Source organism: Vulpes lagopus, chromosome 7, assembly GCF_018345385.1.
Source record: "Vulpes lagopus strain Blue_001 chromosome 7, ASM1834538v1, whole genome shotgun sequence".
Lineage (NCBI taxonomy): Eukaryota > Metazoa > Chordata > Mammalia > Carnivora > Canidae > Vulpes > Vulpes lagopus.
The window spans coordinates 78,973,959-79,115,833 of NC_054830.1; the positions used below are offsets into that span (position 1 = coordinate 78,973,959).

General features: G+C 46.5%; 4 protein-coding genes across 16 annotated transcripts; 2 read left to right on the forward strand and 2 right to left on the reverse strand.

Annotated features, from left to right (window-relative positions):
- Positions 1-212: 212 nt before the first annotated feature.
- FBXO10 (F-box protein 10) lies at positions 213-52,066 on the forward strand. Of its 5 annotated transcripts, none has more exons than XM_041763435.1 (12): positions 339-425; positions 3,151-3,269; positions 26,390-26,980; positions 30,292-31,125; positions 34,174-34,323; positions 36,835-36,971; positions 41,509-41,579; positions 43,299-43,451; positions 44,622-44,891; positions 46,444-46,757; positions 47,816-47,997; positions 50,241-52,066. In XM_041763435.1, the coding sequence occupies exons 2-12, from the start codon at positions 3,195-3,197 to the stop codon at positions 50,413-50,415; spliced, it is 2,952 nt and encodes a 983-aa protein (XP_041619369.1). In that variant the 5' UTR covers positions 339-425; positions 3,151-3,194; the 3' UTR covers positions 50,416-52,066. The 5 variants fall into 5 exon arrangements, with proteins under 5 accessions (XP_041619373.1, XP_041619369.1, XP_041619370.1 ...); XM_041763436.1 differs by lacking the exon at positions 339-425 and adding an exon at positions 8,512-8,678 and having other exon boundaries at positions 3,157-3,269; XM_041763437.1 differs by lacking the exon at positions 339-425 and adding an exon at positions 25,046-25,172 and having other exon boundaries at positions 3,252-3,269.
- Positions 52,067-65,062: 12,996 nt separating this feature from the next.
- POLR1E (RNA polymerase I subunit E) lies at positions 65,063-91,060 on the reverse strand. 2 transcript variants are annotated; one of them, XM_041763946.1, is made up of 13 exons: positions 90,869-91,060; positions 90,249-90,352; positions 88,918-88,994; positions 87,997-88,082; positions 86,687-86,745; positions 85,757-85,901; positions 83,089-83,196; positions 82,418-82,514; positions 80,358-80,491; positions 79,359-79,440; positions 78,466-78,597; positions 76,926-77,087; positions 65,063-66,587 (listed from the first exon to the last, which is right to left on the reverse strand). In XM_041763946.1, exons 1-12 carry the CDS (start codon positions 90,942-90,944, stop codon positions 76,928-76,930), a joined length of 1,260 nt encoding a protein of 419 aa, XP_041619880.1. In that variant the 5' UTR covers positions 90,945-91,060; the 3' UTR covers positions 65,063-66,587; positions 76,926-76,927. The 2 variants fall into 2 exon arrangements, with proteins under 2 accessions (XP_041619880.1, XP_041619879.1); XM_041763945.1 differs by lacking the exon at positions 65,063-66,587 and having other exon boundaries at positions 76,590-77,087.
- A 17,125-nt stretch (positions 91,061-108,185) lies between these two features.
- Positions 108,186-120,680, forward strand: ZBTB5 (zinc finger and BTB domain containing 5). Of its 8 annotated transcripts, none has more exons than XM_041762689.1 (5): positions 108,186-108,709; positions 109,306-109,425; positions 109,984-110,261; positions 117,616-117,671; positions 118,319-120,680. In XM_041762689.1, exon 5 carries the CDS (start codon positions 118,323-118,325, stop codon positions 120,354-120,356), a length of 2,034 nt encoding a protein of 677 aa, XP_041618623.1. In that variant the 5' UTR covers positions 108,186-108,709; positions 109,306-109,425; positions 109,984-110,261; positions 117,616-117,671; positions 118,319-118,322; the 3' UTR covers positions 120,357-120,680. The 8 variants fall into 8 exon arrangements, with proteins under 8 accessions (XP_041618623.1, XP_041618626.1, XP_041618625.1 ...); XM_041762692.1 differs by having other exon boundaries at positions 110,080-110,261; XM_041762694.1 differs by lacking the exon at positions 108,186-108,709 and adding an exon at positions 108,740-108,885.
- Positions 120,681-123,629: 2,949 nt separating this feature from the next.
- GRHPR (glyoxylate and hydroxypyruvate reductase) lies at positions 123,630-135,001 on the reverse strand. The gene is made up of 9 exons (XM_041762695.1): positions 134,844-135,001; positions 133,127-133,257; positions 132,123-132,195; positions 131,252-131,368; positions 129,519-129,607; positions 128,084-128,188; positions 127,212-127,347; positions 125,796-125,926; positions 123,630-123,970 (listed from the first exon to the last, which is right to left on the reverse strand). Exons 1-9 carry the CDS (start codon positions 134,924-134,926, stop codon positions 123,849-123,851), a joined length of 987 nt encoding a protein of 328 aa, XP_041618629.1. The 5' UTR covers positions 134,927-135,001; the 3' UTR covers positions 123,630-123,848.
- Between the last annotated feature and the right edge of the window lie 6,874 nt (positions 135,002-141,875).

Sequence of the window (141,875 nt, forward strand, 5' to 3'; positions counted from 1 at the left end):
CACACCTCCCTGCAATTTCCGCCCACTGATTCTATTTCTGCCCTTCTGGGGCCATGCAGCAGGAGCCGTAATCGTCCTTCCACAAGCTCCACTTGGCAGCATCCGAAGCGTCTCCCTGGCGTCTCCCTCTGGCTCCCCTCCCCGACCCCTCCCTGCTCCTCGGCGGGGGTCTGGGAGCGTGACCCCCGCCGCCCGCCCGCCGGGCTCCCGGCATCCCCCGCCCCGCGCGTCACGTGACGGCGCCCGCCCGCAGGAGCCCCGCAGGTGTCCGCCCCCGGGCGGGGCTCGCGGCGCGTCCTCCCGCCCCTGGCCGCGCGCCGCAGTCCTCGTGGCTCGGCTGCGGCGCGGCTCCGGCTCCGGCTCCGGCTCCCGCTCCCTCGGCCCGGACTGCTGCGGGCGAGCGCCCCCGGAGAGCCCCCGGAGAGGTAAGAGGCGGCCGGCTCGCAGAGGCCGAGGGCGAAGTTGTGCCGCTCGCGTCCCCGGGATGCCCGGGGCCCCGAGCAGGGGGCGGCCTCCCGGGGACCTGAGGCGCTTGCCGCCGAGGCGCCGCGGCCCTGGCGGAGGCTGAACACCTGGCCCCGGCGGGACCGGGAGGGGGTGCCCTCGGCCGCCCGCGGGCGGCGCTCCCGCTCTCCGCCGGCACCTGGAGGCTGTGCCTCGTTTTCCCAGCCTGTAACACGGCCCGGCGGAGAAAGTGGACCTCCGCGGTTGCCTTCAGCCTTGAGGTTTTGCGGGTGTGTGAGTGAAGCCGAAGAGGAAGAAGCAGGTTCCTGGGATGGGGAGAGCCCTCCCCAGGATGGCAGGGGCGCCTGGGGCCGGGCACCTACTGAGTGTCCTCTGTATTCTGTGCAAGCCCCAAGTCTCTCGGAGAGTCTGTGTTTCCATCTTTTAAAGTAGAAGTGGTAACCCCAGCCCTGCCTCCGTCTTAGGACTGCAGTGGAGAACAGGTGGGACAGCCGTTTGAAGAACCGAACTCTGGAGTCAGGTTGACCTGGGTTCAAATCCTAGTTCGGCCACCTACCAGCTGTGTGACCTTGAGCCAGACAAAACCCTCATCAGTTAAAAGTAGATAATGATAGTACTTCGCTTGTGAAGTTGCCGCGAGGTTCTGTGTAAAGGGCTTAGCACAGTGTCCGGCGCAGAAGTGTTCAATTTTTCCACGTAAATACTGTTGAGTTAATTTAGTAAGCTAGAGAGTGCTTCACATGAGGGGTATTTAGAGTAATCACACTTCAGGTTGTATATATTTAGTCCTGAAAAGAGTACTGTTAGGATGTCCTAAGAGGCCAAGTGAGATCCTTTCCCCCTTTCTCTTCCTGGGCCCCCTTTGACTTCTCATTTACAATTGGCATGTGAACCTGTTGTTCCTACCAAATGAGTCAGGCAGGATGGGAACATTAATGTGCCGGAGCAGATGGGTATCAGATTCCTTCTGAGGGGGAAAGAAAAGTGCCAGGCATGTGCTGCCACCAAAAAAAGAACAGTACAGTGACTGATGGAGTAGGAAGATGCCTGGGAAACTCTGATCCAGCTGTCTCCCTTCTCACATGAAGAAACTGGACCCAGAATGAGGACAGGACTTTAATTCCTGGTCCCCAACAGCATGTTGGCACTGGGTGGTAGAAAGAACACATACTGTTAACCAGACGCTGTGCTTTCCCTGACTTCTAAGATAATTCATGTACTCAGCATGTATTAGTGGAGACCTACTATGTGCTTGTACACCTACTAGGAGCTAGGGGAGAAGTTATTTCTCTCCCTCTGCTGGTTCTCAGTACATTTTATAATAACAGTAAGTTCTGTCTCCCAGCGAGCTTTCCTCCTAGCAGCTGGCCCCAAGGGACAGAAGCACACAGAGAGGTCTGAATTATTTCATGATCTGTCACTGCAGGTCCCTTAGCTCTCGTTGAAGCCTCTAGAAGCTGAAGAAAATGCTGCTTTGTCAGGGCTTTTAGGAAAGGATTTCCTTCTGGCCTGAAGCACTTGGATTTCTTTGTCTTTCTGGTTTCAGGCCTCTTATTGTTTTTAGATTTCTGAAAAGAGCCACCCTCGCCACAGTGCCTTCATTTTGGTTTCCATGGTTATCAGATGAATTGTTTTTATGATAGCACAAGTAGCTGTTAAGTAATACATGGTCAAGCAGTCCTCAGCTCACTGTGGGTTTCTGCTTTCTAGTGGTGGTCCTCTGTTTGGTTTTTTTTTTTTTCCAGTGCAGTGCATTCATACTATTCCATCCTCCTTTCCTCCATTCTTTCCTTTAAGAAACATGTATTGGTGCCAGGGCCAAGAGGAGTGGGAATAAGTAGAAATAGAGGTAAAAACAAAGATAGACCCTGGTTTAGGGAACTCGTAATCTTTGGGGGGATAGTCTGAGGGCATTACCATGTGCAAGGACAGATCTGTGGGGCACTGATAAAGGTGTAGATTAGGAGCCAGGGAGAGCTCTGAGAGGTGGGAGTGTCCTGGACAACCAAGAAGACATCACATAGTAGGGGCACCTGAATGGCTCAGTCAGTTAAGTGTCTGACTCTTGAACTCAGGGTTGTGAATTCAAGCCCTGCATTGGGCTCCATACTAGGCATGGAGCCTACTTTACAAAGAGAGGAGATATCACATATTAAGATGCTCTACAAGGAAGACGTAAAAGAAACGAATTCCTTTTACGTGTCTCAGTCAGAGTAGTAATAGATGGTACAAGAAGCATTTATTCTTTCAGTTTGTCTTAATGAACCTTCTCTTAAGTCACCTATCATGGACTTTGTTTGAAATGCCTGCTCATTTCTCTCATTACCCTCCTTCTGTTAGTGATATATTACTTTCCTGCTCATACACGTGGTATTGTGTGTCTAAAGGTAGATAATAGAGACACTTGGTTAAGATTTTGCCTGTTTCAGATATTTAACCTGTGTTAAACCAGGTTTAACCTGGTCTCATTTCACCAGTTGGGTTCAAATACAGTCAAAAATTTCTTTACTTTTCAAGTAATCTCCCAAGTCCTCTAATGCCCTTTAGTGAGAATTTTGAAGTCTCCCACTTCCAAGCGCCCTGGGGGCTTAAACAATCCAAAGAAGTCCCTCTGACTTCCACTCTCCAGAGGAGAGAGAACTCCAGAGTCTAAGCCGTCCACCCACATTGTTATTTCTGACACAGCTATATGGTATCACTATTGAAGAGCTGTCCTGCATACTCCAAGGATGTGTGGTCACTGCTGCTCAGCGCCCTTATTGGACCAGGTTCCTGTCAGCTTGATCCCATGCCTGGATTCCAAGGTTAGAGCTTTTCTAGTTTGTGCTCACATGCTTAGCCTTTCTCTTTTGAAGCACCTCACTCTGGGCAGTGTGTTGAGCATGTCACCAAGCTGCTTTCCCCCAGTCCTCTAGTGAGTTCTCTTTGAGGGAGGGGTGGCGGCTTTTGTGCTAGCAGCCTTGGTCAGGGCCACCCCAGACCACTCAGGAGATTACCCTATTTTCAAACCTTTTGTCAGGGTTCGGCGGCTCAGTCCCTTCCTAACCCTAACCCAAGGTGTTTTGGCGAATTGGTTCTATCTCCTCTTCAGGATTGTGCTTACTAAGAATTCTCAAATGGCAGGTAGCTATCCTAGGACATTGGGTGCCTATTTAACTTTTTATATATAAGGGGAGTCTGGAAGACTCTTGGCAAACCATATTGCTGTTCCTAGGAAACTGTTTCTCCACCTGTAATCCCAAGAAAAGTAGGCATTATTGTAAATTTAAATGGCATGTATTCTGTTAGGAATTGGGAGCAAGGTTTTAATTTAAAAATGAAGTTACTCTCAAAAAAAAAAAAAATGAAGTTACCTCAACTTTTCTAAGAATCAAACAATAATCAGTATGTTCGTTTCATTGTCTTTATTTTTTTATGATTTTATTTATTTGAGAGAGAGCACATGCCCACAAGTGGAGGGAGGGGAAGAGGGAGAATCAGACTCCCTGATGAGCAGGGAGCCCAACGCAGGGCTCGATCCCAGGACCCTGGGATTATGATGTGAACCAAAGGCAGCTACCCAACCAACTGAGGCACCCAGGCGCCCCTCATTTTCTTTATTTTAAACTTTAAAAATATGAGATATAACAATGCATGCAAGGAAACCCTACAAATGTATACATAGGGCAGCCCCAGTGGCCCAGTGGTTTGGCGCTGCCTTCGGCCCAGGGTGTGATCCTGGAGACCCAGGATCGAGTCCCACGTCAGGCTCCCTGCATGGGAGCATGGGGCCTGCTTCTCTCCCTCCCCCTCTGCCTGTGTCTCTGCCTCTCTGTCTCTTTCTGTCATGAATAAATAAATCTTAAAAATGTATACATAGTTTAACAATTCTAAGAGACATATAGGTGGAACCACCATCCATGTCAACAAGTGGAACATTGCCAGTACTCAGTAGCACCCCTTCTAAATCAACCTCCTTCCCAGAGAAGCCACTACTTTGACTTACGTGATAATCATGTTTCTCTGTAGTTTTGTCACCTATATTGGCACTCCTAAACAGTATAGTTTAATTTTACTAGTTTTGTAATTTCATACATAGAATTAATACTGTGTGTGTTTTGTGTTTGCTTTTGCTTTGTGTGTTGCATCCATGAGATTACCACACTCATTTTCACTGGTACAGTGTTTCATGATATATGTCATAATCCACTCTATAGTTTACAGATATTTGTGTTGCTTATAGCTTCTATCAAGAACAGTGCAGCTGAGAACATCCTTAGACATTTTCTGTTGTATTTGTGAAGCTTCTTTAGATAATCTGTCAGAGTAGAATTGTTTTGCTAGATAATGCCAGTTTTCTAAGAGATTGTACCAGTTTTCTTTCCTGCCAGCAGTATGTCAAGAGTTCCAGTTGCTTTTACATTCTTATAAATAGTATCATCCGTTTAAAATTTTTTAACTATTCTCGTGGGTCTATAATATCTTTTGTGGTTTTAATTTTCTTTTCCTTGCTTGCTACTAATGTCGAGTGCTTTTTTATTAATTGAATATCCCCTTTTGTGTACTGCCTATTCAAGTCTTTTGCCTGTTTTTCAGTTTTTCTTACTGATTTGTTGGAGTTCTTTATATACTTTGGTCCCTTGTCAGTTACATGTTTTAAGGGTATCTCCTACTCTGTGAGTCTCTTTTCACCCTCCTAAATAGTGATATCTTAGATCCTATTCTGTAGAGGCAGGGCCTAGAATGATGGGAATTCCTGTTCAAGTGGTATACTGGCAAACCTGCTCAGGAAAAGGAGAATGAGAGAAGCAGGATGGAGGGAGGAGGGGAACTGTATAACCAGGTGAGGTGGCAGTTTTCCAGAGAAGGGACATTAGTACATTGTAATCAGCTGACACTCCTATCTGGAGGATGGGTATGCTGGCTAGTAGAGACTCTGGTTAGGTTACTAATAGTATTCTCTACATTCTTTTCTTTTGTTAAATTCACTCCACCCAGATACAGCTGTAGGATTCTGGTTGGTCATAATTTCTGTGAAAATTTACAGGAGGAAGGTTAGTGGGACAAAGTATAATCCCTACTGCCACAGCTAGTGCAAAAATGTAACTAAAGCCTGTTACCTTCTTCACCTACCATCCATTCTAGTTTCCTTTCATTTGTGCCTTGAATGTTTGGAGAATTCAGTGACGAAGACATCTGGTTCTGGAAATTTTATTTTGTATTATTTTTGACCATAGATTCAATGTTTTTAATGGTTATAAAACAATTTAAAATTTTTCTTCTTTAGTTTTACTAAGTGATATTTTTCCAGGAATTGGTCCCTTTATTTATTTATTTTTTTGAATTGGTCCCTTTAAAGGTTTCAAATTTATTTATATAAAATTGTTTATAATATTGTTATATTAATGTCTGCAGCATCTGTAGAGATGTGCCCCTTTTTGTTCCAGTTTCATTTTTAAATTTTCTCCCATTTACTCTTCCTTAGTTTTCAGTAATTTCCTTGCAAAGAACCAGCTTTTATGTTCATGGGTATTCTCCATAGTAAGTTGGTTTTCTATTTCATTAAGTGCTGCTCTTTTATTTTTTCATTCTACTTTCCTTGGAAATAACTTGGATTTTTTTTCCCCTCCAATTTCTTGAGATTGATGCTTAGTTCATTCATTCATATCCCTTTTTTTTTTTTTTTTTTTAAGATATTTATTTGAGAGAGTGAGCAAGGGAGAGTGGCAGAGAGAAGCAGACTCCCTGCTGAGCAGGGAGCCCAAACTCAGGACTTGATCCCAGGACACTGGGATCATGACCTGAGCTGAAGGCAGACCCTTAACTAACTGAGCCACCCAGGCGCCCCTCATTTGTATTCTTTCGATTTTTCCATTTAAGGCTACATATTTTCCTCTAAATACTGCTTAGGAAGTGCTCACAAGTTTTGATATGTGGTATTTTAGCCATTTATTTCTAAATATTTTATAATTTCCATTGTGATTGCCCCTTTGACTCATAGGTATCTTAGAATTGTGCTTAATTTTCAAACATGAGTATTTTCTAGTTATCTTTTAATTGATGATGGTCCGTGATCTTGTTCTGAATAATTTTAATCCTTTGAAATTTGTTGAAATTTTTGTTAGGTCTCTGTTTATGGTCCGTTTAAATGTTACATGTGTGCTTGAAAGTAATGTGACTTCTGTAGTTACTGGATTCAGTGTTCTGTATTCCAGTGGGTCAAACTTATTAATTCAGATCTTCTGATTTATTTTTGCCTATTTTAGCTATTAAAGAGAGAAATGTGTTAAAATATCCAACTATGATTATGAATTTGCCTGTACTTTTAATTTTTTTCTATCTTTGAGCCATATTATCAAATGTATGTAAATAAAAAGTTATTATATCTTCCTGGTAAATTAACCTTTTTATCATTATAAGGTTGCCCTTTTTATCTCTATTTAAAGAATGGTGGGGTTTTTTGTTTGGTTAGTTTGGGGGTGGGAAGAGGCCTTGAACTCTATCTGATACCAGTGTAGCTACAGCATCTGTTTTTGATTATGCAAGGTATATCTTCTCCCGTCGTTTTAGTTTCATTCTTTCTGTGCTGTGTGTTTTAGATAGGTCTTTTTTTTTTTTTAATAATTTTTATTTATTTTTTCATGAGAGATACAGAGAAGGAGAGAGAGGCAGAGACACAGGTAGAGGGAGAAGCAGGCTCCATGCAGGGAGCCTGACATAGGGGACTCGATCCCAGGTCTCCAGGATGAGGCCCTGGGCTGAAGGCAGCGCTAAACCACTGAGACACCAGGCTGCCCTAGATTTGTCTTTTATAAATCGCATGTGGGTTCTGTTTTTTCATCACCTGTTTTTGTCTCTTAATTGGAAAATTTAGTCCATATTTATTTAATATAACTACTGATGTACTTAGGGTTAAGTCGGTCTTTGTATTTATGCTTTTAATGTATTTGTCCTGCCAGCACTCCATTTTATTTTAGCTCTTCCCTCCTTTTGGGATGTTTTTAGTCATTTTCTCTCTTTCCTTCTAGTTTGGACATTATATACTTACTCTCCTTTAATGTTTGCCCTTGAAATTTTAATTTAACGAAAGTTGATAAATTATAGAGGTGGTAAATATCCCTGTCTTGTTTTGGACAGTATGAGGACCTTAGACCACTCGATCTCTTATTTATCTCATCCCACTTAGTGGTAGACTAATCATAACACACGTCAGCTTTGATTAGTCATTTAAGGACCCACAAAACAAATGTGATGAGGGAGGAAAAAGGAAAGAGAGCAAAGAATTTACTTGAGAAAATGATACTGTTTTGTCAGAACTCTTGGTTGCAAGTGATTAACTTACTAGATAGACTCTCTGAACTTTAAAAAGAAAATGTTTGCTTATAAAACTGCATAGCTGGATCCAGGGGTTCAAAAAATCTTTTTAGATTTGAAATCTTGCATGTCTTAATTCAGCTTCATTCCTCAAACTCTCCTGAGTGGTCCCCATCCTTGGCAGGAGTGATGGAATCTTCTGATTCTACTTTGGGCCAAGTATGAGATGGAGGGCTGAGGCACTATGAATGATAGCCCCACCCCTAAATGGACTAAATGGAGTGGGAGCAGAATTCCTCTGAGCAACCAGAAGAGGGAAGGTTTGCTGGGCAGACAAAGACAAGTCATGGCTACCACAGTCCACCTTGCCAAGTAGTGGCTTGGAAGAGTAACACAGAAAGAAGAGGATATGATTGGAATTAACTCAGTTAATCTGTACAAGTAAAAGGGGGAAGACATCACCTCTTCATGAGCCCATTGACGGGGAAGGAGGAGTCGGGTCAGGCAGTCCCTTCACCCACCAACTAATGCCAGTGGCGGTGCTTTGGCATTGCTGGTGATCCACAGCAGCAGAGATGAGGGAGAGCTAGTGTGGGACTCTCTAATATGTGGAGATGTATTCCACATGTCAGCTGTGCTGCTTGTTATTCCCATGGACCTAAGAGAAAGTTCTACCTCCACAGCTCTCAGTCATGTCAGCCCCACATAACCATGTTTTCTATAATAAAATCTTGCTCTGTTCCTCCTCCTTAGTCAGAACTGCCTGGGCCAGAGCTGAATGTCAGACCCAAGAACGGCCAATTCATAGGTTCACCAAGGACCTGTAATATGATCTACTGGAAAACAAGATGCATGTTCCTAGAAATGTGAACTGGGAATTATGGAACAGCACTTAAGCCACAGAAACTGAAGCTGAAATGGTATGTAGAGAGAAGCCATGAGGTAGAGTGAGGCCTTTAGTAATACTGGCTAGCTGGTATTACAGGGAAGCAGAAGCACTGAGACAGAAAAGGGTGGATAGACTCCAGGTAAAAGGAGATTGGAGCTGACCCATGGGTAGTGGCTGAGACATGAGAGGGCTAGCCGCTGAGGGCCTTGGGGCTGCTGTGGATCCAGACCTTTCATTCTAGACTCTGGGAGACTCAACCCTACATGGTCCTAGTCTATAAAATCCCATATCCTTAATAGCTCACATAAGTTTTTAAGATAAGCCCTCCCTTGTTTGCACTTGCTGCAATCAGAATACTCACTAGAACAGATACTTGGAACTTGCGGGCAACGCCCACGGGGGTGAATTTCTGTTACTGCCAATGACTGCTCTGGAAAGAAGTCTCACTCTCTTTTGTAATTGGATGGTGAGCAGCTACAAAACATGTTGGCTTGGTGACAATAAAGAATACACCCACTGCTTGGCCTGGTGTCAATGTCTGTATTGTTGGCCACGGAGTGGGGCAGTGGGCTCAGCAGTGAGCTCCACTCCCTCTGTGGTCTCCTTGTTCCCTGCCTCACACAGAAAACCCTAAATTATTGCCCATCAATTAATTTTTTTTCTAAGATGTTGGAGGATTGGTCCAAATGCATTACAATGAAAGAAATTAGGGAAAGGAAAGGGTCTTAGGAGAAAAGGAATTCATCACCATTTATTGTGTGTTTACTATGCGTCAGACACAATGTTAAAGGGATTTCCATCCATTCTCTCATTTCATCCTCACAACAACTCCCTAAGGTATTATCCCCACTTTCATAGATAAGCTGAGACACATGATGGTCTGACTCCATTGAATGTGTAATTTCGAGTATAAAGTAACAATCACTTGGTGTGGAACTGCCTCAAGCTGAGAGCGATTAAGGAGAAATGTTGGAGGAGTGTGTGGTCGTGTGGGAGGCAGGAGGTAGTGAGAAGGGCTCTGATCAGGTGTTCCCTCCACAGACCATGCCTGGGAGGAGGCCCAGAACTAATGCGTAATAATTGCAGGATTATAGTCATCCTTATTTCATGATCTGGGAGCTTATGTGTCTGTATGGTGAGGTTAGAAGGTCCTCCACCATCATTTCACAAATTAGGAACCCCAGAAGCTCAGGAAGGGAACTAGGGGGCAGGCTGTTGTAGTGGAAAGAGCAGAGGTTCTGGACTCAGTCCAGGTGTAGGAACTAAAGCTGTCCCACTTACTAACTAAATAAAAAGCACAGTAACTATTCCTGGAATTGGGGCTAAGACCACTACCTCTGATGTTGTAATTGCTCACTTAGATGACATATAAAAGGCACCTGGTTTAGTAAGTGCTCAGTACACTGCTCCCTGCCCCCTCAAGGTCACCCAGTTGATCAGAATCAGGACTGAAACCCAGGTTTTAGGATTTCTCAAGCCCAGTGCCCTCTAAGTGAACTGCTGTGAAAGGGCTGCACATTGGAGGGAGAGAGGGCCCTTACCAACCACACTCAGCACCAAACGTGCATCAGAACACAGCGTTCTGGTCTATGCCATCAAATTTCAAAGCTAAAATAAGAAACAGCTGGTTATTTTTCAGGCTGAGGAGAGCTGAGGTTTGAAGAAATGATGAAAAGCCCAGCTGCGATTTTTGTCATCTTCAAAGCCTTAAGTTTTGTCTCATTTCCAGTAGTATGTGTGTAGGTATGTATACAGGGTTCTTTCTTGGTTTACAGTATTTTACTCTATTTTCAAACTAAAACCCACAAAACTCCAGAGAAATTTACTTTGATTTGAAGAAAGATCTAAACCTATTACAGTTGCTCCCTTAGTTCAGTTTGTGGTGGTTTTCACTGGTTTCAGTATGCTTCATAACCGGGAGGATATATGTTTTTCCCCTTCGTTGATACTAGATAGAGTTCTGAGCTGTTCTAGAATCTCCCCCACCCCTTTCATTTATTAAAAGCAGAATTCCTGCCACTTTGATACTGATCTGGCCTCCCCTAGGTAGGAAGTAAGTGCATTTTCTTCAGTAAACAATGAAGAACATGGGAGCTGATTGTATAATATACACAGCAGAGTTGTGAAGTCCCCTTTCTCAAATGAAAAGCGTGTTGGGTCCCTTTTATCGGAGTCATCTCATTATGGGGGTAGGACCTTTTGTGCTGGGACTCAAGGCAGTTCCCCACTGCCCGCAAAATTAATGAAAGCTCTGTGAACCGATTCCGCCAGCCTTTTTTCCTGACCCTTTCAGACTCCTGGAGCTGCTGCCAGACTGAGCTTCATACTGTGTCCTCAGCCTGCTTAGAGGTTCCATACCCTGCAGCTTTGCTGACATGCTTTCCTCTGCCTGCAGTCCCCTTTCCTGGATTCCCTGGATGCCCCAGCCCTGCCCATATCTCAGAGTGCAGCTCAGAGGCCAGCTCTTCCCTGAAGCTTGGCTTATTAATGGTTGAAAACCTAGTCTTTGGGGGTCAAACCTGGTTCACAAGGGGATTCTGCGGCTCTCCAGCACAGTGATTTGGGATAAGTCATTTGTCACGTTAGTTTCTCCCAGACTTAGTTTCTTCACTTGTAAAGTGATACTTTAGATCAGGGCTTCTCAAACATAGGTGCACCAGGAGTTCCCTGGTGATCTTGTTAAAATGCTAGTTCTGATCCAGTAGGTATGAGATAGTGCCCAAGAGTTGGCATTTCTAACCAGCTCCTGGGTCCTAGGAACAGCATTCGGAGTTGCAAAGCTTTGGAGGGATATTGGGAGAATAGAATGAAATAATGCATGAAAAGTGCTTAATATGGTGTCTTTCAAATATTCATGCTGAGTAAGTGGTTGTTGCTGCTGTTATGGTTGCCTTCTATTACTGGTTGATTTGTCTACCTGGAAGTCACATTTATATTCTTTAAACAAAGGCTTTTTCCCCTCTTATGGCACTGAGCACCTCTTCACTCATACTGGTTTTATGGGAGTAGAGATAGCTTTGTCTCCTACCAAAGTTGAGGATAGGGTCTTTATCTTGTTTCTGATTCCCTCACGGTGCTTCACCACACAATCTTCTATATAGTAAGAATGGACTACATACTCAGGCTTCATTTACTTCTTTTTTTATTCGATAGGGATCTATGTCACGGTAGGAATTCAGTGGCTAATGGTTTAAATAGTCTCAGCTATTCTAATACACCAGATGATGATAGTGATTATTCATTTAGTAAATGTTTATTGAGTACCTATCACAGACAAGGCAGAGATCTAGGCAAAGTTCCTATGCCTTTCTGTCCTTATGGGACTTGCTCAGGGGAGCCAGACAATAAATAAAGAAAAGCATATTTTTATAAAAAGATAAGCTCCTTGAGCACAGAGAAGGTATCTAATTCATCATGGTGAATTTCCTCATAGTAGGTGTTCAGACACTGTATCACCTGGGCACTCTACATCTGCAAACACTGTCTCACTTTCACATGGTAGTCCTTGTGGTATAACTCGGCACTCCCTTGTGTCCCTCCCACCTGCCCCACAAATCCACTCACACAAGCCTAAATGAACTATATAGACGTCACTAGAGGTTTTACTCCTAAGCCCACCCTGCCTGCCCATCATGATGCTCAGCAAACTAATAGGCCAATAGACCCATTCTCTCAAAAGCAGTGGGAGTCTAGACAGCAAAGCAAAGCTTCACTTTCAGTGCCTCACATTGATCAGAGCCCTGTACAGTCCTCTAAGTATTCAGTCCCAATTTCTCCTTTGCTGGGTCTTTTTCCATTTCATGCCCTTTATATTTCACCTGGCAAGGACTTGGTCATCAGACTTTTTTTCTCTAGTGATCTCATCCCATCCCATGACTTTAAATGTCATTTGGATCTCTATTCAAATGTCACTTCCTCAGAGACCTTCCTTGATGACCCTATCTAAGTGGCACACATGTTCATGCTCAGGTACATGTGCACACCCCTTAGCCTGCTTTATTTTCTCCTTGCAGCATCTGTTATTTTTTAAATTTATTGTCTCTAAAGGTAGGGACTTTGTCTTGTTCACTGCTTGTCAGTCCTTAGAACAATGCCTAGTGTGATAGTAAACAATGTATTCAGATTTGTTGAATAAATGATTATTTTTCCTTGGAAATTCTTGAAATGCTCATGAAATGTAGCAGGACAGCCATCATGAACGTGTTTACATATGAGGAAATGAGTTCAGAGGGGTTAAAGGATTTGCCTCAAGTCACAAGGCTGGGAAGCAGTAGAGCTTGCTTGTTGAGACTCAGGTCTTATGGGACTCATGTCCCAAGAGGGTAGCCTCTGCCCCTCCCACTAAGGCTGGGGACACCCTGTGGCTCAGAGGGTTAAGAGTGCCATACAGAAGCTCTGAGTTCTCACACTCTTGGGAACACACAAAGGGAACAGCTTGAGGCCTACCTCAGGCCCTGGTCCCTCATCCCAGACAAGTTCCCACTTTGTTTCTCCAGCTCTTTACAGGCTCACACTCCAGGTGCGCCAGCCCTAGGGGACATTCGTTACTTTTATTTCCATAGTTCAGAGGCCTCAATGGGAAAAAGGAAGGGCAAAACTTGAATACATTTTTTTTTTTTAAGTGTTACCTGGTTATAGAAATCCCTGTTGCTGCATAGATCCCCATGGATTAGTGTAAAGATATAGTAAATAAAGCCAAATGGAACAACAGGGAGTGTGACCGTTGAATAAAAGGAAATCCTCTTTGAGTTCGGAGGGTCCTATGTGTAGAATTGTCAGCCTCATTCTAGATTCAGCCCATGGGGTGTTGCCAGATTTGGGGACATGTCCAAGTTTGGAGGAAAGAAAGCTCTGAAATGTGGAAAATCCCCTGCTGCTGTATCTTCCTTCCCTTGACAGGCCTGCCACAAGACCCTTAGCTTTCCAGGCACCTTTGCCCCAAATCCTCGGGAGACCCTCACATCATCCTGAGGGAAAGAAACTGTCATTTAATATTTGCTGAGTTGTAAGTTTCTGCTCACTGTTCTACCTGTTGTGGATGGATCTTGAAATAGAGCTCTGATCAGGCCATTTCCCTCCTGAGGAATCTGCAATAGAATACAAGCTTCCATTGTTCACATCCAAGGCCCATACCAACATGCAACATCTGTAAGAGAGCAGAACTCTAGGGACTCCAAGGGAGCAGAACTGAAACCAACTGAAGAAGGAGCTAAGAGCTGGATTTTGGCTCAGTTTTAGGAAATATACCAAAGTTGGCTGCAGACAAACCATGGAATGGGCCATCTCAGGGTGTCCAGGAGCTTCCTGCTAGTGGCCTTTACAGTTTCACATGCTCTATAAGTCAGGAAGGGACAGGTTATACTGTAGCAACAGTCCTCAAATTCTTTTTTTTTTTTTTTTTAAGATTTTATTTATTTATTCATGACAGAGAGGCAGAGGGAGAAGCAGGCCCCATGCAAGGAGCCTGATGTGAGACTCAATCCTGGGCCTCCAGGGTCACACCCCAGACCGAAGGCGGCGCTAAACCACTGAGCCACCGGGGCTGCCCAGTCCTCAAATTCTTAATGCCTTAACCTGAAACAAAGGATTATGTTTTATGTATGATGTGTGTCTATTTTGGGTTAGCATGGGGACTCTACAAGAGTAGCTGTTGTCTCAAATGTTGCCAGTTGCTATGCCAGAGAAAAACAGAGCTCTGGTTGGTCTTGCATAGGCAGTTAAATCTTTAGTCAAGAGATAGCACACACCTCTTCTCAAAACTCACTGATTAGGGATCCCTGGGTGGCTCAGCGGTTTGGCACCTGCCTTCAGCCAGGTATGATCCTAGAGTTCCAGGATCAAGTCCCACGTTGGGCTCCCTGCATGGAGCCTGCTTCTCCCTCTGCCTGTGTCTCTGCCTCTCTCTCTGTATCTCTCTCTCTCTCTCTCTCTCTGTGTGTGCGTGTCTCATGGATAAATAAATCTTAAAAAAAAAAAAAAAACTCACTGATTAATACTAGCCATGTGTCCCACCCAACCACTGGAAGGGCCAGTACAATCCTATCAGGTATGCAGGAGGGGAAACTGGGACTAGTTGCTGAAAAGCACTAATTCCCAGCACAGTGTACATTGGATCTCTTCTTGGTTGCAAAAATCTTCTGGGGTAGTATCAGGGTCTCTAGTTTATATATGAGGAAACCAAAGGCCAGGGCTTAATTAAGTGACTTCCTCAAGGTCTCATACAGCATGGTCCAAGTCTTCTGACTTTGAGATAATACAGGGAGGTCCATATCACCAAGAAGGTTGAAAACTGAAGAGAGTCATTCATTGAGGATGCTACATCAAAGTGTGGAAGGGAGACCCTTTTCATGCAGTCACCAGGGAGCTTGATAAGCATGCCGATAATTAATTCCACTCCAGAGAGTCTCATTTCTGGAGATCTAAAGTGGGAGTAGGAGCAAGCCCTGGGTAATTCTGAAGTAGATGGCCAAGAGCCATGTTTTAAGAACCACTGTTACAGAAATCTCACATGCCTGGTTTAAAAATAGCCTGAGCTCTGTAAGCTGCAATAGTGCTCAATTCTTGCTATCCCAGGCTGTCCATTTCCTATCAATTGTTTTCTCATCCCAGTATCCCCCACACTCCATAAGGGCTATATTTGCAAAACAAATGAACTAAGGAATAAAAGGATTTTTTATTCTTTAAATTTTTTATTCCCAGTTGAATTTTAAGAATTTCTACATGGGAATTTTTATATGGATGCAGGAAACTTGAGTGGAGAGTGAAGGTCCTTGAAACTGGATTTCTATAGTAAATTTACATAAGTTTGCAAAAATGAGATAAAAATTGGGGTGGTGCCATGATGGAAATTCACCTCTACCTATTCATTTACTTAAAAACACTATTAAGCATGTACTTGGTGCAGGTATTAAATGGTGTGTTTGGTTCTTGCCATACTCTATACTTCAGTTGTAGTGGCCCAGAGTATTCCTTATTGATGGACTGCTAGAGTAACTGGGAAACTCATCTGGGACAGAGATTGGCAGTGGTAGGTGCTGTGCAATGTCACATGGGGCATACAGTAGGTTGGCTGGGTCAAACACATAGTGAACAAGGTTCCAGTCAGCAGTGAAGCAAGATGCATTGGTGGTTGTAATTTGGGTAGTTGTGATTTGGGTCTCTTATATCCTCTGGAGAATTAGAATAGTGACCATTAACAATAGGTCCCAGAGAAGGCCCTATTGGGCAGACCTACCAAAGGCCATATGGAAGTCACTCACCTGAAAAGCTATGTGGGTTAGGTCCCCTTAAGGTTAGTGGATTCACTCACATACAGCTATCAGAGTTGTCTCCTGTAGAAAGAACATCCTGGTTAAGGCATGTCGGAAAGTATACAATTTATGATGCTCTCAGGAAGAACAGCAGAGTCAGAGAAGCTAATAAATTGGAAAGTAAGAGATAGAAACAAAGAGAACAAGGAGCCTAAGAAGTCAAAGCTCTTAAAAAAAAAAAAAAAAAAACTTTCAGATGGCAGCAGTTGACCCTTGTTAAGAGGTTACCCTTTGGTGGGACGCCTGGGTGGCACAGTGGGCTAAGCATCTGCCTTCAGCTCAGGTCATGATCCCAGGGTCCTAGGATCTAGCCCAGAGTCTGGCTGCCTGCTCAGTGGTAAGTCTGCTGTTACCTCTGCCCACCACCCTCCCCAACCCCACACATGGACTCTCATGTGCCCGCACACTGTCTCTCTTAGGTAAGTAAGTTCTTTAAAAAAAAAAAAAAAAAAAAAAGATTACCCTTTGGGAAGAAATGCTTGAGTGGTTGATAATTTGTCTACTTTCATATAGGAACTAGTTTTGTTTTTGTTTTTTTACAGAGGAGGGAGGGGCAGAGGAAGAGAGAGAGAATCTTAAGCAGGCTCCACACCCAGTGAAGAACCCATTATAGAGCTCAACCTCATAACCCTGAGATCATGACCTGTGTGGAAATCAAGAGTCAGATGCTTAACCAGCTGAGCCACTCAGACGCGCCTCATATAGGAACTTGTTAAAATTAGGATAATAGTGTTCTTCTGGTGTTTTTAAATTGAAATGCAAAACAATAAGGAAAAAAAGAAGTGAAGCAAAGATAACTAGGAACGTATTATAAATGAGCTCCTTTTAATAGGGAGATGAAAAATTTAGAAAGGTAAATGTAAACTGTATGGGACATATGATGGTCTTTATGTGGGAGAAGGAGGTTGAATCTGAGCTAGTCAGAAGAAAGGAACCTTGTGAAGGGTTGGGACTAGCTAGAAGAAATGTGATATATGAAGTCACTAAATTCAGAGAACCTTGTACAGGTCACCAAGACCTTATGGAGAAACAGCAAAGTAACATTTTAATATTATTATTATCATTATTATCTTTTAAGTGAGGTGAGCCAAAAACAGAGTTGAGGAAAGGTTCTAATTAAGACTGAATTACATCTAACCCCCTCAGAGTAGCCCTGGCATCAGAACTCCTTTCTTATGCAAATGATATCCTAATAAGAGCAATAGTCAAATTAGGAAAAGAATAATTAGAGGCAGAGCCACAAAAGATCTGGGAAGAAAGTTGAGAAGGATTTGGAGTACAGGATAGGAAGCTATGAGAGAAAGGAGTTATGTGAGAGTTAAATATAGAAGAGTTTGTCTTACCAGAAGTACTGCCGACCTGTTTCTTTTCCAGTGATTCTGGTCAAGTCAGTTGTGGGTAATACTAAATCATGTAGTTATTTCCTCTGGTTTACTTATTGGCATCATTTCCGGCAAGAACCTGGAGCGTAGGAAAAACCAGAGTCACACTCATTGTATCTGCGAAGAGTGGACCTGGTATTAGAGTAACCTAGGGTGTATCCTCTCACTTTTCTGTTGCTCTGACTAGTTGGAGTAGAGAAGGGGATCAGCACCAGCACCAAGTATGATCTCTCATACTTCTGAGATCAAAGTATCCAGTCCCTATCTCCAAAGAACCCCACAATCTGATAGAGGAGCCAGGAATCCATTGAAAAGCCTTAGAAACAATGACCAAACCTAGTAGAAATAAACATCTCTAATACACTGGTTGTGGTATTGAAATATGACTTCCAATTAAAGCAACCAGGACAAAAATAAGCTCAACTGATTTTTGACAAAAGTACAAAAGCAATTCAATGGAGAAATGCTAGCATTTTCTACAAATGGTGCTGGGACAAACAATCATAGGGCAAACAAAAACAAAAAAACTTCAAATTAAGCCTTACATCTTAATCAAAAATTAACTCAAAATGGATCACTAATTTGCATGTAAAAGGTAAAATTATAAAACTTTAAGAAAAAGCAAAATCTTCAGGATCCAGAGCTAGGTAAAGAGTTCTTAGACTTGACACCAGAAGCATAATTCATAAAAGGGTAAATGTCAGAAATGTGCTAGAGTGGTGCTAGCATGAGGATTAACAAATAGATCCATGGATAAATCACCCAGAAATAGACCCACGCTACTGTTATTTGATTTTTGACAAAGGTACCAAAACAACCCAACTGGGGATAGTAGATTGTTTTCAACAACTGGTGCTGGAATAACTGAATTCTCACATAAAAAAATTTAATTTCAACCACTGCATCATACCATAACAAAAATTAATTCATGATGGGTCGTAGATCAAAATGTTAAAATCACAACACTTTTAGAAGAAAATACAGAGAAGAATGTCAGGCATCTGGGTGGCTCAATTGGTTAGGTTTCTGCCTTCAGCTCAGGTCATGATCTCAGGCTCCTGGGATTGAGCCCCCACATCCCACTCCCAGCTCAGCAGGAAGTCTGCTTTTCCCTCTCCCTCTGCTGCTCACCCTACTTGTGCTCTCTGGTTCTATCGCTCTGCCAAAGAAAGAAAGAAGGAAGGAAGAGAGAGAGAGAGAGAGAGAGAAAAATATATATATATAAAGAAAATGTCTTTCTGACACGGGAATTAGCAAAGCCTTCTCAGAAAGGATCAGTCATTTGGAAAAGGTGAGTTAGACTTCATCAAAATGTAAAACTTCTCATCAAAAGACACCATCAAGAAAAGGAAAAGATAAGCTATATACAGGGAGAAAGTATTCCCAGATCATATATCTAGTAAAGGATATATTAGAAAGTCCTACAATTGAATATTAAAAAGACAACCCAATTAAAAAAAAAAAATAGAAGATGTGAACACACTCCTGAAAGGAGATACATGAATGGCAGTAAGCACATGAAAAAGTGCTCAACATCATTAGTCACAAGGGAAGTGAAAATTAAAACCAAAATGAGATGCCATTGCTTACCCACCAGAATGATAGAATTAGACCAACAACAATAAATGGTAGTGAAATTGTAGAGCAGTATTTCTTATACATTCGTGGTGAGAGTGTAAAATGGTATAATTTGATTTTTTTTTTTTTTTAATTTATGATAGTCACAGAGAGAGAGAGAGAGAGAGAGAGAGAGAGGCAGAGACACAGGCGGAGGGAGAAGCAGGCTCCATGCACCGGGAGCCTGATGTGGGATTCGATCCCGGGTCTCCAGGATCGCGCCCTGGGCCAAAGGCAGGCGCCAAACCGCTGCGCCACCCAGGGATCCCCTATAATTTGTTTGGAGAAAAGACCCAGCAGTTCCACTTTTGTAAGTATTTACTCAAGAGAAATTAAAACATATGCCCACAAAGCATTTGTATAAGAATATTCACAGCAGCATTATTCATAATAGCTTCAAATTGGAAACAGTTCAGTCTTTCCTCCATAGTAGAATCGATTTTTAAAAACTGATATATCAATATATTATACAGTGAAATAACTACTCAGCAATAAAAAGGGATGAATTACTGATACAACATAATGGATGAATCTCAAAAAAATGTTATACTAAGTGAAAGAGCCTTAACACAAAAACATACATACTACGTATTTCCATTTATATGAAATTCTAGAACAGACAAAACTAGTCTATGGTGGAAAAGTCACGACAGCAGTTGCTGCTTGGGGTTTGGGGTGGGAATTGACAGAAAAGTCATGAGGGAATATTTTGGGGGTGATAGTAATACTCTATTTTTGATACGGGTTGGAATTACATGCGTGAATGCATTTGACAAGATTATCTGGTTGCATCTGTGGCACATCCATACCATGGGATGCTCCTTAGCATTTTAAAGGAACAAACTAGTGATGCACACAACTTGAATCTCTAAGGAATTATGCTGATCGGGGAGGAAAAAAAAAGCCAGTCTCAAGAGATTATGTACTGTATGATTCCATTTATATGACATCTTTGAAGTGACACAGTTTTAGAAATGGAAGACAGATTAATGGTTGTCAGGGATTAAGAACAGGGAAGAGGAGTCAGGATGGGATCTTGTGGTATCAGAACTTTTTGGTATTTTGATTGTGCTAGTGGATACCCAAACCTACACAGGTGATAAAAGGTAATGGTTAGAACATAATACAAACACACAACAATGAATGAGTCCAGGTGAAACTGAGGAACTCTAAAGAAGGTGATAGATTATATCAATGTCATTATGCTGGTTGTGATTATAGTGTTGCAAAATGTTACCAGTGGGAGAAACTGAGAAAGTATACAAGAGGTTTCTCTGTATTATTTCTTACAACTACCTATGAGCCTACAATTATATTAATAAAAACTTCAATTAAAAAATATCTTAGGGGCATCTGGGTGGCTCAGTTAAGTGTCTGCCTATGGCTCAGGTCATGATCTCAGGGTCCTGGGATCAAGCCCTGTATCAGACTGCTCAGCAGGGTGTCTGCTTCTTCCTCTCTATCCTTGTTCTCCCTCCTGTCTCTCTCTCAAGTAAATAAAATCTTAAAAAAAAAACTAAAATAAAATAAATAATTTTTTTTTTTTAATTTCTTACATGTCTGATACCATGTCTGGGCAGGAAATGTAAAAACTGAGCCAGGAACATCTTGACATACCACATGGCAAGGACGCTATCAAAAATTACTGAGGTTGTGTCAAAATGACTGAGGAACCAAATTGAGGTTCAATTTGAGCTTCAATAAGAATAGCAATTTCAAAGACTTGAAACCTGTAAAATATATTTAAATACATAGATTCTCATAATACACACACACAAATTGCTTACCTTCAAAGAATCACAAAGACAATTCATTGTCTTGAGACTTGGGAAATGAAGACCTTTCCTAAATATATGGTACAACTGGGTAACTTTAAAGAATAGATGAAGAGGAGCATTTCCCAATATAATTACTTCATCAAAAGAATCCACCAAATGATACAGTTAGAGTTAGTACCATTTTTTTACCTCCAGGTGAATTAATGGATCCAGGCAATGAGTATCAGTGGACACTAACATCAGAAAAGAGACGGCCGGACTTGTGGACGTTTTCTGATAAAAACATGCAGTACCACTTGTAGCCTTGCTAAAGGGATCAAGGCCTGAGTCTCATCAGGCCTCTGGATCCAGCTGCCAATGTGCAGAAGAGACAAAAGGGCAACAAGGTGAACTCTCCGATGAGAAAGCATGCAGTCAGCAAAATTAAGACAGAAACTGGTCAGATTATTGAGGTTCTTCAACAGACAGCTTGTAAAGAAAGGAAAGGGATGAAATGGAACCCTGTGGATGGAATGAGAATCGAACACATACCAAGCTAAAAACCTGAGGACAAAACTAAATCTCTAGAACCTCAGGTTGCATACTTAGGTGATAAAACCACAAAGACCCAAGGAAGTGATTACTACAGAAACAGGAATATGTTTTACCTTTGCGGGGAGGATTAGAGTGGGGCACATGGGGAGGCTTCTGGAGTAGCTGGCAAAATTCTGTTTTCTGATCTCAGTAGTTGTTAGTAGGATGTTTGCCTTATAAAATAATTCACTAAACTATACATTTGCTCTGTGTACTCCATTTTCATTTACACTGTAAGAAGGCTATGATAGAACTAAAGTAGTTGTGGGAGGCCGGAAGAGGCACTTGACGTCTGAGGAGAGAGGATGAAGAAAGATCCTTTGAGCAAGGTGCTATTGGGAGCATAAGGGTAGGTGGGGTGGATGTCAGTGATGAGGCTAGAGAAATAGACCAGCACATGACCTGTCATCTGTACTAGGTTTTCTTTTGGAAGGCATGGGAACCATTGAGGAATTCCTAGCTGATATATGGCATGCCCACATTTATACTTTAGAAAGCTTCCCTTGGTGGCTGTGTGTGAAGTGGATTGGATGGAGGAGGCGGGACTGGTTCCAGGGAGACCAGTTGAGAATCTACTGTGGTAATCCAGACTAAAGACAGTGAGGCCAGGAACAACTTGGTGACAGAGAGGGGAGAGAGGAAAGGATTAATTTGAGAGTGCTTAAGGAGGCAGAAACAGGACGTGAGAGACTATCTGAGAGAGAAGAGAGAAAAGAAATCAGGAAGGTTTCCCTGGTTACTGACTAGGGTGGCAAAGTGGAAGATGATGGTACCATTAACTGGGACATGGAGTATAGGTGGTAGAGCAGGCCTGGAGATGATAATCTATACGATTTTTTTAAATTGAGATAAAGTTTACATACAATAAAATGCACGGAACAGAAGCACGCAGTCCAGTGAGTTTTTTTCAGATGTGTGTACCCATGTGACTAACACAGCAGTGAAGATGTAAACATTTCCTTCACTCCTGAAGTTTCCATGGGACCCCTTCAAGTGCTATTCTGATTTTTATCACCGTAGATTAGTCTGTTTTTAAACTTCACCCATACGGAATCATACAATATGTTGTCTTTTGTGGCTGGTTTCTTTTCCTTAACATATCTTTGTGGCTCACCTGTCTATTGTATATATATCAGCAATTCATTCCCCTTTACTGCCGAATAGTATTGCATTACATAAATATACCACAATTTGTTTATCTTCTCTTCTGGTGATGGACATTTGGATTGTTTTCAGTTTTTTGTTTGTTCTGCTATTATGAATAAAACCTCTGTAAACATTCTCATAAAAATGTTTGTGTAAATACACATTTTCATTTATCTTGGGTAAATGTCTAGGAGTGGAATTCCTGGGTCATAGCATAGGTGTGTATTTAATTGCAGAAGAAACTAACAAATAGTTTTCTAAAGTGATTGTACTATTTTATACTCCTACCAGCAATGTATGAGGGTCTGGTTGCTTCACATCTCAGTGCTTTGATGCTTTTAGTGTTTTTCTTTTTTGTGTTGTTTTTTTTTGTTTAACCATTGTAGCAAGTGTCTCATACACACACATCTATCTCACTATGGTTTTAATACAAATCAAGCAATGAATAATAATGATATTGAGCATCTCTTCTTCTTGTCTGTTTTTCTTTTGTGAAGTTTCTTTTCAAATCTTTGCCTGTTCTTTATTGTATTTTTTTTTGATTATTGAGCTATAGGATTCTTGATATAGTCTCTCCTATATGTACATTGCAAATATTTTCTCCCATTCTTTCACTTGTCATTTTCTTAATGATGCCTTTTGATGAGCAGAAAATTCTAAGAGACCAATTTATTTATTTTTTTGTCTTTTAGGATTAGTGCCTTTTGTGTTCTCAGAAATCTTTGCCTATCCTGAGGTTGCATATTTTCTTAGGTTTTTTTTTAAGATGTATTTATTAATTATAGAGACTGGTGTGTGTGTGAGAGAGAAGGAGCCTGGGGAGGGGAGAGACAATCTCAAACAATCTCCCTGCTGAGCATGAAGCCTGACACAGGGCTCAGTCCCACAACCCCAAGATCATGACCCAAGCTGAAATCAAGAGCTGGATGCTTAGCCAACTGAGCCATCCAAGCATCCCTTATGTTTTCTTCTAGAAGCTTTATAGATTTTGTTTTTGTATCGAGGTCTAAAATCAATCTTAAATTTTTGTATATGTTTTATATCAGAAGTTCATTTTTTTCATATGGGTCTCAAGTTTTTCCAGCACCATTTGGTGAAAAGGCTTTTGTTTATCCATGGAATTGCATTGATATTTTGTCAAAAGTCAAGTGCCCAATATACATATTAGTCTGTTTCTGGACTCTCTTGTAGCTGGCGTGTTGAGGGAGCCTAGATATTGGTGGGGCTTGTTTTTTGTTTTGTTTTGTTTTGTTTTTTTGAGTGGTAAATAGTATTCTAACAGGCAGTTACGTTATTGCCAGAACCCTTTGATCCTATCAAGCTTGCCTTTTTTCTTCTAATTTGAATATGTTCCCATGACCTATCCTTTTTGAGTCTCAGTGTGAACATTCCATATTCTGGGCTGGACTTCCATTATCTCCCAGGTCTACATGATCTTTACTATCACCTTTTACCCCGTAACAGGCGATCTCCACTAAGTCTGATGAAGGCATGCCCTGTGCATGGGCAGTCCAGGTCTGAGCCAAGAAACGGGCCACCCACCCCACCCTGCCTCACAGATTCCAGCCACTTGAGCATCACAGAACTCCTATCTGCCTGCTCCGTGAGACTGCCACTCTACTTGGGTGCCATCTCCCTACCCCACAATGAGAAGGTGCCCCCGAATGAAAGCTAGAGAAGTTACATGCTCCCCTGTTGTATTTCCCTTCTCTCAAAGATTACGGTCCTGTGCAGTTTACTCTTTGGTGCCTGAAAGCATATATTCGGTCCAACTGTATGGTTTTCATGACAGGAGGGAGAATCTAGTTCCAGTTATTTTGTAATGCCCTAACATGAAAATTGAGGTTCAGTTTTGAATATAATGCTGAGTTTTTAGTATCTGTGGAACATCCCAGGATAAATGCTCAATAGGCATTGGTTACCTGTATGTAGAAGGCCTGAGAGAGTATATTGGGCCTGGAGATCTGGATTTTATAGTTGAAGCCAAGGGAATGGATGTGATCACCTAGCTATATTTACCTTCTTAGGATAGAGAAGGAAGAAAAGAACCATTTTCTCTTGAAAAGCCTGAAAACGTATAGCTAAAGGAGGAGGTGAGGAACAGGAGACATGGCTATCACGGAGACCACTGTAAATAAAGCAGTGTTCGTTTGGGGGAGTCACAGCTACCAGGAGCTCAGCCTTTGCTTTGTAATGCTTACCAGTCCAGAGCCTAGCTTTTCTTCAGTGCTGTCAAGGACTTAGTAAAGTCATACTAGGTGATCATTACAGAAAAACCTATGTAACATGGCCCTAATACTAATCTGTGGAGTTAAAACCAGACCTGTCATGATGAAGTCTAGAATTCTTGTAGACATAAATCACACATTTGTGCTTCTGGCCTTCCTGGACCTAGATAGCTGACAGGTATGATCATGATGTTCATTAAATGGAGAGGAAAACCAAGACCTTGAAGAGGTTAACAACTTGATTACAGTCTGTTGTGAAGTCTGCCCTATTTCCAATTTTAGTTTCTAGTTGTCTAGAGACTTTATAAGGTTTCAGACTTGGAAGTTGCTCTAGGTCATCTAACACAGTCCCCTTGTGTATTAGGTGGGGAAACAGACACTCATAAATGAGAGGTATAAATAACAGAAATTCAATGAAGCCAACTTGAGCAAAAAGAATTTATCACAAGAGTACAGAGCTAGCTGATGGAATTCAAAAGGCAAAGATAAAGGTGAGTTTTGAGCATGGGCTGGAGCTGTGACCTGGAGTGCTATAGAGAAATTGGGATGGTTTCTGCCCTTCTCTGCTTGTTTCTGTGTCTCTGACTCATTCTTCTCTCAATGTAGACTAGCTGCTTCTGCCCCACCCCACCCTTACCCCCGTGCAAAGAAAATGGGCGCTGGCAACTTTTCCTGAGTTTTATAGCTTTAGGAAAGAAGCCATTCATTATCTTCCATTCAGCAAAGAAGTCAACCTTATTCTAGAATTGCAACTCCTATTCCCCTGGAGAGATCAGTGGCCCAGTTGGAGCCATCCAGAGTCCAACTGTTTGCTGCAATGGTCTGGGGTAGTATTGTCCTCTGACATGGCTACCAGGGGACCCTGCATCTCTAAAAATGTAGATTGTTGGTGTGGGGCAAAAAGCAAGGGGACAGATGGCTGGGCAGCCAGTGGGGTAGGTGTTTAAGACAGTAGAGTTGCATCAGTAGCAGAGCCAGGACCAAAACCCACAGCCTCTGATCCCACAGCAGTCTTTCCTGAAGTTTCCTTACATGAGAAAGCAATGGTAATTATTTGATCTGGCAATGAGGAGAGACTGACAGATGGACACTCACTGTCTCAGTTCATTTTCCTCTTGGTACGAAGAAATAGAGTTCCCTTCCTTGGGAGTCTAGGGAATCCAGAGCTCTAGGACTGTAACAGCTAAAGGTGGGCTCCCTCTGTATTAGTTCAAAATCTTAGTTACAAGTCATAGAAACTCAAATAAAAACAGCTTAAGCAAAAAAGGTCATTGAGGTACCCTGTAGAATTGAAGAAAGAACCGAAGATTCCAGGGCAGCTTCAGGAATCTGGAATCAGTACCACCAGGACATATACATGTGTGATCACTTACTTTTTCTCTTTTTCATTTTTCATCTTTCACCTCCTCACTTCTGCTTGGCTCTGGTATCGCAAGGTTTTCTCCACAAGTGGGAAGCATGGCTGATAGCAGTTCAGAGGTCATATCCTTATATAATGTCTGATCAAGAGAAAAGAGAGTCTTCCCTGCTGACTCCAGGTAGAAAAGTCCCAGAAGAGGATTCTAGTTGAGGGGATAGAGTCCTATGATTGGCGGTGCCTTGTCTGCTTGCACACTCTTGGGGTCAGGAGAAGGCAGGGAATATTTCAAGAAGGGGAGCTATAAGCAAGGTCAGCAAAAACCTCTCTGGTTTTATGTCTATCTCTCAGGTGACCATGGAGGCTGGCGGCCTCCCCCTGGAGCTGTGGCGCATGATCTTAGCCTACCTGCACCTGCCCGACCTGGGCCGCTGCAGCCTGGTTTGCAGAGCCTGGTATGAATTGATCCTCAGTCTCGACAGCACTCGCTGGCGGCAGCTGTGTCTGGAATGCACCGAATGCCGCCACCCCAACTGGCCCAACCAGCCTGATGTGGAGCCTGAGTCTTGGAGGGAGGCCTTCAAGCAGCATTACCTGGCCTCCAAGACATGGACCAAGAACGCCCTGGACTTGGAGTCCTCCGTCTGCTTTTCTTTATTTCGTCGGAGGCGGGAACGCCGTACCCTGAGCGTTGGGCCGGGCCACGAGTTTGACAGCCTGGGCAGTGCGTTGGCCATGGCCAGCCTGTATGACAGAATTGAGCTGTTTCCAGGTGTGTACGAAGAGCAAGGTGAAATCATCCTGAAGGTGCCCGTGGAGATCGTAGGGCACGGGAAGTTGGGTGAGGTGGCCCTGCTTGCCAGCATCGATCAGCACTGCTCCACCACACGCCTGTGCAACCTTGTCTTCATGCCCGCCTGGTTCTCACCCTTCATGTTCAAGGTGGGTGTCCACATCCAGATGGGTGGCCTCTTCAGTCCTGACTTGGGCCTCTTCTCAGTGGGTTCGTAACCCCTTTGTTGTTGAAATTGGGAGTTTTTCGTTACTCCTAAAACACACTCCTCTGACCTCTGCACCAGTTGAAAAACGGGTAAGGGATCAGTAACGATCAACATTCTGCTTTATTCCTGGAAAGCTATATTAAAAAATAAGTCGAGGACTCAAGACCCAAACTGCTTTGTACTTCTTCCCTTCCACACTGAACGAACTGGAACCCCAGGTGAAGTAATTAGGTGGAAAAGCCAGGTCCTGGAGTATGCCACATGGTGACAGGAAACAGAACACCTCTTGCCCAGAGTTAGCCAAAGCCAGGAGAGGCTATGCAGAACCAATGACCTTTAGCACGTTAGCCCCACCTTGTGGAGGAGGGTCAGAGAAGGTCAGGCTTTTACCAAGGGTGACTGAGGAGAGGGTTAGGAAATACCAGCCCAAATTAGAGAAGGTGACAAAACATGAGAGACACCTAACTCGGGGAAACAAACAAGGGGTAGAGGAAGGAGAGGCGGGCACTGAGGGGGGCACTTGACGGGATGAGCACTGGGTGTTATACTGTATGTTGGCAAATCGAACTTCAAAAGAAAAAAAAAAAAGGAAATACCAGCCCAACACTTACCTTCTAGGAACACAGAATGCAAGCTGTATTCAAACCAAAGGATGTATTGACATGTTGATAACTCCTGACAGCAGAGTTTGCAGTTTTACATTGCCTGGAAACATTTTACATTGCCTAGAAACTAGGTTTATTCCTGCTTTATTCCTGGAAAGCTATATTAAAAAATAAGTCGAGGACTCAAACCTAGTCAGTAATAATTGTATCACCACTGTTACTACCAAGTAACAACAAATTGTCTCTGAGATTTGTAATGATCATCATACTACAGTCATTTACGTTGCACTTACTGGGTCCCTGGTATAGCTTTATAGCCATTCGTAAGATGGGTAGTGCCATCTGGTTTTATAGATGAACATAATGGGACTCACCAAGATTAAGTGACATGCCCAGGTCTCAGACTTAGTAAGGGACAGAGCTAAGATCTAAAGCCTGTATTCATAGGTGACTATCCATCTCTGACTTCATTTGATCCCCACAATAAACATTTGTGGGAGACAGTAGATGTGGAATCCCCATTTTTAGGTGGGGGTACTAAAGCCTCAGAGATGCTAAGTAACTTTCTCAAGTGGATAATTAATGAGGTTAGAACTCAAATTCTAGACACCTGGGTGGCTCAGCGGTTGAGCGTCTGCCTTTGGCTCCGGGCTTGATCCTGGAGTCCTAGGATCGAGTCCCACAAGGGGCTCCCAGCGTGGAGCCTGCTTCTCTCTCTGCCTGTGTCTCTGCCTTTCTCTCTGTATCTCTCATGAATAAATAAATAAAATCTTAAAAAAAAAAAAATCTCAAATTCTAAGTACTTTTGAAATTACCTTGTGCTGGATTTCTTGGAAACTTAAAAGCCTGCTTTTTAGGCCCAGAATGTTTCAGAAGGACTAGTGAACAACTCCTATGCTGATCTGCAGACCCAGAAGAAGAGTTTGATTCGAGACCCTTCACGTTTCATACGACATTTATTCTTAGAGTAATATGTTCGAGTCAGCCTTTCCTCCTTTAGAAGGGCAGCCACAGATCCTCATGGGGTGGGGCCTGGCATATATTAGCACCCCTTGAAAACAGGACAAGGGGCTAGGATGACCTTACCTGTAAAATGCAAAGGCCAGGGTGATTCCACAGTGGTTTTCAGTGACTTCTGAGGACAACCCCAGCAATGGTTCTGCACCTCCAGAGAACTGGTGTTCCATCTACAGAGGGGACCAAGTAAGGGAAAATAGATTTAAACTGCAGCAAGGAAAAAAAATAAAATAAAATAAAAAATAAACTGCAGCAAGGAAAAAGCCATAAGGAAGAGCTTATAGAGGTTAAGGCGAGTGAGTAAGCTCTGGGCCAAGCTCTCCGGGGTGCTCACTGCCAGAGAATGTAAAAACTGTTCAGGGGTGGATGTGTCTGGATTACTCAGTGGAATCATGAAACACTCCGTCATTTTATGGTTCAAATCCATCTGATGGAATTTAGCGTGAAATCCGGAAACAGTTCTTTTTCAGGAATATAGAGTGGCTGGGCTTCTCAGCCATGCCTGGGAGCTAAGGGGCTCAGGTGAGTGGTGCTGTGGGATTCAGCTCTTCCCCACCCCAGAGGAGTCTCTGCTCTTTGTGTCCCTGACCCCAGGTAATGGTAGCTAATTTTTAGTGAGTGCCAACTCTGTACCTGGCTCCCTACCTTGTTCTTTGTTAGCTGGCAAGCCCTCTAGTGCAGACAAAGAGTCTCAGAGAGATGAAGTCTAGCCCAAAGTAACACACTTGAGAGAGGCAGAGCTGAGGGGTACCCCATGCAGTCAGACCCCAGAGCCCATCTTAACTACCGCTCAGCACTGCCCGGCTGTGGCAGGATACCTTGTCCCCCTCTTTAGGAACAGAGCCTGCTATCCTTTGATGTGCCACCCCCCACCCCCCATACCAGTTGCTACACAGGCTGGACTCTTTCCCAGAACCTGTGGCTGGGCCTCCCCTGCTGCCTGCCCCCGCCCGGGCAGGGCTCAGCCCCTCCTGGCCTCTCTTATATCAGCCCTCAGGCTTCTGCCTGGCTCTGTCCTGAGTTCAGATGCCAAGCTGGTGCTATGTGGGGTGCTGCAGGGCTGAGAAGATGGTGAAGGTGCCCTGAAGGAGTGAGACCTAGCAAGTCACCTCACAATCTCACACTTCCTTCGTGTAACCGAGACACCAAGCTGGGACTCCCTCATCCTTCAGGGGGCACAGTAAAATTGTGCTCAAATCCCAGCCTATTCTTGTGTTTGTAAAAGTCCAAAGCTCTCCTTGTCATTCCTGATCATCCCTAGAGCAACATTCACTCTCCTGGCTCACCTCTTGTGTTACCATGTTGACTTATCTCACCTAGCGTCCCTCTGAGCATTCAACTTCCTCCCTCTCTCTTCTCCATCTTCACCCCTCAAAGTTTATATTCTCACTAAATTTGGATTGGAAGGAGGGAAAGTCAGGCAACTCCAAATTATCCTCCCTCTGATGCAGAGCAGCTTCCTATCCCTGTGCCCCTGTGTGGGGGCTGACACATGCCCTTGGTGGGACAGAGAACAGGATCAGCAGGACAGATGGCCTCTCCAGCTCCACCCTCCTTAAAGAGCAGTTAGAGTACTGACTAGCAAAACAATTATCCCTGTTTTATCTATTTTCTCTTTTTTATTCCTCAGACAACATCAGGTCACATCCAGTTTGACAACTGCAACTTTGAAAATGGGCACATCCAGGTCCATGGCCCAGGGACCTGCCAAGTGAAGTTCTGCACCTTCAAAAACACCCATGTTTTTCTGCACAATGTGCCCCTGTGTGTCCTGGAAAACTGTGAATTTGTGGGCAGTGAAAACAACTCCGTGACTGTTGAGGGCCACCCATCAGCAGACAAGAACTGGGCCTACAAGTATCTCCTAGGGCTTATCAAGTCCTCACCCAGCATGCTTCCCACAGAGGACTCTGACTCTCTGATGTCCCTGGACCTGGAGAGCAGGGACCAGGCTTGGAGCCCAAGGACCTGTGACATTGTCATTGAAGGCAGCCAAAGCCCTACCAGCCCAGCCGCTACCTCCCCAAAGCCAGGCTCCAAGGCTGGCTCACAGGAGGCAGAGGTGGGCAGTGATGGGGAAAGGGTGGCCCAGACCCCAGACAGCAGCGATGGAGGCCTGAGTCCTAGTGGCGAGGATGAGGACGAGGACCAGCTCACATACAGACTGTCCTACCAAGTACAGGGCCCACGCCCTGTCCTGGGGGGCTCCTTTCTAGGCCCACCACTTCCAGGAGCATCCATTCAGCTGCCTAGTTGCCTAGTGCTCAACTCCCTGCAGCAGGAGCTACAGAAGGACAAGGAGGCCATGGGCCTGGCCAGCTCTGTGCAGGGCTGCCTCATCCGCAAGTGCCTCTTCCGGGACGGGAAGGGAGGCGTCTTCGTTTGCTCCTATGGCCGAGCCAAGATGGAAGGAAACATCTTCCGGAACCTGACTTATGCAGTGCGGTGTATACATAATAGCAAGGTGCTGTCATGAGGCTCACTCTGCAGACACGTGAGGCATTACTGGATCACTAGGAACATTTTGATTAATGAGAGGGCTCCTGTGGCTATACACAGGAAGGCTTTGGTGGTGTTATTTTGCTTTCTTCTTTTAATCCTCTTTTCAGCTTATAACATACCCTTGCCTTATGTCTGTCATCTGATTTGGACAGAGCAGAAATTATTCTTCCCATTTTACAGAAGAGGACACAGGCCCAGAGGGGAAATGTGACTTACCCTGGTTCGCACAGCAAGTTAGTGGCAGAACTGGGACTAGAACCCAGGTCTTCCACCTCCTTTCACTATGTCATGCTGCTTCTCAAACATGTCCCCAAGTCCTAGGAGAAGGGACAAGTTTAGCTTGGATGAGAGAAAATTGAGGGACGCGTGATCACTGGCTTTGATCCAAACTGGAAAAGGCTTCCCAGAAGAGGTGTCTAAGCTGTGAAGGCTGAGTTGAAGACAGCCGAGGAATGGAATGGAGGGGAGGAACAAGGTTGGAGGCAAGATCAGTGAGGGGCAGTGGATAATTGTGGTCCAGAGGTGGAAAGGAGGGGACAAGGCAGCCTGGAAGGGTAGAAAGGAAGGCTTTAGGAAAGAGTGGTCAAAGGTGTGAGGCCTAGGTTTCCAACCTGAGTGGCTCAGGCAACAGCAGGAACATGGGAGGTAGAGACGAGGGTGCTAGGTTTGTGGCATTTCTGACATCCAGCAGAGATGCCATCTAGTTACCTGGATCTGGAGCTTTGGGGAGAGATGTCCCCTGCCAGACAGACTTGGGAGCAGGTTGTAGTTGATAGTCATTGAAAAGAAATGACATTACACGGCCTTACTTATAGCCCTTTTACACTATTGCCTCTGGGGGCTTTTGGCAGGAATTAGGCAGCCTATGAATTCCAAGTGAGTCTCTAGCAAGGAACCTGAGAAACTAATATTCAGGATTTTTGAGTGAAAAAAAAGAAAAGCCCCCATGGTATCTCATGCAAACCCAGCATCAGGTACAATTATATGCTAAGTGACATGCAGACAAACAGGGAGGTGTGGGCGGGGAGAACCAGGCCTGCTGAGCTGGTCCCATGCCCAGGAGCAAAGCCTTGATCCAGTGGCCTGAGGGCAGCCACCCGTCTCTGCCCTTTCCCAGGAGAGTAAGGATGGCAGAACTCAATTGCTTCAGATTTCACACAGAAAACCGTTTTTCTTGGTGTTTTGTGTATCTTGTCATTTTTAGTTGGAAGTTGAGTCTTTAGAGACTGAGGTCAGTCACATTCATGTGTGGAGATGGGCATACCTCTTTTACCAGGGCTTTAAAGGACCAAGTTTTGGGTCAGTACGGGGAGGATTGAGCTGGTTTGGATTTTGTTACGATTATCCTTCTCATACCATAGGCTTCATGCTCTTTACCTTCTGCTTTGCCAGTAGGTTTGCCAGTAGGCGTTACTCTGCCTCTCAGAGAGGGGCTGTCTCCGTGGCCTTGCCCCTCCCAGCAGTAGACTGCTTTCATTTGTGCCTCTGCGCTGGTGGTAGGCTTTCCCTCATGGACCTGTCTGTCCTTAGTCTTAGGTCATTGCGGTCTGTGGGTCTTGGAAGTAGGCCCTTTCCAGTGGCTCTGCCTCACCCTCAGCATTAGAGGGAGCTCTAACGATATGGGCCAGAGATGGGGTTTTTTCCTTTCCCTTGAGAGTGACAGGGTTTGCTACCCTTCCCCCAGTTGTTTCAGGCTCGTTCTGCAGGAGAGCTGGAGAGAAAACTCCAAGAGGGCCTTAGTGTGGCTGCCCTAGTTTTTCCCGTGCTTCCGCCATGAGGGAGGCAGTCTCCAGTCTCCTGTCTTGTCCCCAGTATTTCCCTACAAGTACCTAGTGAGGTCCATGGAGAAGTGAACAGACACACCTACTCCCAGAGTTTCTGCACTGACACTGCTTCACACTTGGCCTTTAACAACTGGCCAAAACTCATAGCTGGATGCTTAGGGGTTCATGTGGCGCTTGCATCTGTGCAGGCAAGCATGTGCTCACATCTCATCTCTTGGGAGGTACCTGTTTTCCTTAGATTTCAGGCTTGGGTGTCCTGCACCTCAGTTCTCTCATAGGTTCAAGAAAGGCTCTGTTTTGTATATGATTCTGTTCTTGTTGTAAGTGTGGGAACAGTGAATGCTCTCATCAGCTTTCTCCATCATAAATGGAAGGCTCCTCCTTGAAACTGTACTTCTGTTCTACTTTACCTCTCCCAGACTTTTATTTCAATGCAATATAATGTTTATTAGTGGCACACAGTTTATCGTAAGTAATATATTTTTATTAATACACAATTGTTTAAAATAATACAAATATATTCTGAATTTTTAATATACATATTAAATATGAAAAGAAAATGTAAGAGGTGATACATTCCCTTAAATAAGCTGTGCGCTGGGATGTGGTACCTTATTTAAAGGAGGCTTCCTGATACCAATACTTCTAATTGTCCCATAGTTTGGAGTACCAGTGGTTTTTGCACCTCCGGATACTACACCCAAGAAAGATTCAGAATGGACAAGAATAGGACTTTGTCTTACAAAGTGAAAGAGAAGGTGGGAGGTTATTCTCGGGTACATTCTCAGGTAGGTGAATTTTAGCAAAGGCACATGGGAACTTGATTCCATTCATTGTAGCTGTGCCCTTGGAACCTGGGGAGATCTTCATGTAACTCCAGTTCACATACAGTGTGAAGACCACCAAATCCCTTCTTCTCTGAAGATCCTTTCTGTCCCATCATCCAGTTATTCTGCTCACAAGTTATGAATACAGGACACGGGGCCAAGCTTCGGTCCAGGTTTTATTTAAAAAACCACTGTGATTAGTAAGGAGCCTGCAGGGCAAAGCCAAGCAGGGCACAGAGCTCACTTCCACCAGGTAGGAAGAGGTGGTCCTTGCCTGTGATGGAATAGCATGAAAGGAGCAGATGGTAAGAAAAGGATTGAGGTATTCCCCAAGCAGTTTTTAAAAAAAAAAAAAAAACCTGTGACAAGAAAACAAATGGCTTTCTCTTTTCTGCCTAGATTGTTATGCTCAGGAATGACATTCACCGCTGCAGAGCGTCAGGCATCTTTCTTCGCTTGGAGGGCGGAGGCTTGATCGCTGGCAACAACATTTACCACAATGCGGAGGCAGGCATAGACATCCGGAAAAAGTCCAACCCACTCATACTGGTACTTCTCTCTGTCTTCATACTCTTTTCAGAGTGGCTCTTGGTTCTTAAACCTCTTCTGAGATAATCTAAGTAAATGTTGCCATCTTGAATTTATATTGCTTCCTGTTTGCAAGTGGTTCCTGCCCTTTTCTGTGTGTCCTTATGACTCTGTCTCCTTTCTTCATGTTCTAGTGACATTGAATAATTCACCTCCCTGACAAGTCTCTTTGAAAAAAGAAAGAGGACTGGATAGCCAGGGACATTTCTAAGAGCACTTCCTCCGCCCTGATAGGCTCTGGTTGGCTCTGAGTTTGATAAGAATAAAGATCTAAGGGATCCCTGGGTGGCTCAGCAGTTTGGCGCCTGCCTTCAGCCCAGGGCGTGATCCTGGAGACCCGGGATCAAGTCCCATGTCAGGCTCCCTGCATGGAGCCTGCTTCTCCCTCTGCTTGTGTCTCTGCCTCTCTCTCTCTCTCTCTCTCTCTCTCTCTCTCTCTCTCTCTTTGTCTCTCATGAATAAATAAATAAAATCTTTAAAAAAAAAAAAAAAAAGAATAAAGATCAATCTGCCCTTTGAGACACCTGGATTAAAAAAATAAAACACCAAGTTAGATCATTCTTCACTATAAATAGATATTTAGGATACTTAGTTCTGAACATTATTTGTTTCATGGATATTCTGAGGCCATGTGAGTTTGATTTTACACCAATGTGAAAACCCTTTAAGATGATAGGATACAGGACAGTGACATGAGAGAACAGCCCTTTTTTCCACTCTTGCCTTCCCTGAAAGAAACATTTCCTAGAACTGGGAAATGTGTTGGACTCCTTATGGGCTTGAAAAGATAATATCCCCCCTTATGCATTGTGCTTATTGTATGCCGGATATTGTTCTAAGCACTTTGTATGTATTTACTTATTTTTGGTTTAATCTTTAAACAACCCTGGGTGGTGGTAGAATTACTATCCCCATTTTATAGATGAAGACACTGAGGCACAAAGAGACTAAGGATCTTGCCCCAAATCCCACAGCTAGGGACGGAGCTAGGATTTAAATCCAGGCAGTTTGACTCAGGGCTGATGTTCTTGACCCATTATATTAGACTGCCCTTGCAAATGCAGATGAAGGAAAGTTGCTAACTATATTTGAAAAGACATGCCTAGCCAGCAGTGTCCTCTTTCAACCTCTTCCTCTCGCTGCGTTTCTGCCATGCAGCTGGCATCCGATGCACAGCCTTGACTGAGGAAATTATCACCACTGCTGCCAGAGAGATGAGAGGAGGCTGCCTTCCCAGGGATGGAGGGGACAGGCCAGTTTAGCAGGTGGAGGGGGAAGGGGGCGTTACGGTTCCGTCCTGGCTTCGTGAAAGGGTGTGGGGGATGGAAATGCCACTGCTTACGCTTCTCTCTCCAAGCTTTTCAGCCCTGTGAGGGACTTCTGTTAGGCCGTGGTTACCCAAGTGAGTGTGCCAAATCCTTCAGGAGAAAATCTGGAAAGTGAATAAGAATAGAAGAGCTTACAGTGTGGAACATTTTCAAGCAGGCAAGAACTTTGTTTTTGTGAAATCCTTTTGGAAGAGAAACTGCTAACTTCCTGGTTTAAGTAGGGAATCTATTTAGGCTGTAAATTAACAGAGTGAAACAATTTTATTATTTATTATTTAAAAATTTTGTCATAAAAAAAAAAATTTTTGTCACTGTGCAAAAGCAGCTAACTGGGAAATGGGAAAACTAAGTTTCAGGTCTGGCTCTGCCTCATACTATATGACCCTGGGCCTGCTTCCCCATTTGTACAAAGAGATATTCAAAATAAATCTAAGGGTCTTTATAATGCATAAGCTGCCTTCTTTAAAAAAAAAAAAAAAACTTATTCATTAGAGAGAGAGAAGCAGAGACACAGGCAGAGGGAGAAGTAGGCTCCAAGCAGGGAGCCTGACGTGGGACTCGATCCTGGGTCTCCAGGATCAGGCCCTGGGCTGAAGGTGGCGCTAAACCGCTGAGCCACCTGGACTGCCTGCACACAAGCCTTCTGTGATCTTATGGCCCATGGAACAATCAGGCTCCCAGAGCTACACCTTTCCATGGGCCCTCCCTGGATGGGAAGTGAGGAATAGGAGTCAGAGAGCTCTCACCCCTCCTTGAAGGTGACCAGCATTGTCATGTAGTGGGGTGCTGCCCTTCCCTGAGACGTAAGCGCCCAGGCCTCCAGGTGGTGGGGCCTGGCCAGATGATTGTGTCAGTGTAGCAGGGATTAGGGGTTAGGGGGTGGACTCTGGGGGCTCAGCAGCTTTCAGTGGCATGCCTTGCAGGCGAAGACTCCTCTCTCTCGATTCTCCCTTAGAGCTGTGCATGTGTGCAGTGGGACAGCAGCGTGGTCCATTCACTTGGTCGTATGCTAGCTAGGGGTCTTCAGTGGCCTTGTTTTCTCCACTGTGTTCACCTTGGCCCTGCTGGGGGGCAGCATTTGAGCACTCTGCTTCTTGCTGGCAGGTCTGATCTGTCTTCTGTGCTGTCTCACATTCCCTTGCAGTGTAACCAGATCCACCATGGCCTTCGTTCCGGCATTGTCGTCCTTGGCAATGGGAAAGGCATCATCCGGAACAATCAAATCTTTTCAAATAAGGAGGCTGGCATTTATATCCTGTACCACGGGAACCCAGTTGTGAGGTATGTATGCTGTACCCAGGCCATCCTCACCCATGGTCCCTTCTTCCCTCGCTGATCTCTCTCTTTCCTAATCCTTGGGTTTACTCCATTCAAAAACGTTTTTGTTTACTGAAACAACTGTAGAGCCAAACAAGCAAAGACAAGACTCCACGCTGATCCCACCATAGTAACACAAGCGCTTTTGTTTGCATTCCCTTCCAGTTCACTGTGTAGCCATTCTATTCAGCAGTCATCGCTGAGCCCATCTAATAATGATCACAAAGGTTAACAGGGGCACTCTGCTCCCCTGGAGCTTACTCTAGCATGGAGGACATGCATGACCAGAAGTAACTCTAGATAGAGACGGCATAAAGATTTCAACTCACCTGAAGTGTGTTCAGTTGAAAGTGGCCACCTAGGAAGCTGTGTTAAAATCCAGAGGCTAGGGGATCCCTGGGTGGCGCAGCGGTTTGGCGCCTGCCTTTGGCCCAGGGCGCGATCCTGGAGACCCGGGACCGAATCCGACATCGGGCTCCCGGTGCATGGAGCCTGCTTCTCCTTCTGCCTGTGTCTCTGCCTCTCTCTCTCTCTCTGTGACTATCATAAGTAAATTAAAAAAAAAAATTAAAAAAAAAAGATTAAAAAAATCCAGAGGCTACATCTGGCCTTAACACAAAGGCATGCCATGATGGATCAGCGGTGTGAGCTGCCGTCCCAGTTCTCATATGGGGCAGACTGTGATGAGTGCTACTGAAGTGCTACCAAGGGAGGAAATCATTCTACTCGAGACATGGGAAGGCCTCATTTACAAGGGGGCATGAGAGATAGAATTTGCAATATGTGTAGAACGTGTACTGTCATGGAGGTGGGGAGTGGACATTCCTACCAGAGGAAACAACGTGAGCAAAGGCAGCAGAGCACGGCAGCCTCAGGACTTACCTAATGGTACGCTGTGGCCCGAGAACAGGTGTGACACGAGTGGTTCGATCTTGCTTTAGGAAAATAACTGTCAGGCAGCCCCGGTGGCGCAGCGGTTTAACGCCGCCTGCAGCCCGGGGTGTGATCCTGGAGATCCAGAATCGGGTCCTGCATCGGGCTTCCTGCAGGGAGCCTGCTTCTCCCTCTGCCTGTGTCTCTGCCTCTCTCTTCGCTCTCTCTGAATGAATAAATAAATAAATCTTTAAAAAAAAAAAAAAGAAAAGAACTGTCACAGATGTGCAGCAAATATATTCTGAAGTAGTTTTTTCCCCCATGATTGTTTCATTTGTACTCTTCCATGTTGTTGCATGGCCTTGATCAGTTTTGGAAGGTTTCAGAACATTCCGTCATTTTGATAGTCCATTATTTTTTGAACCATTCCTACTGTTAAGCATCTGTTTTTCACTAGTACAGGTTATTGAAAACAGTGGTCATAGAGCTCTTTTTCCATCTTTTGCATTATTGCCTTAAGAGACTGTGTTTGTATGTATGTGTGTTATCCATTTAACACACATTTAAGTGTTTGCTCTCTGTGTAAGGGGACAGTGATATAGAAAGTGTGTAAGAACAGTCTCTGCCCCATAGAATTTAGTCTCATGCTGGAGACAGACACACAAATAACCATGGGGGAAGACACCAAGACGAGTGCTTCAGTAGGCCGTCGTGTAAGTGCCTAAGGAGCCAGCCACGATACCAGTTGAGCAAGTCAGGGAAGGGCATGAGGGGAGCTGATATTGAGTTGTGCTGAAAGGGTAAGTAGGATTTTGTGGTCAGAGGGATGGTATTCTGGGCCCAGGGGCAGTGAAATTCAGAGTATGTCCTGGTAATAAATGTGTGTCTGCCACGAGATGCCCAGGAGGTTGAGTAGAAGATCAGCCTACAAAGGCAGGTTAATGCTGGGACACAGACCTTGAGATATCGAATATGATATGCAGAGTAATGGCTCTCTTGCTACATCCATTTCCTAATCCTTGGAATCCATGAACGTGTTATCTTACATGGTTAAAGTGATGTTCCAGATGTGTTCATCAGGAACCTTAAAATGGGGAGATTATCATGGCTTATCCAGATGTAATCATAAGGATCCTTAGGGAAGCAGGAGAATGAGCTAGGAGGAGGAAATGTAACAACAGAAACAGCTCAGAGTGATGAGGCCATAGGCCAAGAAATCTGGGCAGCCTCTAGAAGCTGAAAAACAAGAAATGGATTCCCTTTAGACTTCCCAAAGGAACACACGTCTGCTACACCTTGATTTAACCCTGTAGGATCCATTTCCGACTTCTGACTTCCTAAATAAGAAGGTAATAAATTTGTGTTGTTTTAAGGCACTACATTTGTGGTAATTTGTTAGAGTAGCCATACACCAGTCTGGGAAGTTTGGACTTTACCTTGTGGGTCCTGGGAAACTGCTGAAGAGTTTCGAACAAGGACTATTACAGTCAGATTGGTGTCTTGGTTTTTAAAATAGAATCTCTTTGAGGGGCGCTTGGCTGGCTCAGTTGGTGGAGTGTGTGACTTTTGATCTTAGGATTGTGAGGTAGGTAGGTTGGTTGATTGGTTTTAAAGATTTTATGTATTTATTCATGAGAGACACAGAGAGAGGAGCAGAAACCTAGGGAGAGGGAGAAGCAGAAGCAGGCTCCCTTCAGTGAGCCTGATGTGAGGACTCAATCCCAGGACCCCGGGATCACGACCTGAACCAAAGGCAGACGCTCAACCACTGAGCCACCCAGGCGTCCCAGGATTGTGAGTTTTCCAGCCCATGCTGGGTGTAGAGATTACTTTAAAATCTTTAAAAAACAATGACAGAATCTCTTTGAGAGTATAGGTTGTGATGTTTATGTTTCTTTGTGATGGAAGGTAGGGACCTGGGGGAGGGTTTTGAGATCCCTGAAGTGGATCTCAGGATAAGGCAAACCACAGCAGGGTTTTTTGGTTTTGTGTTTTGGGTTTTTTTTTTCTTTTTTTTGCCAGTGAAAGTTTTATAATGTTTTGTGTTTCTTTTTTTGCCTTGGCTGTAAGGAAGCACAGGGCTCAGTTGGGCACATCTGCAATAAATGTCCCACCCTTGGTTTTTGGAACAGTGATCTCTCCCCTTTTCCTAAATGTTTTCTGATAGCTCTTCATCTTTATTTTGCCCTCCCTGTGTACACACACATACTTGTTTCTCCAAGTGGCCATGGGTTCTTTCTGGAAGTGAGATTTATATTGGAAACACACCAGCCGTGCATTTGCTGCTCTGGCACAGGTCTCAGAAATATGGATGAAGTGTGCCCTAGCCCAAGGACTGTCTGTGACCATGAACTCTAAAAATCCACAGTGACCATCTGCTGATTGAATTGTAATCAGATCAAAGCAGAGCCCTCAGACCTAAGAGCAAAAATAGGGATGTTTTTAGCAAATGATTTCACTTGTTCAACTCAAAAGCATGGTGTAGGTGCAGTTGACATGTGGCTTCCCTAGTATCCACACACGCAATTTGCTGGGGTTTTTTTCCCCAAAGATGTAAACTATTTGGACCCTGCCCTAAGAGATGGGAAAACTTAGCCAACTCCTACTCAGTGAAATTCTGTGAGGTGCCAGGCCCTGTGTTAGGCTCTAAAGAGCCAGATGAATAGTTGGACCTAAATACCTCAGCCACATGATGGGAATTAGGAGGGTTGCCTCCTAAGACAAGAGGTGGGTACCCTTCCAGGAAGAAAGGAGGTCACAGCATTCCTGTTAGTAAAAATAACAAATAGCAAATGTCTGTCCTCCAGGGATAACCCGATTGTGCTAAGTCCAGGTGTGACTGGCCTTGTTTTAACAGGCAGGAAACCAAGTTGCAGAGACTAACACAAACAATGCATGCCCTTAAACATGCTCAGGTGTCTGGTTTTTCATTCATAAGGCCTTTCCATGGCAGTGAGGGCTGTGTGTGTTTCTCTGAGCAGGAACGTGTTTTCCTGTATTTTCCGTATGTGGCTAACCCAGCCCGTTAGGTTTCACATGCACATTGTCTGATAATCTTTTTTCTTTTTTTTCCCCACATTGATATTCTTAAAACCCCCCTTTTAAGAATCTGCTTTTCTTCTTTTAAGGCATGTCATTATGTTGTCATTCAGTGGATGGGCGATTAACAGAAAAGGTAAAGAACAGCTGTTGGATACAAATAGAAGATTGTAGGCTCATTATAGGCAGAGAATGATTCAGGCTTTGGACACAAATCATGCCCAAATAAGCTTAACACAGTCTCCTAGGAATTCTTGACACTACCAAGACTTGACTTGTCACCTGGGTACCACGATGACATGCATTTCAAACTGTGTATGTGAGCAACAGTCAAGAGAGGTCACAGAAATGTGAATATTGTTGTACTTGTATGCCATAGTTGCAGGTTTATTAGTTTTGGATCAGTTTGTCTCCAGGATAACAGATGATTTTTAAATGCCTAGCTTGTAGGACTTCAGAAAATGCTTTATGCCCCTGTGGACTTGAGTCATCTGGGGAAGGGCACAAGAGAAGGTAGTCACCTTGGGCAGCCATTGACTTTGACACATGACATTGGTCAGGTCTTAACTCTCTTCTTCTTCCATTTTAGCGGGAACCACATTTTCAAGGGCCGTGCAGCTGGCATAGCAGTGAATGAGAATGGCAAAGGCCTCATCACAGGTAGGAGTGGGAACCTCCTAGAGCCGTGGCCAGCCAAGCAATCAGCAGCCAAGCCAACGTCCCTGGCCTTGCCCCCAGCCAGTCCTTCACCCTGACTACTGGCTTTTTCCTTTGAAAAGACGGCTAGCCCCTTAGTACGCCGGTTCCATGCACCGGCCATGCTTGTCACAAGGAGGGCCTAACAGGGAGAGAGTGTCTGCTGTCTGCCGGCCCTCTGCTCAGAGGAGCTCACTGTATGGCTCACATAACCCTGTCAGGAAGATTTATGGCACACAAACTGAATCCCTCCTCTTGGCGTTTGTATAGGCTTGTGCCTGCTCTGGAAATCCATCCCCATTTCCCCCCTGCCTGACCAACTCCTGCTCATCCTTCAGGTCTCAGCCTGAATGTCTTCCTCAGGGAAGCCTGCCCTGACCTCCCATTGTACACGCAGACACTCAGGGGACCCAGCAGGCATGCTCTGTAGGACATCTTACTTAATTTCTTAGTGATCTGTGTGTCAGTCTCCTTCACTATAAGGCAGTAAATTCTCTAAGATCAGGATCAAGTCTACGTGGTACCTCAGTGTAGCCTCAGCACAGAGAATAGCCTTACCCAGGACATAAAAGATTGGCCTGGTGAATTCCTCTGACTGAATCCAGACTTCCTTCATTCGTCAGACATTTATTGAGCACACACTCTATGCAGGAGGGGGGACACAGTCGTGAACAAAACAGATCTGTGAAACGGGCTCCCTTAGGTTCCTGCTGTTGGGCACTGACATTTTAGGAGGGGAAAACAAAAGCATGCACACACACACATATACACAAAAGAAACGTATCTGGGTGATATGTGCTCTAGAGATTAAGTAATAATTATACATTAATTTTATTTATATTTACATAAATATATATTTAAATTTTATTATATATAAGTATATAGTATATCAAATATATAATTTATTGAAATTAAAAAAAATAATTTATTGAAATTAATTAAAATAAGGTAATAGAGGAACTATGTGGGTATATTTAAGATTGTGTGGTCAGGGCAGGCCTTTCCGAGAAGGGGACATGCAAGCCAGACCTGAGTGACGGGACAAAGCCTGGGCAGAGAACCGGAATTCTGTGCGGAGCTGCCTGTGGAACGCAGCTGGCATGCCTGAGAGCAGGGACGGCACTCCTGTGACTGGGTGTGGTGAAGGGGGGCAAGGGGTGAGATGGGGTCAAAAAGGCAGGAAGGAACCGGGCACACGGGGTCTCTCGGGCCATTGAGGTCTGTCCAGCCATAGCGCTGGGCTCACCTTGGGCCTCTTCAGCCCACTCCCGCAGAGGTGGTGGATGAGGAGAGGGGAGCAAGGCTGCAGTCAGTCCTCTCCTGACCAGAGGGAAGTGGCTGGATTCTGCCCCCGCCCTCCAGGAACAGCCGCCACGACAGGCGGCCCTACCTGGCCTTGGGCCCGGAACTTCAAGGCCAGTCTATTCTTAGTTGGTCCCGAAGGCCACTGGATAGAGTGGGTCCTAGAGACACGAGAGCACAGGGTGCATACAGACCTTGCCCTGGAGGAAAGCCGACAGCACTCCAGTCCCTGCAAAGTCAAGCACCAGGCAAGATTCAGGGTGCTGTTGACAGGGTGCAGCCTGGGTGTCCTGGTCCAGAAGGTCCTTTCCAAGCTGTCCAATCCTCATGGCCACTATGGGTGGCCCTTGGGTCTTGATCCTCTCCTTTGCCTTTCCATAGAAAATGTCATCCGTGAGAACCAATGGGGAGGTGTAGACATCCGCCGTGGAGGAGTCCCAGTCCTCAGGAGCAACCTCATCTGTTTTGGCTACTCCGATGGCGTGGTTGTGGGGGATGAAGGCAAAGGGCTAATAGAAGGAAACACCATCTATGGTGAGGCGCCCATTCCTGGGGGAAGGGGTCTGGGGTCCAGCCCAGCCAGGGAGGCAGGGAGCCCAGGTTCCATCTCTAGCTGGTGAGTGCAGAGAAAGTCACTGCCTGTCCCTGGGCCGCAAATACGCCCTGAAGGACAGTGTCAGTCTCAGGCCACAGCCACACAGCCCCTCTCCGAATACAAAAGCCACTACTAAATCCCCTTGTAACCCAAGGGGTCAGCAAAGCAGAGAGCTTCATCCCCATTTAAAATAGCAGAAGGTGGGAGTTGTGTGAGGACAGGGCCATTGAGGCTCTGACGCATGGGCATCTAACTCTTACCTTTCTTCTGATCCAAAGAACTAGAAATCTAATAGAAGGGATCCCTGGGTGGCAAAGGTTTAGTGTCTGCCTTTGGCCCAGGGCGCGATCCTGGAGACCCTGGATCGAATCCCACGTCGGGCTCCCGGTGCATGGAGCCTGCTTCTCCCTCTGCCTGTGTCTCTGCCTCTCCCTCTCTCTGTGTGACTATAATAAATAAATAAAAAATAATTAAAAAAAAAAAAGAAATCTAATAGAAGAAGAACTAGGATAGCCCTAGAAAGGAGACTGTTCTCACTCATGTGTGACTTCGAGCAAAGCCTTACCCTCTGGACTGCAGCTCTAATAATAATAGCTGACATGTGTCCTTTGCTAGGTGCTTTATATGCACTATCATATTCAAACCTCCTGACTGCCTTCTGAGGTAGATACGGTCATTGTGCAGATGAGAAAACTGAGACACGGAGAGTCAATAATCTGCTCAAGGTCACGTAGCTAGGAAGTGGTAGGGCTAGGACTCAGAGGCCACCTCCATCTCTCTGCAGGATGGGGTTGCGCTGGATGAACTCTGAGGTCCCTTTGGCACTGTCCCTCTGGGCTTGTGTGCTTCTCACCTGGAAGTGTGGCCTTCACTGTTCCCAGAGCACTTTTACACCCTATGGGATGATTCTGGTTGTGAGACTGACCTGATTGTTACCCTCTTATATGAAGGAGAAGCCTCCAGTCATAGAGTGACTTACCCAAGGCCATTAGCTTACCAGGGCCTCCGTCTCCGAGGCCGGTGCCATCTTTGCTTCCCCTCTTGGGGAGGCACTGGGGCTGCCTCCCCCACTGCTCAGGGCCTGTGACCAGCTCCTTTTCCTGTCCCAGCTAATAAGGGCTGTGGTGTGTGGATGATGTCGTCCAGCCTGCCCCACGTCACCAGTAACCACGTCAGCTACAATGGCCTGTATGGAGTGGCAGTGTTTAGCCAAAAAGATGGTTCTGGCGAGTTCCCTGGAGGTCATGGAGCCCAGGAGAACTTCAGCGAGGACGGAGATGCCATCCTTTGGGAGCCGGAGCTGGAGAAAGATGACGACCCGCTGCGCCGGCCTGTCACCATAGCTCTCGTTGAGTCTAACAGTATTAACCACAATGGAGGTGAGTGTGTCCCTGCTCCAGAGCCTTCTGTGCTCACACTGCCGTAGGTACCCTTCTCGCTTTGTTGGTCATTCACCTGATACCCCAGACCTCTGGATTTACATTCTTCCCTGAATGTAAATCCATTCTTTCCTGACCTCCAGTCCTGCCTAGCTCTTGCTATTTCTGTTGCCTGAAATTCCCTTTCCCCCATCCACACAGCCCAAACAACTTGAAGTTCAAAGCCCACTGTGAATGTGCCCTCCATCCTTACCCTCTCACTTACTGGGGGCCCTGGGACGGGAGCTGTTTTCTGTGGCTGTTTCGTCAGCTCTGATAGGCTCTGAACATGAGGCAAGGAGCTGAACCTCACCGCTGTCGCTGTCAGTGCCCCACCAAGTCCCACACCCCACATACATGTTTCTAACTCATTCTAAGACACTTTGTCCACATTTTAACATCTAAGGACATGCATTTGCAATTGATGGCATATCATGGTTTTTTCTTTGTTATACAGAGAATAAGGGTTATCCAGTTATCTTAAACTGGATAAAAACTAACATTCATTCATTGTTTATTGAATTGAGGTGAGGGGGAGTGGTGGGAATGTACAGAGTTGATCCAAGGCCAGGGCTCCCGACGGAGGCTCCTGCCCTGGGAACAGCAGAGGGCAGGGAGAGTGGGAGCCAGCAGAAAACGAGTTCTGTCCCCTCCCAGCTCAGGGTTTTCCCCATATGGCCCTGTCTGAGGGACAGGCAAAGTCACATAAATTCACAGAGACTTGATTTATATTTGCTCTTCTCCATCAGGACAGGAGAAGTGGCAGGCAGGTGGCTAGAACTTGCAGACTCCTGGCTCCCCTAGGACCGCTGTTGGCCTCTGCACACCCCCTCCACCCCAGCACTGCCAGTGCCTCTTGCTCTCATGCTGGGTGCATGTCACCACTGGGGAGTTATTGTCCTCTTCACCCCCGGGTCCCCCTGCCACACTGTCTCTTCCTGACCAAGTCATGTGGCTCTAAGCCTGCTGATTTTTATGCTGCTTTTCTAAAAGCATTGTAGTGTCTCTAAGCATATACAATTCCAGATACCATTTTCTTTTCAAAATTCTAATATATTTTAGATATTTAGCTTATAAATTTTTGTATTCAAAAATTACAGAATTTCCCTTGTGAAGAGTATGTCCCAAAACAATCAGGAGGCAGATTCCAACTCTGTGGAGGTGGAATGGGCAGCTTTAACAGGTAATGAGCACCCCGTTGCAGGAGGTGCAAATAGCAGGAGGATGGTGACCTGGGAGGCGCGCGAGCACAGGAGGAGAGCCTGGGTGGCACGAGCAGCTGAGCCCAAGGAGTCTGGCATCACTTTTCTGTTTCCTGAGCACTTGTTCAGAAGGAACAGCACTTCCTTGTTCCTGGCTTTCCTCCTGCTCAGTTTGTCATCCGTCTTAAAAGACGTGTAACTCCTAGGGGCTGGTTCTAAGTGTCGCTGCCTCTTCTTCCCCACTTCTCTCCTGGGGTGCACAGTTCCGCGAAAGTTTTTCTTGACTACTACCCAACCCTTCCCCCCCATAGCCTCAGGCCTCTACGTCCAGAGCAGTGAGGCACTGCACGTCGTCACCAATGTGATCCATGCTAACGGGGACAGAGGTATCACCGTGGCCCAGAGCGGCCAGCTCACCCGCGTGACCAACAACAGCATCTCCTGCAACCGCCAGAGTGGGGTCAAGGTCGAGGCCCAGTGCAAGGTGGAGCTCCGGGGCAACGGTATCTATGACAACAGAGGTCACGGCATCATCACCAAGGGTGACAGCACCGTGGTCATTGAAAATGACATCATTGGCAACCGGGGCAGCGGGCTGCAGCTCTTGCCCAGGTCCGACACAAAGGTGTGTGTGTATGTGTGCATGTGTGTGTGTGTACACTGCGTGGTGCCAGCACAGGGCTCAGCCCTAGGACAGCCCTCATACTCTAGCTCCTGAGAAGCCCGAAGCACTCAGCACCACAGGGACGACATTCCTCCTGCCCACACCCAGCCTGGGAGACGCAGCGGGGCTTCACATGGGAGGAGCACATGCACTGAGTCCTGAAGGACAGACAGGAGTCCCCAGCAGGGAACCAGGGTGCGGGTGCTCCTGGGGGCATCTCTGTGGTCTCCAGGTCAAGCTCAGGGCTCTTTCAGCCCTCCCCTAACAGAACAGTCTCCCACAGGACCTAGTATGCAGTAGGTGGTTAATGAAGAGGTCCTGTGTGCACACTGCTCCCTATATACCCGGCATCGCCTTTTCCCCTTTCTCTACCTCAGTCCTATAGCTGGGCCGTCACTTTTTTCAAGAGGCTGAGGTACCCCTTTTCTGGACATCAGGGGTGCTCATGCCCACCCCCACTTCAAAGAGCACTTCCCACAGTATGTTTTGCATCTGCTCCCCAGAGGTGAGCTCTGAGCTCCCTTTTTTGGAAAGCACTGTACTACTGGGTGCTAGGGTTTTTTGTTGAGCCCGACGCACCCCGTCCCTGTACTTGGGAAATTACCATCCCAAAGCCTCTCTTTGGCTCTGCAGCTTCATGAGTAGTGACTTAGGCGAGGAGTAAAGAATTCATTGGCTCGACCTGTGAATACTGAGGAAGGGATGGGGGACACGCTGTTGCCTCGGTCAGGGTGCCAGGGTCCTTGCCTCTGGTACAACCTCCCCTCCCTGCCAGGCCTCTGCATGTTGCTCCTTCACCCTAGAGCAGCTGTCCTCTGCGCTGCACCTGGTAAGCTCCTGCAGCTTACCTGCCATCCCCTTCAGGAAGCCTGCCCTGATCTCCACCGCCCTTCCCTGAGCTCCCAGGGCTCAGTGCTGCCCTACCTAGTGTGCTCTCACCCCTCAGTTTTATAACTGATGTTTGCCTTATCTGGCTCCCCACAGTCCCTGAGGTATGACAGACTGACTGTCTCTCCCAGGTGATAAAGAACCGAATCCATTCATTCCGGGCCTATGGCATTGCAGTGCGGGGCCGTGCCAAGGCCCTGGTGCAGGAGAACATCATCTTCCAGGGCAAGACTAGCAAGACCATCTTTCAGCAGATCTCAAACAACCGAGAATGTATCCTGCAGAACAACAAGTTCTTGGTCTTCAAAAAAAAGTAAGTGTCTGGGGTCTGTCTGCCTGTGGTCTTCCAGAACCACAGTGAGGTCACTAAAGAAGCCAGGCCCAGCGACCGTGGCTCCCTTTGCTCCCTGTGGTCCTGCCAGCTTTCAGCCCTGATCAGGTCATGCCAGTTGGTGCTGAGGCCCTGCGCCCGCCTCCCTGGGAGGAAACGGGCTTTAAGAGTCCGCTGTGTGTGGCTGCAGACCTCAGCTCTGCCAGCCACTGGCTGTGGAACCTCGGGCAAGCTACTCACCAGCTGGAGCCTCAATGAAGTTCACTTACTAATGTCCGCATTGTGGCACCGATTTACAATAAAATCAGGTCCCATGACCTAGCAGACAGTCTGGGGTATTCCAAAAATGTTAACTACCTGGTGCTGCTGCTCTCACTTGGTTTTACTGCCTCTGCCTCTGTGTGGCACCATGGCTTCACACTCCTCTGCCCCGAACCCCTCACCATCCTTCCCTGTACCCCCTTTCAGTGATATCCCCATCTCTCCCCACTCTGTTCTGGCAGCAAGACCTCTGCGACCAACTTCTCCCAACATCAGAGTTCAGTCACACAGTTACTAGGGCCTCTCAATTCTGACACCTCCTCTTCCCAATGGCCATCACCCCTGTTCGTGTCTCAGCACCCCTCACCCTGAACTGTGGCCCGTTGCCAGGATGCTGTTGCACTTGTGTATGGATGGACTCGGTTCTGCTTGCGTGGTGCTCTGCTAGCCTGGTTACGAAGGTAACGATCGTTATCCCGGTGCTGGCGGTGTTACTCCTCCACCGTGAATAGCTGTCCTGCGGCGCCAGCCTCCTGCCTGGTCGCCCCGCCCCGCCCCACCCCTGCAGGCTGTCCTGTGCATCCTGCCAGATTAATCTGTCTAAATCAGCTCTGGTCATGTCACATCCATGGTCAAAAACCTCTGAGGGATCCCCCTGTTCTACAGTAGTGATCGCTATTCCTTTTTAAATTATATACAGTTTCAGTAAAAACAGTTTTGAGGAAACCTCACATAGTATACTTATAAAGTATTTTTAAAAAAATAGAAATTCTAATCTTTTCTGCCCACATCCCAGCAGATCATATCACGGACTCCCAGGAGTCTGCTTCCTCCTGCCTCTGTGGAGACCCCAGGATACAGACAGCGCAGACCTGTCAGCCTGGCATTATCCACTGTGCACCGTTGAGTCCTAATTTTCCTTTCCAGGCTCACTTTCTGCTTCCAAACTCGAATGCTGGCAATTCTTTGAACATACCTCCAGGCTCCTCACTTAGCCTACATAGCCAGCTTCTAACTATCCACACCTTTACAGTCCTTCTCATTGTAACATAATCATCATAAGAATGTGCAGAAGAGGGACACCCGGGTGGCTCAGCAGTTTAGTGCCTGCCTCAGCCCAGGATGTGATCCTGGAGTCCTGGGATCGAGTCCCACATCGGGCTCCCTGCAGGGAGCTTCTCCCTCTGCCTATGTCTCTCCCTCTCTCTCTGTGTGTCTCATTAATAAATAAATAAAATCTTTAAAAAAAAATGCAGAAGACACTGTCAGTGGCTTAAAGAATTTAGGATTTGGTATAAGAAGTGGTTCCTTATAACTCAAATGACAGAAAGCCCTGACCAGAGCTTTCCCTGACCCTTCATAATCTCCATAAGAACTCAACAACTTCTGTTCCCTATAGATTTATGGTTTCTAGAATGTCATATAAAAACGGAAATCATACAGTATGTAGTCTTTCAAGTCTGGCTTCTCTCACTTAGCCTGATGCACCTGAGATTTGCCCGTGGTGTCACGGTTCATTCACTCTTTTTGTTGCTGAGTGGCATTCCATCATATGGATGCACCAGTTTGTCCAACCATGAGCTGAAGGGTACGTACGTAGTCTCCAGTTTCAGGTGACTATGAATAAAGCTGCCATCCTCATGTGTGTCATACACCGGGATAGGGGAGGAATGGAAGAGGAGAAAGTCCCTGATGTTCTCCAGGTCCTTATAGAGACAGGGAGATTGAAGCTTATAGAGGGAACTGGTCCAAGGTTACGTGCAGAGTTGAAAGCACAGCTGGAGCCAGAATGCAGGACTTTTGCCTCAGCTCCACACGTGCCCACCTCCTTAAGCTGTATCACTAACTTGGAGGCAGGACCTACACCTGGACCCGGTGAGCTCGAGCCAAAGGTGAGATTGTCAGGGCATTCAGCAAATGCTCCAGACTCTCAGAGTTCATGGACTGGCATTTTGCACCTCCAGGTCTGACACATGGCGCCTGGTGAACCCACCAGCCCGGCCTCACCTGGAAAGCTCTATCCGAGGGCCCTCTGCAGCCCACAGTGGGCAGAAGGTGACAGCCATGGCGACTAGGATCACAGCCCGTGTGGAAGGTGGTTACCACAGCAACCGCAGCGTCTTTTGCACCATTCTGTAAGGATGGGAGCCGTGGAGTGGGGCGACTGGAGGGCTGTCCAGACTCCGGGAGCAGCAGCCCCACACCCCGCACTAGGCTCTGATGGGTGTTCAGCTGAGCCAGGAGGTAAAGGCAGCGTCAGGATGGAAGAAGCAGTATCTGAGGGACTTTGGGCCCCTCTTGGTCCTCTGCCTCCCTGAACCCCAGAGAAAACTGGCTTCCTGGGGATGAAGAGAGAGATGGGTGGGTTTCCTGTCACTGAAGTTCTTATAGAGGTTATGAAGAGTTGGGGAAAATTGATACTAAAGCTTTAGTTGAGTCTTTAAATGACAAGGAAGTTTTATTTTACACACACCAAACCTGGACTCTTGTCAGGAAGGAGCAGATGGACTCCTGAGGGAGGAGGTGATTCTGGTGGGGTGGAGAGAGCCCCAGAGGCTTCCCCTTTCCTGGACCCATCTTGATGCCTGCAAGGACACGGCCACCCCCTCCCGGCGGTCTGCAGAGGCTAGAGGAGTTGAAACTTGAACATGGACCATGAGGGGGACTGGGAGCCCTTCTGGAATGGCTGCCCCCGGGATGACCAGGGACATGCTGAAACAGAAGGGCAGTGTGGAGAAGGCCTCCTTTGGGCAGCCCAGGTGCCAGGCTGGGAAGGGCAGGGATGCACAAGACTCCACTCTGCCCTCAGGGAGCTCCCGAACTCGGGGCCTGCAGCGTGGGGGTTCAGAGTCTGCGCATGCCCCTACTAGCTGCCCCTCCTGGCACCAGACTTCTGGAGATGGAGGCGCCCAGGACCCCTTGTCTGTATCCGTGCTCTCATGGATAACTGCCTGCGTCACTGACCTACCACGGTTCCCCACTCTGTGCCTTGGCCCGTGCTCTGTCCCCTTCTTGGCATGCCCTTGCCATCTGCACCTGTCCATGTCCCGCCTAGTCTGTGAGGTTTAGCTGAGACACTGCCTTCTCCAGAGCTCCCCTCCCTACAGTGACAATGCTCTTCCTCCTCTGAGGCTCTGCTGCCCTTTCTCTGCTCCCTCTCAGGTACTGAGCACTTTCTGCCTTGCTTTGAAGTTTTCTGGGTCCATCCCTGTCCCACTCACCTGCCTGTGAGCTCCTGGAGAGCAGGACCAGGTCTCACGGTCTGTCCCCAGTTCCCAGCCCAGGGGTGGGGTAGGGTTAGTAGCCTGAGTGAGGGGAGGAAGGGCCTCCCAAAGGGCTTTACGGAACCGTACTGTGAATGTGTCAGGGTTCCAGCGCCAGGTGGGCTCAGATCTCACCCGCTTGAGGATGGGGGGCTGAATGCAGGACTGGCTCAGCCGGAGCAACCCCCCTACCACTCAGCCTTTCATGCAGGGCCTTCGCCAGCCTGTCGGGGTGGCTGTTGTGCACCTTGCCAGTGGCTTCCCAGGCTGGTTGTGCCAGGCCCTCGGTGCTGCTCTCCTGGGCAGGGTGGAAGGGGGTAGCTAGAGGGAGCCAGGAGCACTGGCTTCTCTCTGGGGACTTTGGGCACAAGAGCGCCGGCCCCTCCCATCCCCAGCACTGTCCTTTGCACTTCTCTGGTGGCCCCAATGTGAGTCGCTGTACAAAATGCTGCCTTTGTTATTTTGTAATGACTTTTCTGTGAACCGAATGCTTACGAAAATCTCTGCAACCAAAATAAAGTTATATATTTTAAAAGAAACCCTCTCGGGAGACTTTTCTTGGCCTGCGTACATGCTAGAATTCCCAGGTGGCTGGATGGAGGCACCCACTCAGCCTTCCCGAGGCACTGCTCCTTCAGCTGAAGGGGACCGATGCCCCCACGGCCTCGTCTGTTCAGCATATTCCCACAATTCTGGGTCCCAGGGTCTGGGTGGCCAAGTCAGGGAGTGGATTGCAGCCCCCCACCCCCTGGGCTATGTGGGGAGGAGCAGTAATGGTACCTGGAGTAGAGGACAAGGTTTTGAGATCATGAACTTGTTTTTCCCGGCTTCACTCAGCACCTTAGTTTTTGTCGTATCTGCATGCCAGCTGAGGAGAAAGTTAGTACTTAATATTTTTCTTCAAATTCTCTTTTTAAATTATTTTTCAGAAGAGTTTTATATTTATAGAACAAATGAGCAGACAGGTAGCACAGAGTTCCTGTATTACCCTCCCTGCCCCTGTGGTACCACACAAAGACTGTAAGATGGTCTGTCCATCAAAACCAACCAGTATGGGCTCATTGTTATTACCTAACATTAAAGTGCTACTAATGTAGTCGTTCTCCAATGTCCTTTTCCCATCTCAGGATCCTATCTTGGGGGATGCCTGGGTGGCTCAGCGGTTGAGCACCTGCCTTTGGCTTCAGGAATGATCCTGAAGTCCCAGGATCGAGTCCCACAACGGGCTCCCAGTGTGGAGCCTGCTTCTCCCTCTGCCTCTCTCTGTCTCTCTCTGTGTCTCTCATGGATAAATAAAAGTATTAAAAAAAGGGAGGGGGCGGGCAGCCCTGGTGGCTCAGTGGTTTGGCACTGCCTCGAGCCCAGGGCCTGATCCTGGAGCTCCAGGATCAAGTCCCACGTCGGGCTCCCTGCATGGACCTGCTTCTCCCTCTGCCTGTATCCGCCCCCCTCCATATGAATAAATAAATAAAATCTTTTTTTAAAATAAAATCTTAAAAGATAAAAATAAAAAAATAAAAAGGATCCTATCCTAGACATTTAACGTTGCAGAACTAAAATGTTTACATCACTATTTTTTTAAATAAATTTATTTTTTATTGGTGTTCAATTTACCAACATACAGAATAACACCCAGTGCTCATCCTGTCAAGTGCCCCCCCCCAGTGCCCGTCACCCATTCACCCCCACCCCCGCCCACCTCCCCTTCCACCACCCCTAGTTCATTTCCCAGAGTTAGGAGTCTTTATGTTCTGTCTCCCTTTCTGATATTTCCCACACATTTCTTCTCCCTTCCCTTATATTCCCTATCACTATTATTTATATTCCCCAAATGAATGAGAACATGTAATGTTTGTCCTTCTCCGATTGACTTATTTCACTCAGCATAATACCCTCCAGTTCCATCCACATCAAAGCAAATGGTGGGTATTTGTCGTTTCTAATGGCTGAGGAATATTCCATTGTATACATAGACCACATCTTCTTTATCCATTCATCTTTCGACGGACAGCGAGGCTCCTTCCACAGTTTGGCTATTGTGGACATTGCTGCTATTAATATCGGGGTGCAGGTGTCCCAGCGTTTCATTGCATCTATATCTTTGGGGGTAAATCCCCAGCAGTACAATTGCTGGGTTGTAGGGTAGTTATATTTTTAATTCTTTGAGGAACCTCCACACAGTTTTCCAGAGTGGCTGCACCAGTTCACGTTCCCACCAACAGTGCAGGAGGGTTCCCCTTTCTCCACATCCTCTCCAACATTTGTGGTTTCCTGCCTTGTTAATTTTCCCCATTCTCACTGGTGTAAGGTGGTATCTCATTGTGGCTTTGATTTGTATTTCCCTGATGGCAAGTGATGTAGAGCATTTTCTCATGTGCTTGTTGGCCATGTGTATGTCTACCTCTGTGAGATTTCTGTTCATGTCTTTTGCCCATTTCATGATTGGATTGTTTGCTTCTTTGCTGTTGAGTTTAATGAGTTCTTTATAGATTTTGGAAACTAGCCCTTTATCTGATACGTCATTTGCAAATCTCTTCTCCCATTCTGTAGGTTGTCTTTTAGTTTTGTTGACGGTATCCTTTGCTGTGCAAAAGCTTCTTATCTTGATGAAATCCCAATAGTTCATTTTTGCTTTTGTTTCTTTTGCCTTCGTGGATGTATCTTGCAAGAAGTTACTGTGGCCAAGTTCAAAAAGGGTGTTGCCTGTGTTCTCCTCTAGGATTTTGATGGATTCTTGTCTCACATTTAGATCTTTCATCCATTTTGAGTTTATCTTTGTGTATGATGCAAGAGAGTGGTCTAGTTTCATTCTTCTGCATGTGGATGTCCAATTTTCCCAGCACCATTTATTGAAGAGACTGTCTTTCTTCCAATGGATAGTCTTTCCTCCTTTATTGAATATTAGTTGACCATAAAGTTGAGGGTCCACTCCTGGGTTCTCTATTCTGTTCCATTGATCTATGTGTCTGTTTTTGTGCCAGTACCACACTGTCTTGATGACCACAGCTTTGTAGTACAACCTGAAATCTGGCATTGTGATGCCCCCAGAAAAGGTTTTCTTTTTTAAAATTCCCCTGGCTATTCGGGGTCTTTTCTGATTCCACACAAATCTTAAAATAATTTGTTCTAACTCTCTGAAGAAAGTCCATGGTATTTTGATGGGGATTGCATTAAACGTGTAAATTGCCCTGGGTAACATTGACATTTTCACAATATTAATTCTGCCAATCTATGAGCATGGAATATTTGTCCATCTCTTTGTGTCTTCCTCAATTTCTTTCAGAAGTGTTCTATAGTTTTTAGGGTATAGATCTTTTACCTCTTTGGTTAGGTTTATTCCTAGGTATCTTATGCTTTTGGGTGCAATTGTAAATGGGATTGACTCCTTAATTTCTCTTTCTTCAGTCTCATTGTTAGTGTATAGAAATGCCACTGATTTCTGGGCATTGATTTTGTATCCTGCCACGCTACCAAATTGCTGTATAAGTTCTAGCAGTCTTGGGGTGGAGGCTTCTGGGTTTTCTATGTAGAGTATCATGTCATCGGGGAAGAAGGAGAGTTTGACTTCCTCTTTGCCAATTTGAATGCCTTTAATGTCTTTTTGTTGTCTGATTGCTGAGGCGAGGACTTCCAGAACTATGTTGAATAGCAGTGGTGAGAGTGGACATCCCTGTCTTGTTCCTGATCTTAGGGGAAAGCTCCCAGTGCTTCCCCATTGAGAATGATATTTGCTGTGGGCTTTTCGTAGATGGCTTTTAAGATGTTGAGGAAAGTTCCCTCTATCCCTACACTCTGAAGAGTTTTGATCAGGAATGGATGCTGTATTTTGTCAAATGCTTTCTCTGCATCTAATGAGAGGATCATATGGTTCTTGGTTTTTCTCTTGCTGATACAATGAATCACATTGATTGTTTTATGAGTGTTGAACCAGCCTTGTGTCCCGGGGATAAATCCTACTTGGTCATGGTGAATAATTTTCTTAATGTGCTGTTGGATCCTATTGGCTAGTATCTTGTTGAGAATTTTTGCATCCATGTTCATCAGGGATATTGGTCTGTAATTCTCCTTTTTGGGGGGTCTTTGTCTGGTTTTGGAATTAAGGTGATGCTGGCCTCATAGAACAAATTTGGAAGTACTCCATCTCTTTCTGTCTTTCCAAACAGCTTTAGTAGAATAGGTATGATTTCTTCTTTAAACGTTTGATAGAATTCCCCTGGGAAGCCATCTGGCCCTGGACTCTTGTGTCTTGGTAGGTTTTTGATGACTGCTTCAATTTCCTCCCTGGTTATTGGCCTGTTCAGGTTTTCTATTTCTTCCTGTTCCAGTTTTGGTAGTTTGTGGCTTTCCAGGAATGCGTCCATTTCTTCTAGATTGCCTAATTTATTGGTGTATAGCTATTCATAATATGTTTTTAAAATCGTTTGTATTTCCTTGGTATTGGTAGTGATCTCTCCTTTTTCATTCATGCTTTTATTAATTTGAGTCTTCTCTCTCTTCATTTTAATAAGGTTGGCTAATGGTTTATCTATCTTATTAATTCTTTCAAAGAACCAACTCCTGGTTCTGTTGATCTGTTCCACAGTTCTTCTGGTCTCGATTTCGTTGAGTTCTGCTCGAATTTTAATTAACTCTCTTCTTCTGCTGGGCGTAGGGTCCATCTGCTGTTTTTTCTCTAGCTCCTTTATGTGTAAGGTTAGCTTTTGAGTTCTTTCCAGTTTTTGAATGGATGCTTGTATTGCGATGTATTTTCCCCTCAGGACTGCTTTTGCTGCATCCCAAAGATTTTGAACGGTTGTATCTTCATTCTCATTAGTTTCCATGAATCTTTTTAAGTCTTCCTTAATTTCCTGGTTGACCTTTTCATCTTTTAGCAGGATGGTCCTTAACCTCCACGTGTTTGAGGTCCTTCCAAACTTCTTGTTGTGATTTAGTTCTAATTTCAAGGCATTATGGTCTGAAAATATGCAGGGGACCATCCCAATCTTTTGGTATCGGTTCAGACCCAATTTGTGACCCAGTATGTGGTCTATTCTGGAGAAAGTTCCATGTGCACTTGAGAAGAATGTGTATTCAGTTGAGTTTGGATGTAAAGTTCTGTAGATATCTGTGAAATCCATCTGGTCCAGTGTATCATTTAAAGCTCTCATTTCTTTTTTTTTTTTTAAAGCTCTCATTTCTTTGGAGATGTTGTGCTTAGAAGTCCTATCGAGGGTAAAAAGAGCTAGATTGAAGTCACCAAGTATAAGTGTATTATTATCTAAGTATTTCTTCACTTTGGTTATTGATTTAAATATTTGGCAGCTCCCACATTCGGGGCATATATATTGAGGATTGTTAAGTCCTCTTGTTGGATAGATCCTTTAAGTATGATATAGTGTCCCTCTTCATCTCTCACTACAGTCTTTGGGGTAAATTTTAGTTTATCTGATATAAGGATGGCTACCCCTGCTTTCTTTTGAGGACCATTTGAATGGTAAATGGTTCTCCAACCTTTTATTTTCAGGCTGTAGGTGTCCTTCTGTCTAAAATGAGTCTCTTGTAGACAGCAAATAGATGGGTCCTGCTTTTTTATCCAATCTGAAACCCTGCGCTTTTTGATGGGGTCATTAAGCCCGTTCACGGTCAGAGTTACTATTGAGAGATATGAGTTTAGTGTCACCATATCTATTCTGTCCTTGTTTTGTGGATTGTTCCACTGAACTTCTTCTTAAAGGGGAATTTTTAGAGTCCCCCTTAAAATTTCTTGCAGAGCTGGTTTGGAGGTCACATATTCTTTCAGTTCCTGCCTGTCTTGGAAGCTCTTTATCTCTCCTTCCATTTTGAATGAGAGCCTTGCTAAATAAAGTATTCTTGGTTGCATGTTCTTCTTATTTAGGACCCTGAATATATCCTGCCAGCCCTTTCTGGCCTGCCAGGTCTCTGTGGAGAGGTCTGCTGTTACCCTAATACTCCTCCCCATAAAAGTCAGGGATTTCTTGTCTCTTGCTGCTTTAATGATCTTCTCTTTATCTTTGGAATTTGCAAGCTTCACTATTAAATGTTGAGGTGTTGAATGGTTTTTATTGATTTTAGGGGGGGATCTCTCTATTTCCTGGATCTGAATGCCTGTTTCCCTTCCCAGATTAGGAAAGTTTTCAGCTAGGATTTGTTCAAATACATATTTTGGCCCTCTGTCCCTTTCGACGCCCTCGGGAACCCCTATTAAACATAGGTTTTTCTTCCTCAGGCTGTCGTTATTTCCCTTAATCTATCCTCATGGTCTTTTAATTGTTTGTCTCTTTTTTCCTCAGTTTCCCTCTTTGCCATCAACTTGTCTTCTATGTCACTCACTCGTTCTTCCACCTCGTTAACCCTCGTTGTTAGGACTTCTAGTTTGGATTGCATCTCATTCAATTGGTTTTTAATTTCTGCCTGATTAGCTCTAAATTTTGCAGTCATGAAGTCTCTTGAGTCCTTTATGGTTTTTTCTAGAGCCACCAGTAGCTGTATAATAGTGCTTCTGAATTGGCTTTCTGACATTGAATTGTAATCCAGATTTTGTAACTCTGTGGGAGAGAGGACTGTTTCTGATTCTTTCTTTTGAGGTGAGGTTTTCCTTCTAGTCATTTTGCTCAGTGCAGAGTGGCCAAAAACAAGTTGTATTGGGAAAAGGAGAAAAAGAGAAAGAAGGAAAGAAAAGAGAAAAAGAAAAAAGGAGGAAAAAAAAAAGAAAAAGAAAGAAAGGAAAAAAAGGGTGGGGGAAGGAAACAAATCAAAAAAGCAAAAAAAAAAAAAAAAAAAAAAAAAACCACGGGGGAGTATCTTCCGATTCTGTATACTTTAAGTCCCTTGACTTCCCCTGGAACTTGTCCGTCTCGCTGGTCTTCTGTGGGAGGGGCCTGCTGTGCTGATTTTCAGGTGTTAGCACTTGGGGGAGCTGCTCTGCCCCCTACCTGGCGCAGGGTTCAGTGGGGGGTGTTTACCCCGTGAGGCCCCGGGAGGAACAACCCCAGTGGCGGGGCCAGCTCTGGGACCCTGGAGTCAGCCCCCGCAGTAACTCCGGGGCTCTCCGTCTGCAGGGCCTGGAGGCTCCGGGGCGGGGCCGCTGATCTGCTCAGCTCGGGGCAGGAGCGTCCTCGCTGCCCTGGGCCCTCCCGGCCTCTGCCTGTCCAGGGGGGAGGCCGGATCCTGGGCTGTGTCCCGGCGCCCTGTGCTCCGGGGCCTGCGCTGTTGGATTCCCGCTCCCGGCGGTGCAGCCCCCTCCATGGAGCCGCCGACCGAGCCCCTCCGAGCTGCTCCGGGTCCCACCGTGGGCACTGCAGCCCTTAGGGAGCTGGGCGCACTCTCCCGGGGCGCAGGTGCCTGTTAGTGTCCCAGGGAGCCCGAGGGCATCCCCGCCCTCCTGGGTCCTGCTCTAACTCCCTGCGGGCCCCTTTCCGCGGGGAAGGTCAGTGCAGCTCCTGCTCCTCCGGGACGGGGCTCTCCTGTCCTGGGGACACTCGCCCCGGCCTCAGCCCGGCTCCTCGCGGGGCCCCTCCCCCTTGGAGGCCTTTTGTTTCTTTATTTCTTTTTCCCCGTCTTCCTACCTGGATAGAAGTGCGAACTCTTCTCACCGTAGCACTCCGGCTGTTCTCTCTTTATTTTTTTTTTTAATTTTTGTTTATTTATGATAGTCAGAGAGAGAGAGAGGCAGAGACACAGGCAGAGGGAGAAGCAGGCTCCATGCACCGGGAGCCTGACGTGGGATTCGATCCTGGGTCTCCAGGATCGCGCCCTGGGCCAAAGGCAGGCGCCAAACCGCTGCGCCACCCAGGGATCCCTGTTCTCTCTTTAAATCTCAGGCCGAATTCATAGATTTTCAGGATAATCTGAAGGTTATCTAGGTAATTTGGTGGGGACAGGTGACTCGCGGACCCTACTCTTCCGCCATCTTGCCCCTCCTCTCTCTACATCACTATTAAATGCAAAGGTAGTGTTTCCTAATACCCATCTAAAAGAAACTTAAAATATTCATAATACCACAAGCAAATAAACCTTTGTTGGAACCAGATATATTACTGGTTACTGCGGTTTATCTTGACTGGCAAAACCTCATGTACTTCGATATACTAAAACTGTCTTCTGTTCCATCAACAGTATGCCAAATACTGACTTGGTGAGGTCACTGCCCTATTTTTTAAAAAGGAATTGAGGCTCTGAATGGTGATGCTTGTTAAGGCCCAGCAGGTGAAAGTCCACTGTCAGATGTTCAGAGCTTGTAGGCAGGAGAAGGCTGTTACCTAAAGCTTTGGCAGAAAAAGGAACCGTGGAGACCCACACAGTGCCCACATTCTGCTCAATCACTTGGAGGTGGGCTACCCATCCTTGCTCTCCTGTGGGTAGGGGCAGGTAGGAAGTGAGCAGCCTGCTCCGTCCGGTCGAGTGCGCAGGGCCTGTCCAAGAGAACCTGTTCTGTCTTCCCCTCAGGTGAGCCAAAATCTCTCTCTCTCCCTGGCTAACTCCTACCCATACTTCAGGATCTTACTTCATTATCACTTCAAAGACCATCTTTCCTGATCCCTTCAAATCTCAGTAGTCCCCTTCCTCCCATGTTACCCCATGATGGCACTGAACCCTCCATATTGCAAAAATCTGTTGATTTCTCTGATCCCTTACCCCATGCCCTGTGAAAGCAGTCCTATTGATCCTCTATGCCCGGCACAGACTAAGACTCACTAAGTTGGATGCATAGGTAGATGGATGGATGAATGGAGGGATGGGTGAGGAAATAAACCCAACCCCACCCCTAGCATCTCTCTACCTTCTGGAGCCCCCAAAGGACATCTCTTCCCTGTGTGACAACTCTCCAGAAATTTGCAGACAGCAGCCTTATGCTCCTTGGTCCACCCGGCTCCTAGCCTTCTTTCATATATGCCACATTGTAGACTGTCTCACCATATCCTGGTCATTTCTCCAGACCCACTCCAGTGGTCTGGGTGTGTCAGAGAGAGCCCAAAGGCAGAGTGGAGGCATCCTGTCCTGCATCTCAGGAAGGATCTCCCAGCTCTCCGAGTGGCAATTACAGGTCTGAAGATAGGATTCTCAAAGAATACTGTTTCCTTGGGTCACTTGCTTTTGGACTTCAGTAGCTAAGGGTTTCGCCTCCAGTGGGTTGTCACAGGTGAAGGCCTAACCCTGGTACAGAGTGCAACAGGTCTCAGCTGCCCCCTCAGCCTACCCAAATATCTTGATCTGTGGCTTCCCTGACCTTTCCTGCTGGCCAGTCAGGCCCACACATTGGTGCCTATTGATGGGAGTGTACAAGCACAACAAAAACCAACACAGCTTCATCCAGGTCTCCCTATCCTGTTGAGGCCACTACCCTGAGGTGGTCTCTGCAACTACACACTTGGCACACTCATGAGGCCGGCCCTGACTGTATGCTTGGGATTCCCAAACCATTCATAGCCTTCACCTTGTTTGTTCCTCTGTCGATGGCACTGACATTTTTAAAACTGCTTTTCAAGCCCAAGAAAAGCCCTGCTTTTTCAAGGAGGCCCTGAGTACAGAGAATGGTGGACAGTGTGGCCAGACCAGAAACAAGCTAGTATTGTGTCTTAGAACAGTGCTTGATCCTCCATAGTCTTTAGCAGCCCTTGGCCCACTTTCCTCCTCCTTCCTTCCAACAACACAAAAGAAATGCTGCTCTCTTTCTCCATGAGGAAATGGTTCTTCATGGTGGGTTCCTCTTCATGGTGGATTCCCACAGGACCTGATGGACTTGTTTCAAGTGTAAGCAGTTTCTCTCAATTTGAACATGCTCATCCTATTAGATCTTTCTCCCTTGCCCAGAATTTTGCATGGTGCACTTATGGCCCTGGGGCTCCAGAACCCATCCACCATAATTAGCATCCTTTTTAAATGAAGTCCGGCCTAGCATGGCCCTCCTGGTGCATTCTGAGCAACTCACAACACAGCTGTCAACGTCTGCTTGGAACACTGTTCTTGCCTGAGCACAGCTGAAGAGCCTGATTGTCAGAATGATATTTCACATCTTGGTTTTGGCCCATTATTCATGTCATCTATTTGGGCTCCTTGGATAAAAGGCTGATTTCAGGGCTAGAGCAGGGAAAGTACAAGATGGCTGGAATATTTTGGGCCAGAAAGTAAGGAAGCACCCTTGAAATGATGGGGATACAGGAGCTGGTTTGAAGAAACTCAGATTGGCCAGATGTGGTACAATCTGAACATAAAAATGTAATAGTAATAATGTTCACAAAATAAAGTAAGAATCTACAGGTCCATCCTGATAACTAAATGAAAAACATTTTAACAGGAGAGAGAAGAGGGCTTTCTCTGTGTAAGAAATGATAGGGTTAGGGGATCCCTGGGTGGCGCAGCGGTTTGGCGCCTGCCTTTGGCCCAGGGCGCGATCCTGGAGACCCGGGATCGAATCCCACGTCGGGCTCCCGGTGCATGGAGCCTGCTTCTCCCTCTGTCTATGTCTCTGCCACTCTCTCTCTCTCTCTGTGTGTGACTATCATAAATAAATAAAATTAAAAAAAAAAAAAAAAGAAATGATAGGGTTAGAAAATCATTTTGCAACCATATTGGTAACTGATTCAACAAGAATCTTCAACTGAAGCTAAAACTCATGGTGACTTTTTTTTTTTTTTAATTTTTTATTTATTTATGATAGTCACAGAGAGAGAGAGAGAGGCAGAGACACAGGCGGAGGGAGAAGCAGGCTCCATGCACCGGGAGCCCGATGTGGGATTCGATCCCGGGTCTCCAGGATCGCGCCCTGGGCCAAAGGCAGGCGCCAAACCGCTGCGCCACCCAGGGATCCCTCATGGTGACTTCATGATGGAGAACACAACCTAACCAAGTAATAAGAGCGTCACAAAAAAAAATAAAAATTAAAATTAAAAAAAGAGCGTCACAAGTATAGAACAAACATCACGTGACTCTGCCGTGATACACTTGGAACATAGCATCATGTCTGATTTTCCCGCCAAAAATGTATATCCTGGATCTAAACACAAGGAAACACCTGACAAACCCAACTTGAGGGACATCCCACACAGTACCTGACTCTTAAAAACATCAAGGTCAAGAAAGCAAAGGCCAAGAAAGCCAAGAAACTGTTTCAGATAGGTTAAACAAGACCAAAGGAGTGTGATCGGCAAAATTTGAAGATGAACTGAGGGCTAGATATTAGAATGGTATGTCACTGTTCTGTTTCCCGCTATTGATGAATGTGCCGTGGCTGTGGAAGAGAAAGTCCTTGTCCTTAGGAAACACGCTACGGTCCTGATAGGTAAAAGGGTAGGATGCTAGGGCAGCCCGGGTGGCTTAGCGGTTTAGCGCTGCCTTCGGCCCAGGGCCTGATCCTGGAGACCCGGGATCGGGTCCCACATCGGGGTCCCTGCATGGAGCCTGCTTCTCCCTCTGCCTGTGTCTCTGCCTCGCTCTCTCTGTCTCATGAATAAATAATAAAATCTTTAAAAAAAAAAAAAAAAGGGTAGGATGCTATTCTCAAATTTTCCCAAATGGCTCAAGAAGAAATCTATAAATGCATAAAGCAAATTAAGTGGGACAACATATCAATGACGGGAGAATCGGGGTAAAGGATATACAGTTCTACCTTTCTTTCAACGGTTTTCTAATCAGGACACTATGTAAAAGTTTCTAAAGGGAGACACTTTAAAGAATTTTATCTAGCTATTTCCAGGTTGAGAACTCCTGTAAGTGTTGTTAAATATAATTTCTTTTACCTCATCACTGTTAACAGTGTCCAGTGGGTCAGGGCCACAGGCAGAGACTTCCCTCCAGGGGACAGACTTCATTTTGCTAACCAATGCTCAACAGTTGAGATTATTCTACAAACTCCAAATCTTACTAAAAGTGCAAGCATCTAGCCCACAGTCTCCCTTTCTTCCAAAAAGACACCGGGTGGGGGGGGGGGGGGCGGGGCGGGGAGGACGTCAGGAGACATTATGGCAAAAAACTTTGTGGGATCAAGGTGAATGTGTTAGTAAATAAATGTTTTTGTAGAGCTAGGGAAAAAACCTACTATGATTCCATTATCCTACAGGTGTTGACTGCCTAACATCTCAGCCATGGAAAGAAGGTGCAGTTCATGTACTGTGGTCATTTAGCAGACACTGCTTATATGGCACATACTAGGCTAGGTTCCCTCTCACAAGCCTTCTCAAGTAGATCCTTAAACCCCTGGATGCACAGAAATGTGTTTTTCAGTCAACCCCTGAGAACATATCCCCTACATTTTAGCAGGTACACTGTGGGCAGCCAACACAAGTATTTATTTGCCTAAGTTCTAGAGTTTTGCCCATTGGCACCACACCTCTGTGTGAGTGAAGACAGGCTGCTTCCCCACCAGCACAGAGGTTGTTCAGAGTCCTGCTCACATGCTGTGATCCGATCATTCCTGGAAATGAAGTCTCACCGTGTCAAACCCATCAGAATCTAAAAGTATTCATGGAAACACATTCTACCCTATGAGCCCACCAGGAGTTCTCTTCGCCTAGACAGATCAGGATATTCTTTTTTCTGATGCAGAGTCACATACTTGATTTTCACAGCAGCTTAAAGACAAACAGGGTATTTAGATTTCCTGCTCACACCTCTGTTGGAGGGAAACAAAGGATGTACTTATGCCACTACCCGGGATCAGACACAAATGAGACAAACCAGCACAGAGCCTGGGAAACATGCACTCTAGGCATGACCTCAGCTCAGAAGCAGCTTGAGAACTGCATCCAGGGCTCAAAGAAACACAAGGACGATACGTCCTGAATGAGTCATCCCAAGACTCATTTCCATGTTTTCCTTCAGGGTTGGCCCCACTGCTGTGTGAACTTCCCACCCGTCGCATTTTCAGAGAGAACTGATTTATCTTCCCTCCTTCACTGGTCCTGGCTCCCCAGTGCTGAGAACCACAGACCTTGGCCACTCCCACTGCCTCAAAAGCCCTGTGAAGATTTAACTTTGAGCATTAGCCACATACCCGTCTAGGTCTCATTCCTGCGCCTCACAACGCCCTGCCAGACACTGACTTCTCCATCACCCCGTTGGCAGGTAAGGTCAAATGATGGTCAGCATCCATTCCCATCTCCCGGGGTGCCTTCCTGTAACCAGACACTGGAGAGATGACACTGATTTCCAGATTCCCTTGCTGCTAGGATTCTACGTGCAAATTAGGTTCCTACATAGGTACAGTTGAGCCTTGCACAACACAGGGTTGAGCTACACGGATCTGTTCATATGTGTTTTTTCATATATATTTTAAGGATTTTATTTATTTGACAGAAAGCACACATGAGCAGGGAGAGGGGCAGGAGAGGGAGAAGCAGGCTCCCCGATGAGCAGGGAGCCCAGTGTGGGGCTTGATCCTGGGACCCTGAGATCATGACCTGAACCGCTTAACTAACTGAGCCTCCTGGGCAACCCCATAAATGTACTTTAATATGTTTTTTTTTTTAAGATTTTATTTATTCATAGAGATGCAGAGAGAGAGACAGAGAGGCAGAGACACAGGCAGAGGGAGAAGCAGGCTCCATGCAGAGAGCTCGACGCAGGACTTGATCCCGGGACTCCAGGATCATGCCCTGGGCTGCAGGCGGCGCTAAACCACTGTGCCACAGGGGCTGCCCTCTAGCTTACTTTGAATAAACTCTACAATTCATATGACATACAAAATATGTGATAATCAACTATTTACAGTCAAGAGTAGGCTATGAGAAGTTTTGGACGTATCAAAAGTTATACGTAGATTTTTGACGGCACAAGGAGTTGGCATCCTTACTTCCACAATGTTCAAGGGTTAGGTGTACTGTCATATGCATGGGTGAGCCTCAAACACTTATGCTAAGTGAAAGAAATCAGACACAGAGGACAACATGGTGTGTGATTCCATTTACATGAAATATCTAAGTAAGTCCATAGAGACAGAAAACAGATTATTCCTTACCAGGGACTCAGGGAAGGACAAAATAGGGTGTTTCTGTTTAATGGGTACAGGGTTTCTTTTTGGGGAGATGAAAAAATTCAGGAACCAGATAGTGGTAATGGTGGCACAGCACTGTTAATGTACTTAATGCCATTGAATTGTACATTTTTAAATGGTCCTTTAAAGGTAATGTATATATATTTTACCAAAAGAGTATGTGACCAACCCATGTCACACAGCAAAGACAACCAAAAGACCCACCCTGAAAGGAGCCACAGACTTGGCGATTGGACTCTGGTGATAACAGACCCCTGCTGCCACCTGTTGCTACACAGCCACAGAGGATCTCAGGCTGACCCTGAAGCCAGGGAAGGCCTCTCCAGCCAGACACCACCAGATCCCACAGTATCTAGTGTGTCCTTGGCGTTCAGTGTAAAATTCTTTCCCTCCCCATAGACTTGTGGGTTTTTGCAAATGCCCTCATCTGCTTAAGAAAAATTCTCTTGACAACCACCTGGACATAATTCACAAAATAGTGGAACATTAACTCAGCCCTCAGACTTGTTTTTTACTACCAACTGAGTCACCAACTGTCATGCAAGACAACTACTTTGCAGTTGCTTCTGGACACGTTTGATACCAGAGGCACCAAAAATGAAACCCACATCAAGTGCAGTGTTGGGAAAATGCAGACCGACAACTCCTACAGGGGTCCAAAAGAGGCAGCTGGATTTGACGGCCTGTGTCTTCATCCACAGAAGGAAGGCGGGATCCCCAAATCCATCAGTGGACGCATAGTAACCACCACAGGTACAGCCCAGAACCAGACTGGCATCTGGAGCTGGGCCCCACACGCTTGCCAGAGCCCCAGCCTCCGGGACCTGGGACATAGGCTCTGTCCTGGCAGAGAGGTCTTGGATCTTCTCTCAAGGTCCTCATCCTCCCATAGAGTTGTCAGTGGCCAGAGACAGGGGGCTCTGCTCTGCAGAGTTCAAGTCTAGTCCCTGGGTCTTCCGAGCTGAAAGGTCTCCATCATCTTTAGTCAAGGAACTTGGTCCCAAATCAATGCCTTCCGTTCAACTCATCAAGCACCTCTTGAGACTGGGCCTGGTGATGGCCTTGGTAGAGGAGACAGGGTCATTAGCTAGTCCCCGCCCTTGGACAGTTCACAGTGTGACAGAGCCTATAAGACACCTAGACAAATAACTCCTGGCAGGGTGTGGGGCCCATGAGACAGGGACATCTACAATGCTCCAGAGACCGACGAAACGGCTCCTGCCAGCCACTGGCACAGCATGGGTCCTGCATCGCTGCATGGGGCTCGGGAACAGCTGATAGCTGTCAGGGAGCCAAGAGTGCCAGGTGCCGCCTGCCAATCGGGCCCCTGTGCAAGGGTTCAAACCAGCAGGCCACTCTGGCTGGCTTCATTAAGCCCTCATTAAGCATTCTGCCCAGAAACCTCTTTTTGCTCCTGTACGATTGCCCCCTTTAGAGCAAACCATGCAGGGAATCGGATCAGCTGTTGGGGGATGGCAGCTATTGGTGGCAGTGCTGACAATGGTCAGTGAATGCCACCTTGGGGCCAACAGGGTGGTTCGGTAGGTTAAGAGTCTGCCTTTGGATCAGGTCATGATCACAGAGTCCTAGGATTGAGCCCCACATCGGGCTCTCTGCTGAGCAAGTAACCTGCTTCTCCCTCTCCCTCTGCCTGCTGTTTCTCCTCCTTGTGTTCATTCTCTCTGCCAAAACATAAATCTTAAAAAAATTAAAATAAAAAAAAAGAATACAACCTAGACTCAGAGGTAAGTCACTGAAACCATAGGGCCCCACAACCAGATTCAGCCCTAAGGAAGCATTCTGGTTTCTGTCCCCTGAACTCACAGAGAAGTGCCCACAGGGCTCACCCCTCTCTGAAAGGACACAGAAGTTGCCATGGCTGGGCTTTTGCCTAAGGAAAGGAGGAATAGCCTAGGCCACAGAAGCTCGGTGAATCACCATCTGGAAGGACAAGAAATTAATCAACTGACATAGACAATGGGTAAGTTACAGCTCATCCTCTGTGGGGAATCCTCAAGGAAAAGCCAAGAAACTGTACAACATTCCAGGAACAGCAGTTGATTTAATATAAGGTGTAAAAATATAGGTGGTAAAGCAGTATCTACATTTGACAGTGCTCTGGGCAAAACTGTAAAGTGATGCTGGGCAGAGACAGGCAGAGATGCAAAAGCAACAAGTCTGACCTGCTGGATGCTGGATATAAGCAGAAAACTTTTTTTTTTTTTTTTAAGATTTTACTTATTTATTCATGAGAGAATAGGCAGAGGGAGAAGCAGGCTCCATGTTGGGGGGCTCAATGCCGGACTTGATCCCAGAACCACGCCCTGAGCTGAAGGCAAATGTTCAACCACTGAGCAACCCAGGTGCCCCTCATTTCTTATTAAAACCCCATTATTACTGATTGTGCACAACGACACCTAAAAATCAGAGAGATCGTCTCAGAGAGATTGAATCTAAGCTCCAAGGACACAGGTTCCCAGGGGAATGGCACCAGGGCCTGTGCCCACCAGCAGCCCTGCCCCTTCTCCCCTGGCCTCCTTAACTCCTGCCTGCAGACCTGGAAGGGTTCGAAGGTCTGCACCTCAGATTCCATGCTCTGGCTGGCAGAGAGCTCAGCTGTCTGGTCGGCTCCCCTGTGACACACACAAACCAGCCCACCTTGGGGCCATCGGGAACACCATGAACACCCCACTCCCCAGCCTAGAACCCAGGGTTGGTCTCAGAGCCTTGGTATCCTCCCTGCCAACCCCACCACTCTCCAGCCCCTGCTGCTATGACCCTCAAACATCTCCCACTTCTTTTACCTCTGCTGCCATCACACACCTTGAGGCTCTTACAAGGTCTCTTACCTGGGTCACATGGCACCTGCTCTCCCTGCTCCAGTCTTGCTCTCCTGCCAAGCCATTTCCACAGCACACTGCCATCTTTTTCTTTTTTTAAGATTTGAGAAAGAGAGAGAGCTTTCACAACCGAATGGGGGGAGGGGGGGAGGGCGGGAGGGAGAGAGAATCCTCAGGCAGGCTCCCCACTAAGTGAGGAGGCTGTAGTGGGGCTTAATCCCAGGACCCTGGCTGGGATCATGACCTGAGCCAAAACTAAGAGCCAACTGCTTAACCAACTGAGCCACCCAGGTGCCCCATGGCAACTTTTCTAAGATACAAATCAGACCCTGCATCAAACCCTATGAATCACCCCATCACTTTAAGGATAATTGATTAGGGTCTGCAGCGCAAGCTCTGTAGCCAGGCTCATATCGCTGCTCTATCACTTACTAGATCTGTGACTATCAGATTCCTTAAGCCCTTGGTCCCTCAGTTTCCCCACCAGTAAAATGTGGACAAGAACAGTACCAGCCTTACCAGCTCTTTATGAGGACTAAGTAAATGCATGGAAACTGCTTAACAGCGCCTGGTGAGAAGCATTCTGCAAATGGTAGCTACTATTTTCAGATTTGTGCTTTCTATAGACCTTCAAGGCCCTGTCTGCTCAGGCCCCACTCAGCTCTCCAGGCTCTTTACTCTCCTGCATCCCCTGTATTCCCCTCCCAGGGTTGTCCAGCCCTGCTCACCCTCTTCCCTTCTGCTCTGGCCACTGAGCCTTTGCTCAGGACACTATGATTGCTGGCTGTGCTCTTCCCTCTGTGGCTTGTTTCCCTCTCTCACAACTCTATTTGACTATTTACAATATCCCCTGCTGGAATAGAAGATCCTTGCGAGCAGGGCCTTGGGCGTCTGAGTCACCATGAGTCTTCAGTGCTTAACAGACGCTCAGGAAATATTAGCTCAAGAACTGAAACCAATGGTGCGAACCAGACAAGCCCAGGCCCCAGAAATGCTGCCCTACTGAAAATAATCAACAGGAACACAGTCTTCCCTAGAGGCAAATCCTAGAAGTCACGGCACATCTAGAGAACTTCATGGCATCCCAGTTTGTTACAACTCTTCCCACTGGAACAGCTGGAAGGAGGCAGATCCTTGTGAAATGAGCAAAATTCAGGTGCTTTAACAAAGCAAATCCCTGACTGAGATGGAAAACAGATTAGGAGGCAGAGGAGGAAGCAGCAAGGAAGAGCCACATCTCAGGTGCTTGCTGTTTAGATTTTATATGACCTGACATTACCAGGTCATTACTGAGTAAAATGAATGCAAATATTTTTATTTAAAAGAAAATGTTAGAGAAGAAAAAGAAGGAAGAAGTTCTGGACGTTTCCTATAAAGCCATTCTGTTGAGCAATTTCTATCTTCTTGCAGATTTCTCATTATGAAATGAGAACTGTGTCCCCTGGACAATAATCTAGCCCCTGGAAGCTTATTTCATTTTTTTTTTAATTTTTTTTTTTTTTTTATTTATGATAGTCAGAGAGAGAGAGAGAGGCAGAGACACAGGCAGAGGGAGAAGCAGGCTCCATGCACCGGGAGCCCGATGTGGGATTCGATCCTGGGTCTCCAAGATCGCGCCCTGGGCCAAAGACAGGCGCCAAACCGCTGCGCCACCCAGGGATCCCTGGGAGCTTATTTCAAAATCCAATGACCACCATGAGAAAAGCAATTACCTCCTAATTAAACATTAAGTTGATTGTTTAATGTATCAACATACTGTGGCAAACAGTTACAAAATAAAAACAAAGCCTCCCCACTTCCCCTTCACACACTTCAGTCTACTTCATACTCTGATGGCAGATTACTCTTACTAAAAGACAGCTCTGCTCATGCCTTGCCCTCATTCAAACCTTTTCAATGGCTCTCCATTGCCTTCAGGATGAAGGACAAACTCCTAAGTGAGTGTTAAAGATCCTTCTCCTTTTGGCACTGACCTACTTGAATAGCCAGCCTCATTTCCTCCTAATCACCTTCAAATAACCCCTGCTCCCATCAGAATGCACCTAGAGCCCCTGCTGTGCCTTTTTTTCCCACCTCTGCCTATAATGTTCTTTACCCACCCCCAAACTCCTCCTGTCCAAACCCTGCCTCCCTGTGAGACTCACTCTGATACTACCTCTTCCACGAAGTCCTCTGTGATGTCCTCCATAACACAGGCTGCCCACCACCTCCAGGCTTCCACAGCCTTTGCTGGAGATGATTCCCCTCTGTTGATCCCTGGCTGGCTTGTCTTACAGTTATTTCTGAACAAAATCTCTACCTCCTGATAAACTATAAACCAATATTTTCCCCTCACACTGAACATATGTCACGCAAACACAAGGTACTAAACAATCCTGAATGACTAACAAATGGCAGCAAACAGTACAAAATGGTCAGCAGCCACCCAATTTATCACTGTGCTTAGAGAGGGAGCAAGTCTGGAAACACAGGAACTCTATCCAGTGGTCAGAACATTTGGTCTACAAACCTGTTTCTACTGAAACCCCCTAATTACTCTCATTTTTTACCCAGAGATCTCTCAGTCCTGCAGGATGTGCGTGAGAGTTTGTGCACGTGCATGCATGTGCGTGTGTGTTGTACAGGAGGAAGGAAGCAGAGTGGAGGAGGGGGATGCTCATCAAAACCTGGCAGCAGCAACAAAGAAGCTCCTTCTTCAGGGAAGACAGCTCAAAATCCACGAGAATCAAGCATGTCACTGCACTTGCTGTCAAGCACAGAGAGGGAGGGTACGATGAAGTCCTGCCAGGCAGCGGTTCTGACTTTACTGAGTCGCTGCAGAGCTTGTTAAAACACAGTTCTCCTATGCCCAGTTCTGTGTCTCTCACTTGGGGTGGAGCTCAGATTTTGCACTTCTAACAAGCTCCAGATAATGCTGATAGGGACCTCACTTGAGGGATCCTCCGTGTAGATGGGCAAATGAATCAAGAGGTTCAAGGTAGGAGGATCAGCTGTGGTACATGACACAGGCATTTTGTTGTTGTTGTTGTTAAAGATTTTATTTATTTACTTTAGAGAGAGAGAGGGAGAGAGAGAACCTCGGCAGAGGTAGGGAGGCCACAGAGAAGCAGCCTCCCCTCCCTAATGAGCGGTGAGACTGACACAGGACCCGATCCCAGGACCCTGAAATCATGACCTGAGCTGAAGGCAGAAGCTTAACTGACTGAGCCACCCAGGAGTCCCTCAACACAGGCATATGGAAAGCCAAAAATGCTAATTTTTAATCAGATTAAGGCAGGCATATGGAAAAACAAAATCATACCGTGATTTTTCCTTCTTGCTTGTAATTCAGAAATTAAATACTACAGGGTAGCCTGGAGAGTTACGGACAAGGGGGTCAGGAGACCTGGGTTTGAGTTCTGCTTCTGTCACTAGTTAGCTGGGTAGTAAAGACCCCTCGCTACCTTCTCAGGACATCACTGCACCATTAGAACCACAGAGATGCTCCACCAGAAAAATCTCCAGGATCAGGTCTTACATCCTATGATCTCACAATGTAGAAAACCTGTTGGCAATTTAGTTCCAAAACAAAATACTATCCCATTTCTATAGAAGATGCTTAAAGATACTGCAATTTGGGGCCCCTGGATGGCTCAGTTGGGTAAGCTTCTGCCTTTGGCTCAGGTCATGACCTCAGGGTCCTAGGATGGAGCCCCACTTCAGGCTCCCCCCGCTCGGCAAGAAGCCAGCTTCTCCCTCTCTCTCTGCCCCTCCTCCCACTTGTAGGCACCTACACATGCTCAAATAATAAACTCTTTAAAAACTCTTTAAAAAAAGATACTGCAATTGCAAACTTAAAATATGAGCAATATTTAACAGTTAAATGGGAGAAGAGCCCAGAATGAATAATTGCAATTATGAAGATTTAAAGAACCTTCACTTAAACAGGTTTCACAAATAATAATCGTTCAAGATTGGGTATCCCTGGGTGGCTCAGGGGTTTAGTGCCTGCCTTTGGCCTAGGGCGGGATCCTGTAGTCCCGGAATCGAGTCCCATGACGGGCTCCCGGCATGGAGCCTGCTTCTCCCTCCTCCTGTGTCTCTGCCTGCCTCTCTCTCTCTATCATTAAAAAAAAAAATCGTTCAAGATTATACCATGAAAATAGATTTTAAAATATACAGCAAAAATACTCAATTAGGAATACTACTCAGCCATAAAAAAGAATGAATTCTCGCCATCTGCAATGATGCTGATGTTGCTAGAGAGTACAAAGCTAAGTGAAATAAGTTGGAGAAAAACAAATACCATATAATTCTACTCATGTGTGGAATTTAAGAAACAAGCCAACGAGCAAAGGGAACAAAAGAGAGAAACCAAGAAACAGATTTAATTATAGACAACAAAATGATGGAACCTAGAGGGCCGGTGGTTGGGAGAAATAGGTGATGGGGATTAAAGAGGGCACTTATCATGATGAGCTGGGGTCTCGAATGGAAGTGCTGAATCACTATATGGCATGCCTGAAACTAACGTAACACTGTATGTTAACTAACTGGAATTAAAAACTTAGGTTAAAAAAAATTAAGTTAAAAAATGCTACAATTTAAAAAGCCCAGCTACCTTTCTGCAACCCTCTGGAGGAAGCAGGACAGGTTACAGAATGAGAAAACAACTCATCAGTGGAGCAGAGCTGAGGGGTGTCATCCAAGGAGAGAATCCGGCCTCCCTTCCCCGCGCTGGCCCCCCTGCCTCCCCACACTGCTCCTGGGCCTCCCAGCACACAGCTCTCTTTAAAGAGAAAAGGCCGCCTTCCCAAGATCGTGGCCACAGGAATGGGAGTATCAAATGACCTCCTCATAGCTTGTCAATGAGCCCCCGTAAAGCTGATGACCTGGCCATGTGGGCAAGCAGGATGGCCCCCACAGTGGCCCGGGGGACCCCCTCTCCTGTGGATCCCGGGCAGCCTCAGCCTTGCCCTCCGCAGGAGTCACTCTCCCCTTTAGCACCACAGGCCCAGAAGCCATCCAGATGCCGCTCTTATCTCCCTCAGCCACGTGAACTGGCCCAGAGAGGAGACCCTACAGGTTCTTTGCGGCACCCTGGCTGCTCCTGAGCCATGGGCAACAGAGACTGTGACACCTGAGGTGTCCCAAGGTGGCCAGTGTGCGGCTGCAGCGCTTACTGGGTGCCTGCTCCCCAGCTAGGTCTGCCCAGCTGCCTCCGGCATAGCATTAAGTCGATAAGCCTCCCAGGGGGGTAGGTCACCCTTAAACACTTTATCCCCCCTCAACAGATGGGGGAATAACGCCACGGGAAGATTAAATGACCTGCCCAGCCTCACACAACCTGCCGCAGGTGGAGCCCGTGGCAGTCCCAGCCCTGGAGTCGGCTCATGAATGGAGAGAATGCTCTGGAGAAAACCCTTCCGGCAGTAGGAGGCCTTGTACCCCAGAGGTGAAAAAAGACAAAAGCAGAGAGGTCACCTGCTGAAGACCCTTCCATGGTCCCTCTCTGCCCGTTTCTCCAGACCTCTGTGACAGAAGGACTTTCAACCACAAGGATGGGTGGAACGGGGTGTGGGTGCTGAGAGGACAGAACAGGCCTGCAGGCAGTGAGGGGCCTCGGTGATTGGCACCAGAGGAGAGGTCAGGCCCAGCAGGGTTCCATCCGGGCCCTGGGTCCTCTGCACCCCACAGGGGCAAGTCACTGAGAGATACAAGAATGAACCGGACCATCCCTGCAGTCAAGAAAGGTCACTGAGCAGCGTACCCAAACCCCTAAAATACCAAGTAGAGACTAGAAAGGGCCAGAGCAGATGAGCTGCTAGACTTGGATGATGGGAGCTCAGGTACAGCTGTGGACACAGGAGGGTGCTCTCAGGGCAGGCTCCGTGGAGCGGGGGACCAGGCCACGGAGGGCAGGAGAGTGACACCTGCAGAGCTGGGGAGGACAGAGAAAGTGCACAGAAGGGAGATGGCCCAGGGCTACCCTGAAGACCAGGAAGATGGACAGAAGGACCAAGGAGATGTGCAATAGGGTTGAGGGACTTCTGGTAGGACAGGCAGGTAGAAGCCCTATCACCAAAGGCCTTGAGTGTGGGACTAAGGAGATTGACCTTCACTTCTGGCCACAGTGCTCAGCCCTGCACCTGCTCACAGCAGGCGCCCATTAATGCTGTGGAGCAACATGCAGGAAGGCAATCCCACGTGTGTGAGATGAGGGACAACTGTAGAAAAATATGCCACAAAGAGTGCCTCCACTCTTTATCAGTTGGTATCTGGTCAGGACCACTCCTAAGTTTAGATCAACTAGCTGAAGCATTTGCTACGTTCTGTCCCAAATGGAGACCATAAGACTTGCCATCAGCTTCTCACCCAAGAACGCTGTGAAAATTAAGGATGAGGTAATGTCTGAAATGCTCAGAGCTCTTCAGAGATGTGTGGCAAAAGGCATCACTAGTATTAATATTTAAAGAGTCTCTACCCAGCTCTGATCTCTTTTTCTGCAGACTAATGTTACGTCCACAGGATAAGGTGATGCCAGATTGGCGTCTACATAAACCAGACAGTGCCCAACATAGGTGCCTGACCCTGGGCCCCTTTCTTACATGTTGCCGATGGGACCCATGATCCCAGTGATGCAGGGCTGGCTTCGGACCAGTTACCCAGGGCTACCAGAGAGCAGGGGCAAAACCCCATTTTTTAGGCAGTCAAGAGTGCAGTGAAGTGTTCAAGTGGAATCATTTTAGCAAAACCCACATCCTAAGCCAGTTAACATTTTTAGGTCTAATGCAGTGCCCAAGAAAGGAAGAAATAAGAATACTCCACGGGCTCACTTATAAATCAAGTGGTAAGGATAATTTCAAAAGTCAAGAGGGGAACAAAACAATCTATTTCCTTCCCCGCAAGTTTTCACGTCTATAAATACACTCACACAAATGCACCCAAGACCACTCTTCGTTATGAAAACACTACCAGTTTGGCATGTGTAAGATAAACCATAGTTGAGTCACCATCTTGCTTTCAACCTCTGAAGCTCAAAAGTGCTCTCCAGCAGCTTCTCTCTTCTTCTTAAAGAACTCATTCATCCCTATGGATCATGAAGCAATACATGTGCCTAGTAGAAAGTTATGTAATTACACTTGACTCTTGAACAACGTGGGTTTCAACTGCTTGGGTCCACGTAACATAAGTTTTTTTTTTTTTCAATAAATACTGTTTTCCTATTTTCTTTTTCCTATCCTACTTTATTGTAAGATAACAGTAATATGTGTAACATACAAAGTATGCTCTGAGTGCTTACCAGTAAGGCTTATAATTAAGTATTAGGAAAGTTTAGGGAGAGTAAAAAATTACATGCGGAATTCTAACCGAGTGAGGCGTTGGTTCCCCCACCCGGGGTCGTTCAAGGGTCAAATGCTCATAGAAGGAAGATAGAAGAAAGCCAGCTTCTTTATCTTTTGGCTATTTGTGCTGATAAGCAAAGGAGCGGAAATGTGGGTACCGAGAGGATGGGTAGCTGACATCAGCACTGCAGGGCGTCACAGGCCTCATGTCCAGGGAGCAGTCAGGCAGGAGTGGTTTCTCCACACCTGACCTGAGGGAGCACCCGCAGCTGTGTGTTCCTGAACTCAGTGGTTCCAGGGGCCACCTCCTGATTCCCACTCTTGCAGCCCTTTCAGAATTCTGTAACATTCCATCCATGCATTATATCCCCTTTTATTTTTTTCTTTAGTATTTATTTGAGAGAGAGTGTGTGTGTACATGAGTGGGGGATGGGGCGGGGAGGAAGACCTGAGAGAGGAAGAAGCAGATTCCCCTGCTGAGCTGAGACTTGGAGCTTGAGCCCAGGACCCTGGGATCATGACCTGAGCCAATGGCAGATGCTTAACCACTTAGCCAACTGAGCCACCCAGGCGCTCCTTAAATCCCCTTTTAAAGAGATCTACAACAATTTGTTTTCTATACTTCACTCTGATTCATCACACTCAAAAATGTGCTTTTAGAGCTGACCCCTGCCCTGTGTGGCCTGAGCCAAGCAGAGCAACTGGTGTGGCTAACCACCTCCTCTCATTTGGCTGTACTCTGTGACAGCGACCACAAACTAACTGGCCTCCTTTGGCAACCCCAAGACACAGGTGACCCACAGTTAGTTACTGACCAAGCCTGAGGCCGCCTCCTCTTCTAGCCCAGCTGGGCTGTACCCTCCTCTCTATGGACTCCCCAGCCCTTCCAGTCTAAGCATGGCACTTCACATTTCTCTTTATTAACATTTATCCACTACATCTGGCCTAGGGTTCAGCCTGTAAGATCTGCTGACTCTGACTCTTCCCAGGCCCCACCCTCCCACGGGAACCAGCTGCCAGTCATAATCACAGCAACACCAAAGGAGAGAGGTCAAGGCCAACATGGTCATCACTTTATGTTTCCACTGAAGACAAGCACAACTTGAGATGCTGGCTTCTGGCTTCATACCCACGCCAAAGCGAGGCTTCTTTTTCCTTCTTATTATAAAAATAAAAATGGAAACGAACAGAAGTGGCTGTGGGTGACCAAAATGCTCTTATCTGGGAAGCACACCTCTAGGTGATTTTCCTCCGCTTTGACTGGTGTTTTGAGGTCTGGGCTGGAGGCAGCGGGATGGACAGGGTGCCCAGTTTGTGATCCTCTTCCCTGCCAGCTGCCAGAGACACCTTTCTTTTAGAGATCTTCAGCCTCATGGCTTTCGCGATCTCAATCATCCTAAGGAACAAAAACATAGAAGAAATGCGGGAGAATGACCTCAGTAGGTCTGCTTAGGAAGGCTAGCCAGGTGGGAGCAGCACATTCACGTTCTTGGCCACGAAGACAGAATCCTCAACGTGGCCGCCAGGAGCAAAGCAGAGAAGCAGACAGGATCCAGAGCCATCAGAAAGACAATTTCAGTTTAATGTGTGGCCATTACAAAATATCCACAGAAGTGATGGAAAACCAGGTTATCCAGACACTACTAATGACTTTGTTTACTTCTGATAACCAGGACTGAGCACTTAGCTAGAATTTTGGTAGAACTTTTACAGGCTCCAAATATCTTGTTTCTTTTCTTTTTCTTTTTTTACTATTTTATTTATTTATTCATGAGAGACAGAGAGAGAGAGGCAGAGACACAGGCAGAGGGAGAAGCAGGCTCTCTGCAAGGAGCCCGACATGGAACTCAATCCTGGGACTCCAGAATCACTCCCTGGGCAAAGGCAGGCGCTAAACCGCTGAGCCACCGGGGGCTGCCCTCTCTTTTACTTTCAACCTCATTGCCAGTGAGAATGCCTTTTGTGGACAGCCTTCAGGATAATTCCTCCAGGGACTGCTGGAGCAGTCCAGACAAAGGTATTCTCACAGGCTCTCTTGGCACACCAGTAGCAGCCCCTAAGTCAGTGACATATCCCACAGTTCACGATCCTGGAAGTTCTGCCCCCTACTTATCTGAATCCCTGCTAGCAAGGCCGGAAAGAGCCTAAGACCACAACTCTGCCAAACTCTCCCAGGAACCTCCAAGTCTGTCCCTGCTGCTCAGCAGGGCTCCTGGGTCACAGAAGCCCACATGTGACATCCCTGACAAACAGCAGCCCCACCCTGCTTCGAACATCTGACCTGCCAGCCCCTTGTATCAGACTCAGAGAAAGTTCTTTCTGCTAAGCTGAAATTGGATTCTCTTACAACTTCCACCCCTCAGGACTATACAGACCCTCTCGCCCCAGGGACAGTGATTCAGAGACTGCTTGGTTATCCAGAGACAGAATGCCATGTATGAGAAGGCTTAGGCCTGAAGCCCAACTATTCCCCTTCTTGGCTGTGTGACCCTGGAAAAGTCACAGATTTCTTTGAACTGAAGGTTCTCCCATTGTTTTTTAGGGAAATAACTGAGATCATCACAGACTAATTACTGTGCCTAGCACAGACAAGGCATTCCATAATATCTGGTTGCTCATTCACGTAGTCACTCACACACTGACAACTGTCCCCTGGTCCCAAGTCCTGCCCATTCTAAACATCCCCAATTCCCTCGATGGTATGTCCTGCTTTCCAAGAGTACTAGAAAGACATGAAGCACCCTGCAGGGAGCTTGCTATTCTGTTGTGCTCACCTTCTCTCACTGAGCTTCAAGTCCCTCTGTAACACTGTCAGGTCAATCTGGAAGTCGCTTATGTGCAAGGCAAGTATGATTACATATGCAGTGATCTTCGCCTTCATAGAATCCGAAATTAAGTTCCGTAGGCTACAAAAGCAGTGGCAGTGAAGAAGAGACAGCATTAAATTCTAAAATGATTATTCCAAAAGTAAAATAAAAACATACAAACCTGTTTTCACGCACACTCAATGTCTTCCCATCTTGGGGGGGAAGAAGAGAAAGTTGAGCAACATTCCTGGTACTGTTGAGGTGCCCACAACTTGGCACACTGTGAGCCAACCCCAGTGTTCTATTAGAGTGGGACAGAGAAAGCCACACCTATACTTTCCAGGCACAGTCAGAGCCTTGCAGTGACAAGGACCCTCTGAGCTTGACCCTGCTGCTCAGCAGGGGTGCCAGGAAAAGTTATCCCAAACACAGCTGCTACTGATTTCTCCAAGTATGCTCAGATTTTTCCAAGCACATTCCAAGTGAATGGCAGGAAAGAAAGCCAGGTGTGCTGCTTAGGGTTCCTTTTCCACATTCATCACACTGGGCTGCCTTGTTTTGTGACACTGCCTTCCCATAGAACACTGGTTCTATGGAATATTAGGAAGGTTCCTTGAAAAAAGTCTCCGTTGCAGGAACTCCCTAAAACCTCTACAGTGAACCTCTCCACGGGGGACAGAGCAGGTAATATATAAGGCTTCCTCAGTTGACTTGACCCCTGCCCTTGCAGGCGGCAGTGAGTGCCCCCCTCAGCAGTGTCTGCGGACATGGAAGCCAGTTCATGCTCTCGTCCCACCCTCGCCACCTGCCCCCGCCTGCTTTCTCCTTTATAGGCCAACACCCGGAAGTCAATCCCCGACCTGCCGTTGTTGTAGGTCAAGCAGGTGAAGTGCTTCAGCAATTTGGTGTTGATGACATGGGGGATTCCGGGTCCCAGGGCACCTGCGACACAAAGGTGAGATGGATCGTTTTGTTTCCAAACCCTGGGAACAAACCTCCCCCCTGAGCTGGGAAAAAAGGCCAACAGCTGAGCCACTGCGATGCAGAGAACCATGTGGTAAGAGGAACAGGGGCCCACAACACAGAACAGCCACTTCCCAGTGAAAACGAGCTCAGCTGTGCTCCGGCTTGCAGACCCCACGCACCCAAGAGATGTTTGTGACGGGGTGGTAACCAGGAGGAAAAACAGACTCCACTAAGGCCTAAAGACACAGGATTCATAAGATACAATACAGCTTGTGGTGAAAGCCCAGGGAGAGGGAAAGGAAAGGAAACTGAAAGGCGAAAATAAACCAAGTAAATACTGAAAACATACAGACTCTTGGGAGCTCAAGCAACAACAAGATGGCACCAGCTTGTGCCTAAAACCACAGGCGGGTTTCTAGCTCCAGGTAGACAGGAGTGGGGGGCTCCCACCTGTGGCCCTCACTATAGGGGACACAGGTTACCAGGGGGAATGGACTCTCTTCTTTCACAGAAAGAATAAGCTGACACAACAAAAACCTGCCACAAGCCTTCATGTGAGCCAAGCCGATTTTTCTCCCCACGGGACTGATGTTTGTCCAACCATCCCTTAAAATTTTCATTCGATTTGACTGAAATCTATACTTCGCCCAATACAGAAGAGAAGTAGTGAACATTAGCTCTGAACAATCGGACCACCAAGCCCGTCCCCCTTTTCAGAGGAGTAAAGAGCTGGGCCAATCCTCCAACCCGTGTTGGCAGCTACAGGAACCTCACTGTTACACAGTCAGAAATAAAGATCTGGACAAGCACACGCATTTTCTTCTCTCACGAGAGCTGGTTGAACAAGTAACAGGCTGGAAAGGACTAGAATAAAATGTCTATCATGGACTTACTTTTCCGCTTAATCACTTTCTGTGCTCGAAATTTGATGAGCGTGTCCAGAAACCATATGCATCGGGCCTGGCGGTCTCGGCTCTTCTCATCTGATGGCAAAGACTTCAATGCTTCTATGACAAAGGAGCAGTGGCTAAAACAAGGGGGACAAGGGAGGAAGGAATGTGTAAGACCAACCCTGTCAGGAACCATTGACGCTCATGATGAAAACAGCGGGCATCCTCCACAGCTGATCCACATTCAACGGTCGAAGGGCCATCCTAATATCCTCCTTATTACACAGTGAGCATGGTTTAGTGCTAAGGCAGGAAAGGGCTAGAAAAATAAATATTTTAGGCTCTGTGGGCCATTGGATCTCTGTTAAATCTACTCAAAGCTGCCAGTGTAGTGCAAAAACAGCCATTAATAACAAATGAACCGCCATAGCTGTGTTCCAATAAAACTTTACTCATAGACAGCAGCCTGACCTTGGCACACAGGCCATCATCTGCCCCGTCCTGATGTGTGGTCTGGAGCACAGGCCCTTCAGTTAGATTGCCTGGGTTTGAACCCTCTCTCTACCAATTAGTAGCCTCTCTACTACATGTACAGTGTGTCTGTACATCTCCGTACAACATCTTCACCTAAAAATTAAGGACAAAGATAGTGGCCTCCCTCTAGAGGTTTTTTGTGCATTAAATGAGGTAACACAAGTCTCATTTAAAGCATTTAAAACAGTACTTGGCACATATAAAAGCTCCATCAATGTCAGTTATTCTTTTATGAACTGTTCTACTACCATGAGGCCCAGACTCACAGAAATAAAAAGGCTCTTCAAGATCATCTTGCAGCAGGCTCATTTTACAGATAGGAAAACTGAGGCTCAATGAAGGGAAGATCACACAGTACCTCAGGCAGAACTCAGGGACTCAGTTCTCCAGACTCTCAGCCCAGAGCTCATTCCTCACCTGCTGGTGAGCCATAAGTACATTACGACAACCAAGAACCAGTAATAAGTTTTTCTGGAAATGTATCTTTGGAACAACAAAAGCATCTTCAAAAATCAGGGAACCAACCTAGGGCTGTCAGTTTTTTATTTTCTCAAGATGAAATTATTAAAAGAAAAAACTCAAAAGCAAGAAAATTCCACTGTCATCATCAAAGAGAAGCTGCTTAAAACAAACAAAAAAACAAAGAGAAGCTGTTTAAGGGTCAAAAGGTACAGGGGAGATCATCTGAGTTATTTAAAATATACAGTATTTAAAAATATAAACTTAACTTTTTAATTTTTTTAAAAAGATTTTATTTATTCATTAGAGACACAGAGACAGAGAGAGGCAGAGACACAGGCAGAACGAGAAGCAGGCTCCATGCAGGAAGCCCGATGTGGGACCCGATCCCAGGACTCCAGGATCATGCCCTGGGCCGAAGGCAGGTGCTAAACAACTGAGCCACCCAGGGATCCCCTAAACTTAACTTTTTTAAAAAAAGATTTAAAGAGCACACGTGAATGGAAGAGCAGAGAGAGAGAGACAGATACAGATAAGACAAGAGAAGAACCCTTGCTGAATGTGGAGTCCAACTTGGGGCTTGATCTCACTACTCTGAGATCATGACCTGAGCCGAAATCAAGAGTCGGATGCTTTATCGACTAAGCCACTCATAAATTTAACTTCACGTATAAAAGCTCACTCGGCATCAACCATCACTTGCACTGGCGCCAACTCACGGGCTAGCGCCTGGGTCACACTGGTGATGATCACAATCAGCATAGCCCTGGGGACACAGGCCTGCTCCGGTTCAAAGCCCAACCTTAAGGCCTCACCACCCTCTGCTCAGCCACGGGCTCCAAGCACTCAGAGGCCACCTCGCTCTCCCTTGAATGCCACCCACAGCTTTGGGACAAGAGGCTGGAAAGCCCAAATATTTTCAAGAGAACAGTGGCTCGTTCATGTTCAGATCCTGAAAAGACATATGCCCTCACCGACTGACACCCCTAAAGGTCTGCTTCATGTCTGATTACTGTTAAGCTCTGCCATCACAGCCCCAGATGCTCCATCCACCCAAGAGGGGAGGATACCTGTTCTCTTCAATCATCTTCAGTATTTCTTCTGATGAGACATTCCTGAAAGCTTCGGATGGGCTCTGAAGAGCTTCATACTCCGCAGTGGAGAGAACTAGTTAAACAGGTCAAGAATATAATCTGATCAAAAGAAAAACATCTAACCAGCTATCTCATGTCAGAGCGGCCCCATATTAGAGATGGGAAAGTTGAGGCCCATAGTACACTGGGGCTGAGTGTAGGGACACGGTTCTCCAGACTCCCATCCCAGAGCCCATTCCCTGCCAGGCCTTTTCTGCTTCCTTGGCTCATCACAAAGCCACTGCAGGCATTCTCCCTCTGACCAGATCCATGAGTAGGGAAATTCTATGCTCCACCTTTTACAGATCAGTCTGCTCCAGACTTAGGGCTGACTTAAAAATCTTATTTTGACTACTCATAGCAAGTGACCTCCATAGGGCTGAACTTGAGGGTATCTGGCACTTTGCTGAGGAATGGGCTTGACCCTCAGCCAGTAAGGAAGCCCAGGTAACTTCCCAGCAAAAGGGCCAGGGCAAGGGCGAAGATCTGGATGTAGCTTCTGTGAGCATCATGGGACCACCAACAGCCTCAGAAAGCCTGTCTGTCCACTCATGTATGCACATCCCAACTTGGGAAGTAAGGCAGTGTTTCTACTGCAACAAGGATACGGTCTTCAAATTTATATACATCTTCAGGCTTGGCTGCGTCAGCGTGGCAGGGAGGAAGGTAGAGGGAGTCATCCTGCAGATCATCATGGATGGCATCACTGACCAGAGCTTTTTGATAAAGGAAGAGACAGTGTTAGTATCATCCTGTGTGGCTTCAGGTTCCCCAATACTCTGAAACTTGTGCACTCAAGGTTGTAATTGGTCCAAAAAATCCTAATCTGAATGCTTCTGCCAATGTGGCCTGAACTCTCCATCAGGCTGGCTGCTGGGTCTGGGCTGATGTCCACTCATAACACAAACCTAACCAGGCACTGGAGAAGGCTCACACAGTGAAGGCCCTCTCAAGTAACTCACACAACAGTTCAGAGGACAGGTGTGCTAATAAATATTTACAGTGCAAGAGAAGCCAAAAGTCAGGAAGAGAGCCTTTAATGGCTTCACTTCTGGAAAACTTCTCCATATATTATGAGTAAAAATCAGAATATAGGGACACCCGGGTGGCTCAGCGGTTGAGTGTCTGCCTTTGGCTCAGGGCATGATCCCAGGATCCAGGATCGAGTCCCACATCAGGCTCCCTGCGTGAAGCCTGCTTTTCCCTCTGCCTGTGTCTGTGCCTCTCTCTCTGTATCTCTCATGAATAAATAAATAAATTTTTTTATATTTTTTTATTTTATGATAGTCACAGAGAGAGAGAGAGAGAGGCAGAGACACAGGCAGAGGGAGAAGCAGGCTCCATGCACCAGGAGCCCGATGTGGGATTCGATCCCGGGTCTCCAGGATCGCGCCCTGGGCCAAAGGCAGGCGCCGAACCGCTGTGCCACCCAGGGATCACCAATAAATAAAATTTTTAAAAAGGAAATAGTTTATAAAAAAAAATCAGAATATAAAACTGTGAACTACACTACAAAAGTAACCATGTAAGATTAAGAACTTATATAGACAAGGACAAAGAGGAATACAGGAACATTCTAATAGTTGGTCTGGTAAAATGATAGGAAATGAATGAATTATTTATCTTTTTCTTAATTAGGATTTTAAAAACCAATTTACTTTATTGATTTGAGAGAGAGACTGAGTGCCAGTGGGGAAAGGAGCAGAGGGAGAGAACCCCAAGCTGACTCCCCACTGAGTGTGGAGCCCCACTCAGGGCTTAAGCTCATGACCCCCTAAGATCATGCATGACCTGAGCCAAAATAATGAGTTGGGTGCTTAACCAACTGAGCCACCCAGGCACTCCTTTTTCTTTTCCTTTTAAATGTCTTTTGACAGCTGAGAATTAAACTAAACAAAAATATTCAAAAAATTTACTTATGCTTTCAAATAAATAGAGAAACATATTTCTATATTCCAGGATAAAAAAACATAATATTGTAAAGATGTTGATTCTCTCCATATTCATCTCAATTGAGGGAATTTGATGAAATAATTCTTAAGATCACCTGGGGGAAAAGGCATGCTATTCTAACCAATGTTTGTGAAAAATAAGGAGGGAAGGAGAAGAGGAGGAATTTGCATCAGAAATAGAAGCAGGAAGATGAGGGTACTGCAATCAAAAGAGCCTGGTGCTCCCGCAGGAACAGAATGGACAGTTAGACAGAACACAGAATGTGCTAAAGTGAGAAGGATAGCTTTTTAAATCATCTTCTACAAAGAAAAGGATGGAGTTGGGGCAGCTGGCTAATCCTTTGGAAAATATAAGGTCTTTACCATATGCCAAAAAAGTATCTTCATTAAAATTTATATGTAAAAAGTAAAATTGTAAAAATACTGAGAGAAAACATAAGAAAATATTTATATAATCATAGGGTTTGGAAAGATTTTTCTAAAAATTACTAAAATCCCATCTTATTTATTTTTTCTTAGGTAGGCTCCATGCCCAGCATGGAGCCCAATGTGGGGCTTGAACTCATGACCCTGAGACCAAGACCTGAGATAGACAGATGCTTAACCAACAAGCCACTCAAACACCCCTAAAATCCACCCCCCCCTTTTTTTTTAAAGATCTTATTTATTCATGAGAGACACAGAAAGAAAGAGAGGCAGAGACACAGGTAGAGGGAGAAGCAGGCTCCATGCAAGGAGCCCGATGTGGGACTCGATCCTGGGACCCCAGGATCACGCCCTGAGCCAAAGGCAGATGCTCAACCACTGAGCCACTCAGGCATACCCTAAAACCCCATTTTAATAGAAAAGCTGCTCTTATGTAAACTTTCTCTTATGTTCTCATAATGCTTTTGAACAAATACACTTTTAAACAATACAATTAAACACTCAAGCTACTGATGAATTTAGGAACAGAAAAAGGTCCACTGATCCCAGAGTGAAGCACTATCTGTAAAAGCTCACTTCATCGTGTCAGTCTTTTTGTCCAAAACCTCCCTGTGATTCCCAGACACTGAGGCTTTCTCCCTCCACACCCTGGCACTCAGGACACAGTGTAAACATACCCGTTCCCATGCCTGTCTCCTCCGCTTGACTGTGAGCTCCCTGAGGGCAGATGTTTCTTACTATTTCCAAAGTCTGTTCCCAAGAAGGTGCTCAGTGAGAGTGAGGAAGGAACCCAGCCCTAAAACACCCTTATTTCCATCTGTGAAGCAGGTAAGAGATCTCAAGAGACAAGGAAGCTGTCTCAATGAGCAGACTCTTACTCCAAGTCCCAGCTGCTTACCAGTTACACCCTTCGCATCAATAATATTCTCTGCAGCTTTAGCTACTGCACAGTTCAGAGATTCACTGCCAACTGTGTTCATTCTTCTGGAGTTCAAAGCCCGCTTCTGTTTGGTGGTTCCAAAGGCTTCAATGCAAGAATCCATCTGTGCATAGACAAATTTGGTTTGTGTAGGGACAGCCTGGGCACTACTACTCCTAGCTGTGTGACCATGCGGAAACTCAGCCTTTCTAGGCCAGGATTACCTCACCTATAAATCAGGCTAAATCATACCTCTCTATCTCACAGGCTGGTGTATTAGCAGATCTGAAGTACTTGCTTTGGAAACTGTCATGGGCTCTTTACAAATCAACAGTGTCTCCATTTGTACAGTGAAAAGCCTGGATCAGAATGAGGATTGGTAAATCTGGCACATAACTTACCATTTTCCAGCCTTACACTCATAGCAGATGTTGCTAATCACTCACTCTTTCCCACTGAGCCTGAAGACAGCCTCACACCTTCTCAATACAGTGCTCCAGGCAGCACTGAAGACTCAATCAATTTGCAATCCTGGAGTGAGATTAGCTTTGTAGGAACCACCTACGCTGAAAATCCTGAAGTTTACTCTGTTTTAATGTGAAAGCTTCCAGGCTACAGCCAGAATTTTCTGAAACTTGCATTCAATCCAAAAACAAGTGTTACACTATACCTATGTCAGCCCAGAGAATCAGTTCCAAACACTGGGACGGAGCTGAGTATAGCTGCCCTGGGCGGAAGGACGGTGCTCTGTGAAGCTGAGAAGCCTCCACAGGCAGGCTGACTGGAGAGCCACAGACAGAATGAGCTGGGAGCAGCCCTGTGCTCAGTCAGCTCATTTTCCTGATGGAGAAGCACAAGGCACAGAAGGAACGTGAGGCAGGTCCCATGTCTCACTTCTGTCATTCTTACCTTTTCTCTAAAAGTTTTGGCCTGACTCTCTTGTGTCAAGTCGCTTTCAAGTGATTCATCTATCAAGACACAAAACAAACAAAAATAGGAAAAAAGGAAGCTGTAAGGCCCAGATTATAATAGCATTTAATATTTATTCACTGTTAATCTAAGAAAGACAGATTTCTTTACTGTAGGACTTCCCAGAGTTTAACATGATGGATCCTATGAATATTTAGTCTGTCGCTTTAGTATACAGTTGGAGAATATGGAGAAAAAATTAAGGAGTCAAATGAAGGGGTCATCTGGTCCAACCTCTTCATTTTACAAATAAGGAAAAAGCCTCCCAACGAAATGATTTGTCCTAAATCAGTTCACCAGGCAGTGGCCGAGATGGGATTAGAAACCAAGTCCTCGGCTCTTTGCAGTAAATAGTTTTGCCTGCCTTATAAAAGACAAGCAAGCATAAATGTAAGGTATGTGTTACTTACATGAAGCTCTCTTATCTCCCATAAAGTATTCATATAAGGGCAGTATAATCTAGAGGGTAGGAGTATAAGCTCTACAGTGGCCTTGTCTGAGTTTCAATCCCAGGTCATATAGATAGATAAAGACAGATAAAGGAAATTTATATTTTTACATATATACATTATACATATATATTATACATATATACATTATAATTATATATAAAGGTAAGGCCAAAGAAGAGAAGCAGTACAAGCTCTCTCCCTAAATTAGGGGAAAAAATGGATCTCCTCCTAATTAGAAAGTATAGAGAGACTTCTCATCAACATGAAAAGGGCTGTCTAACCTCTAAGTAACTCCCATCTCCTCTAAAAGCCTCTACTCCAGGGCAGCCCCTGAGCCACCCAGAAGGCAGACGCTGAGCCACCCAGGCATCCCCCTCACCACCTTTTAGTCTCCCTCCCCACCTTTTAAAGATTTTATTCACTGATCTGAGAGTGAGAGACCACAAGTACAGAGAAAGAGGGAGAAGCAGACTCCCTGCTGAGCAAGACCCTGAGATCATGACCTGAGCCAAAGGCAGACGCTTAACTGACTGATCCACCCAGGCAACCCTGCTCAAATGGCTTTAACTGATTATTTTCTGATCTCAAATCTGTAAACATAGCAACGACAGGACCTGTATCTGTTCTGCTACCTCCCTAGCCACTAACTTGTGCCTGGAGCAAAGTAAGTTATCAATAAATATTTGCAGGAAGGCACCCTTTCAAAAATAACAAATGTGTTTTACAAATCAAAACCAAACTCATCCAGCAAACCTAAAACATGCAGTGTTCTTGCAAGCCTTCGCGACTGGGTCCTACCTGCAAACAGTGGCTGCATGTTGAACAATTCAGCATCATACACTTGCATCTGGCCAGAGGTCTTGTTGAGAATTCCCACAAAGTGCCTGAGCAAAGTTGGAATAATACCAATGACAAAGGATTCCTCAAAAAGTACTATTTTACAACTTCCTTTTTCCTGCTTAAAAGTTCTTAACAGTCCTTCAGCAGGGAGCCAGCTTCTCCCTCTCCCTCTGTGCTCTTAAAACAAAAAAGTTGCTGAGAGCAAATCTTAAAAGTTCTAATTACAAGAAAAAAATTGTAATATGTGTGGCAGTGGATGACTTTTGTTTTTTTTTAAGATTTTATTTGAGAGGGAGAGAAAGAGTGAGAGCAGGGGGAGGGAGAAGCAGACTCCTTGCTGAGCAGGGAGCCCAACATGGGGCTTGATCCCAGGAAGCAGGGATCATGACCTGAGCCAAAGGCAGAGGCTTAATCAACTGAGCCACCCAGGCACCCCTGGATGACTGCTTATTGTGGTGACCATTTTGCAACATATACAAATATCTAATCATTATATTATATACCTAAAACTAGTGTAAAGTTATATCGCAGTTAAAAAATTATTTAAGACTTTTTAAAGTAATCTTTACTCCCAAAGTGGGGCTCAAACTCACAGCCTCAAGACTAAGAGTCCCAAGCTCCACTGACTGAGCCAGCCAGGCACCCCTAAAAATTATCTTAAAGAAAATTACAAATGAATGAGATTTTAGGAAATCCAACAAATGTTAACTTATTTTTTCTTTTTAGGCATGTTGGTTGTGAAGGCCCCTGGATCTGGGAACCCAAGGACATGGTAAGCCTCTCCAGATTTGTCCCCCACTCCTAAAATAAAGACCGAAAACAACAGTGCCAGGCTCACCACCACTATCCTCCCCTTGTTGTCCCTTCCCCGACCCCTACCTGCACAAAGTGTTGCATTTGAGGGCTCCAGTCCCGAAATTGTTTCCCACGTAGGAAAGTCTGTCTGTTTCAGCTGCCTAAAATGTAAAGTGAAAAAGCACCACCACAACCAATGTTGAAAGGTATCAAGCATATTGTCTCCCTTTCCCACATTTGCAAAAGCTTTAGAATCCAAACCACAGTGGATCAGAACTAGAGAGCCTCTGGGAGGTGATCCAGCCCCACTATCCAAGTGAATCTGGGTGTCTCTGGGAGAAAGGCAAGAGGACTTTTGAAAGGGAAGCCCCATATAGTGCTGGCTTCTAGCTGGTCTGAAAAGTGCTCAGGGGAGCTACACCACAGGACTTGGGAGAGAGCTCCTGGGCTCCCAGCACTTAGAGGCATGCAACAAAATCGTTCTGCCAGCAACCTCCTGGGCCCAAAGTCCAAGCCTTCCTGAACTTCCTTGTCCATCTCTCCCATGGCTGCTGCTTATATGCTGGCAGGACTATGGAGACAGCTAAGTGTGATTCACTCCTCAATCACAGCCAAGCTTTCCTGCTTCCCTATGTTTGTCCCTGCTCTCCTTTTCACTTGGAATAGGGAACCTCAGCTGTCAAACCGTCCTCCAGTCTTCAGAGCTTAGCTGCTATGTGTCCTCCCCCAGAAAGGCCTTCTGGCAAGCAGAGACTTCCTGAGCTCAAATGAGCTCGTTCAAGGCTCAGAGCTTACAGGCTTGTGTGAGTTACTGAACTCAAAACCAGTTCTCATCTTTCTAAAGCAGTTCTCACCCAGCAAATCACCCTTGGTTGAGGGGGGGTGAGGGGGTGTGAGGGACACCTCTGGGAATTCTGGGTGTCACAAAGAGGAGGTTCTACTGGTATTTAGTGGTTAGAGACCAGGGAAGCTGAACATCCCACAATGCACAGGTCTGGCCCACAACACAGAATTATCTGGGTCAAAATGTCAATAGTGTCAAGGCTGAGCAGCAACCCTGCTCTAGAGTAGGAGCTCCCCCGGGGTGGAGCCAAGTCCCATTTCGCTATTTCCCGTGCAGCTTACAGCACAGCCATGGTGGGTGCTCAATAAACGCTTGCTGAATGAATAAATCAATGAAAGGTCATCACTTCACCAAAAGTACATAACTGAATGAATGGGGCCTGTCCCCACACCCCAACCTGCTGGGACTCACGGTTCTCCCAAGGCTCATTTGCTATCTTTATCTTATCTCCCAAGGCTCATTTGCTATCTCTTTTCTCCTCTCCCTCCCTCCCACATCCACCCACACCCAAGCGCCTCCAAGACCTCCAGAAATCTGCAGAGTGGAGGCAGCTGGCCCCCACAGCACTTACCAGAATCCGCTGACTCCTCTTCCTGGGGTTTGTGGAGTCATTGCTCTTGTACAAAGTAAAACGCACGTTGCCTGGATTCTGCAGCTTCCCGTTGGAGAACTGCACTGTAAGATTGCAGCCCAAAAATGAGATGAGTAGAAGGACCCACAGTGTGTATGGTGGGGAGGAACCGGACTGTTCGTTGGGAGGGAGCGTCTAAAGGAATGGGAGTGGTAAGGAAGCCCAGGTCCTGACCTAAACGGGGACTGAAGGAGGTCCCGGTCCGGTCGGGAAGAGGACACGGGGAGGTGAGGGCAGTGCTGGCGAAGGGCCGCGACGGAAGGAGATGACCAGGGTTAAACAGCTGAAGCCTAGCCCAGACCGTGGAGAAAAGGATCCGGGGCAGGTGTGAGTGCGTGAGGGGGTGACTGGTAGAGCCCTGAGGAGGAGGCTGCCTGGGATGTCCCCATCCAGGTGGTGACAGAGAGATGGGGGTGACCAAGTCCCAAGCAGTGCGGGAGGCTAGAGGGCGTCTTGGCCCAGCCGGGAAAGGGGTCCGGCAGGGGCAGGAGGGCTGCTGAAGCACCCAGACGGGAGCGGAGGGAGCTGTGGGGGACTGGCTCCGGCTCCGCAGTCTTTACCCAGTACGGCTCTCTGGCTCTCGTCGGGCTGCCCACAGTATAGCCACCTCGCAGTCGGCAACACCTCCGCCGCCATCTCCCCGTCCGGCCGCCGAGGCTAAGAACCCGGAGAGACTCGGCCCGGAGCGCTTTAGCCGTCCACACGCGCCGGCAGAACCGCGGGGCGGAAGAGGCGTGGCCTCCTCGGCCCCGCCCCGCGCGTGCGCACACGGCGCGGCCCCGCCCACTCCTCGCCCCGCCCCGCCGCCTGGAGAGGCGGGGACTCTCTCCGCTAACTCTGGGGGCCCCAGTCCTCGGCCCCGCTGGCCTCCCGGGGGCGCCGCGCTCGCCTACGCGCTGAGGCTTGTGGGGGACCAGGGGACTTAGCAGAGCGGAAGGGCCAAAGCCGGACCTTTTGAGCGTGGATTCAAAGGCAGGTATCTTTGAGGGCAAGAACTCAGGTGCCTCATCTGTTACCCAGGTCGCCTTCGAGACTCAACAAAGTACGTCACCAATTGTCCCAGTAAAGTGTTTACAGCAGAAAGAACCTGTCCGAAAACACAGGTTGCATTTACTCAACGGTCTTTAGTTTCCTTCAACCCAGAACAGTTCCTCATTTGCAGTTCCTGCAAATTTTAAAGATTATAGGCCAGTTGTTCTGTAGAATGTCCCTCAATCTGGATTTGTCTAATGTTTCCAAGTGACTAGTTTCAGGTTATGTGTGCGCCTTTGGCAGGGCTATCACGGATACGATGCTCACTGCATCCTATTAGATGGCCCACAATTTCTCTTTGTCCGATTACTGATAATTTTGACCACTTAAACCAGTTAGAGGTTTCCCTGCTGTAAAATTACTCTTTTTGCACTGTAATTTCCCTTTGTACCTGACCCTTATTTTGTGAGTGGGTATTGAGAAACTAATTTCCTATTCATCGCACTACCAATTTATTCATTTATTTATATCAGTCTGGACTTTCAGATTCCTATTTTATTCAATAGATTAGAATCTACTATCACCTATTTTCAAGTTCTAGTTTTATCAGATCAGGCCAGTGGAAACCCGGTTAAGTTGGTTTCCGGGTTCTTTTTACATGTCCACATTTTTTTGAACATGTCCTTACTTTCTGGCACAAGATATTTCAACTTGCCATGTAGTTTCCCTGCCCCAGCCCTGGAATCACCCATTTCTCCAAGAAGTTCTGGTTTCTTTTGGTAGGGAACAGTATTTAGAAACCAAGATCTCTGTAGTAGGTATGGACTGCTTTGGGAATGTCACAGCTCCCAGGCCTGAATGAACTGATTTAGGGATTATATGTAAGTAAACACACTTTCACAACTAACAGTAATTGGTTTCTAAAACTTAGAATTTCTAGATCCATATATATTGAAAACCATGAGATCATAGTGACTTCTAATTCCAATTCAGCACCACAGAGTTTATTCTGATTTTCCTTCCTCCCATATTTGTAACTTCCTTCTCTGACAGTGAGAAACCTGGGTTCCATTACTTAATATATTACTTATTTGATCAGTCCTCCTGTAACACATCTCCCATCACTATCACCACCACCATCACCTGACATGGGGTGTTTATTAGCCCATTCAGGCTCTTACACCTTAAACCAAGTCCTGACCACTACATGGATACTGTATTAGTTTAGAGTTCTCCAGAGAAGCAGAACCAGTAGGATATCTCTATCTATATATATATTTAGAGAGAGAGAGGTTTATTATTATGAATAATTGGTTCACACAATTATGAAGGCTGAGAAGCTCCACATGTGTACACCAGTAGGAAAGCTGGTGGTGTAAGTCTGAGGGCCTGAGAACTAAGGAACCCTGCCAGTGGTTTAATTTCAAGCGCAATGATCAGAGAAGATGAGACAAGATGTTCCAACTCACAAATGAGGCAAGAAAAAAACCGAAAACACTCCTTCTTCCTCCACCTTTTGTTCTATTCAGGACCTCAAGGGATTGGATGATGTCACCCACACTGGTGAGGGCAGTCTACTTTACGGAGTCCACTAATTAAATTAAAATGGTAATATCCAGAAATACCCTCATAAACACACATAGAAATAATGTTTAATCTGGCACCTAGAAGCCAGTCAAGTTGACACATAAAATTAACTATCACAGATGCCCTCCTTATCCTGTTTAGACTCTGACAACCCTCACCAGGGTGTCCCCCTGCCCAGATGCCCTTCTCACCTTGACTGGGCTCAGGAAGTCTGTACCAGGCCACACTTTCCACTTGGATAACCTTCTCATCTTGCTTGGCTCCAGTAGCCCTGCTCTAGACCACTGCAGGCTCCCCTGTACCTCTGAGGGGAAAGCTACTTTGCTTGACCACTGAATGGCTTTTGGATTGAGTTGTTCAGGAAGAGAAAAGTAAAGAAGGTAAGGGGGAAGGAGCTTAATTGCCTAATTATTTACCTGTCTCCCCTATTGGAGACAAACTTACTTGAGGCTAACAATAAACAAGTTGGGGGTTAAGCAATAAACGGATTTATGGATTTTTAAAATATTTATTTATTTATTTATTTATTTATTTATTTATTTATTTATTTATTTATTTATTTATTTATAAGAGAAACAGAGATAGCACATAAGCAGGAAGGGCTGGGAGAGGGAGAGAGAACCTTAAGTGGACTCAGAGCTGAGTACAGAGCTGGGCACGGGGCTCAATCCCACAACCCTGAGATCATAACCTAAGCCGAAACCAAGAATCAGATGCCCAACAAACTGTGCCACCCAAGCATCCCAATTTATACATTGTTTTGTGCATCTCTAGCTCCTGGAACAGTACCTGGCACATAAGTAGATCCTCAATAAATATCGAATGAATGAATGACACGGCAAGGAATGAATTTGAATCATCACTAAATCCTAGGAATCCCGGGACTGGAGCTCAAAGATGCTTACTAACCGTTCTTCAAATTGACTGGCATTGGGGTTCACACAGAGTAGATTCTCTGTAAATGTTGGTTGGTTGAATGAACACATGAACAGTTAAGTCAAAGTTAAGGGGTGACAAAGAAGACAGCATGACTACAAGGAGTCAATTGTAGCTGAGAGGTGTCCTGACCCTCTTGATATAAGGACATTTAGTTTAGCCTTGCTGCTCACAGTGTGGTTCTTGGGCTAGCAGCACTAATGTTATCTGGGAACTCATCAGCAGTGCAGAATCTGCAGCCCTATCAAATCTCCTGAATCAGAATCTGCACTTAACAAGATCCCTGGGTGATTCATGTGTGCTTCAAGGTTGGGAAGCGCTGTTGTAAAAGATTGTTTCCCTTTTAGGCACATGTTTACCAGTCTGACGAGTCTGTGAAAGTCCTTAAAATTGGATGCTTTATGGCTACATGGAAGAATGAAGAAAGCACACATGGATTGAGAGTAAAGACTCCCAGAATAACCACAGTTAAGAATTCAAAGTGACAGCGCTTCTACTTGGGGAAGCAAAGTGTTAATGGCAGGGTGACTAGGAAGGGGACTGTAACATACCCCTATGTTGTTTAATTATTTAGCAGTGATTCAAAACACGTGTACACTGTATATGTATATATACATGTGCATATAACTGGGAGGAGGCAAGCTGGAGGGAGCCCTACTCAGGCAGTGCCCCAAACGCAAAAGCTACAAAGCCTTCTTCTCAATCAGAATCAGGGGTAATCAGAGGCAACATTTACCATTAAATGTTTGTTTATAAGCTTAGTTGGAAATTCAGAGACTTCTGGAGTTTTCACAGCATCATTTTTCAGGAGAGTGAACGGATATTTAGAGAATAAGAAAAGAATAAGGTTCGGGGTAGGGTGCGGTGGGCCTGAGGCAGTCCCCTTTTCCTTGGGTGATATCTCCATCTGCTGGCGGTTCAGGATATGGCTAACGAAGACCTAAAAGCGCTTGCAACTCCATGTGTACTCTCTCCCATTTCTTCTGCCTCACCTTTTCTCTCCCTTTTTCCCACCTCTGCCTCTCTTCTTCCTTTCTTTTTCTGTTTGCTCACTCTCCCATTCTCCCCTCTCTATTTTTTTTCTTTCTCTATATCCCTGATGCAGATGCTGCTTGTATCCTGTATACGTGGACAACCCCTTCTTTATGGGGCCGCCTTCACCATGGATAGGTCTTGCCTTACACGAAGCTGAATCTACCTTCTGTAGCTTCTGTAATTCTAGTCCTGCTTTCTGGAGCCACACAGAACACGACGCACTGCTCTGCCCTGAGCCCTCCAAAAATTTGATTACTCCGATCACACTTTCCATTTATCTGCTCCTCTCCTTCTCAGCAACTCCCTCAAAACCCTCAGTTATGTCATACACCAAAGTTTCTAGGTCTCTCCTCTTTCAGGTCACCCCTGCTGGACATATGGCAATATATCCGGATCCCTCTTACACTGTGGGACCCCACATGGATCAATACTCCAGTTCTGGGCTGGGTAGCACAGAAAGGATCCATCACTTCCTGAGGGTAGGTGCCATGCCTCTCCTAATAAGACCAATATGTGCATTTATTCTAAGTATCTTATATTGTTCAGTTAACTTCTTTGGAGTTAACAATAAACAAAAATTCTTGACTTTGCTTCTGTTAAGTCACATCTTACCGCAATTTTAAAATTTTTATTATTTATTTTTAAGAAGATTTTATTTATTCAAGACAGACACAGAGGGAGGCAGAGACAATGGGAAAAGCAGGCTCACTGCAGGGAGCCTAGTGCTGGACTCTATCCCAGGACCCCGGGATCACGACCTGAGCCAACGGCAGATACTTAACCACTGAGCCACCCAGGTGCCCCATACCACAACTTTTTTAAAAAAACAAAGATTCAGAGCTTTATATGAAGGCTTGTTAATCATGTCAGATTCAGTTTTTAAAAATTTCCCCAATACATTTGATTTTTAAAGACTTATCGAACCAAGACATATTTGATGTACAATATTGGGGGAGAATACAAAGAATGCAATTATAGTAACTCATGATCTGTTCCCCACTAAAGGCAAACATTTTAACATTTTGATTTTTTTTTGTATCATTCTGATTTCTTTCTAGATTTTTCTCTGTGCCTATGTATGCTTATATAATTAATATTATGTTCAATTTTTTATACTGTATTCAATTTTGTATCTTCCTTTAAAAATTTTGGTAACATTATCTTGTAAGCATTTTCTCAAATCTCACATGATAATCCCTTGAATGTTGCCAGAGTTCAATCCTTTAGTTGAACACTTAACCATTCCCAATTTTTTCAGTTATATGTAACATTTCAGTGAACTTCACATTTTTTACTATGATGAAGAAGCTTTATTATGGGTTTGCACATAATGAACAAAGAATAAACATTTTCAATTCCCAAGGCATTTAATTTTCACTTTTTCTTTTTTTTTAAAGATTTTATTTATTTATTCATGAGAGACACAGAGAGAGGCAGAGACACAGGCAGAGGGAGAAGCAGGCTACATGCAGGGAGCCCGACATGGGACTTGATGTCGGGTGTCCAGGATCATGCCCTGGGCTGAAGGCAGCGCTAAACCGCTGAGCACCCAGGCTGCCCTAATTTTCAATTTTTAAATTTTTCTTCTAAAAGATGTTTATTTGAGAGAGAGAGAGAGCACGAGTGGGGTGAGGGACAGAGGGAGAAGCCGACTCTCTGCTGATCAGGGAGCCTGATGCAGGGCTCGATCCCAAGACCCCGGGATCACAACATGAGCCAAAGATAGACACTTAACCAATGGAGCCACCCAGGCACCTTAGAGTTTAGTTTTAAAAATATTTTCATATTTGATTCATTTACAATAAATTTGTTGTAAGAAGTCACATAAATATCCAACATAGTTTTCCCCTCTAAGACTTCCAGTTTCACAGTTTCTTTTAAATATTAATTTATATTTCTTCCGCAGCTTTGAAATGCCAACTTATTCATACATCAAATTCTGTTAAGATTTTATTTATTTATTCATGATAGACATAGAGACACACACACAGAGAGAGAGAGAGAGAGAGAGAGAGAGAGAGAGGCAGAGACACAGGCAGAGGGAGAAGCAGGCTCCATGCAGGGAGCCCGATCCGGGACTCAATCCTGGGACTCCAGGATCACACCCTGGGCCAAAGGCAGGTGCCAAACCACTGCACCACCCAGGGATCCCCTCATACATCAAATTCTTTTCATATTTATGTCTATTCTGGACCTTCTGTGTTTTTTGTTTTTTTTTTTTTATGATGGTCACACAGAGAGAGAGAGAGGGGCAGAGACACAGGCAGAGGGAGAAGCAGGCTCCATGCACCGGGAGCCTGATGTGGGATTCGATCCCGGGCCTCCAGGATCGCGCCCTGGGCCAAAGGCAAGCGCTAAACCGCTGCGCCACCCAGGGATCCCCCTTCTGTGTTTTTTAAAAAAGATTTTATTTATTTATTCATGAGACACACAGAGAGAGGCAGAGACACAGGCAGAGGGAGAAGCAGACTTCCTGCAAGGACCCCAATGTAGGACTCAATCCCAGGACCCGAGGTTCACGCCCTAAGCCAAAGGCAGACCTTAACCACTGAGCCACCCAGGCACCCCTCTGGACCTTCTGTTTTGATCCATTTATTTGTCTATAAGTATGCCAGTATTAAATTAAAATATTCCATGCTCATGGATTGGAAGAATTAATATTGTGAAAATGTCAATTTTACCCAGGGCATTTACACGTTTAATGCAATCCCTATCAAAATACCATGGACTTTCTTCAGAGAGTTGGAACAAATTATTTTAAGATTTGTGTGGAATCAGAAAAGACCCCGAATAGCCAGGGGAATTTTAAAAAAGAGAACCGTAGCTAAGGGCATCACAATGCCAGATTTCAGGTTGTACTACAAAGCTGTGGTCATCAAGACAATGTGGTACTGGCACAAAAACAGACACAGATTAATGGAACAGAATAGAGAATCCAGAAGTGGACCCTCAACTTTATGGCCAACTAATATTCGACAAAGGAGGAAAGACTATCCACTGGAAAAAAGTCTCTTCAATAAATGGTGCTGGGAAAATTGGACATCCACATTCAGAAGAATGAAACTAGACCACTCTCTTGCACCATACACAAAGATAAACTCAAAATGGATGAAAGATCTAAATGTGAGACAAGAATCCATCAAAATCCTAGAGGAGAACACAGGCAACACCCTTTTTGAATTTGGCCACAGTAACTTCTTGCAAGATACATCCATGAAGGCAAGAAAAACAAAAGCAAAAATGAACTATTGGGATTTCATCAAGGTAAGAAGCTTTTGCACAGCAAAAGATACCGTCAACAAAACTAAAAGACAACCTACAGAATGGGAGAAGAGATTTGCAAATGACATATCAGATAAAGGGCTAGTTTCCAAGATCTATAAAGAACTCATTAAACTCAACAGCAAAAAAGCAAACGATCCAATCATGAAATGGGCAAAAGACATGAACAGAAATCTCACAGAGGAAGACATGGACATGGCCAACAACCACATGAGAAAATGCTCCACATCACTTGCCATCAGGGAAATACAAATCAAAACCACAATGAGATACCACCACACACCAGTGAGAAGGGGGAAAATTAACAAGGCAGGAAACCACAAATGTTGGAGAGGATGTGGAGAAAAGGGAACCCTCCTGCACTGTTGGTGGGAACGTAAACTGGTGCAGCCACTCTGGAAAACTGTGTGGAGGTTCCTCAAAGAATTAAAAATATAACTACCCTACAACCCAGCAATTGTACTGCTGGGGATTTACCCCCAAAGATATAGATGCAATGAAACGCTGGGACACCTGCACCCCGATATTAATAGCAGCAATGTCCACAATAGCCAAACTGTGGAAGGAGCCTCGCTGTCCGTCGAAAGATGAATGGATAAAGAAGATGTGGTTTATGTATACGATGGAATATTACTCAGCCATTAGAAGCGACAAATACCCACCATTTGCTTTGATGTGGATGGAACTGGAGGGTATTATGCTGAGTGAAATAAGTCAGTTGGAGAAGGACAAACATATGGTCTCATTCATTTGGGGAATATAAAAAATAGTGAAAGGGAATAAAGGGGAAAGGAGAAAAATGAGTGGGAAATATCAGAAAGGGAGACAGAATATGAGAGACTCCTAATTCTGGGAAATGAACTAGGGGTGGTGTAAGGGGAGGTGGGCGGGGGTGGGGGTGACTGGGTGACGGGCACTGAGGGGGGCACTTGATGGGATGAGAACTGGGTGTTATTCTATATGTTGGCAAATTGAACACCAATAAAAAATAAATTTATATTAAAAAAATTAGATTTTGTGTGTGTGGCAAAATACTCATAAAATTTACCATCATAATCATTTTTATTATTTTGAAAAAGATTTTGTGTTTTTATTTGAGAGAGGGAGAGAGCGCATGGGTGGGGTCAGGGGAGAGAAGAAACAGACTCCCCAAGTAGCAGGGAGCCTGATGCAGGGCTCGATCCCAGGACTCTGAGACCACAACCTGAGTGGAAGGCAGACGCCTAACAGCCTGAGCCACCCAAGTGCCTCCATAATCACTTTTAAAAAAGATTTTATTTATTGAGAGAAAGAGAGCGAGTGTGAGCAGAGGGAAGGGGAGACAGGGAGAGGAAGAAACAGACTTCCCACTGAGCATGAAGACTGACATGGGGCTCCATCCCAAGACCCTGAGATCATGACCTGAGCTGGGGTCAGATGCTTAACTGATTGAGCCACCCAGGCACCCCCATCATAATCATCTTTAAGTGCACAGTTCAGTAGTATTAAACACTCATAAAGTTGTACAACCATCGCCACCATCTATTCCCATAGCTCTTTTCATCTTGTAAAACTGAATTAAACAGTCATTCTCCAATTGCTCTCCTTCTAAACCCTGGCAAACACCATTCTACTTTTCATGTCTATGATTTTGACCATTATAATTACCCCATATAAGAGGAATCATAGAGTATTTGTCTTCTTGTAACTGGCTTATTTCACTTAGCATAATGTTCTCAAGGTTTATTCATGTTGTAGCATGTTGGAATTTCCTTCCTTTTTAAGGCTGAGTAATATTCCTTTACAGGTATGTGCCACATTTTGCTTATCTATTCATCCATTGTTTTAGCTATCATGAATGATGCTACTATGAATTATGGGTATACAAATATCTGTCAGATGCTATTTTCAATTCTTTTGGTTATACACCCAGAAGTAGAATTGCTGGATCATATGGTAATTCTATTTTTAATTTTTCAAGAACTGCCATATTGTGTCCCACAGTGGCTGCAATTTACATTCCTATCAATAGGGTACAAGAGTTCCAATTTTTCCACATCCTTATTTGTTATTTTATTTATTTTTTGGATAGTAGCCACCCTAAGGGTATGAGGTAGTATCTCATTGTAGGTTTGTTTTGCATTTCTGAGATGTTGAGCATCTTTTCATGTGCTTATTGGCATTTGTATATCTTCTTTGGAGAAATGTCTATTCAAGTCTTTTGCCCATTTTTGAATCATGTTTTTTGGTTTTATGTTGTTTGAGGGTTATTCAAGTTTATCTCTCTATATGCTAGACATTAGTCCTTTATCAGATATATTATTTGCAAATATTTTCTTCCATTTTATGAGCTGTTTACTCTGTTGATATTGTTTTTGATGCACATTTTAAAAATTTTCATAAAGTTCAATTTGTCTATTTTTTCTTTTGTTGTCTGGGCCTTTGGTATTATATCCAAAATGTTGTTGCCAAAATCCAATGTCATGGAGCTTTCGTCCTATTCCTGTGTTTTCTATTAGTAGTTTTAGGTCTTACATTTAGGTCTTTGATCAATTTTGAATGAATTTTTGTATATGGTATTAAGGGTCCAACCTTATTATTTGGCATATACATATCCAGTTTTCCCAGCACCATTTGTTTAAAAGACTGTCCTTTCCCCATTGAATGGTCTTGAGATTCTTGTCAGAAATCATTTGGCCATATATGCATGAGTTTATTTCTGGGCTTTCTATTCTACTCCATTGGTCTATACGTTTGTCTTTATGCCAGTACCACACTGTTCTGATTACTGTGGCTTTACAGTAAGTTTCTTCAATCTTTGTTCTTCTTTTTCAAAGTAGTTTTGGCTATTTGGGGTCCCTTGAGATTCCATATGATTTTTTAGGATGGGTTTTTGTATTTCTGCAAAAAAAAAAAAAACATCATTAGGAGTTTTGATAGTGATTGCTTTGAATCTGTGCATTGCTGTGGGTGAAATCTTAATCTTAACAATATTGTCTTCCAACCCATGAATATGGAATATGTTTCCATTTACGTCTTTAATTTCTTTCAGTAACGTTCCATCATTTTCATTGAACAAGTCTTTCCCTTTCTTGTTTAATTCCAAAGTAGTTAATCTTTTATGTGTAAGTAGAATTGTTTCCATAATTTCCTTTGGAGATGCTTCATTGTTAATGTACAGAAATGCAGCTGATTTTTGTGTGTTGACTTTGTACCCTGGTATTTTGCTGAATTGATTGATTAGCTCTAACAGGCTTTTGTGTGTATGTGGAATCCTTAGGGTTTCCCACATATAAGATCCTATCATGTGTGAAAAGAGAGATGATATTACTTCTTCCTCTCCAAACTGTATGCCTTTTGTTTTTTGCCTAATTGCTCTAGCTGGAAATTCTATTAATTTGTTAAATAGAAGTTGTGAAAATGAGCATCCTTCTTATTCATGATCTTAGAGGAAAGACTTAAAATCTTTCACTATTATGATGTTTGCTGTGGGTTTTCATTATGTTGAGGTAGTTTCCTTCTATTCTTAGTTTGTTCAGTGTTTTTGAAAGGGTGTTGAATTTTGCCAAATGCTTTGTCTGCATCAATTGAGATGACCATGTGGGCTTTTCCCCCTTTTTTTTTTTTTTTAAAGTGGCGTATTATATCAATTAATTCTTGTATATTGAACTATCTTTGCCCTTCCAGGAATAAATCCTACTTGTCATGCTCTATAATCCTTTTAATATGCTGCTGAATGCAGTTTGCTAGTATTTCATTAAGAATATTTCCATGGGGGGGCTGGGTAGCTCAGTTGGTTAAGCAGCCAACCTTCTTTTTTTAAAAAAGATTTTATTTATTTATTCATGAGAGACACATAGAGAGAGAAGCAGAAACACAGGCAGAGGGAGAAGCAGGCTGCCTGCAGGGAGCCTGATGTGGGACTTGATCCCAGGACCCTGGGATTATGCCCTGAGCCAAAGGCAGATGCTCAACCACTGAGCAACCCAGGCATCCCAAGCAGCCAACTCTTGATTTCAACTCAGGTCTTGATCTGAGTCATGCGTTCAAGCCCCATGTTAGGGTTTGAAATGAAAGTGTTTACATCAATGCTCATAGGGATATGGGTTTGTAGTTTTCCTGTAGTGTCTTTGTCTAGCTTTGGTATTAGGGTAATGACAAGGAAAAGAATGAAGTGTAGGAAGTGTTAAGGAGTCAGGAAATGTTTCCTCCTCTCCAATTTTTGGGATAAGATTGAGAAAGAATAAATGTTTGGTTTTGTCAGAAAAGTCATCAGGTCTGGGGCTTTTATTTGCCAGGAGATTTTTTTAAATTAATTAATTAATTAATTAATTTGAGAGAACTAGCACGAATGTGAGTGGGTGTGGGGTGGGGTGGAGAGGATTCTCTCTTGAAATGAAATCTCAGACTCCTCACTGAGGACACCGGTCCCAATCTTAAGCCCCTGAGATCATGACCTGTGCTAAAACCAAGAGTCAGATGCTTAACTGACTGTGCCACCCAGGTGCTCCTAATTGTCAGGAGATTTTTGAGTACTGATTCAATCTCCTTGCTAGTTATAGGTCTACTCAGACTTTTCTATTTCTTTCTGAGTTAGTCTTGGTAGGTTTTGCATTTCTAGGAATTTGTCCATTTCATCTAGGTTATCTAATTTGTTGGCACAGAATTGTTCATAGTACTCTTTTATAATCCTTCTTCTTTCTGCAGAATCAGTAGTGATGTCCTCATTTTCATTTTTATAAAGATCTTATCTATTTATTCATGAAAGACACACACACAGAGAGAGAGAGAGAGAGAGAGAGAGAGAGAGAGAGAGAGGCAGAGACACAGGCAGAGGGAGAAGCAGGCTTTCTGCAAGGAGCCTGATACGGGACTCGATCCCGGATCCCAGGATCATGCCCTGAGCCGAAGGCAGACACTCAACCGCTGAGCCCCTGGGCGTTTCCTCATTTTCATTTCTGATCTTAGTAATCTTAGCCTCTCCTTTTTTCTTAGTCCATTTAGCTGTAAAGGTTTGTCAATTTTGTTGATCTTTTCAAAGAACCAATTTTTGGTGTCATTAATTTTCTCTATTGTTTTTCTATTCTCTATTTCATTTACCTTTATTACCTTTTTCCTTCTGCAGTTCTGAGTTTCCTCTTTTTTTTTTTTTAAACTAGTTCTTAAGTAGTAAAGCTTATTAATTTGAAATATTTCTTGGTTTTTTACTTTTTTATATTTTAGAGAGGGAGGGCAGGGGAAGAGGGAAGAGAGAATGTGAAGCAGGCTCCACATTCAGCACAGAGCCTGATGCAGGGCTCAATCTCACAATCCTGAGTTCATGACCTGAGCCAAAATCAAGAGTGAGATACTTAACTGACTGACCCACCCAAGTGCCTCTGAAATCTCTCGTTTTTCTTTTTCTTTCTTTCTTTTTTAAGATTTTATTTATTTATTTGTGGGAGACAGAGAGAGAGAGGTGCTGAGATATAGGCAGAGGGAGAAGCAAGCTTCATGTAGGGAACCTGATGTAGGACTCGATCCCAGGATCATGCCCTGAGTAAATAAATAAAATCCTTAAAAAAATAAATAAAATAAAAGATAAATATTATACAGAGTATCTCCTCTGGCTGCAGAAATCATGCCCTGAGCCAAAAGCAGATGCTTAACCACTGAGACACCCAGGCATCCCTCTCGTTTTCAATGTAAGCATTTTTAGCTATGAATTTCCCTCTTAAGCATTTTTTTTTTTTTTGCTGTGTCCCAAAGGTTTTGGCCTGTTATGTTTTCAGTTTCATTCATCCTAGTATTTTTTTTAAAGATTTTATTTTTTTAAGAGTAAGAGAGCACAAGCAGGAGGGGTAGAGGGAGAGGAAGAATAGACTCCCCACTGAGCAGGGTGCTTGACAAGGGGCTCCATCCCAGGACCTTGGGATCATGACCTGAGCCAAGGGCAGATGCTTAACTGACTGGGCCACGAAGGTGCTCCTCTTTTTGTTTTTCCCTTAAGATTTTATTTATTTATTTATTTATTTATTTATTTATTTATTTATTGGCACATGAGCAGGGGGAAGGGCAGAGGGAAAAGGAGAGAGAGAATGCCAAGCAGACTCTGTGCTGGGCTCAACACAGGACTCAATCCCATGATCCCAAGATGATGACCTGAATCAAAATAATGAGTCAGACACTTAACCAATGGAACTACCCAGGCACCCACCTCTAAGTATTTTCTAATTTCCTTTGGAATTTCTAATATGATCCATTGGTTATTTAAGAGTATGTTGTTTAATTCCCACAAATATTTTACATTTTCCAGTTTTATTTCTGTTACTGATTTCTAATATCATCCCCTTGCAGCCAGAGGAGATACTCTGTATAATATTTATCTTTTATTTATTTTTTAAGGATTTTATTTATTTACCCATGAGAGACACAGACACAGAGAGAGGCAGAGACACAGGCAGAGGGAGAAGCAGGCTTCATGCAGGGTGCCTCATGTGGGACTCAACCCCGGGTCTCCAGGATCAGGCCCTGGGCTGAAGGCGGCGCTAAACCGCTACGCCACCCAGGCTGCCCAATATTTATCTTTTAAAATTTATTGAGACTTGAGACGCCTGGGTAGCTCAGCCGTTGAGTGTCTGCCTTTGGCTCAGGGCATGATCCTGGAGTTCTGGGATCGAGTCCCACGTTGAGCTCCCTGCATGGAGACTGATTTTTCCCTCTGCCTGTATCTGCCTCTCTGTGTCTCTCATGAATAAATAAATAAAATCTTAAAAAAAAAATCTACTGAGACTTGACTTATAGCCTAACATATTGTCTATCCCAGAAAATGTCACAGGTACACTTGAGAAGAATGTGTGCTGTTTTTGTTTGGTAGTGTGTTCTGGATATGTCTATTAAACGTGGTGGGTTGCGTTAATTCTTCTATTTCCTTCCTTCTGTCTGGTTGTCATATCCTTGTGAAGAATAGGATACTATAATCTCCAACTATTATTATAGAACTGTTTCTCCCTCTAATTCTGTCCGTTTTTCCTTCAAATCCCCTGGAAATAACTTCAGCTGGAGGGGAAAAGTCTTGCAACAATGGGGGAGGGAGGTTATGATGCAAGAACCAGGTCTCTTCATCTGCACCTCTGTGATCAGAAGCAGCAATCAGTGATCCCAAATATTTGGAGGACAGAGTCCTTTTTTGCCCATTGTGGCTCTCACAAGCTGGTGCAAGGAGCTCCAGGAACTAGTGCTCCAGGAACCAGCCTGCCACATGGCCGAGGAGTGAGGGATGGGTAGCTTCTGGGCTAAGAGCTAAAACTGACTAAAATTTACTGCAATTTATCATCCAAACCTTCCCCTAGAGGTTGTAAGCCTTCAATAGGCTCCAGAGTTTCAAAATAGTTACATCAGACAGAGTCTGCAAGTGTAATTATTGTCTGGGTGAGGAGACAGATTCTTGGTGCTTCCTTCTCTGTCATCTTCCCAGAATCCTCTCTCCAAGGTTTTTTTTTTTTTTTTTTTTTTTTTCACAATAAAGTATTGTGAAATACATTTGTAATCGTTAGGGCTATGACTGCCTTGTAAATTTTTTCCAGAATTTCCCTGACTAATCTTGCAATATTATCTTCCCTTATGAGTCTTAGAATCAAATATCTAGTTTTAAAAGAATCTTATTGGGATGCCTCGGTGGCTCAGTGGTTGAGCGTCTGCCTTTGGCTCAGGTCATCATCCTGGGATCAAGTCCCATATCAGGCTCCCTGCAGGGAACCTGCTTCTCCCTCTTCCTCTCTCTCTGTGTCTCTCATGAATAACTAAATAATTAAAAAAAAAGAATCTTATTGATACTTTTATTGGAAAATTTAGATCTTAATTTAGGAGGAATATTGTCAATGATTAAAAAATGAGAGCAATCTAAAATTCCTACAAATACTATTAAAATAATAAAGCTTATTATAAAAATTAATTTAATGCAGGGCACCTGGGTGGCTCAGTCGGTTAAGCATCTGACTCCTGATTTCAGCTCAGATCTTGATCTCAGGGTTGTGAGTTTGAGCCTAGCATGGAGCCTACTTAAAAAAAATTAATCGGAGTGCCTGGGTGGCTCAGTCAGTTAAGCCTCTGCCTTTGGCTCAGGTCATGATCTCAGGGGTCCTGAGATTAGGCCCTGTGTTCAGCTCCCTGCTCACTGGGTAACCTGTTTCTCCCCTCTATCTGCTACTCCCCCCGGTTGTGCTCTCTCACTCTGTCAAAATAAATTTTAAAAAAACTTTAATACAGAAATATATAAGAACTAAAAATTAAACTCTTAAACATTTCCTTATCACCTCCCCCTTCACTGAGGTTAACTACTGTGAAGAGTTTGTATCCTTTGGTATTTAGCCATAATCTTTACAAACTTTTATGTGTACCTTCGCATGCAGGTTTTTATTAATTTTGTTTTATATGTATTGGGATCATTAGAGATGAAGGAGCAGTAATATATACATATCAGTTTTTTGTAATCCTCTGTAGGTGCACAGATTGTTTCCTTTTTTCTTCTACTAACAAAGATGTGATCAAAAACCCCTTGTATATATTTCCACACTTGTGTATTTCAGAATACATTTCTAGAAAGAATTGCTAGCTAAAAGGGAATGAACGCATATTTTAAATTTTGAGAGATACTACCAAGTTATCTTCAGGGAGAGAGCATCAATGATAGTCCCACCAACAGCATAGGAGGGGGCCTTTTCACGCTCTCCTAAGTAATAAATACATAGGTCTTTGTAACTCTTTCCAGTTTGTAAATCCGAGATATCTAGCTCACAGCATTTTTGGAAGGATCATGCCTATGAAAGGACCTCTCACATTGCCTAGGTTATCATTAGAATTCCATATATACAGTTTTACTGCCCAATCTGCAGTAAAATGCGTGTAAGGGCTATGAAATGCCAGGCAAGGCAGCCCAGGTGGCTCAGCGGTTTAGCGCCGCCTTCAGCCCAGGGTGTGAACCTGGGAACTCGGGATCGAGTCCCACGTCGGGCTCCCTGCATGGAGCCTGCTTCTCCCTCTGCCTGTGTCTCTGCCTCTCTCTCTCTCTCTGTCTCATGAGTAAATAGATAAAATCTTAAAAAAAAAATAGAAATGCCAGGCAATCTTAATGAAAAGAATTTGCCAGCCGACTTCATTGAGTCTTTAAAGACATAAATCCAAAGGGCAGCTTTTCCAACCTGTAACGTCGGAATGGATGGATCAGCTGTAACGATATTCAGGCATTTCGTTCTGAAGAAATGCGGTGTTCCATTTTTTTAAAGTCTCCCTCTTACCCCCACCTCACCCCGAGAAGACTCCAGCGGCGATCCCCAGCCCGCCTTTGTCTCCCGGGGCTCGCACAGCTCCCGGACAGCTCCGCCGGCAGGCCCCTTACCCGCCCGCTTCTCTTCACCGGGGGCAGGAGGGCTTCCTCCCCGCCCAGGGCCCGGCGCTCCCGGGAGGCTCTCGGGCTCTGCGTCCGAGCGTGCCCCAGGGAGATCGGGAGCCACCTGGGAGCCCGGCAGCCGCCCCGGAGCCAGCTCTGGCGGCGTCCCACGTACGTGCGCGGGCCTTCCACGGCGGTTCTGGAGCTGGCAGGTGTACCCGACCCGTATCGGAGGGCGGAGCGCAGGGCGAGTCGGCGCCGGCAGCCCCGCCGGACTCCTCCGGCGCCCGCGCCGGAGATGCAGCCGCCGGGACCCGCCGGCTCAGCGACTTAGGGCGGCATCGCACCCAAGTGCTGTCGGACCGACGGTATTTTTGGTTCCGCGTTTTTAGCCTGGGTTTGACCTAATTCAAGGACTACGTTATTTCTCCCGAAGTCTACGAGAGGGGAGGGGCCCAACCTCCCGCCCACTGCGGGTAGGGGCTCCGCAGAGGGCTCTGGCTGCAAGGGAGGAGCGGGCGGCCACGCACGGGCCAGACGCCGCGAGGGTGGGGTAATCCTTCGGGTCCGGCCAATGGTGGGACCCGCTCCCCCGCGGACTGGCCTCGCGGCTCGCGCGGACCTCGGGCAGCCGCCGCTGCGATTGGCACAATTAGGCGGAAAACCCGCTTACCTCAACCGTAACGGCTCTTCATTGGCTGCAGCCCACAGTCTCTTCCCTGCAGTCCAAACCTAGAGCCGCTTAGGGATAAATCCCGCCTTAGAAGGCGTTTGATAACAGTTTTACGTGTTGTAAGGCAAACGGTGATTGGCCACGGAGCTCACGGATTCGGTCGGTAGTAAACACAGCGAGCTCCCGGAGCCGTGGATTGGCCGGTGTTGCGGGGGGCCGAGTAAATTCCTCCGGGCTCCGCGCGCCGATTGGCTGTCCTCCGGGTCCGGGCCCGCCCCCTCCCCTTCTCATTGGCTGCAGCACGGCCGGTGGGAGGAAGAATGGAGCGGAGTAGGCTCGCTCGCGGACGTCACTTCCGTTTACTGTCGGCCGCCGCCGCGGTGTTCTCAGAGTGCGGCGGCGAACGGACTGAAGGAGCCGGGGGACGAGAGGCGGGGTAGGCGGAAGAGGGAGGAAATCCCATCGCGGAGACGCCGGCCTGGACGTTCCCGCCTCCTCCGGTACTGTCAGGTCGGATCGGAGAAGGGTCACCGCCTCCTCCAGCGAGCAGGGGGGCGGAGCCCGGCTCAGGTGAGGCGACCCTGTCAGCACCGGCGGTGGTGGAGCGCGCGGGCGCGCTCACGTGGAGACCGTTGGGCTCCAGAAGAGCCCGGCGGGCGGCGCGAGCCGGCTCGCGCCTAGGCGTCGGGGCGCGCGCAGACGCGTACGGGTGCCCCCCCCGCCCCCCCGCCTGCCTTTCTGAAGGGGTATTGTTACCCTTCGGAGCCGAGGGGCCAGGCGGGTGGGAGGCGGGTTCTTCTGCGCAGGCGTCCCCCAGGTCCCGACGCCAGGCTGTCTGCCGGGCGGGGCGGGGGCGCTTCCCCGACGGATCCGCGGGCGGGCGACGTTGGTGGCCGGCATGGGGTGGGCAAGGCCCGGGACCTACAGGCTGGCGGGGTCGCCGAGTGTCTGCCGCCCTGCGGGAGGGGGCCGGGTGGCTCCGCCGCCCTCCGCCTGGGTCTGTGAGCGTCGAGGTTTCCTTTCACGCGAGCCAGGCCGAAGCGGTCTGGAATCGGGGACCGGCCGTTGACCCTGGAGGGGTGGAGCCAGTCTTCTGGAATGCCCCAGCTTGTTATCTGAGGACTAAACTGTTTCTGGGCATTTACTGAATATCCACTTTTTTCCAGGCTTCGTGTTATAGGAGCTTTGGGGGATGCAGTGGTTAAGGACGGCCGTTCCCCCTCCTCCCGTTGTTTGGAGGACAGATTTGTACGGGAATGCTAACATTGAATCAAGGGGGCTTGAAGGTTAGTTTTTTTTCCCTTCAAAAAAAAAAAAAAAAAAAGGTTGTTACAGAGTCAGTCTGCATTCCGGCCTGGCGGAGGCTGCTGTAAGAAGCTTAGTTCTTTATAGGAGAAAAATCCTGAATATTTATTCGGAGGAAAATTTTTAGGGAAGACAGTAAAGTCTTGATTACTAAGGAATATGCTCCGGTTCTGGTTAATGTGAACGACCAGAAGGAACTGTTCGCCTTCAAGATTTGAAACGAAACTTTTCCCCAAATACGTTAATAGACTTTTCAGTTGTAGTTAAGTAGAAGATATTAGTTATGTATATTGTTTTTTTTTTTTTTTAAATAAGATTTTATGTATTCATGAGAGAGAGAGACACACACAGGTAGAGGGAGAAGCAGGCTCCCTGCAGGGAGCCCGACGTAGGACTCGATCCCGGTTCTCCAGGATCAGGCGCTGGGCTGAAGGCAGCGCTAAACCGCTGAGCAACCCAGGCATCCCCTATATTGGGGTGTTTAGAGGTTGAAGAGAATGCAGTGCCTTAGTCACTGATGACTTGTTATCCTTGTACAGACTCTTGTGCCTTAGGTAATTCACAGGGGATGCCGCCTGCCTAGTCCTCTTCTAGAGAACTTGCTTTTCCTTTGCTGAAATCTTCCGATTTCCCAGGTGAGGGTTGTTGGCAGCAAACTAAAAGAGCAGAGGTGGTGGGGAGAGAAGAAATAATTTTAGAGAACAGCCCCCAAACCAAGGGAAAGCCTGCCCTTACTGCTTCATTAACTCCTGCTGGAAATCCCAGCAAACTTGGGAAGATTGGCTTAGTGGCCACAGCCAACTTGGTGACCTGCCAGGTAAGACTGACTGGTTGGGGACTTGTTCTGGGCCCTTGTGTTTTGCTGAATAAATGAACCAGGACTTTTTTAGAGTTCTGAAGTAAACTTGTTTTTTGATTTACCTTTTTTGTTCTAAAAATTGTGTCAAAACATAGCGGGGCATACTGGCAAGCTGTATTCTGGTTAATTGCGGTATCTAACAAAATGCTGAATGTGCTAAGATTGGGCAGAAAAGCATCTTAGAGTAGGATGTTTTCCTTAATTTAGAGGTCAGTGCTATTGAAAAAGACTTTGTTGCAAGACTATCACAAGCTGAAGCCAATTTAAAAAATCACTTTAATACAAAATGCACGCAAACGTTTTAATATTTAAAGTACTTAGCATTGGGGCACCTAGGTGGGTCAGTTATTGTCCAGCTCATGATTTCGGCTCAGGTCACTGGCTTAGAGTTGTAAGATTGAGCCCCAGGTCGGGCTCTGCACTGGGCATGGAGCCTGCTTAAGATTCTCTCTCTCCCTCTGCCCCTCCCTCCCCTAAAAAATAATAATAATAAATTTTTAAAATATAAAAAAAATAAAGTACTTAGCATGAATTATAGTGGATTGTAATTCTTCTGTGTGGGTAAGGCTTAAAAATATCTTATGTACAGTGAGACATGACAAAGCCTGATGTAGTGCTGACACAGAATCTTGAATCTGCCTCAATTTTTCCTTGGGAAAGGAAAAGAAAAATTTAAGCTACTGAGTCTATGTTAGCTTTCAACTTGTATTTTTTTTTAATGTAAATCTGTGGTAAACAAGTACTTTTTTCCTCTGCCAGGTTTAAGCATATATTTCTCTTTTACTGCACTTAACATTTCTCAAAATACGGACATTGAATAGTAGGGGCCAAATTTTGTTAGTGTAGCAGGTGGGCTGGAATGTAACACGACACTGCACCTTTTGTCTGAGTATGAAGTAAACTTGTCATATGCTAAAAGACCAGCTGTTTCTGAGTGAATTGCTGCTCTTACAGTTGTTTTCATCATATTCATCACTGAATAGTGGCTTTTCATCTCAAGGTCCAATTTGGGGGGTACCTTTCATTTGATTAGTTATACATATATTTGCTAAAAGCTTTGATTTATCTTTCTGACAGCTCAAACAGATTAGGAATTGTGTTGGAGTACTGACTTTATTGTAATATAATAGGCATATTGTACTGTACCCTGGAAGGAAGTCACTATGCACAGCTCACTCACATCAAGGAGTGGGAAGTTATGTTCCACGTCTTTGAGGGTAGAGGATCTACATAATTTACTTGGAATTTTTCTGCCTAGGAGATTTGACTCTTCTCTCCCATTTATTTATGTAAGCAATTGTCTATCTCAGTATGGATCTATGGGTATTTATTTTATATATTTGGAGTATAATCCAATACTGTCTTATTTATATTTTTGCTAAATTGTTCCAATTTTGGCCTTTGGGAACTCTTTCTCTGGTTGGGTCCCATGTCCCTTTCACATACTCTCATTATCAGTTTGTTTGTTTGAAGCATTTCCTTACTTCCTGACACTGTAAGATACTGCAGGCTTAACTTGTGTATTTACTGCCCCAGTCCTAGAATCCACCATTTCTCCAAAGAGTACTCATTCCTTTTGTTAGAAAATGATACTTGAAACCAAGATCTGGGCACCAGGATGCTCAGGTTGGTACTGATTTACATTTCTTTGGAAATCTCTTTAATTTTGTAGAGGTCGGGTGGATTCTCATACCTGCTTTTGTATTCAATTTGTTGTGATATAATCTTGATTAAAATATATCAAGAAAAATCCATCATCACACAAACATGTACTTGGAAAAGGAAAAGTATTTTAGTAGCTTCTTCAAATAACTTTGGATATTCTTTGCTGATACTATAAACAGAGCTCAGCAAATGATATTTTCTTAAGTGGTTGATTAGTTGCAGTGTGTAATCTGAAACCATAAAGTCAACAAGCATCATATTCTGTTACATTGAAATACATTAGTTTGTATCTTGCACTTGAATGCATTTTTTTAAATCCATAACATTTTTTATTTTATTTTAAGATTTTATTTATTTATTCATGAGAGACAGAGAGAGGCAGAGACATAGGCAGATGGAGGAGAAGCAGGCTTCATGCAAGGGGCCTGATGGACTCGATCCCAGAACTCTGCGATCATGCCCTGAGCCAAAGGCAGACGCTCAATCGCTGAGCCACTCAGGCGTCCTCATAACTTATTTTTTAATATCACAGTTTATAACACTGGTCATTTGGAACATTACTGATTCACTGGGTTATGCAGATCTTCCAAATGTTGGTGCATTTATAATGTAAAAAAAAAATCACATTCCATTAATATCACCGATGACCTCAGTGCGTTTGAGCATTGGGAAGCTGTGAAACTCCTAATGACATATATAAATTTTCCAAAATTACAATTTTTACGTGAAAGCTCAAATTTTATCATAGGCAACAAATACTATAAGTGGTTTTCCTTGAAATGACAAACGGATTTCATTCATCTTTGCAAAAGTGTCTGGCAAATACTCAAGTCTGAATAACCATAGCTTGTCATTGTCCTTCCAAGTTATAATGGTGTTCCATGAAAAAAAGCAGTTAGTTCAACTTACAACTAGAAATCGCACAAGTATTTTTCCTTGCAACAACATTGCATTTTAGTATGCAGCACAATTACTTCAAATGTATTTTACATTGCATCTCATGTTAAAAAAGACATGTATTCAAGAATTGGAACTAACAATAATGAAGGGGAGATTCAGTCTCCTGTAGTGACGGCATTCTCGTAGAAGTGGCTGAGTCCAGCACACACAGAGACAGCATTCTGGCCAGATTGTTCGTGCTGCCCAGTTCAAGCTAAGCTGTCCAGCCTTCTCATCAGTTTTTTTAGCAGCTTACTTTTATGCTCCGGTTAGCTACAAACAGTTTCTGTTGCTGCAGCCAAGAACCTTGGCTGATACCATACTGAGGCTTTAAAAAATAGAATTAAAATATTTTTTTTTACGAAAGTTACCAGAAAAGTGGTGACAGTCCTTAGTTCAAAATTATATGCCTCTTTGTTAACTTTCCTGATGATGTGTGGTGTTCATTAATATCAGTTTTGAGCATTCACTATCCAATACCTACCTTTCCTGCAGCCAGAATAGATATACTGCCTCTGGGATCCCTGGGTGGCGCAGCAGTTTAGCACCTGCCTTTGGCCCAGGGCGCGATCCTGGAAACCCGGGATTGAATCCCACGTTGGGCTCCCGGTACATGGAGCCTGCTTCTCCCTCTGCCTATGTCTCTGCCTCTCTCTCTCTCTGTGTGTGTGTGACTATCATAAATTAAAAAAAAAAAAAAAAAAAAAAAAGATACACTGCCTTCCCCACCTCAAACCTCTCCCCACTTTTACCTCTGCTTGGAATGTATTTTACATCTCACTTTATCCAAATGCAAATGTGTACCTAGCTCTGTTGTCAGGGCCACCAAGAAGCTGGAAATAACCTTTTGCCTTCTTTGAGTCAGCAAGCACACTTCATCTCTTAGGTGGCACCTAAGTATGATAATACTTTCCATTTGATAATATGGTTGTTTGTATATGTCTTGTTTCCACTAAGCACCTATGACAGGACTATGCCATATAAATCTCTGTTCTATAGCACTTAACCTTGAACGAAGCAAGCACTTCAAAACATCATATGAATGGATTTGTATACCAAATACACAGGGGCCTTCATGGGCTGTTGCAATCTCTAGGGTTGTATAGCCCCTCCAGTACATGGCTCCCAAGTTGCTAGGCCACTTTTCTCCCTTAGTGGGTCAGCTGTTGTCTTTTTTGCAGCTGTCAGTGTGCAGCCGCCTCTTGTCCTCATTCTAGAATTGCTGTTGCTCATCTTCAGTTAGGAAACTAGAAAAGCTTGAATTTTGTTTGTTAAAAGACTGTGAACACTTGAGGGACTTTCCTATGAGGAAATCTTTAATATGGAGGCTTTGATGTTTATTTGGGATATTCTGAGACTTTCTGGGTTTTGGCTGATTTTAGAGATAATTGGGACTCTCAGGAAAATGACTGTTGAGTAATATGATATTATATTTCATCTGTATACAGTCAACGCTCTTTCAACACATAATTTACTGAGCTGTGTATCAGGAATCTTGGGAGGGAGAGAGAAAATGCAGTCCCTGCCCTCAAAAAGCTGTTTTAGTACAAACAGCATTTTGAGTTTGCAGTTAGGAATATAATAAATAGGGCACTAATACCTTTTCTTACTCAAACTGAACCATGAAGTTTTAGGTCAGCCAATCCCCAGGAATTTTGAACTGGAAAAGAAGGTGGCAAAGCTGGGAGAGTTGAGGGTGGGGTGAGATGATAAGAGATCTGGCTCTAGTTTGTGTTCTCCAGTCATGCTCACTTTTTAGTCATTGATAGATTTCTTTTTTAATAGATCTAATCTGTCCAGTTTCTGAGCCAGCCCTGGCAGAGCAGAAACAGATTATAAAATTAGTCAAGCTGACAGGTCACGTTCTGGGGTTAACACTGGGCACCTGTGTGCCCACCTAGTTCCAAACATTCCCTCCCTCCACTTAGTCAAATCAGAACAATGGGTGAATGTTCTAGGGCTCCAGGACTTGGAGTCCTGTCAAAAGTCCTAGGCTGCTTGTCTGGGATCTTGTCTAGTTTTGTTCTCTTACATTTATTTTTGTATCACCTTTAAAAGTGGAGGAAAAGTTGTTTGATTATTTTTTTCTGCTAGGGTCTTACCTAGATTAGGGATATTGAATGTTAAGAATTCCTTAGAATGTTAAGACACTTCCTGCAAGTGGCAATTTTGCAGGTCCTGCCTGGCACACAGGCAGCAAATCACTCAATATGGTGTTAGATGATATTTGAGTGTGGGTGTACTTGTCCTTATGAAGTAAGTATATTATTGAAAAAGCATATGGGTAGGTCAATAGATAAGTCAAATAGTTTAAAATGTGGTATTAATTGGTTTGTTCTCTTAGAACACAAATGAACTTTTTTATTAGTCTAAGTAAAGCATTATTAGGAAAGTAAATCTATTGAGAAAACAGCTCTTGATTATTCATGTTAATGTAATGAGCAGTGGTATAAGTGTATTTTCTTAATTATATTTAGTTTGGAAATTAATAAAAATCTGTTCATGCAGATAACAAATATTGTAGTGTACACTTGTTAAGAGTTATAAATTGGTAAAGTACTTGCTATATCTCCTCCAACATAGAATCATATTGTCATATTTTGAAATCTTTTAAAGAGACCTAAAGTTTTTTTCCTTGGTTTGAAGGCTTTAGATATCAGCTTTCAGTAAAACTATCTTTTCAACATGAGCTCTTTTTATCGCTTTTATATTATTGGACCTCTGGGTTTGCTCTGGTTGCTTGGGAATTTTGAATAACCATGATCTTGATTCATGACTCTTCCATCAGAGCTGAGAGTAATAAATTTTATATCTCCCAAACTAACTGAATTTTTTTTTAACTACTCCTTCTAGATCCAAAAAGGTTTTAAGAAAGCCATGTTATTTAGATTTTCCTGAAAGTTTTTTTTTTTTAGATTTATTTGACAGAGAGCACGAGCACAAGTAGGCAGAGCAACAGGCAGAGGGAAAGGGCGAGGGAGAAGCAGGCTCCCCAATGAGCAGAGAGCCTCATGCATGGCTTGATCCCAACACTCTGAGAGCCTCACTTGAGCTAAAGGCAGACACTTAACCAACTGAGCCCCCAGATGCTCCTGAAATTATGTTTTAAATCTCATGTTTGACTATGCGACAGATCCAACATAAAGTAGGTTAAGATAAAAGGGGAATTCATTGGCTCATGAAATAGGAAATCCTAGGTGATGCCACCTACAGTCATGGCTGTCCCAGGGTCTTGATGTCATCAGGATATTGTTTTGGGTACTGCTTTCTTTTGTGTTGGCTTCCTTCTCAGGCAGGCAAAAATGACCATCATCAGTGCTAGTCTTACATCTATTTTATAACTTGCCGGCTGGTGAAGAGAATCCCAATGCAGACTCTAATTGGCATGGCTTGGGTCACATATCCATCTCTGACAATCACTGTAGTCATGGGGCCAGGTCTCCATGGATTATTTGTTCACTCCTGGAACTCAGAGGTTTGAGGCAGTCTGATCTACACCACACACATTAAGAATGGGTGAAAAGTGATTTCCCCCAAAGACATAGTAGGCAGACCAAAAAAAAAAAGCGTTACTTGGAGATAGTATTTGAATGTTGATTTGTGAGGAGATGTTAACAAGTTTCACATTGTTCCAGTTAATTCTTGCCATGTAACAAATCACTTGCAAACTTAATGGCTTGAAATAAAAATTTTATCTCTAACAGTTCTAGGGGTTGACTGGGTTCAGCTAGGTGATTCTTTCTTAGGGTTTGTCATGGGGTTGAAGTCAGACCATAACTGGGGCTGAAGTCACCTTGAAGGCATACTCATGTCTGGGAGTGAGTGCTGTCAGCTAACCTTCAGGGAGGCTTCCGCACAGCACGGTGGCTGGGTTCCAAGAGCAAGCCAGAAAGAACCGCCGAAGGCTACATTGCCTTTTATGACCAAGTCGCAGAGGGTAATTTCTGCCAGTCAGATTTGCCTGGCTTCAAGGGGAATGAACACAGGCCCCACCTCTTGGTGAAAGGAGGGTCAATGTCACATTGTAAGAGAGTGTGAAGGATGGGTGAGCTTAATGTGGCCAGCCATCTTGGATAATACATCTGCTTTACACATTGCCTTATTTCAAGCGAATAGTTTTTATAAAGAACATGAAATATAAATCAGTTGTGGGTTGTCCTTATATTGACCAGATCACTTTGTTGCCTCTTGTCTCAGGTAGTATCACTGGCTTTCTGGCTATCTTTCTCCTTTTCTAATAGCAGTCTGATTTCCTATTTGTAAATTATCTCAGTCCGCTTTATGTACCATCATGTTAGGTGGATAAATCAGCACCTAGCTTGTCACTATAGAAGTAAAAAACAGAAGAAGAAAAAAAAACCTTTCTCTTTGCTTCCTCAGCACAGTCACCATTTGGGGCAAGTAGGTCCTTAAGCTCAGCATATAAGAGCTCTCCTAGACCTTCCAGTAGATTATTTTTTTTGTTAGATAGACTTCCAGACAATCCTCCTGTCTTGGCATCCCCTTTTAGTCTGCTTCCCCTGGCACTTCTGCAGCCAGTTCCTGAGCTTTTGGGTAGGTGGGCGGCTTATATGGAAGTCAGGTGGTTTCAGCCATTGCCAGTTTAGGATTTAGCACTCTGGGCATGCTGAATCAGTTAGCACTCATTTACGTGCTCACCAGCTTCCAGAATGCTACTGATACTTCTCTCCTGTTCTTTTCCTTGTAGGATTCTACTTTTCAAGCAACAGCAAATCCAGAAACTTTTGTGTCCTTTTAGTGAGGGTAAATGCATGTGTGCATCATCTGTAGCTGGAAATCTTACCTACTAATACTGGTTTGTCTCCCTCACAAGATTGGAATTTCATGGAGCTTATTCACTGTTGTCAGGAGTACAGAATTCTAATTATCTTCTATGGGATAGCTATTTTATCACTTACACATTGATCTTTTCTAACATGAGTGTTAAAAGTGGGTCGTATGCAGAGTGAAGGGGAGTCTGTAAACAGCCAGTGGCTGATCCCACATGTGTACATTGTTCCAGGATTGCTAGCTGAATTGGCATTTGCTCTTTATTTGGCAGGTTTTTTTTTTTTATTTTTATTTATTTATGATAGTCACAGACAGAGAGAGAGAGAGAGAGGCAGAGACACAGGCAGATGGAGAAGCAGGCTCCATGCACCGGGAGCCCGATGTGGGATTCGATCCCGGGTCTCCAGGATTGCACCCTGGGCCAAAGGCAGGCGCTAAACCGCTGCGCCACCCAGGGATCCCTATTTGACAGGTTTTTAGACTGTGCCCATCATCAAAAAACCCAAAAGCTTTAAAAGGTCCAAGCTTGGCTGTCCACATCTCTTTTCATCACACCCTCTGTGCTCCAACTTTGATATCAGCTTTTCTAAGTCTTAACACTTTCTTTGTTTTTTCTATAGGATCATGGATTTCCCTGGACACTTTGAACAGATCTTCCAGCAGCTGAACTACCAGAGACTTCACGGGCAGCTCTGTGATTGTGTCATCGTAGTGGGGAACAGACATTTTAAAGCCCACCGCTCTGTACTGGCAGCATGCAGCACGCATTTCCGAGCCCTGTTCTCAGTGGCAGAGGGAGATCAGACCATGAACATGATCCAGTTGGATAGCGAGGTGGTGACAGCGGAGGCCTTTGCTGCACTGATTGACATGATGTACACCTCCACCCTCATGCTGGGGGAGAGCAATGTTATGGATGTCTTATTGGCAGCCTCTCACCTGCATTTGAACTCTGTTGTTAAAGCTTGTAAACATTACTTAACGACAAGGACGCTGCCCATGTCACCCCCCAGTGAGCGCGTCCAGGAGCAGAGTGCCCGCATGCAGCGCTCCTTTATGCTGCAGCAGCTGGGGCTGAGCATCGTGAGCTCAGCCCTCAATGCCAGCCAGAGTGGCGAGGAGCAGCCGGCCCCCATGAGTTCTTCGATGCGCAGTACCCTGGACCAGCGGACACCCTTCCCCATGAGACGCCTTCATAAGCGCAAGCAGTCTGCGGAGGAGCGGGCCAGACAGCGCCTCCGACCCACCATGGACGAGTCTGCCATTGCTGATGTCACGCCAGAGAACGGGCCGTCAGGAGTTCATTCTCGGGAGGAGTTCTTTTCACCCGATTCCCTGAAAATTGTGGATAACCCTAAGGGCGACGGAATGACTGACAACCAGGAAGACAGTGCCATCATGTTTGACCAGTCTTTTGGTGCTCAAGAAGATGCCCAAGTGCCCAGCCAGTCTGACAATACTGCGGGCAACATGGCCCAGTTGTCTATGGCCTCCCGTGCAACTCAGGTTGAGACTAGTTTTGAGCAGGAAGCTGCAACTGAGAAAAGTGGTTTTCAGTGTGAAAATCCCGAGGTTGGCCTTGGTGAGAAGGAACACATGAGAGTGGTGGTTAAATCTGAGCCTCTGAGCTCTCCTGAGCCTCAGGATGAAGTGAGTGATGTGACCTCACAAGCAGAAGGCAGCGAATCTGTGGAAGTGGAAGGGGTTGTGGTCAGTGCCGAGAAGATAGACCTCAGCCCTGAAAGCAGTGATCGGAGTTTTTCAGATCCCCAGTCTAGCACTGACAGGGTCGGTGACATCCATATTTTGGAAGTCACAAACAACCTAGAACATAAATCCACTTTTAGCATTTCAAATTTTCTTAACAAGAGCAGAGGAAGTAACTTCAGTGCAAATCAGAACAATGATGATAATATCCCAAACACTACTAGTGACTGTAGGCTGGAGGGCGAGGCCCCGTATTTGTTGAGTCCAGAGGCTGGGCCTGCAGGCGGGCCCTCCTCGGCCCCCGGCTCTCACGTGGAGAACCCGTTCAGTGAGCCAGCAGACTCCCATTTTGTCAGGCCTATGCAGGAAGTGATGGGCCTGCCATGTGTGCAGACGTCAGGCTACCAAGGAGGAGAGCAGTTTGGGATGGACTTCTCCAGGTCTGGTTTGGGCCTCCACTCCTCCTTTTCCAGGGTAATGATGGGCTCCCCGAGAGGAGGAGCCAGTAACTTCCCATACTACCGACGCATAGCTCCCAAAATGCCGGTTGTAACTTCTGTCAGGAGCTCTCAGATCCCAGAAAACTCTGCCAGTTCCCAGCTAATGATGAATGCGGCCACATCCTCATTCGAAAATGGCCATCCCTCGCAGCCTGGCCCTCCGCAGTTGACCAGGGCGTCTGCTGACGTCCTGTCCAAGTGCAAGAAGGCCTTGTCAGAGCACAACGTCTTGGTGGTAGAGGGGGCTCGCAAGTATGCCTGCAAAATCTGCTGCAAGACTTTTCTGACCTTGACAGATTGCAAGAAGCACATCCGTGTTCACACAGGTGAAAAACCCTACGCCTGCCTCAAATGTGGCAAGAGGTTCAGTCAGTCCAGCCACCTGTATAAACATTCAAAGACTACCTGCCTGCGCTGGCAGAGCAGCAATCTTCCCAGCACTTTGCTCTAACCCCAACCTCTGGAGATTGCGCTGAAACCAGTTGTTGGACCGAAGCGAACATCTCTTCTGGTTGGAGGTTAATGCCATTGGGCTTGAGGCTTCGGGCCCCCCCAGTGGCGCGTGCAAATTCCAGTGACTAGTAAGTGGAGAATTAATAGGTGTAGCACTTGTGCTGCTGCTGCGTTTCTGAGTGAAATGCACACTTTTAGAGAGGGATGCAGTCCCCAAAACCCAGTTCTTCCTTAGGGTTGAGTAATACAGTCAGAAAGTAGTTTGTAATTGATGGTGTTAAAAGTGGCACATTTAAAAATTAAAAATTGAAGTGCAAAAAAACTTTTTTAGCAATTTTTGTAACACTCTGTGAAGCATTTAATTAAATTTCCTATATCCTCTGAAGGGAATATTATATACTTGTACAGTGATGCAAAACGCACTTATGTGTAACCGGTGGCGATCTTGTGCCTGTCTGCAAGGAAGGCCCTTGAGGACATGCCTGCCCGCCACAAATGCTTTAAAGTGTATCATGAGCTAGTCCTAGGCCTCAGAAAGTACTGTATTTTTCATTTTTGTCTCAACTGCAGTCACAGACGCTGCACTTTGATGGTGCTGACACTGGGTCCAGAGCAAGCATTCTCCGGACTGTTAGGTGTACATACTTTTGAAAACATCACTGCTGGATAGATGTTTTAACAGTTATTCCTGGTTTTAAAAACAAAGTTGTAAATGGAGTATGTACTGTAGGGAGTGGCAAGTAAGGTATTGTTTCTGTTTGTGCTGTTTTAGCAGTATTTTAACCAACTTGTATTACATATGTTACAGTTCCATGTTTGGAAGTCAGAAAAGAGCTAGTGTGTGTCTTTGTTCTAATGATGTGGAGTCCTGTTTTGTGGGATCTTTCATGGTGCATCCATCCAGGCTTTGGGGGCCAGTCCTGCCTGACACATTTCACCTGGTCACAAGCCTGTTCTCTGCTTTGCTTCTCCGCACTCTCCTGCCCTGCCTGGCATCTTTTCCAGGACTGCATTTCTGTTTTTGTTGCAAACTAACCAAAAATAATGTTAACCTCTCTCCACCATGGGTTTATCCCTTTTATATACTATAGTTTTAAATTCTAGACCATGAACTTTTATCGTTGTGGCTCCAACCCAAGACTGAATGTTTTAAATTGTTTAAAATCCAAACGTAGTAACGGTGTTCCCAGATAAATATTTTCCAGACTTTAAGAAAGCTGGGCAGCCTAGAGCATGGAAGTCACCAAGTAGCACCTGAGACCATTAGAGGAGACAGTTGGGCCACTGTCTGGGGTCTCTGTGGGTGCCCCCCCCTCCCCCCGCTTCTCCAGCCCCACCTGCACCTCAGGGCTGTTGGTGGCACCTGCGCTAGGCTGAGCCCTGGCTAGTGTGCATCCAGGGGGACAGGTTTCTGTGGAGCTCATGAAGTGAGTTTAATTCATGCATGCGCATGAGTTCATTTTTTATACAGCTCCTTCAGGGACATCAAACTGTTGTGCATAATCGAAAGAAGCCCTTCAGGTCTTACTTGGAACTGTTTAGAGAGCTAAGTACGTGTAGCCTAAAACAATCGGCATGTGTTTTCTCCCCTTTATCTAGTGTGTCCAGTTACATATCTGTCTGTGGATAAACTCACATTGTTCGTAGTCAGGCTTAGCATCTCCTATGAACTGATTCCCAGGGAGAAAGCCAAAAAAGGAAACTTCCGTGACTCCTCTCCTTTTCCACAGATGTGGGAAAGAGACCGTTGGAGGATGTGGGGTCACGTGTGAAATTCAGTTGTGTGTGCGGCTGTTGTTAGCAGTCACATTCTGCCGGGCTGTGAGGGGGCTCTCCTGTGCCCCTCTCCTTGATGCGGGGACCAGTGTCTTGTGAGGAGATTAACCTTGGGAGGCAGATGGGTCAAGGTGAAGCATAGGACAGGCCCTGCCTGGGCCCGGGGACAGGGAGCAGCGGCAACGGGAAGGGCAGTGGTAGCTCTCCTTCCCTTCCATCTTGAGGAGGAGGTGCCCGGAGGCTGGGCCCTCACCTCAGCTTGGGCATTAAGTGGACTTTGCGTTAGGGCCTCTCTCTGAGATAGGGGCTCGACCCTGCCTCTCCACTGCTAGATAGAATCTGGACTCTCTCATCTACCTCTTAGGCAATCGGTTTCTATATGCGAGAAGCAAGCTTTTGGGCCAGTGTCCTCATACATGCTATAGAACTTAAACTCAGAGGTTCCCTGTACAACCAGTCTCAGGGGTCCTATGAGCCGTAGTTCCTACCTGAATTACAACTGGTTTGGGGTACCTGAATTTTGATTGGTTAGCCTTAATTATAGCCTGGCATAATCATTTCTGGTGATCAAATCGCAAAGTTCTATCAGGGCACCTATGTCAGTGGTGCTATGCTGGTCAAAATTTGAGATTTTGAAATAAAAAATTTGACACATACATGCCTCTAATTAAGTAGTGTTCTTTTTCTTCACTTAGGTTTTAAGGTTGAAAGAAAAAACGGAAGTAGTATGGCTTTCTCTCCTAACCTTGCTTTGACCAATACTTAAAAAAAAACAAGACCCAAGCCTCCTACAAAATAACCCTTAATGCTGCCAGCCATGATGACTGTCATTCCCTCGGTTCGGTCCCTCTGCTCTCCCTGCACTCTGAGCCGAAGACACATGACAGGTTTTGTTCTCCACACACCCAGTTCTCCTCTTAGCCAGCCTGCTTCATCCCGCGCTTTCTGCTGCTCCCTTAGCCGCCTGCTGGGCTGAACGCTACATCTGTCGGCTTGGCTGCGGGGAAGAGCCGGAACCGATTCTCTGGGCCAGAGTAGGGCCTTGGCCTTGGGAGGGAGGAGTAAGTGAGGTGGTCACCAGAAAAAGGGCATCTGCCTGGGGTGTAGGGGTCGGGGCAGGGGGGTGGGGAATGGACAAAGGGATCCAAGTGTGAAGGTGCTAAAATGGATTTTAAAATAAAACCTAAGAAACTTAAGAAATTCACCTACCTCCAATTATTCTTGACCAAAACAATAAGAGGATTGTGACCTTACCTGGTTCTCTTTGCCATGTATATTTAATCTGATGGTCTAGGTAGCAGATTTAAGTGCCACGGTCACCACTGGGCTATGGCTGTCCCATCCTCAGTGAGGGACAGGTTAAGGGGTTGAGGTAAGGTAGTCTGGACAGGTTCCCATAATTCACATGCTGCGGGGTGAGGACCAGGGATGGAACAGAACCCTCAGGTCACCAGATGCCCCTGTTAACTTCTCCTAGTTACAGGCCCACACAGTCTCTCAGGAAGATATTTAATAGTATCACATACTTTTGGCTCAGGTATTTCCAACCACAAATGTGGCAAGCCCCTGTATCAGCACCAGTCTTCTTTCTGTAGGATCAGAACAGAGACTTTTTTTCCTTGGCTCCCGTCCGGTGGGTCCAAATCAAGCCCGTGCTCCCTGACAGACTCCGAGGGCTCTGTGGGCCTCCTGACCCTCAGCAGCTCCTGTCTGGCTACAGCTTGAGTTCACTGGGCATCGGCTCCCCCCTCAAGCCAGCCAGCAAGTTGTTAGCTGCCAATAAGGACATGGTGTTTCGGGTTCCATAGGTGGCGCTGCCAATGTGGGGCAGGATCACTGGAAAAGGGAGGAAGAGGGAGGTGAGGGTGGTTTTTTTTTGTTTGTTTTTTTGGGGAAGCGTGTTTCAAGAGCCTTAAAGTGGGCCCTGTTTTCCTGACTAGGGTTGCCAGTAAGAATAATGAAGAGAACCTGCTTTAGCATTCTTTGATTTGCCTTCCTGTCCTCTGTCTTTGATTTGCCTACTGTCCTTATGTGCTCCACTCCTGTGGGGCTGAGGTCACTGAAACCCGGATGCAACGGTGGCGAGAGATTCATATCCTAAGTACAAGGATGTCGAGCCCACGAGAGGTCTTGGAGCCTCTCTACACACAGCCCTTCAGAGAGCAGATGGTAAAACCAGGTGCCAATTCAGCTTAGGAGTTTCAGCGCTGATCATCCACACCCGGGCCCCTCAAAGTGGGGTCCCGGGGGCTTCTGGTGCACACAAATAGCTACAAGTCGAAATGGTGGACAGACCAGCTCCATCTGGCCCCACTGCAGAACAAGTGAGGTCAACTGTCCCTAAAGAATGCCTCTTGAAAGAAGTATCTGGGGCACTGAGCTGAGCTGCCAGGCATGCAGGGATGGGATGGTTTTCCCAGCTGTGGGCAATAGCCCAGACATGACAGCCAGCGTTCCTCCTTCCGGCCTGGTGTGGACAGTGGGGACCATCGAGTTTCCAAGGGCTACAATAAAGGGAGCCTTCCCTATGGAAGGCAGCTAAGGACCTTCTCTGTGGGATTCCATCCCAGAATGCACGTAAAGGACAGGGCCTGGCTCAGACCCTACAGTGAAGGATTAGTGTCTAGAGACAAAGCACACCAGCTACCTGGACAGAACCGAATATAAAGAGCTGTTAACCAGGTACAAAGTAACTGGGGAGGCTGAGAAGCGAATACCAAGGCAGTGCTTCTAAGTGGCCTCGGTGTGGGGGCAGGTGAGTGGTGCGGGGTTCCAGGTCCCACCGTGCACCTACTGGTGCAGAGGCCCCTTACCCAACCCCTTCGGGTGACTGACGGACACGCAAGTTTAAGAACCACTGTGCTAAGGTGTCAGAGACAGCGACCACTAGAAACATCTACCTCCCTGGGCTGGGGGACAGAGGAAGAATGGGTAGCACTGTTAAAACTCAAGATGACTAAAAAAAAAAAAGAAAAACAACTCAAGATGACTGAAGGAAGGGTCCCTTGGGAGCTGCAACTCCGACCTCTGCAGCAGTGCCTCTGAGCAGGCACGATGGCCAAGTTGATGCTGGGAAGCCTGCAAACTAGATTCACCGGCTGCCAGGAGGAGCGGCTGCTGCCCACGGACACAGACAGACAGACATGTGAGGGGGCGGGGGAGGCCAAGTCCTGCCACCCGGCAGTTGGCAGGCCCAGCAGAAATCAGGTGTGCAGGGTCCCAGGGCCTGCTTCCCAAAGCAGAATGTACAAGGGGAGGTTTGGAGCCAACAGACTAATTGGCGCAAGTTCCAAATAATTGGAATCACGATCACGTCTTTAGTTTCTCACCCTGAAGCTGGTAGTGGGGGTTTATGGTACCGGGTTTTACTGACAACTACCTGTGGATGGAAGACATGCAGCCCAGCCCTTCGTTTTACAAATCCACCCCCGCCACCTCCCCTCCCCCGGTCACTCCTTCAGGGACACAGACCTGATGCATGGGCTCAGGAGGCCCCTGCCCTGTTTACAGTGAGCTATTGTCACTCAACATAGACACATATGGTTCCAGCTGTGTCCCTCTGTGCCTGGTACTGCTTACAGCAGCTTTGCACCTATCACCTCCACACTGCCTGACTTCTGCGGCCCCGTGGGACTTGGCATCAGAAAATCCCCATTCTTACCACAGTTCTTCAGGGTCAGGAGCGGGTGGTTTGTAGGCAGCGGTTCCGGGGTCGTCACGTCCAGTCCAGCAGCTGCGATCTGCCCACTAGCCAAGGCCTCGTACAGGTCGTCCTGGTTTACCACATCTCCCCTGGGAATGAGAACGGTGCCATGGGGGCCCCGAAGCTCCCTCCACGCAGGCCTTCTCTTGGGCAGAACCACCCACTGGGCAGATTTCCCTGCTGACCGGGCACCCTAGGCACTGACTTTTAAAGCAGTAAGTCTGACAAGATGCTTCTTTATGGTGAGTCTGTGCGGTAGCACTGAGAGCCCCAGCCCTACCACCCTGAAGCTGTGTTACCTTGGGCAAGCGTGTCACGTTCCCCTGGAAGATGGAGAAAACACCCAACTCCCAGGCTGCGGGGGGGCACAAGCCCACTGACCCACTACTGCGGGAACAGGGCCCGGGACCTGCATTCATGTGGAGCCCCATTCAGATGTGTCCCAAGAGAACGTACTGAGAACCCCCACAGCAGCACGCTGCCGGGCACGTGTCTAACACGGGGACACGCCTGATGGTGTCTGAGCGAGCAGCCCTCTCTCCTGTGACTGGGCCCCGGAAGTAAAGAAACAACTGGCCCAAGCCTCCATGCTGAACACGGAGTCAGGTTCGTGCAGCAGAAAACCATGCAGCCCCACACAGCCCCAGGTCCATGCAGGTGCTCGGAGGGCGGAAGCTGGGACGGTGTTGGCCGTCAGGGCCAGCCCTGCGCTCCTGGGCATCTCACTCGCCCTCTAGGTCACCCCCCTTCCAGCCAAACATTAATAATTACAGTACCTCTAGAGTGGAGAGACCTGAGCGGGACCCCATGAAATCCCTTCCTTGGCCTGTACTTGCCCCCAAACGGATTTAAGCAGGGCACCATTTAGAAAGGGACTGGAGTGGCAGAGGGAAGGTCTGCTTCTCTAACATGGGTTTGGGTCTTTCTTTCCAGAAGCACAAAGGTTCAAGCTGTCACTAACTCAGACAGCCAGACAGACCCAGGCTTGGTGTATGGGCGGTCTGAAGGGCTCTGAAGGGCTGCTGAGATCATTACATCCAGCTCTGCGGTAGAGGGGAACAGGGCTGCCCACGGTTACCTGGGAACCCACTGCTATCAGGCCTCCACTCCCTGAACCAGCACGGCTTGGGGTACTGCAAGGAACCCGACATGCCAGACCTGCTCTGACAGCCTTCCCCCCCTAGCCTGGGCCCTCTCTTGGGGCCTTTACTGTACTCCTGAGCTGGAGCCAGCTGGCGGGTTGGTCTCTGCAGGGTAAGCTTTGCCCGAGGGCTCATGGACAAGCCATGGGGAAGAAAGCCCTGGATCACAGCAGCAGGGACGGCCCCTCTCGGCTTGCTCGTGCCCCAGGGAGCCTGGGCCACCCCTGCGTACCTGCTTATGTTGATAAACACAGCCGTGGTTTTCATCTGCTGGAAGAAGTCCTTGTTGCAGAGCCCCTTGGTTGCAGGTGTTAAGGAGCAGGCCACGATGATGAAGTCGGACTCGGCAGCCAGCTTGGGGGCGGACACTGGGGGAGGGCAGGGCTCCATGAGATGCTGAGTCCCCGGCTGGAGACAGCAAAAGGAGGGAGACCAGACCCTTGCCTCTTCCTGCCAAACTGGAAACTCCCAAGATGCTTCCCGAAGGCCTCATGTCTACCTGAGCACCTCTGACAACTGTACAAGGTCAAAAGCCACTCGTGGGATCCTGGTCCTACCTCATTTGCCCTGCCCCCTGGTCTCACAGAGGGGGAGACTGAGGCCACAGAGGGGCAGGGGCTGGTTCTTACACGGCCCAATGTGCAAAGGGGGTGAAGAATGGCTCAAATCCAGCTGCCCTCTGCTCACGATGCCGTGTGCCCTGCCAGGGGGCTGGATCCACTGGACACAAGGCTGGGTGACAGTGCTCGCTAGTTTATTAAGGAAACAGAGCAAAAGTTCCCAGCAATTCCTTACACCTGTCACCATCCCTGCTGCTCTGCCCTGACATGGGCAGTGGTGACAAGGAACTCTGAAAGGCAGGAGACCTGGAGAGCTCTTCTGGCACTTAAAGAGCCCACTGTGTGGCCTGGGTTAAGTCCTCGTGCTCCCTGGCTGGGCCCTGCATCAAGGGCAGCTGATTAGCTGGTACCTAAGGGACACCGCAGGCCCCAGACGCACCCAGAGCTCCTGCACTCCACCCGAAAATGCTGCCGCTACTGAAACAGAGAGACCCCTTTAACTGAGTGCAGATGGGGCTCCGGTGGAAATCAAGGTTTTACTTACCAAACTCTGCCTGGAATTCTGCTGCTTCCTGAGGCCTGGGCTGGCGGCCCGTGTATAGAAATCTCTGGATGCCAAATGGCTTCAGACGCTGAGCAATGGCCTGGCCTGGCGGCAAAGAGAGTTCTGGCTCGTCCCCAACCCCTCAGAGAGCAGGAGCAGTGCCCAGCAGCTCCAGACAGGGAGCCCCTGGGATAGGGTGGGGGTCCTTTCATCAGCACACTTCTGACTTTAACTGGCCCTGCCCCTTTAAGCTGTCCCCTGCCAGCCCACACTGCCCTTAGGGGGCCATGTGACAGCCCTTCAGAGATCTGGAGACAGCGCCACAGCTCCTCTGGGGCTGAAACTGGCTTGCGCTGTCCTCACATGGTCCTGGGCATCTTGAGGGCCATTTGCTAACCATCCCTGAGAACTGGACCTGGCATTCCGGGAGCAGTCTGACCAAGCAGCCTCCTTCCCTGCTGCCTTCTGGACCCTCTGCTTTTATTAGGCCGCCAAAGACCTCCTCCGACTTTCCAGGGGCATTGCCAAACTGCCAACTCGCCCCAAATCTTTAAGACATTTTCACACATGCTGCTACAGAGGCAGGCTTGGGCTGCTGGATTTTCAGAATCAGAACTTGCCCCAAAGCCAGTGGGTTCCTCCAAGGAGCTCTCTGGGGTAAGAGGCACTGCTAGCTGGCCAGACTGTCCACACTCTCCATCCTCCCCCTCACCTCTGGACCAGGCAGGAGCCAGAGAACCACTGACAGCTGCCTGGCGGAGCTCAAGCCAAGCAGCGCCCCCTGGAAGAAGAGCCCCGCCTCATCCGCAGAATCACAGGTAAGCTCTGCCCACGGGACCCTCTGGTTCCTGAGTTAAAGCTTTATGTATCGGGACATCGGGGTAGCTCAGTGGTTAAGTGTCTGTCTTTGGCTCGGGGTGTGATCTTGGGATCCGGGATCGAGTCCCACATCCGGCTCCCTGCATGGAGCCTGCTTCTCCCTCTCCCTGTGTCTCTGCCTCTCTCTGTGTGTCCCTCATGAATAAATAAATAAAATGTTAAAAAAGAAAAAAAGCTTTACGAGTCAAATGCCTTCTAGCAGGCCTAGGGGAGCACGAGGTGTCCCACAGGAAGCCCCTCCTAAAAGCCCCAACCCAGCCATCATCGCTTCCAACTGTTCTGTATGGAGCTGTATCCCTAAAGAATCCTGACTTGCTTCTGTCACCCAGCAAGTTCTTAAGGAACTCCTGTTTTCATTTCATTTATTTTTTGTTTTTCCTGTGTTTCACTAAGCTGTGTCTGTTCAGTCGATGTCCCTCCTGCACGCAGAGTGCACTGGGAACAGCCAGTTGTGGCCACTCTTTCCAAAGGATAGTCAACATCCAGACACAGGGCACCAGAGACTCAAGCAAAACAGGGTCACTGGGCCAGGCCAGTGGGAAGTTGGGAGGCTCACCTATGCGCCCCAGCCCGATGATGCCGACGGTGCTCTGCGTGAGTCCATAGCCACACATCCACAGGGGCTTCCACGAGGTCCAGCCACCGCTGTGGGGAGAGTAGGGAAGGGTAGGTAAGAGCCCCAGCCTCAGGCAAAGATGAGGGCTCTCTGTGAACTCTCAGACCCAGAACCCCCAGGCAGGGGCTGCAGTCCGAGGGTTAGAAGACTGTGCTCTCTGGGTCCCAGGACAGACAGCAGCACGAATTACACCCATAGCCACTGAGCACTGTGGATAAGCGGCTAGAATGACTCTTCCTTTGAAACCACCAGGGGAGGGATCCCTGGGTAGCTCAGCGATTTGGCACCTGCCTTCAGCTCAAGGCATGGTCCTGGAGTCCCGGGATTGAGTCCCGCACCAGGCTCCCTGCATGGAGCCTGCTTCTCTCCCTCTCTCTCTGTGTCTCTCATGAATAAATAAATAAAATCTTTCAATAAAATAAAATAAAATAAAATAAAATAAAATAAAATAAAATAAAATAAAATAAAATAAAATAAAATAAATAAAATAAACCACCAGGGGAAGGGTGCCTGGGTAGCTCAGCGGCTGAGCGTCTGCCTTCGGCTCAGGGTGGCTCAGGGCCTGATCCTAGGTTCAGTCCCACATCAGGCTCCCTGCGCGGAGCCTGCTTCTCCCTCTGCTTGTGTCTCTGCCTCTCTCTATCTCTGTGTCACTCATGAATGAATAAATAAATCGTTAAAAAAAAAAAATAAAAACAGGGGACACAGAATCCGAGGACTGGAAGGGGCCTTAGAAGTTTTCACCCTGTTTTGCAGGCAGGGAAACTGAGACCAGAAAGGGTGCCCTGCCTGAGGTCATGCAGCCAGGGCAGAGGTTGGGGCAGCAAGCTGCAACCTTGGGGTGTGGGATTCCAAAACCAGTATTCTCAGGGCCCCAGGGAAGCAACACAAGGTAAAGCCATAGGCCCACCCTGCTGCCTCAGGCAGATGGGGACAGAGCCTGCCTTGAACGGCCTCCACTCCCCAGGGGGTGCCGACTCCCCTGACAGGAGGGTAAGTGGGACAGCAGGGTGTCAGCCTTCAGGCTCTGGCTCTGCCTCAGCCCCACACAGCTGGACCGCCTTCCCCAATAATGGACACATAGCTCCAAATCCCTGATCTGAAACCCTCAGGCCCGTTTTTCAATTTTCAGGTTTTAGAAAGGCTGTTTGGTGCATGTTCTCTACCGTATGTAACACCCTCAGCAGCGTCTAGGGTGGTACCCATTGGCAAATGCATCGGTACATCAACAGCAAAACAGGAATATTCATATGGAGTGAGAAAAATAAAGATCATAAAGAGATTCCTGTTATTTCCAGTCAGGTTTTACTACCAAAAGATTCATGAAACAACCCTGTTTCCAGAGCTCCTGGGATTTCTGCATCCCGAACACGGATGGTGGACCCGTCTCCTCCAAGTGCCCAAGAGGATGCCCACCCGCTACTTCTCGTGATCCCCACTCCTGCCCCTACTCGCCAACCAGGCAGGATGGCTCTGTCCCTTCCCATCTTCCTCTCTCAGGGTTTCTCCTCCGCACCACGATTCCCCACCCTTCTCTTCAGCTCCGCCCCGGATCTGAGTAGTGACAGATTCTGCCCCTGCTCACTAGACAGGGCACACCGGGGTAGGGGATCACTTCTGGGCCCCGAACCAGCTGCTGGGGAAGCCAGCCTTCCTGTCAGAGGTTCACTCACTTCCTCACTTCCTCGATGGCCTCTGGCAAGCGGCGACAGGTGGTGAGCAGCAGGGACATGGCGAGTTCTGCCGTGGCGTCGGTCAGGACATCTGGGGTGTAGCCCACACGGATGCCGCTAGGAAGCAAAGACCTGGTGGCACCACGGCCGCGGGCACCTTCACCAACTCCTACCTCTGGGACATCTCCACGCTGCTGCTCTGCTCTCCCTCTCTGCACCCCCCCCTCCCGCCCCAGGGTGGAAGCAAGCACTCAGGGACGGCCGGCCCTCCTTCCTGGCTCGAACCTCCTGCTTGGGGAAGGACACGAAAATGAAAGATCAGGACCCAAAGTCTGGGGTGAAGAACTATTCAACCTTTCCAAAACTCCTCATCTAGAGAGGGAGATAATAGGACGGCCCGGGGGGCCCAGCGGTTTAGCGCCGCCTTCAGTCCAGGGCCTGATCCTGGACACCCGGGACCGAGTCCCACGTCAGGCTCCCTGCATGGAGCCTGCTTCTCCCTCTGCCTCTGTTTCTGCCTCTCTCTTTCTCTCTGTGTTCTCATGAATAAATAAATAAAATCTTAAAAAAAAAAAATAAAGAGGGAGATATTACTAGCCTTTCCTACTCCGAGGAGTTGTTGTGAGGCCTAACGCCAGGCTGAACAGGAAAGGGGGCTACCCTGCAGATGCTACCCACAGTTTCTGACAGTTTGGGGCCTATCGTATCTGCCCCACGCTCAGGTGGACAGACTGAATGGTCAGCCCCCCACCTTCTCACTGAAGGGGGCAGGGATATGAGCAAATAAATATTATTGGGAAGCTCCCTTTCCCAATCTGGGGGTCAGCCCTCACCCCAGGCCCTTTCCAGAGCGCTAGCTAGCTGCTTTTACCGCTTCTTGATCTCCTCCAAAGCCAAATGGTCAACGCCCACGGACATTGTGCTGATGACTTTGAGATTGGCTCCTGTTGTGCAGAAAAAGCATTGTTTGCATCTTTCCTCGTGGGATTCAAACCCGCAACCCTGTGGATATCGTGGGGCTGTCTGCTTATTATTATTTTCTTAGACTAAGAGGAGAGGCTGACATTTCTGTTCTTTAGCTGAAATCCTGAACCGCCCTACCTGACAGACTTGACAATCCGACTTACTCCTCCACGTACAGACACTGTGGCTAAGGGATGCTAAGGGATGTCAAGTGGCCGGCTGCAGTCACAAGCTGCCAAGTGGCAGAGCAGGGGTTCACCGTGGGGCCTCTGACACTAAGGCCTCCACTCATATCCATGGGACTGTTCCCCCAGTGAAGCCTCTGTCTCCTCTGAACGCACCTGGGGCCCTGCTGGGGACACCCCTGAGGCGAGACCCTCTCACACCCTCCCCCTGGGGCAGGGATTGGCTCGGCACTGACTCATGAGGGCCCCATCCAGTAGCCTCTAAGTCTGAACTCTTCCTCAAAACAACCTTATAGGGTGACACCTACCTTGGCCCAGGGCTGAGACCCAGGGCTGGGGCTCACACATCCTGGGTGCCTGGGGTGCTTGGCACTGACATAGGCCTACTGCGTGATACAAATGAGCCCAGAAGGCACAGGGCCTTTTTCAAGCTCATAAACAAGGCCATGGCAGGGCTGGATGAGGGCCCTCACACCCACTCCCTCCACACCACAGTTTTGCCCCCCTAGGGCCTCTGTCCAGGGGTTCACAGCCAGGAGAGAAGCAATGCCTATTCAAGAGGGCGCTGCACACAGTCGCTCCCCCTGGCCTAGTACTGCAGCGAATGCCTTCAGAACTTGGAGAGGTCACCAAGGACCCGTGTGGGGAGCCAGCCGCAGCAGACTGTGTGCCCCTACAGGGCCAAGACACCCCTGGAATGCTCCCCAGACCTGCCCAGGGCACACACCTGCGGCGTCCAGGAGCCTCTTGTCCACATGGTCCGTGAGGAGGCAGAGGAGGCCGTGGGCCCCGGCCACACCTCGCTCCAACTCCTTGGCAGGGATTGGCTCGTCTGAATCCCACTGCTCCACCTCACAGCTGAAGACCAAAGAAAGACCACACTCAGAAGCAGGGGCGCTCACAGATAACCCCGGGCTCCCAAATGCTCCCTGGGGCTGGCTGAGGAGTCAGAGTCAGGCATGGGTGGCCGCAGAACTGTCCTGAGAGGCCGGCTAAGGGTAAAGGGCTGTCACAGAATGGAGATCACCAAGGGCTGACAAGAGCCTAGACTAAAAGCAAGTCTCCAGGCGGCTCTCAGGTCAAAGCAAGGAAGAGCTTTATCACCCTCACAGGAGGCCTCAGGGCCAGGGGGGCACAGGGGTGGAGGTGGGGGTGTGGCTTGAGGTAGGCCGTTCCTGCACCAGAAGAGGCTTGAATACCCTGTCCTGGGAGTCCATGCAGGGTAAAGTCTCCTACTTGCACTCTGCCAGGAAGGACAAGACCGGAGCAATGCAACGTGGAGGGGTTTCAGGGCCTCAGCTCGTGGCCTCAGGGTTTCCACCACAGCTCGTGGGCAGTGGAGGTGTTCCCAGGGTGCTGCCAGCCTCCCAGTCCTTGCCATTTAATTCAGCCCAGCCAGCACGTGGGGCAAGTCGCAGGACCCCAGGCGGCACCTCCCAGGACACCCTGGGGCAGTGCCTGGCCGACCAGGTGCCCGGCGCAGGCTACCTTTCATCCTCCGTCCCCGCTGCACTCAGCTAGAGCTGCGTGAGCTTGGGCCAGAACCTAAGGCCAGAACCGTGGTTCTTGCCTCTGCCTTCCCCCTTCCTCCTCGGTGCTTGGAACCCCACAGGTCCTCAGCCAAGGTTTGGCTGCATTCAACAAAACGCACAATCTCACTTTCACAGGGCACAGGTTTCTGAGACTGGGTCCCACCTCCTCCCGGCCTGTGGCCTGTCGTGGGCAGCCGGACCCGTGTGACCCCCGCTCACACTGCAGTCTGCCAGAACTGAGTTCCAACCCCAGCCCTGCACACCACAGCTCTGACTCTGGGCAAGGCACTTAACCCCTCCCAGTTTTCTCATCTGTAAAATGCGACTTCTGGTCCCGACTTCACAGTGTTGCCATGGGTTTATGTATTCGAAGCACCTGAAAAGCTGGCATGCAGTCGTCAATCTAAGGGTGACGAAAGGTCCCTGCCAACTGTCCAAAGCGACCAGGTCAGCGACAGCGAAGGTCCCTGACCCTGACAAAAGTGCCCTCTAGGGTAAAGGACGAACAGCCAGGACCTTGCGTCACAGGCGGCCTCCCCTCCCCAGGGCTTTCCCTTCACCCGCGCTGCGCCTGCAGGGGAGCGGCGGGCCCCCGCGTCCCCGCAGCAGCCGGCACAAGGCTGGGCCGCGGAGAACTACCTTCCAGCCTCTCCCCGGAACCCCACGACCGTCCGGGCCGGGCCGGGTTGGCAAGAGCCGCCAAGACGCAGGCGCAGGCTCCCGGCTCCCTCGGGCCCCAGCCCCGCCCCCCGCCAGAAACAAGCGGGGCGTAAGGAGGCCGCCCCCGGCCCGCCCGGGCCGCCGGGGACGCTGAGTCACCCCCGGCTCCGCAGCCCCCTCCCCGACACCGCCCGGCCCGGCCCGGGGACGCGGCGTGCGGCGTGCGGCGTGCGGCGTGCGCGGGGCTCTTACTCCGCAGCCCGGGCGAGCGCGGCCCGGCCCTCGGGGGGGATCCTGCGGGTGACGAACACCTTCATGAGTCTCACTGGCCTCATCCACCTCGCAGCCGCGGGACACTGACCCGGACCGCCAGGCGGAAGCGGGACGCGACCTGGGGCGGGGCGGGCCCTCGGGAGGGGGCGGGGCCTGCGCTGGGTGGGCGGGGCGGGGGCGGGGCCTGGGTGGGCAGGGGCGGGGCCGGCGCGGGGTGGGCGGGGCGGGGGCGGGGGCGGGGGGGCGCGTGGGGAGGGGCGTAGGGAGCCGGAGCCGTGGAGGAGGAGTTGGGGGGCGGGCAGAGGGGGCCGGTGGGCCTCTCCAGCCGGGACCGTGTGTGTTCAGGGCGCGGTAGTGACTGATTTTCTGCGGGTGTAACGAGCTCCGAAGTGCACCTCGTAAAGCTGTGTGCGCTTGATCAAGCCCTCAGGGAACGCAACTTGTTCCCAGCGGCATTGGCCCTTGGCGCCGCCCCCCCCCCCCCCCCCCCCCCCCCCCCCCCCCCCCCCCGGGTCTCTCTCTGAGCACTCACTGCACAGAGGCTCAGGGACTGGCAGGTGTGTCTGGAGTTGGAGTTGGGGCATCCGGGAGAGGTGTGTGTGTGTGTGGACGTCTGTCGGGATGCTTACAGCTGTCCTAGTGTGACTGTGTCTGGAGAAGGGGGATGCGGTCGGGAATCATCCTAATTCCCAGTCCCAGCACCCTAATCGTCCTCGCTAGGTCTGGTCCATTACGGCCACCCTGTTCCAGGCAGGGGCCTTTGGTCACAGACTGCGCTCTGAGCCGGGCCTCTGCCTTCTATACTTAGGAGGCTGGACCAGGGCAGTCTGAATCCAGATATGGCCTCTTTAATATCTGGTGCAATTTCCCCATATGAGACCCACAATTGTGAAGGGAAGTTTAATTGGCTGTGGGCCATTTGGCATGCTGGACAGCTGCTGACAGCCGGAGGCAGGCCATGCCTAGGGCCAGGGCCAAGGTGCTGGATAGGCCACGTGGTATCCCACCTGGGGTTCACAGGCAGACATACCTGGGTCTGAATCTCAGCTCTGCCACTTATAAACTGTGTCCTCTTGGTCAGTTCATTTCTTTCTTTCTTTCTTTCTTTCTTTCTTTCTTTCTTTCTTTCTTTCTTTCTTTCTCCTAAAAAAAAAAAAGAATTTATTAATTTGAGACAGAGAGAAAGAGCATGCCCACAAGCAGGGTAGAAGCAGGCTCCCCACTGAGCAGGGAGCCAGTGCTGGGCTCACCCAGGACTCTAGGATCATGTCCTGAGCAGAAGGCAGAGACTTAATCAACTGGGCCACACAGGCACTCCTCATATCACCTTTCTAAGCCTCAGTTCTTCAGCTACAAAAAAGGGGTAAAGAGCACTTACGTTTCAGGATTATTGTGATGATTAAACCAGCAATGTTGGCACGGGCCCTGGGCTGTGTTAGGTGCCCATCAAGCACTGAGGTGGTAGAGAGGAGAGGTGAGGAGCTCAAGCTCCAGAGCCAGTGGGCATGGGCCTAAATCCCAGCTCTTCCACCCACTCACCACAAGGCTTTAATTCGGTGTGCCTCAGTTTGCTCATCTGTGGAATGGGGAGAGTAGTAGTGCCAGCATCATGGTTTGTTGAAAGGATGGACTGCGTATAGTCCTATGTGTTACCACAGCATGTAACACACAGAGTGCGTGTCTGACAAATGGACATAGCCAAGGAGACCCACACCCTGCCCTGAAGTTGGCAGTTGGTCAGGAATGCAGATGCCTGGGTGGCTCAGTGGTTGAGTGTCAGCCCTTGGCTCAGGTCATGATCCCGGGGTCCTGGGATCAAGTCCCACATCAGGTTCCCTGCAGGGAGCCTGCTTCTCCCTCTGCCTTTGTCTCTGCCTCTCTTTCTGTGTCTCTCATGAATAAATAAATAAACTCTTAAAAAAAAAAAAAAAAAAAAAAGAAATGCAGATACAGAAGACCTAGCTAGGATAAGGGGGAAGGGCCCAGCCCTAGGAGCACCAGAGGATAAAAAACCCTGTCTGGCACTCTCTTTTCCACCAGTTTGATCTGAATCCCTTTCTGCTCCCCTCAGGGCCCAGATAGGAAACAGAGACAGGCCTGGAGAGGTAACATGTCCAGTTTGGGTTCACCCAGCAAGTCACCAGCAAGGCCAGGCAGAGCTGGTGCTCTGGTCATCTGGATCCCTGGCCCCCACTCCACCCTGCCGTCTCCCTAAGTAACACATTAATAAATGTCGAACCCACAGACGATTATCAGCACTGCTTAGGCCACTGCAGGGACAATTTCTGAAATACTTCAAACATTGACACAACGAGATGTTTTTCTGTCTCCATGCAAAGCCTTCTGGGGACAACACTGCCCGGTGGCTCCAAATTCTGTTACTCAATGGTGATACCTGAGTACAGTTCCTCCCACGCACCAGGACACCTGCCCTGTCTACTGGGGCAGGAGGGGCATTTTTTAAAAAAGATTTCATTTATTAATTCATGAGAGACACAGAGAGAGAGGCAAAGACCTAGGCAGAGGGAGAGGCAGGCTCCCTGTGGGAAGCCCAATGCAGGATTCGATTCTGAGACCCTGGGATCACAACCTGAGCTGAAGGCAGATGCTCAACCACTGAGCCAGCCAGGTGCCCCAGGAGGGGGTATTAATGGGCCTTCCTCCCCCAAGGCAGAGCACCCAGCCCCAGTAAGTGCTACTGGGGAGTAGGCGTGAGCTGGAACACAGAGCCAGCTGAAGGTCCATGAAGAGGGAACCAGTGAAGTGGTAGGGAGAGAAAGATCTGAATTAGAGACAGGGTCACTGGGTAAAACTGATCATGTAATAAGAAGCTAATATTAATGGAGCTCTTTCTAAATTGCAGGCACTGGACATGGGAACTCACTAATTTAAACATCTCAGCACTCTGTGAGTTGTACCGTTATTCTGCCCATTTCACAGATAAGGAAGCTGAGGGCAAGCATGGTGAGGTTCAGGGTACCTGGCTGGCTCGATCGGTGGAGCATGTGACTCTTGGTCTCAGTGTTGTGGGTTCGAGCCCTATGTTGGGTGTAGAGATTTTTTTTTTAGAAGATTTTTAATGTATTCATTCATGAGAGACACAGAGAGAGACAGAGATATAGGCAGAGGGAGAAGCAGGCTCCCTGTGGGGAGGCAGACATGGGCTTGATCCCAGGACCCCGGGATCATGCCCTGAGCCAAAAGCAGACGCTCAACCACTGAGCCATTGAGGGGCCCCAGGTGTAGAGATTACTTAAAGATAAAATCTTAGGGCAGCCCGGGTGGCTCAGCAGTTTAACGCCGCCTTCAGCCCAGGGCCTGATCCTGGACACCTGGGATCCACTTCTGGCTCCCTGCATGGAGCCTGCTTCTCCCTCTGCCTGTGTCTGTGCCTCTCTCTCTCTCTCTCTCTCTCTCTCTCTGTGTATCTCTCATGAATAAATAAATAAAATCTTAAAAAAATATAAAATCTTAAAAAAAAAAAAAAAAGAGTGGTGATTGGATGCAAGCCCCAGCACTCCGACTCCAGACCCAGGCTCTTAACCACTGTGCAAGCCTGTGGGAGTGGACGGGGGTCTTAATCTGTTTGGGCTACTGTAACACAATGTCATAGACCAGATGGCTGAAACAACAAACATTTATTTGGCTTAAAGAAACAAACACAGTTCTAGAGGCTAGAAGCTCAGGGTCAAGGCACAGGCTGATTTCCTGTCTGGTGAGGGCTTCTTAATTCATAGACAGCTGTCTTCTTGCTCTGTCTTCATGGCGTGGAAGTCAAGGGAGCTCTCTGGGGTCTTTCTTAGAAGGACACTAATCCCATTCATGAGGGCTCCACTCTCATGGCCTCACCTCCTAATACCATCACATTGGGCATGAGGATTTCAAACTATGAATGGGGTGGAGGGACACAAACACTTGGTCTATAACAGAAGGTAAGAGGGACCAAGGGGGAAGCTACATCTAAGGTATTGGCTTAGGGGGACTCTTGGAGATGGCTGTCACTTTGTCACTTGGGTGGATATTCAGGAGGAGGTGCAGGGGCTGGGGAGGGGAGAGGTGTGTGAGTTCAGCTTGGCAGGGGATGAGATCAGGAAACCCGGGAGATGTTCTGGGGTTCTGGTGGAAGAGCCTAGGAGAGAGATGAGGTCTGAGGGTCAGGGACAGGTTGGGGCTGGAGCCAGAGTTTCAGAGTCAGCAGCAGGGAATTGGCAGCCTAGGAGACACCTGGGCAACCGAGAGCCAGGGCCCCAGTTCTGGCAGAGAGATAGAGATTCAGAGCACACGGAAGTTCAAAATGACAGTAAGAAAAGGAGTTTTTGTAGGGCTTTTATAATTTCACTCTTACATGCAATGTCACATTTCCATTGAATCCATTTGGAACATTGTGTGTATATGGTTTGAGGAGCCGCTCACCTAAAACGTTGTCAGACAGTTAACCAGTTATTCAACTACTATTTTTAAATAAACATTTTCTTTAATTTTGGAATACTTCATAAATGCACAAGATGCAAATTCCCAGGGGCGCCTGGGTGGCTTAGCCAGTTAAGCATCTGCCTTCGGCTTGGGTCATGATCCCAGGGTCCTGGGATCGAGCCACTCACCAGGCACACTGCTCAGTGGAGAGGCTGTTTCTCCCTCTCCCTCTGCTACTCCCCCTGCTCTCTCTCTCTCTCTTTTTCTCTCTCTGTCAAATAAATAAATAAATAAAATATTTTTTAAAGACGCAAATTCCCGAAGGTACACAGTGTATAAGATAGAATTGTTTCTCTTCTCCCCTGCCCCCCAACTCAGATCCTCCCTCCAGAAGCAGTCACATCCCTCCAGGCATTTCATATCTACAAGAATATTCGACTCCTTTCACAGCATGTAGGCACACTTTGCATCACCTGTTTTTTACTGAATGGTGTATCTTGGAGACCATCAGTACACTTCATTCTTTTTATTGATGCAAAGGGTTGCACTGTAGGGGCGAACCATAAACAAGGAACAATCCGCTATTAAAGGACATTTAGGTTGTTTCCCATCTTTAACCATGACAATGCCCCAGTAAAGAACCTTTGGCAGATGTCATTGTGCGCAGGTATAAAAGCAGCTGTAGGATAAATTCCTAGAAGCAAAATTGCTGGGTCAGAAAATATATGCACTATAAATTTTGACAGATTCTGATAAAACGCTTCTCACAGTCATTCAGTATATACTGCTATCAGTAATGTATGAAAGCACCTATTTTTCTAGTGTGTTATTTTTTAAAAATGATACTTACTGTCATTTTAAATTATTGTTCTCTTTTGAGCTAAATTGAACATTCTTCAATACATTTAAAGCCATTTCATTTTCTATAAACTATCTATTAGCATGCTTTGCCTGTGCAGATAAGCTGGGCATCTTTGTCTTAGTGATTTGCAGGCACTATTTGTACAATAAGGAAATTGGCCCTCTGTCTGTAATATGAGTTGCAAATGTGGTCTTTGCTCAAGTTTATGTTAGTCTTATGATTTTGTTAATTATTTTTAATGCAGAAATTTTTATTCTTTATGGATTCTACATTTTGTACACACATAGGTATCAGGTACCTATTGCTGTGTAACAAATTATTTCAAAACAGTGGCTTAAAACAACAGCAATCATTCTATTATTATCTCTTACAGTTCTGGATGTTGGCTGGGCTTAGCTAGAGCTTCTTGTTTCAGATGGTGGTGGGGCTGGAGTCACTCATATGTCTGCTCACTGACGCAGGTGGTGGGGTTGGCTGTCAGCTGGGCCCTCGGCTGGGCTGCTGGGCTCAATGTGTACACAGGACCTCTGCATGTGGCCTGGACTTCCTCCCACCCTGGAGCCTGGACTTCAACCCTGGGCCATTCCATGAAACAGAAAGGGGACACTCCCAGCCTCTTTAGGTCTGAGCCTGGAAATGATGTTATATCACTTCTGCTATATTCCACTGGTCATGCAGTCACGGGTCTTTTTCATAATGGGTATAGTTTTGTTATTTATTTATTTATTTACTTATTATTTTTAGATATTTTATTTCTTTATTAGAGAGGGAGAGAGAGAGAGAGAGAGAGAGAGGCAGAGACATAGGCAGAGGGATAAGCAGGTTCCCTGCAGGGACCCCGATGCAGGACTTGATCCCAGGACCCCAGGATCAGACCTGAGCCAATGGCAGATGCTGAGCCACCCAGGAGCCCCTGGTTTTTTTTTTAATTTTTATTTATTTATTTATGATAGACATAGAGAGAGAGAGAGAGAGAGAGAGAGAGGCAGAGACACAGGAGGAGGGAGAAGCAGGCTCCATGCCGGGAGCCTGATGTGGGACTCGATCCCGGGACTCCAGGATCGCGCCCTGGGCCAAAGGCAGGCGCTAAACCGCTGAGCCACCCAGGGATCCCCGAGCCCCTGTTTTTTTAACTGCATTTCATGCTTTCTAGGCCTGATACCTTTATGGTTTAATTTTTTTACACGTATTTTGATACATACTTATTTTCAAATAGTCAGCAAGCTGTTCAACACTTTTAAGGAAGCAATCCATCTTTTCCCCACTGTCATATACTAAATTTGCATTTATTAGGGGCTAGTTCTGAACTTTATATTCTGTTCTGTTCAGCTCTCTAGCTAGTCTTATGTAACCGGTCATATGGGAGACAGTAAAGGGCTGTTGTTTTGTGGTTGTCATGTAGTAGTACACTAATGTAGGTGAGGACACATCTCAGAGCCCCTGTAGAAGCAGAGTTAGGTACTTGTGGCCTGTTTCATTTCTGAGGCTTTGTGAGCACAGGGCTGGCTCAGAATATCTGCCTCGACCTCAAACTAGCCAGGTGGCATCAGGCAAAGTACTTCTGACTGATCCTTGGTTTCCAAACCACAGAATGGGGGACCCATCATTGGACATCATGGTGCTTGGTATGCACTGAGCCCAGGGCCAGAGCCTGGGAAGTACAGAGGAAATGTTGACTGAATGGGATTGACTTTGATCCTCACCTCTTTGGTCAGGGGAAGAAAATGGGCCCAGCT

Bases quoted from the DNA above. Each gene is read 5' to 3' on its own strand.
- ZBTB5 (XM_041762689.1), top strand. From the start codon at position 118,323: ATGGATTTCCCTGGACACTTTGAACAGATCTTCCAGCAGCTGAACTAC.
- FBXO10 (XM_041763435.1), top strand. From the start codon at position 3,195: ATGTGTGGTCACTGCTGCTCAGCGCCCTTATTGGACCAGGTTCCTGTC. The intron at 3,270-26,389 runs GTTAGAGCTTTT...TCTATCTCTCAG, and splicing joins TCCCATGCCTGGATTCCAAG to GTGACCATGGAGGCTGGCGG. The intron at 47,998-50,240 runs GTAAGTGTCTGG...TTGCACCTCCAG, and splicing joins TTCTTGGTCTTCAAAAAAAA to GTCTGACACATGGCGCCTGG.
- POLR1E (XM_041763946.1), bottom strand. From the start codon at position 90,944: ATGGCGGCGGAGGTGTTGCCGACTGCGAGGTGGCTATACTGTGGGCAG. The intron at 82,515-83,088 runs GTATCCTTGTTG...CTGTTTAACTAG, and splicing joins TGTATATAAATTTGAAGACC to TTCTCTCCACTGCGGAGTAT. The intron at 77,088-78,465 runs GTGAGCACAACA...TTTGTTCCTTAG, and splicing joins TTGAAGCTCAGTGAGAGAAG to GATGATTGAGATCGCGAAAG.
- GRHPR (XM_041762695.1), bottom strand. From the start codon at position 134,926: ATGAGGCCAGTGAGACTCATGAAGGTGTTCGTCACCCGCAGGATCCCC. The intron at 132,196-133,126 runs GTGTGTGCCCTG...TCTGCACAACAG, and splicing joins GAGGCTCCTGGACGCCGCAG to GAGCCAATCTCAAAGTCATC. The intron at 129,608-131,251 runs GTGAGTGAACCT...CTCTCCCCACAG, and splicing joins GCCATCGAGGAAGTGAGGAA to CGGTGGCTGGACCTCGTGGA.